Source organism: Miniopterus natalensis, chromosome 1 (genome assembly GCF_054644295.1).
Source record: "Miniopterus natalensis isolate mMinNat1 chromosome 1, mMinNat1.hap1, whole genome shotgun sequence".
Taxonomy (NCBI): domain Eukaryota; kingdom Metazoa; phylum Chordata; class Mammalia; order Chiroptera; family Miniopteridae; genus Miniopterus; species Miniopterus natalensis.
The window spans coordinates 132609734-132731629 of record NC_142081.1 but is presented as its reverse complement, the minus strand read 5'-3'; the positions used below and the strand labels follow the sequence as shown (position 1 = coordinate 132731629).

Sequence of the window (121896 nt, the reverse complement as noted above, 5' to 3'; positions counted from 1 at the left end):
ATTTTGAGTAGCACGCAACATTTTCCCACCCCGTGTAGTCTCGATTTACATAAACATAATTGCAATGTAAGATGAAAACTTGTCTATGCAATATCTTACATTACAAAAACATATCCTGTGTTATAATGAAACTCATTGCTTCGGGAAGGTAAGTAAGCATTGGTTAGAATAGGTTGTGACTGGGACTTAGAAAGGCAATCACTATAGTGAATATTGGAGTGTTATGGTTGAATTGTGTCCCCAAAAAGATATGTTGGAGTTTTAACCCCACAACCTCCAAATAAAACCTCATTTGGAAATAGGATCTTTACAGAGGTCATCAAGTTAGAATGAGGTCATTAGGATGGGCACTAATCCAATATGACTGATGTCTTCATAAAAACAGGCTATTTGGATACACTGAACATGAAGGAAAAGATGGCGTGATGCGTCTACACCCTAAAGTACACCATGGATTGTTGGCAACACTAGAAGTTGCAGGAGAGCCATGAACAGATTCTCCCCACAGCCTCAGAAGGAGCCAATATGCCAAAACCTTCATCTCCAATTTCTGGCCTGCAGAGCTATGAGATAGTAAATTTCACTTGTTCTAAGCCACCCAGTTTGTGGTACTTATACAAAGATGTGGTATTTTAATGCAAACTTTAAATGCCTGTACTATTTCACCACAAATTTCACTTCATGAAAATTATCCTACAGTTATATTCTCACAAGGGCACAATGATGTCTAAAAATGTTCCCTACAGCACTTTTTATTTAAACAAAATACCAAACAACCATAAAGCCTGCCTAAAAGGAGTTTTCTTAAAATATAACAGTCATATAACTAAATACTATTCAAACACTAAAAATAGTGATATACATACATATTTTTATCATAAATTAGTAAGAGGAAAGGAAGCCAGATGCAAACTGAAGTTGTCATGTGAAGGGGAAAAATATACTCCCATTTGAGTGGAATGAATGAAAATTAGATTTTAATTATGAACTTAACATAACACTTTAATGAAAGGCATCCAATGTTCATAGATAGGAAACCCAGTATGATAAAGATGTCATTTGTCACCAAAAAATGCAATGCAATTCCAATAAAAACCCCAAAAGATCAGGAGCACAAAGTCATAGTGCAATACAGCTGATGGAAAGGAATAAAGAAAAGGCAAAAGGATATTGAGAAGGACAACATGGGAAACTTATTTTAGCAGAAATTAAGACAAATCTTATTAATCAGGACTTTTAGACTTACTGTTTTAAAACTACAGGAAATAGGAGAGTGTGTATTAGCACAGAGAGTCAAAGAGGCAAAGGAGTGTATAGAAAGCCAGGAATAGACACCTAGAAGTAGGACAGTCAATAAATCTTGTAATTATATGAGTAAGAAATTAAATCGCTACTTCAAATCACTCTGTACCTACCCCAAGGCCATAGTAATGCTATATTTCTTCTAAGAATTGAACTTTTACTTTTCCCACTTGTGCTTTTAGTACACATGGTTTGAATTTTGTTCCGCTTTCTATAGTAGAAACTGCTCACGATTAAAATGACCTCTGAATACCTTGTTAAATTAGACCCTGCAATTCATGGCACAATGTTCAGGTTGGAGTCAAGGCAGAGAAAGGACCTCCACCCACACATCATGTTTAGTACGTGTTTGCCGATGCCTGAAATACTTTAGCAGCAGATAGAACTGTGTTCCAAATTGAGACAAATGCTTGAAATGCAAATAATCATTTCCTTAAATTTGTGTTGAGAGTAAATGACTTTTATTGAATAACGTTGTGAGGAAAATTATTGACAGGGAAGGGGAGAGCAAGTGTCAGAGGCTATGGGAAAACGGTATCATCACCAGGTGGAAATGACAAAATGAAGAGGCGAAAAATAAAACCTGAAAGCTTCCAAAGACAATATTTATTTGCTTCAGATGTTTCTTTCCAAAGGCTAGCCATTACTCAAATCCTAAACATTTTGTGTGGTTCCGACATTTTAACAGCAACCACTACTGTTGCCTTGTGAATGACTTGGTAGCTGGTGTAACTAATCCACAGCTCACTCAGTCGGTTAAGACACAGAACTATTGCGTTTGACCTTGTATTTGCTCTGTGGTCATGCATTACAGAGTTCACGTGACAAAGCATTTTTGTCACACTTGTAACAGTTTACACTTTGGTCATCGGTTTCCAAGTAGAACTTCAATGTGTTCAGAATCACTCCTCGGTTGGGTAAATAGAATGAGCTTCCAGGACAGGCTACATATTTTGCTGCTGCTGAGTTTTGGATAAAAGTTTAGAAACCAGCTCTTCAGGCAGAGATTAAAGACTTGGTCTGGACATTTATAGAACCTTTGGTGTATCATACGTTACAGAAAAGTGAATGGAAAATTGCTGTGCCCTGTAATGCAGTGCTCAGGGGAGCACTCAGGCAAAGATCCCGTCACAAAATGATGGCTCAGCGAAGACTTCCTGCGGGAGTCAAAGGAGACGTTCAGACATGGTGAGTTAGTTACATTCAGACATGGTGAGTTAGTTACATGTGCCGTGTCCGTATTCCCTTCCTGTTGATGCCGCAACAAATGACCATGACCTGCTTGGCTTAAACAGCACAGGTGAATTCTCTCACAGCTCCGGAGGTCAGGAGCCCCTGACTGAAATCAAGGCGTCAGCAAGGGCGGCTTCCTCAGGGAGCTCGAGCCAGAAGCTGTTCTCCTGCCTTTCCCAGCTTCAAGGCCACTCGCATCCCTAGGCTTGTGGCCTCTTCATCCGTCTTTCTTTTGTCCATCCAGTCTTTCTCCAGATGCCCATTTTCTAGGCCTTCTGCTTCCCTGTTTAGTGACCCTTGTAATGACAATGGGCCCACCCAGATGATTCAACATAATCTCTTTATCTTAAAGTCATCTCATTGGCAACCTTAATTCCCCCTGCAGTCTTCAGTCCTCCTTGTCTTGTATCATAACATAGTCAGAGGGTCCAGGGATTAGGATTTGGACATATTTGGGGGTCCTTATGCTGCCTACCATAATGTTAAAATAAATCTCCTTCCTGTATTATGAAACCCCAGGACAGTCTTTAAAAACAAAATATTTCCTTGATACCATTAATGTCTTACTCATCTGTTTTTAAAAATTTAGGGTAAAACTGTTAAGTTTATTGTCTATTGAATTAACATATATATATGTATATATCTATATATACACATATATATATGTATATACCTATCTATATACATATAGATATATACACACTTTTTTTTCTAGCTTTTCCCTCAAGCTTCTTTCTTTAGTTTCATTTACTGATCAAAAATCATTATTTTACAAGATAAATGTGAAGTTTTATTGCCAACTGTTGGTTTTTGGCAAAACATTCTACAATATTCTAGTTTCTTTCTATGAAGGAGTTTTAACATGCTAGAAAGAAGGAAATGAATATTATAATTGACTTTTCAGACATCACTTTTTGGACCTTTGAAACAGAATACCTCTCAGAGAAAACATAAATGGGTACATATCAGAGGACACAGAAAAGGAAAAAATACCCATGATGGCATTTACACAGCGTTGTTATGCATTATTGTTTGTGGCAGTGAAATAAATATTCATTAGCGAAATGTCTTTTTAGTGGAAAGAAGCCAGAAGCAATAGCATACTTATACAGCATCAAGCTCCATGGGGGAAAAGCTGTTTTTGTTACTTTTCAATGGATTCTTTTTTAAACTCATAGAACATACTATTTAAGTAGATTGATTTCTACCACCTCTCAACATACTAATCATTAAAATTACTTTTACTGATGATATTGATAGAAAAGGTAAATTATTTACCACTGTGTCTTTTAGATAGTAAGAACTGAATAAATGGTACTTTAAAAGCTTTAAAGCCCAGCCCTGGCCACGTGGCTCAGTTGGTTGGATCATAGTCCCATACACCAAAAAGATTGTGGGTTGGATTCCCGGGCAGGGCACATGCCTAGGTTACAGGTTCTATTCCTGGTTGGAACTCCTACAGGAGGCAACTGATTGATGTTTCTGTGTCACATCAATGTATTGCTCTCTCTCTAAAATCAATTAAAAAACATAGTTGGAAAAATGGCTTTAAAGCCCAGATTACCAATTACTGCATTATGATGATAATTGCCATTCTAATAATCTAACTTACTCCAAACAGATTTCTTACAGGCTCTACTGATTAGTAAAGAAATCACTTTAGTCCAGCCAGCATGCCTCAACAGTTGAGTATTGACCCATGATCCAGGAGAACTCAGTTGTTTTCCTGGTCAGGGCACATGCCCAGGTTGTGGGATTGATCCTCGCTGGGGGGTTTGCAGGAGGTAGCCAATAAATGACTCTTTCATCATTGATGCTTCTATTTCTCTCTCTCCCTCTCCCTTGGTCTCTTTGAAATCAATAAAAACATATTAAAAACAAAAGTGAAATAAAACTTTTGAATATAATCATGTATTCTAAAAAAAAGACTCACATTCTAAACAGGTGTCTGTCCACAGATTCAGCTCTGAGGCTTCAACGGGAATTGAAACTGTTAGCCTCATCAGCTAGTTATTGACAAAGAGAGGGAGCAAATGGACCCAGGCATCTAATTAAGCCAGATTAACTAGGAAGATGTAGCTTCCAGGCACTCCAGGGGATAGCTGCATTGCCCTGCAAAGGGGATTAACATCCCTCTGTTTTTCCCAGTGGGCTGGAAGAACTGGCTTTCCAGTCCCCCAGAGGATAACCAGTCCATTCCCCCAGATTACAGGGGATGGAAAGCCAGTAAACAGGAAGAAATTCCTCTGCTGGGTGCATGCCCAGTAGAAGCCAGGTGCCCAGGCATAACTTTGGGCAAGTGCAGTAGGAGCCAAAATGGACACTATAAGGGGGAGGAGTCTAGCCTGCGAAAAGGAGAGGATAAGATTTACAATAGCTAAGATCTGGAAACAGCCCAAATGCCCATCAGGAGACAGGTGGACAAAAAAGCTGTGGGACATTTACACCATGGAATACTACGCAGCTGTAAAAAAGAATGATCTCTAACCCTTTGGGACAGCATGGAAGGACCTGTAGAGTATTATGCTAAGCAAAATAAGCCAGTCAGAAAAAGACAAGTGTCACATGATCTCATTCATATGTGGAAACTAATGAACAAAATAAACAGATGAACAAAACAGATCCAGAAACAGAGAAGCAGGGAACAGACTGAGGATTCTCAGAGGGAAGGCCAGGGTGGGCGGGTGGGAAGAAATTAACCAAAGAATTTATATGCGCTTATGCATGACCCACAGACACAGACAATAGCCTAGTGAAGGCCTGGGGTAGGCGGGGGGGTGGGGAGGGCTAGAGGTCAATGGGGGGGAAAAGAGGACATCTGTAATACTTTCAACAATAAAGAAAACTCTTTGGGAAAAAATTACACTGGAGTGAAAAAATTCAGAAAAAAATTGTATCAAGGGGAAGAATAAAATACTAAACTAAGAAGAAAAAAGATTAGGGCAGGAAACCCCTAGAAGTTAAAGAAAAGGGATTAAAGAGGGGGCAGGCCCAGCACAAGCTAGAAGAGTGAGAAAGAGATTGGTTACTTTGAAAGAAAGCCTGCACTTTCCCAGGCCTGAGGCAAAATAATCAAAGTCTAACAAAGGCCCGGGGTTCATTCATTTGTTCATTTATTCGTTTGCCCATCTGTTCACTCACGTTCTCTCTCTGTAGCAGATGCACAGGCCAAAGCAAGGGCCTGGGTGCAGCAGCACAGTTACCCACTGGGACACAGCCAGGACAGACGCTAAACTAGCCAGAGGGGGACAGAGACTGAGCTGGACTACTGAAGCTGTGGCAGAGATGGAGCTGGACTCAACTGATCTACTGAAGCTTCAGATACCCTGCCCATGCCAGGCTAATGGCACAGCCCCTCTGGGCCCTGGCCCTTCTTCTGGGCTTGGAGAGGACAAGTACGCGTCTCAGGACCCAGAGGTGGACTTCTTCCTCAGAGAGACAGAGCTGAGCCAGCTGGTCCTGGATGAGACATCGGACACCTGGGGGCAGTCCTTTCTTTTTGTTCCAATAAACCTTGCCACAATACCACCCATCCTCCTATGCGTGTATCCTTGAAATGCCTTTCATGCAATGCCTTGAAAGAATCCTGTTTCCACGAGCAACACAACTACCTCTGATTATGGAGATGGGAAAATATTTAAGGACGATCTCCTTCTTTTTCACATGAGAGTCTGTTTCTGGGCACAGTGTTGCGGAATAGATGTAGAGTTTCATGCATTAAAGAGTTCCTTTCAGTTTAAACACTGATCAAACCATTGGCCATGTCAGGGCTGCCTTTGGTTTTTCTTTGAGATGCTGTAGAAATGTTCTCAAATCCTGGCTCCTGACAGTCAGCTTTACTTCAGCCTGCCTTTGTCAAAAATAACTGTACGATGAGACTCCAACTGAAGTGTCACATCGTTCCCCAAGTTTACTTTTTGTTATCATTATTATTATTATTCATAACAAACTACTTGAATTTGCTTCTTGGCCACCTAGCCTCACCTAACACAAGAGAAACTCTCCAGCAGCCTCATTGTGCTTAGTTATCCTAGAATCCGATGGTTAGAAGGAACACCAGGGCTCATCTAATGTTACTTCCAAAGCCCTTATCTCTCTAGGGTGTTGCTGGCCGAGCATCATTCAGTTTCTGTTCTACTGCCTCTGACCTTATTAGACAGTGATGCAAGTGGTGGGAAACTTTCTTATTATAAACCAAAGTGTATCTTTCTTCAACTTTTTCTATTAGCCTTTAAGTTACCTGCAAGTAACAACAACAAAAAAGCATAATTAAAAAGTACTATACTGTGGAAGACCAAGCATCTCCATTATTTCTGCTTCAGTTCTTTAAATCATCAGTCATATGATATTTACCCCAGAATCCCTCCAGACTCATTGTGAAACTTTTCAGGCTGGCTCCACAAAATTTTCTGGACATTTTCAAATACCTCTTTCAAAATACTCAGATGTTTTATGATATTCTTATGTGGTAGGATGACTTACCTCACCAAATATTTTTTAAGATACAAAAGAAATTGAACTTATATATGTTACACAAGTAATTCATTTCTAGGAATAAACAGAGATTTCATTAGTAGGAAAAATCCACATACAATTTTTTAAATATTTCAGACACTCGATCCAATGGCATGTTTACAGATATGTCACCTGAACTATGTGATATCCATTGTTATTCCCCTTTGCACATAATATACTTACATACCCATAAACAATCAGCATTTCTGACCAATATTAGGTACTAATAATAGCAAATTTAGTATGAATCTATATATTATATCAATAAAAATTTCTTTAACTTTAAAATTCATAATAAAAAAACAAATATTTTAAAGATGAAAAAGACAAAAAGAACATGCTATAAAATTATCAAAATTGTTTGCTTTCAGGGGAGAATCAATAAGCAGCAGCGTGTGGTAAAAGGTATCTTTGTGGGCCTCCTTCCATAGATATAGGAAATTATAGAACTTACCACAACATACCAGCTGTGGAATCTTGTGTCTCCATTTAATGGATAAAGCATACGGAAAATTTAAAAACAACCCTTAAGTATTCCAGGAACTGTGAGACAAGAGCAGAAAGACAACTTTTCTAAAGCCTCACTTTATCCCTGTACTTTTTTATAGACAATGACTGCATTACTAAATCAAGATCTTAGCACTCACCAATGAAATGTGGCTGGACCTTCTACATCCCTGTCTACATAAAAAGTTGCTCGCCTGCTTCCCAGGTCCTTTACACCAGAACCCATGTGGGGCAGAAAAACCAACTTCAACCATGCCCTAAGGCAAGGCATGCCCTTGGCAGAGCAAGAAGATGGGGGGAATCTGGCTTCTTGAATAACTTTATAAGGCAGAAGCAATTGTTTCTGTCTTTCTGGGCCACACGTTATACATTTACCTTATTTTACCCATCATGTGTCTTTGCTGTTACACCAGCAAAGACTTTACCCTTCTTAATACAACAAGTATCCTGAGTTCTGAACTTCCACCCCTTATTTTTCTGTAAGTGGCTTTTGTTCAATTTTCTATTATTATTGTCATAGTTAAAGTTGGAGCTTTTAAAATCTAACCTCAATGTCTTTTCTAGGTGTTGCTGCCAATGTATTCTTGGAAATGCAGACATACAAGAGCACTTGAACTTCTTAAAATGCTCTAAGGGCTTCTTCCTTTCACATTTCACAAAAGAACACAGCTCACCTGATGTATGTGCTTTCAGTATGAATTTGTGACACATTTTTCAAAGCATTCACTGTCAATTCAGTTACCTGTCTGTTGTGGACTGTTTAATGGTGTCCATTTTTCTCAGTCTGATACTTCAGTGGGTCCTAACACACACTGTTCACTGGGGAAGTCTAAACACTAAAGACACACAGGGTCGTCAATCAAGCAGCAAACACTTTCTGAGTTTCTACTAGAGGCAAGTTCTCTGATGGGTGAGAAACACTGAGAGAGGGTGAAACATGGTCCCTCGTATCAAGGAGACTGTGCTCTTCTTAGGGACACAGAACACACTCACCATGTGATAGGAGGTACATGATCACTGCCACTACATTCCAACAAAGGGCTGGAAGAGAGTATTCTAGGGTGAAATTGATGCAAACATTTAAAGCTACCTAAACCCACTCGCAGACCCTCAGTACATACCAGTATTCTTTTTCACTCAGTTTGGGATCCTATCCCAGGTACGTGCACTTAACTCCTCATATGTACCCTCTCTCTGGTCCTCACATCACGGATTGTTACCTAAAAGGGTTAAAAACAGCAAAGCCTTTTGTTTGGGGCTTTTTACCTTTTCCTTCCATAGTTCATTTTTCTGCCCTATAGAGGTTTGGGCTCAAATAAGATCATGGTCTAGACAAACATATATGTGCTCTCATAGCTCAGGTAAAAGGTGTCCAGGAAATCCAGGAGTGTGAGAAAGAGAAGTGATATTTTAGATGGTGCGGGCAACTTGGCCTTGCTCGCAGAACCGTCTAAGCTCCTTTCTTCATTACAAGGGGAGCATGTACATGATCAGATCTCATTTACCTCTATGAAGCTTCACTAGAGTTGGCCAATAAGCAGCCCTGGTATGAGGATACAATGCAGAAAGATGAGCTATTATTCTCGAGGGAGTTGCAGCCGGGTGCGTGGACAGACATGAGATTCCCTGTGGGTTCCGGGAGAGCCCTTGAGAAACATCCTTTGCTGTTGCAGACTGAGATCATTGGTGGCACTTCCCCTGAAATTCTACAGAGCGGCCACCATGTCCTGGAAGCACCTATAGCTACCCGCCTCAGACCCTGTGGCTGAGGCCTGTGCCCTTCAGTGTCAGCTCTCTTAACCTTTCCTCTTCCAGTTCTTCCTCCATCTGTGTAAGCCCCTCTTCCTTTACTAAGCCCTGCAACTCTGGAGCACATACAGTGGCATGGGTTTGCCTGGATGAAGCCTGACAGTCACAGGTGAGAATCCTTAGTGAGATGATGACAGGGGGTAGTGCTGGCCTTTTCGGGCACCCTTCCTCTGCAAAAAATACACACACTGCGCAATGCATGGGGAGGGTGGGAGAGATACATCTAATTCTAAATTCCATAACTAACTTAAAGAAAGTAACACAGGAAGGTGGATCTGGACCAGGGCTAAACGGGAGGCTGGACATAAGTCAAGGGTTTAAAAGAGCCAGGACGAGATGCCCGAGAGAAGGCCAAGCAGGGAGGAGCTCACTGGAATATCATGAGGGATATAAGTAGACCCAAGGAAAGAGAAAAAAAAGACAAGAGTAAAATAGGGGCGTTAGCTCAGTTAAGGGAATCAAGTTACTTTTCAGAAATCAGTGTGAAGCCCTCGACAGGAGGCTTAGTTGGTTGGTGTCATCCTGTACACTAAAACTGCATGGCTTCAATTCCTGGTCAGTGCACATGCCCTGGTCGCGGGTTCAAACCCCAGTCAGAGCGTTTATGAGAGGCAAGTGATTGATGGTTCCTGCTCACACTGATATTTCTCTCTCTCTCTCCCCCACCCCTTTCCTCTCTCAAATCAATAAAAATTATATCCTTGGAAGAGGATTTAAAAATAACTCAGAGTGAAAGTAGTTTCAATTTGAAACAGCTTCAACTATCTTGAAAGGATCAGAAATTGTTCTATATGAGGAATCGCAGCATTTCTTTCCCCATCCTAAGGAGCATTGGCTCCTGTGTAGCTCATCAATGTCTGGATGGCAACATCTCAAGTTTCCATTTTTGATCTTCTTTCTTAATTCCATACATAATGTTTTTAAAAATATAAAAACCTAAGTTGTACTGCTGTCTGCCTTCTCTAAGCACTGCAGTGAAATGGACTTTAGAAAAGCTTCAGTGAAGGTGAGAGGAGCCCACCTTAGTGACTTCATCTGATGAAACGTAGGTGACGAAAGTCTCCCAGTCCTGTCTGAATGGTACCATCCCTGAGGAAGCCAGTCACCTAAAATACATGCAGTGTGTACATTTTTTAGGAAAATGTTTAAGATTTGTTCTGAACAGTATTAAAATACCATTCGAACAAAATTTTAAGTCAATCAGGCATGCAGCACATGTTTCTAGAAACTCGTATTCTAAAACAATAACCACCCATTGCATTTGTGTATAAAAAGTCTACTTAGTGACATGAGTTTGCTTTGCAAAGAACTATATTTTCTTGTGACACAAAAACATCTTGAAACCCTACAATTTGAAGAATTTGTTCATTTCCTTATTTGGTATAAAAAAGGCCCAAATAGTAATAGTATTAATTTTTTTCAGAGTCAAAGGATGTCACCTCATTAGAGGAAGAAATGTAGTACAATATAAAGAGTCCATGGGGTTCACATTAATACCGTTTACTATGTCAGGTTTTGTGCTTATTCATCAAAATTTCTAGATACCAAATAAAAATAAAGAATATCCTAACATACTCAAAATATATTTCTTTAGTGGAATTAACAAGTAGTTATATTTTTAAAAATATATATACATCTTTATTGATTTCAGAGAGGTAAGGAGAGGGAGAAAGAAACATCAATGATGAGAGAGTCACTGATCGGCTGCCTCCTGCACGCCCTCTGCTGGGGATGGAGCCCATAACCCAGGCATGTGCCCTGACCGGGAATCGAACTCTGATCGCCTGGACCCTAGGTCAACACTCAATGGCTGAGCCATGCCCAGCAGGGCAAAAAGCAGTTATTTTTAAACATTATTTTGTTGATTACAAACAAAGTAGGAATTTTTGCCTATGTTTTTCAATAAGAATTTCATTAAATTGAAAAGAAATAGAAGGTCTTGCAACTAAATCTACTAGGAGAAAGCAAGAGAAAAAGTGCCTCTTTTTAAAAATTTCATTATGCTTTATTAATGAAAATAGTAAGTTCACACATTTACTAAAAAGACATGACAAACTGATTGTGTGACCATATGTAAAAATACACATTACAATTACTTAACAAGTGTTCCTCTACTTGTGATTTAATGATCTCATAGCTGGGTTTTCTTTGTTTTTTAAAATAGAGGCTAGTAACTTAGCAAAAGTGGATGTACAATTACTTTATGCATTTAGGGATGAGTAATCTGTCCTTTCTCACATATCCCTGATCATTTTTTTTGTTTTGTTATAACCACATCAAGTAATGCTCATTGCTTCTATCTATGACTACTATGATGATACATCATGATTTTAATGAACTGACATCACAGTTTCCTTAGAGTATTTGGAAAAAGTAGTTAAAACACAAAATGTCCCTATGTCTTCTATTAATGCAAGAAAATGTGTGCTGTCTGGTGACATACAAAAAAGCTCTAAGTCAACCACAAAAAGCATCTCCATTTAGATTTCCTTCATACATTGTGAATTACAACGTCCTCAATCTTTAACGGAAAAGTAGATATTAGTGAAACCCACTTTATAGACCGGAGCTCACAGGTCTTTCAGGTAGTAAGAATCAACCCATCATTTCACACACAGACCAGGAAGAAAAACAAAACAGCATAAAGTAACATGAGAATGGAATCACACTTCTCAAAGTATCTCAAATACTGTCAATATAAAATAGGATACATTCTAAGTCATTGTACATATCCAAACATCCATCCCCTTGATATTTTTGAAGCACAGTATTAAAAAAAATTATCTAGTTTTTAAAACTTGAAAAAATTCTCTAGAGTAAGTTTTCTGATTTAGACTAATACTTGAAAACTATTAACATTCAACTTTGAAATCTCTGATATTTTAAAATTAATTTTCTGTTACATACTCTAAATTTTTTTACATCTTTAGAGAGACTTTCAGGCACAAATTATTTGGGCTTTTGTGAAGTGTATATTGTGGACAAAAGATTTTCATTCTATGCTATGAACATAGAGATCCACCACAGTGTGAATTCCCTGTCAGACAGTGAGGGTGCAGGTCCAGGTACATGGTTTCCTACAATCTTCCTTTCTAAGGTTTTATTTTACTATGAATTCTCACACATCGAATAAGCTTTGAATGCTGAAACAAGGGTTTTCCACATTCTTTACATTTATATTGTTTCTCTTTAGAATGAATTCTGATTTTGAGTAAGGTTTGCATACTGGGGAGAGTTTTGCCACACTTTTTGTATTTGTTAGATTTCTCTCCGATATAAATTATCAGATGCTGAGTAAGGTATAAATAAGGATTAAAGACTGCCACACTTTGTACACTCTTAAGGCTACTCTTTAGTATAAATTCTTTAATGTTGAATCAGACTGGAATAATGGTTAAAGGTTTTACCAAAGTCTTCACATTTTTACTGTTTCTTTCCAGCATGAATTCCCCAATATTAAGTATCAAGCACAGGTTAAAGGCTATGCAACACTTTCTACTATTGTAACAATTCTGTCCAGTATGACTTCCTTCATGTTGGCTACGACACCATTGCTGAATAAAGGCTTTTGCACATATACTATATTAATAAGGTTTCTCTCAAGAATGAATGCTTCTTTCATGTGTGGTAAGACATGAATGGCACTGAAAGGCATTATAAAATTTTGCACATGCGTAAAGATTAACTACAGCAGGAATTCTCTGGTTTTGAGTATGTTCTGCATGCTCACAAAATCTTTGCTACATTCTTTGCAAGTTTTCTTCCTATTATAAATTCTTAGTGGTTTTTTTTTTTTTTTTTTTAATATATATCTTTATTGACTTCAGAGAGAGGAAAGGACAGGGAGAGAGAGAGAGAGAAACATCAATGATGAGAGAGTCATTGATCAGCTGTAGGCCGCAACACGGGCATGTGACTAACCGGGAATCGAACCCTGATCGCCTGGATCCTAGGTCGACGCTCAACCGCTGGGCCACGTCCGGCTGGGCATAAATTCTTCTCTTATGTACAATAATCCATGAATGTCATTTAAAGGATTTGCCACATGCTCTAAATATGCAAGGCGTCTCTCCACTATGATTTGTCTCATGACCACAAGATACCAATGATTACGAAAAGTTTTGCCACATTCTTAACATTTGAAACATTTCTCTTTAGATTGATTTGATTCTTAGAAAACTTGAATGTCAAGATTTTTCCAAACTCCTTTACATCTTTAAAGTTTCTCTCCACTATGAATAACGTGATGATACATAAGCTTTAAGGAGCGATGAAAGGCTTTGCCACATTCACATTTGTAAGGATTGTTTTGAAAATGAATTATTTGTTGTCTAGTAAAATTCCAGTGCCAATCAGTTTTTATCACACTTATTACATCAGTCAAGTATCTCTCCAAAATGAATTCTCTCATGTACAGTAAGACATGAATGGTGTTTTGAGAATTTGCTCCATTTCTAACATTCTTAAAACTTACCTGCAAATTTTTTATTTATTTTAGACTTTTGATGTTGAGTAAGTTTGGAGTGCTGGTAAAAGACTTTACCACGCAGTATGAATTTTCTTATATTCAATAAAAACTTAACAATGGTTAAAAACTGTCACATTTCCTACATTCATAAGACTTCTCCCCAGGATGAATTCTCTAGTGCTCAGTAAGTTTTAAGGACTGAGTAAAGGAGTTGTCACATTACCTACATTTTTATAGTTTCTTGCAGTATGAATAGTCCAATGTTTAATAAGGGCTGAGGATTGGTTAAAGGACTTGCCACATTCTGTATACTTGTAAGGCTTCTCTGCAGTATGAATTGTATGATGCTTAGCAAGAGTTGAGGACGAGTTAAAGGCTTTTCAACATTCTCTACACTTAAGGCTCCTCTCCAGTATGAATTCTCTGATGGTTAGCAAGAGCTGAGGACCAGTTAAAGGCTTTTCCACATTCTCTACATTTATAAAGCTTCTCTCCAGTATGAATTCTATGATGGATAGCAAAAGATGAGGACCGCTTAAAGGCTTTGCCACATTCTCTACATGTATACGGCTTCTCTCCATTATGAGTTTTATGATGTTCAGTAAGGTATGAGGACCGGGTAAAGGCTTTTCCACATTCTCTACACTTATAAGGCTTCTCTCCAGTATGAATTCTATGATGTATAGCAAGAGATGAGGACCGGTTATAGGATTTGCCACATTCTCTACATGTATACGGCTTCTCTCCAGAATGAATTCTATGATGTTCACTAAGGTCTGAGGACCGGGTAAAGTCTTTGCCACATTCTCTACATTTATAAGGCTTCTCTCCAGTGTGAATTCTCTTATGGTTAGCAAGACTTGAGGACCACTTAAAGGCTTTGCCACATTCTCTACACTGATAAGACCTCTTTCCAGTATGAAAGCTCTGATGGTTAGCAAGACTTGAGGACCACTTAAAGGCTTTGCCACATTCTGTACACTGATAAGAGTTCTCTCCAGTATGAATTTTGTGATGGTTAGCCAGACTTGAGGACTGGAAAAAGGCTTTTCCACATTCTCTACACTGATAAGGCTTCTCTCCAGTATGCATTCTCCGATGGTTAGCAAGATTTGAGGACCAGTTAAAGGCTTTTCCACATTCTCTACATTTATAAAGCTTCTCTCCAGTATGAATTCTATGATGGATAGCAAGAGATGAGGACCGGTTAAAGGCTTTGCCACATTCTCTACATGTATACGGCTTCTCTCCAGTATGAGTTTTATGATGTTCAGTAAGGTATGAGGACCGGGTAAAGGCTTTTCCACATTCTCTACATTTATAAGGCTTCTCTCCAGTATGAATTCTATGATGGATAGCAAGAGATGAGGACCGGTTATAGGATTTGCCACATTCTCTACATGTATACGGCTTCTCTCCAGAATGAATTCTATGATGTTGACGAAGGTTTGAGGACCGGGTAAAGTCTTTGCCACATTCTCTACATTTATAAGGCTTCCCTCCAGTATGAATTCTTTCATGTATAGAAAGATGTGAATGCGATTTAAAGGCTTTGCCACATGCTTTACATTTGTAAGGCTTCTGCCCAGTATGAATTATCTGATGTTTCATAAGACCTGAAGGCCAATAAAATGACTTATCACATTCTTTACATTTGTAAGATTTTCCTCCAATATGTCTTGTCTTATATCTATTGAAATTGACCATTTGATTGACAACTGTATCCCTCAGATTATATTTGTAAGTTTTCTCCCAAGTATAATTGTTTTCTTTCTCAGTATGATTTGAAGACAGCTGAAATGAGTTGATCCTTTTATTTTTTTGGTTTGTATTATCCATGTTTTGATTAACCTGATATTTTTTGTGATTTGAAATTTGGTCAGATGCTTTTCTACCTTTATAATGGTTCCCTGGAAGCTGAGTTCTCTGATGTCTCTTAGTATTTGACTCTTGGTGTAAGGTTTTCCAATGTTCATTGTATTCATAACTTCTGTCTCCATTACATGTACTCAGTAGTACTTTAGAGAACAAATCTTCTATTCCTGGCTTTTGCAATAAGGTTTGATTTTCTTCAGATGACATAGCTGGGGGGAGAGATATTGTTTTGTTTCCCTTCACATCCCAGTGCTCCTTTATTTGCTCCAAAAATTGTACCAGAAATGGCTTAGAGACAGCAAGACCCAAGGAGACCATGTTCCTGTAGTTTTCCAACATCACATCCACATACAACATCTGCTGAACAGGATACAAGCAATCCCACTCCTCCTGAGTGAAATATACAGCCACATCCAGGAAAGTCAATGGTCCCTGTGAAGCAGCCATACTGTCCTGTTCCTTGTCTTGCTCTGGATTTTCTCAGGTGACCTGATTTTGGGAAGTCATGTATGAATTATAAGAATGTGTCTTGCAAGTGTCACCACAGGTCATTTATCTGCCTCCAGCACAGTTAGTCAGGACGATCTGAAACTGCTGAAAGGGCCACTCTCTCCTGTTCTTTGTCACAGAAGGATCAGAAACAATCAGCTGCACTGTAGGAGGCACAGTAAGATTTCAATGTCTGCAGTGACCCTCTGCTTTCATATGTGTTGGAATGTGGTCTGAGATACTCAGGTTTAAACCAGAAAGACTGAAACCATGGAGGCCAGCTTAACCTTCAATGCTCCATAGCCACTTCTTGTCTCAGAAAAAAGCTTCTTGACATCACTCTTGACGATGATTTTGGAATCGACTCCAAGAGCTTAGGTGACTAAAGCAAATGTAGACATGGAGGGACTGCATGAAACTGAAGAGTTTCTGCACAGGAAAGGAAGCAATCAACCAAATGAAAAGGTAACCTATAAAATTGAACAAAAATATTTGTAAATCACACATCAGATAAGGAGTTCATATCTAAAATATATAGGAACGCATACAAATCAGTAACCAAAAAAGCGTAGTACAATAAAAAATTATAAGGAAATAAATAGATCTTTTACACAACACACAAATGACCAACAGATACCTGAAAAAACTCAATATCATTAATCACCAGGGAAATGCAAACCAAAACCATAATGAGATCTATTACATACCCGTTAGAATGGTTATTATAAAGAAACAAGTGACAGTTCTATGTATATACACAAAGGAAGATTATTCATCCATGGAAAGGAAATTCTGCAATTTGCAAAGATGCGTGTGGACCTGCTAGGTATTATATTAAGTGAAATAAGCCAAACATAGTACAAATGCTATATGATCTTATAAATGGAATCTAAAATAGTCAAAGTTATAGAAGCAAAGACTACCAAAGCATTTTCCAGGGGCTGGGGATTGTTCAGGATAAAATGGGGAGATGGTGAAAGAGGATAACATTTCAGTTATACTGGATGAATACGGTTGAGATATTTAATGTATAGTTTCATAACTATATTTAATAATATTGTATTGTGTACTAGAAATTTGCACAGTGGGTAAATCTTAATTGTTCTCACTGCCACAACTACGAGAAAAAAAAAAAAAAAAAGGTGTACTGGCGTAAATTGATAAAAATGTGAATTAGCTTGATTATGATCATTCCAAAAGAAATACATGTATCACAACAAGGTATACACCTTAAATACATGAAATTTTTAATTGGATCGGTGGTTTGGTGTCGACCTAGGAACCAGGAGATCAGTGTTCCATTACCAGTGAGGGCACATGCCCAGATTTCAGAATCGATCTTCTGTAGGGCATGTACAGGGAGAGAGGCCAATCAATGACTGTCTCTCATAGTTGATGTTTCTATCTCTCTCTCCCCCTCCCTTCTTCTCTGCAATGAATAAAAACATATTTTAAAAAATAAATCTGAAAGTGTGCTCAAGAAAAAATTCCAAATTACCCAAGAGAAATCAACGAGTCATGGCAACTCTAAATTGTAGATAGAGCATCATAAAATCAAAATGAAAAGGGAACATGAGCAACAAATGTGAAATGACAGCCATGCCATCAGAAAGCCACATAGACATCAATTTCAGCTAGGACGAATGGGGAGGTTTACAGGTCACTCACCATCATCACCCTTATAGGCCAATTGTTAATCCTAGACCCAAGAAAATTTAGAAACCCATATTTAGGCAAGAAGAGTGAGGAAACATCCCTGCCAAGCTCACATATAACAGGTAAAAAAAAAACAATGGAACTATCACCCTTCTTTGGGAAAGTCTACTTTTTTATTGTATATTCTTAATAAATGAATGGTGGGGTGAAAGTCCGTTGAAACATACCATCCTACTCTGAAGTGCAAAATAAGGAATTAAAGTCAGCAGTTTCTTAGCACCCACTTCAACATTTATGTCTCAAAATGTCCAGTAGGGTGTGATTTCATCAAATAACCTATAAGTCTTCAAGATGAGAAAACCACACAAACACATACATGACTACTTCAATTTACCTAAAGAACACATTCATAGTACATGTCCTACTACCAAAGGCGTGGGCTGAGCACTGGTGAATGCAAAGATGAGCACAGCTCTCAGGGTTCTTACAATCCCACTGAAAGGCAAAATATCTATGAGTAGGACAAGGAAATGAGAGAACTCATATCTGGATGTGGCTTTATTATGAAAGTTCTCAGCCTTGTTTCCAAAACTGAGCACTTAGAGCCTCATCCCAAAGGTCAGATCTACCACATGTCCCAGGAAGCAAGTGAAGAAGCTGAAGGTTCTGAGTAAAAAATTAAGTTCATTTCACTAAACGCTTGGTCACAGAGATTTTTTACGCTACCAAAGATATATGCAAAACAGTGGGATAGACAGTGTATACTCAGGAATCTTAAAAGATATCAGGAAAACATTATGGAATGTTTTGAATATGGTTTCTACTAAAAATTAAAGAAGTTTTTAATATGCTACAGACTCAATAACAAATACAGTGAATAATTGTGAAGTGGTGGGTACCATTTCAATAGAGAAAAAAAGGAAAAAAATATGAACATAATCATAAATAAGTACTACAGAATAGAAGTCATCAAGAACAGTTTAGAGTTAAAAAGGAATATCAGGATCCCCATGGGGTAACTTCCTTATAAACAGTACCATGCCATATAATTTGACTCAATTATTAGCAAAGTGGAAATGGGAGGCTTTGTGGCTAGCATGGAAATGTGGGAAAATGTCTTACTGATCCACCCAATGGTTCTCACCCAGGTAAGATTAATTCATGGACACTCCACAGAGAGGAAAGTACTGTGTCTTGTTTTGATTTGGTTTTTGTCCCTACCTCATCTGATAAGATTGGAGCGTAAAAGTTTGTTGGCAGTAGTAGTGATTAACTGTCCTCTCTGCTTACACTTGTTTTTTCACAGATGTGAGCAAAAGCAAACAAAATATTATTTATGAGCAGCAAAATATGTACAACTAATCTAACTACAACATACACTACGGGTACAATCTTGCTCTGACATACTGTGTCTTAGGCTTTCATTTTTTTAAAAAGCAGATTAAGAATACAGGGGTTGGTCATCAACTTTCAGAAGTCTGCTTCAGTAAATGGTCTCTGTTTCCTTAAGGAAAAAAAAGAGAAGACACAGACCAGGAAAACGGTACTGAAAGCCATTTCTATTTCATGCAAGAACAAAACACCTCCTTTCCCAATTTCTTCACTTGAAGAGAATTTCTTCTGAAGTAATAATGGATTTCTTAGACTGCAATCTTTGGTGCTGCAGAATACCAAATCATCCAGCTACCAGCCACTGGGATTTACGTCCTATTTAACAAACTTGCATTACCACAAGCTTCCTTGTCAAATCGTATCAACACTTAATATAATGAAAGTCAAATAGCACTTAGGAGAATTGATTGCTCCTATCACAAAGCCAGACTGAGAAGAGAGAGGACATACTTGAATCCAACCAGCTGTGCATACAGACCTTCCAATAGGATTTTAGAGACTGAGGATGCAAAGCTTATATATTACATGTTATCGTGAAGTAATTACATCTTTTATGGAAGTTATTTTGCCTTTTATTTCATGTAAAAAATTCAGTAACCATTTATTTTGAATGTATTTGAATTTTTTATTATTTTTAAAAGAGTTTTAGTATTATATATAAATGAACATTACATTCAAAAACTACAGGTGAAAAGAAAAACAATCTTTCATTAACAGTAGGAAAAAGCCAGGGTTATGTTCCTATGGAATCTTTTAATTCATAAAGAAAATCAAATCAACATCATTTGATAGGCATATGTATGGATATGCAACATAATGTATGATCATAAAGATTTGGAAAATATGTAGATCATATCAAATTCTGTCTTTCGGTAACTTCAGCTCCATGTGATGAAAATTCCCTAATATTCTATGTATCCCTGCGATGATGATAATATCCTTGATGGGAAGAGAGCTGTTTAACCTATCATGTATTAGTCCTGCTTTATCAGGTTTATGTATTTCAGCTGTTAAGTACTTCAATAGGGGTTGCTCAAAACTGTGAGCCCCAAAATCTCACTGGCACTCACTGTTAGGACTAGCCTCTGAAATCTGTCCTGATGTCTTATTCCCTGTCTGGGACTGAGAGAAAGCAAAAAGTGGCTGATTCTGCCTCTGTCCCTGGAAACTTGGCCCAGAATGAAGCTCTGAGGGGACTAGAGCACCCGGAAGCTCCCCTTGCCTTCAGATTAAATAATGGGAAAGTCAAAATGGGCTGAGAAACCTAGAGACAGAGTAGTGGTTGTGCATCAAACAAACCCAGGGCACAGGGAGGTTCATTCCATTCTTTAAAGATCCTCTTTGGGAAACAGAAATCCAGTGATACTCTTATATCAACAAATGTGAATAAAATGGGAATAAATACCTATCAACAATACTTTAAATAAAAATGAATTAAATGCTCCAATCAAAAGTTACATGGAGGTTGAATGAATAAGAAAACATGTCCCTTACATATGCGTCTACAGGACACACTCTTCAGATTGAAAGACACGCAAAATGAAAGTAAAGGGATGGGAAAATATATTTCATGAGAATCGAAACAAGCAATCAAAAAGTTGGGGTAACAATACTTTTCCATGTGTTTGAGTTAGGAAGTTACCAATCTCCTCAGCTGGAGCAACTCACATTGATATTTCTCTTGTAAGCAGTTGATAATGAACAGCAGTCCCCAAAATAGGTATCAGTATGTGTCTTGTTTGTGATTTAGGTGCATTACTTTTCTTCTCAGGTAGATTTTATGCATGTGAAAGGAATAAAATGTGGCTGATAGTTCTGCATTTACCCTGGAGAGCATCATCATGCAAACGCCTACAGCATGCTCAGGAAATATTGGTGACTTGACATTGTTTTGTCAGCCTTGGCACTCTCTTCCTCAGCTTAGCATTGCTTTTGTTCTCACCTTGCTGTGTCTCACCTGCCATAGATTATACACCTGGGCCATGACTTTCTCTCTTTGTATATATAGGCTCTTCCCCAAAATAGCACCACAAATATTCTAATACTAATAGCTCCTGAAGATCTGAGAACTCTGAGAATGTTATTTCTACAAGCAGTTGTTTCTTTTGTCCTTCAGTCATTTTGCTCTATCAGTTTCAGTAATTACCTTCCACCCAAGTTTTGAAACCTACCCCCAATAAAATATTATTAGACAGATACAGACTTTCCTAAAATAGATTAATGATAAACATTAAATTTTTTAAGAATTGAGAGATTATAACAATATTAAAAAATAGTGGTTAATATTTTAAGCATGACTAACCTGTACTAAAAACTGTTGCAAATATTTTATATGTATTATGTCATTTATTCCTAACAACTCTATGAGGGTATTATCCCCAAAGCAAAGGTTAACAAACTGAAGAACAGAAAGGCTAAATAAACTTTACCAAATTAACACATCTACTAACATTTGACAAAAAAATGAGTCATGTCTTTCTGACTCCAGGACCTGAGATATATGTTGATATGCATATTAGTGTGTATGTCAAGTAATAACCATCTTACAATTCAAGCAAGTGCCATAAATCACTCAAGAACCTGAGATAAGGCACCAGTGAAAGTTTTGTTCAAGAAAATGTTGACATTTTCTTGTCATTAGAAAAAGAGCTGACTTTTCTATAAAAGCAAAATAACATATTCCACACATTTTGAGATAACGTTTGATCATAGTCCTTTGCACTCTACTGAGAAGAAAAAAAAAAAGTCATTTAGATGGTGAAATCTGAACTGTGAAATGTAACTGAAAAAAAATCCTGGTTATAAAATCTCTCTCTCAAGTTACTTATGAAAATTTTTGAAACTCCCCACCGTAAGACACTTGTGTTAGTAGATCAAGTTTTATCACATATGACAAAATGGTGTTTGAGTGTGAAGGGAATGGAGAAGTAGGGACTTGGAGAAAAGACAGAAGGAATATGTATCAGAAGGAAAACTGGTTAGAAAAATAACAGAGGAAGATAGAATTGCCTCCTAGATATCAAAGGAAAAGACATGGGGAAGTCTCTGCCTGAGAAAATTTCAGATGACAGGCAGCGTCTGCTGAAAAGTTTCAGAGAAGGCGGGAGACCCAAATACAATTGCCTAGGTTGTTAACCACAGATGCAGCCCACAACCCAGAAAGAACAGGGCTTAGGACAATGACAGGGGTGTTCCTCAATGAGACTGTCCTCAATGTTGTACCCCTGACGAGCACCCCTGCAGTGCTGCCCAAACTCGCAGAAGAAGGTGAAAATCTGTGACTCCTTGGGAACACAAGGAGCCCACAGCCAGGAAAAGGGCCCTGAGATAAACACCTGGTTAAAAGTCTAGAGATGTGGTCCTTTGGGTCAATAAATTGACAACTTCTAAAATGAGCAGGAACACACATCATATTAACTCCTTGCGTTAGTTATTGTTTCAATCAATTGAACGGGGTTTGGGGAGGTGGAGGTGGAAGATGGCACACAGGAGATAAATTCTGATGGCAAAACAATCATCAAAAAGCAAACTTTCTAATCACAAGATGCTCTGCAGTCCACAGTCTCAGGCTTAGGTGGTCAAAAGGCATGAGATGCTTTTTGAAAAGTTCAAATAGCATCCCCAAGTCCCCTTCCCAAAGAACTTTCCCTTGGGCCTCCCTGTCACCAGTCTCAGCTGCTTCAAAATCTGACAACTGCCCTGGCTGGTTTGGCTCCATGGCTAGAGCATCTGCCTGGGGACTGAAGAGTCCTGGGTTCTATTTCGGCCAAGGGCACGTACCTGTGTTTTGGGTTGCATCCCTGGCTCCAGTCGGGAGTCAAACAATTGATGTGTCTCTCTCACAGTTGTGCGTCTCTCTCTCTCTCTCTTCCCCTCTTACTTTCTTTGAGAAGCACTGGAAAAAATGTCCTTAGATGAGGATTAAAAAAAAAAAAAAGACAACTTACCCAGGAGGGTTTTCTGCTCCATGAAACGGTATCTGCCTCAAAGCATGGGTTATACTGATAGTGCTGCGCCAACACTGGCTTTAGAGTCAGAATTTCAGAGCTTAAAGGGATCTTGTAAGTCACATAGTACAACTCTCTGGGGTCTGGAGGTTAAGTGACTTCCTTGAGGTCACCAGACTAAGCAGTGGAGAATCAGATATATTAAGCCAAGTTTGCTGGTGCCTCGTACTCAATCTGCCTGTGCTGTGTTGGAAGGACTGGTATCAGGGAATCCTCTCCCAAAGAGATCAGGTGAAAGATAAGCTCTTTGCCTGGGCTGCCCTATTCCCCAGACTATTTAGGAAGCTCCTTGTGTAACTTGGGTAAGTGACGCTCTACAGGTAGTTTCATGTAGTTGGGCTGGCAGATTTCTCTCGAATTTCACTTCCTGCTGGAAATGCAGGAGTCTCAGCACGAGACATTCAATTTACCACAGTTCAAGCACATGAGTCAGGATAACATTTATGGGAAGGAGGTTTTTAAAAATGTCATCATGTGTACCTAACTGGGGTTTGATTTGTCTTTTAGTCCTCACCAAGGATATTTGTTCATTGCTTTTCAGGGAACATGGAAGGGAGAGACAGAGAGAAACATCGATGTGAGAGAGGCACATTAATTCATTGCCTCTTTCACATGCCCAGACCAGTGCCGGGGAATCAAGCCTGCAAACAAGGTCATGCCCTTTACCAGGATTCAAACCCGAGGCTCTTCAGTTGGCAGGCCAACCCTCTAAACACTGACCCTAACCAGCGGGGACATGTGTACCTCTTCGAATGGCTAAAATCCAAAACACTAATACCACCCAATGCTGGAGAGAACTTGGAGCAACAGGAATGCTTATTTATTGCAGGTGGAAATGCAAACCAGCGCAGCCACTTTAGATAAGAGTTTGGCAGTTTCTAACAAAGCTAAACAGACTCTTACCCAACAAAACAGTGAGCATGCTCTGGTTATTTGCCCAAAGGAGATGAAAGCTTATTTCCACAAAAAACCTGCACATGGATGTTTATAGCAATTTACTCGTAATTGCCCAAACTCTGAAGCAGCAAAGATGTCCCTCAGTAGCTGGTTAATAAATAAAGAGTGGTGCATGCAGACAATGGAATACTAATCAGTGTTGAAAAGAAGAGCTATGGAGCCATGAAAAGATGAGGAAGAACCTTAAGTACACATTGCTGAGTGAAAGAAGCCAGTTTGAAAAAAATACATACTGTCTGATTCTAACTAGATGACATTCTGGGAAAGGCAAAATTAGAGAGAGAGTAAATAGGTTAGTAGCTACCATGGGTACAAGAGGTGGTTAGGAGGGTTGAATAGATGGAACAAAGGTCATTGTTAGGATGGTACAATTACTCCCCGTGATACTGTCATGTCAGATCCAGGCATGAATCTGTGAAAACCCACAGTGAACCCTCAGGTAAACTACAGATTTCAGATAATCATGATGCATTGATATTGGTTCATCCATTGTAACAAGTATAACACACGAAGGCAAGATGTTAATAATACAGGACACAGTGCTGGAGAGAGTGGGTAAGTGGGGTTTCTCTATGCTCAACTTGTCTTGGAGCACAAAACTGCTCTAAAAAATAAAGGCTATTTTTTTAAAAGTAAACACTTCATATTCAACAAGAATCTGGGTTGAATTCAACATAAATTGTTATTATGTTGATATATTTCTTGCTGTCATAAATTTCCAACGGAAAATTTTCTCATCGTTCAACCCAAGTCACTGAGGCCAGGTCCAAGGCTCCTGACTCACTATCCAGTGATTCAACAAATGCTGTTTAAGCACAAGTCCATGCCTTTGTGGACAGTGCATTCTCCTGACAGCCTCACACATTTATGTTTGCCTGACATACTAGATAGTGTTTTAAAATGTTCCATGTGTTAATTCATTTAACACAATGAAACTTCAAGGAATGGGATATTCCTATCATCCATAAACAAATGTCAAAACTCAGGCTCCAAGAGGCTCAGTCACCTGCCCATGGTTACACAGACAGGAAGGTGTGGAAAAAACTGAGATCTGACTCCAGGCCACGTGGCTCCAAAGCAAGTGCCCATCACCCCTGTACCATGGCAGATAAAAGTAAGGAAAAACTGAGGAATCCAAAGAGTGATTTCAGTTCTTCCAAAAAGCCCACAACTCGGTGGCAGAAACTAAGGAAACAAAAATGAACAGAATAAAATTAAATGCCCCAGGAATTCACTATGAACTAGCAATTGGCCCTGTGTGAAAGGGCTGGGAAGAGCAAGAAGGAAGCCTAAGTGAGACCCTTGGAGGTCACACTTCCCAGGAAGACTGCAGCTAAAAGATCCTTAATGGCAGAAGGTAGAGCAAAAAGGCTTTTGGAGAACTGAAGCTGGTTTGATGAACCCACCTGCATGTAAGGAAATGGTCCAAGGTCAGGCTTGCCTTGGTCAGATCAGAGACATTCCATACCAGGTGTTCTCCAGGTGTGGACCCTGGACCAGCAGCATAACCTGGGAACTTGATACTATGGAAATTCTCAGGTGTCTTTTTCCTAAAACTCCAGTTTTTGTGCTTGTTTTTTTAAATCCTCACCATAGAATTTTTTTATTGATTTTAGAGACATAAAGAGAAAACATCAATGTGAGAGAAAAACATCCACTGGTTGCTTCTTGTACATGCCCCAATCAGGGATCGAATCCACAACCTAGGTATATGCCCTGACAGGGAATCGAATTTACAACCTTATGGTGTATGGGTCAATGCTCCAACAAACCGAGACACACAGCCAGGGCTAAAACTCCAGGTTTTATAATCCAACCACAATGTGGCTTTCCTCAAAGATTAAATTTCTAACATTGCACTGGATCTGAGAATAAGTTTGGTCTTGTGTCCGGGGTCCGAATACCATCCTTATCTTAGAAACAGACCCAACAGCAATTTCAAGCCAGGATGTTAGTCTTACCTGTGAAGGCGTTCATAAAAGTGGAGAGCGACCGGTTCAACATTTTGAAGAAAGGATCTCTGCACGGGTATTTCTGAGAGCCACACAGAACTGTGTGCTCAAGAATGTGCGGGACTCCGGTACTGTCCATGGCCGTGGTTCGAAACTGCAGGCTACAGCCAGAAAAGAGCCACGATGGGGCATGTTAGCTCACAGGGTCCAATAGCTTCCAAATGTGCCATCAGCTTGGATTACTGCAATTCACCATTTGAACATGGTAATCTCTCACAAAAATGTTTGCCAACTATAATGTACAGAATCACTGACTGCAACTGTCAACTTTACACAGCAGAGAACGTCAAGTCACTTTATCTTGTCTTTATATTTTCAGGGCACTGTCAGTACCATTACTTTAAACTATGGTGATGGCTCTAAGAAGAAACGTTTAAGAACGTGTTTTCAGGGTGCCCACTCACCTGAACAGGTTATTCGTGTCTTCTCAGGCCAGGTGCAAGTATCTCGCTCCTGTGCCATCATGGCTGAGCTTCACGGCGGTCAGGAACAGTTCAGGGACAGACGATACCTGAATCAACAAGAACATGAGGCTAAACTCAAATGGAAAGGCATCCAGAACAGTTACGCTAAATCCACTAAGGGACCTGGCTGGTCTGCCTTAAACTAGGACAATACTGCAACACCAGCCTGTGGGTGCTGGAGGCACATCAGGAGCCACCTGTCCAAATCCCAAATCTTACCCATGAGGAAAGTAAGAGCTAGGCTGACAATGGTACACACTTTTCCTTTTTAGCATGCTTACTATTTACCAGACATTTTTTAAACAGCTCATGGTCACCCAGTGAGGGAGCTGTTCTCACCCATTACAGATGAAAACACTGAGGCTCAGAATGAGAACCACTCTTCAAGATTCAGACCCCTTCTGTCACACCAGGCCACCAGAGGAATGAGGGCTCTCGCTTGGGATGTCAGAATGACACAGCATAGGGACTTGGATCCGAAAATAGAAAATACCAGGTGGCCAGGAAGCCAAGTTAAACCAGGGATTCAGAAGGTACTGGGATAAGCTGACCATAAGAATGTCACCACCTCTCTACTCCCTACTCAAAACTCAGAGATAGCTGATTTTACCCCCCCTCCTAACTGCCTATGTAAACCACTGACCCACATGACCAGTTATCTAAGTTTGATCGCTCTATGACCTTCCTAGGGAGGTACAAGCAATGAGCAGTCTGCCCTCTTGCCTTTACAGTGCAGGAGTGGAGATAGCTGCCAAGAAACCTGACAGGAGGAAGTCACCTGACCTTGACTGGAAAATTCCACAAGTCAGCCTTTTTGCCCAAGCCCACTTTGTACCCAGTTTATAAAAGCTGCCAAGCAGTGCCAGCTCCAGAGCCCGTTCAGAGGGCTTTCCGTTCCACTGTGCTCCTTCCCTTGTGCTCAAGCATAAGCTTATTAAAATCTGTCTGGAAATTTCTCTGGGGTTTCCTCTCAAGTTCTATCTTGAGGAGCCCAAGAACCCCAATGTGGTAACAAGAACAATTCTCAGGTAAATGCTGGAATGGGCCTTAGTCTGGGGCAGCAGGGATGCTTGGGGACTGGCTTGGTCTCATCTACTTTGTGAGAAGTTCCCAGCACTGAGGTGGGAATGTCACCAGTTGCTTGTTCCTAATGGGAGGGTCCAGGATGGTACAATAAAAAGAAACACACCCTCCCAGAAAGTGGGCATCTCTTTCTCTGTCAGCCTTCATGAAAATCTCCACAGTCCTCAGTACTGAAGTTGCCCTCTCATCCACCTGTGCCGGAGCCCCTCTCCTTCAATCACGACACCGTGTCACAGTGACACTCACACCACTATCTCACCACTTTTCAGAGGCCCTGACAGTAACTTTTCCACATTGACACAGCAAGTTACTAGGAGGGAGAGGTTAGAACTGGGGGTCCAGAGCCATAATTTATAGCTACTACATTATTTATATCTCAGAACTTACTGTACTTCATAAGAGATGATCGTGTTAAATCAGTTAGTACAGTGAGATGTCTTCCTCGTAACAGCTTTCATGGTATGCCGGAGCCCTCCAGCAGAGTCAAACAGTCCTGAGGAAGGGGTGAGGATGGAGAAAACACAGACACAAAAAAGATGGGATCGGGAGGACTGCAGCTCCTAACTGCCGCAGCCCCGAGTTTATTTTCTCAGCTCAATATATACAGGCACTGTTGATTGTGCTGAATAGCACCCCGCCCCGCATTTCTTCCCCTTGCCCGATACAAAGTAATTCCTCCAAGGTCCTATGAATGCTTTTTCAGAGTAAACACCCTGCCTCCTGCAGGAGCTCAGGCCTTGGAAAGTATCCTTATCTCGGCTTCTAATGGGAACTTTTGGGGAGGATTGAGTCCTTGGCTTGCTATGTGGCTTAACTATTCTTTAACCCTTCAGGCCGGGGCCAGCTTCCTAATTAGCCTTTCTAGAATTTATGGCTGCAAGCTAAATTAGTATTGCTTTGGTGCCTCAAGGACTGGGTCAAGGAGCAGGAGAGCACCTCTGCAGCTCACCCAGGCAGCTCCTCTGTGCCTGGGGCCACAGCAGCTCATCCACATCTCCCTGGGAGCAGGGGAGCACATCCACAGCTTACCCAGGCACTGTGCCTGGGGCCACAGCAGCTCACCCACATCTCCCTGGGAGCAGGGGAGCACATCAGCAGATCACCCAGGCAGCTCCTCTATGCCTGGGGCCACAGTAGCTCACCCACATCTCCTAGGGAGCAGGGGAGCACTTCTGCAGCTCACCCAGGCAGCTCCTCCGTGCCTGGGGCCACAGCGGCTCCCCACAATGGTAACTATTTCCCGAACAAACATGACATGCTTTCTCATAGCTTCTGATACCATTATAATTAACCTCGTTATTAACAACAGGAAGGGAGCTAAGGAAGGCCAAACAATATAGACATGCCATTGTGCAGCTTTGCCAGGAAGCTGCAGTTTCATACTCTCCAGGAAGCCACCAGCCATCCCTGCAGATGGCTGGGGAAGGGTCTGGACAGGGGGTGAACAGAGGCATGCCCAGTAAAGTCTGGGTGAAACAGGGAAGGTACCTGCCTGTCAGTCACACCTGGTAACCAGTCAATGGCCAGAGTAGGCGTGAAAAATTTGAAAAATGTAATCCCCAAAACAAGGGACCCTCAAAATCATTTGGTCTGGTCCTGCCAAGGCAGCCACAGGCAGGGCTCAAAATTCAATAAATCTAGGAGGTTTTTTTCATAGCTAATTCTTAAGTTCATAATTTTGTATGGCCATGAATGGGACTGTCATCATAAATATCCAAATGGCCCTTGGCAGAAAAAAGGTTTCCAGGCCTAAACAAAAGAACTCACTCTCTCTTGAGCTCTTGGTGCACTCTTGGCTCCTGGCCCCCTTGGTTAACACTCTCTTGGCTCCTGGCCCTTGGGCTTGCTCTTGGTTCTCTTGGGACTCTTACTGAAAGGGGCACACTCTCTTGGCTCCCCTGTATTTGCTCACAAGGCCCACAACCATGTGGACCCCATCACAAGGGACTAATGAACTGCCATTAAACTAATGCTAAACCAGACCCAATTCCAATATGGAATGAAAACTTTGGACACTGGGTGTTTTTTAGCTCTACGGCATCCCCAGCTGCATTTCTTCTAGGACTGGAGTAAGGGAAATGGGACTTTGGAAACCCACGGATGTAATTCCACGCAAATAAAAATCACTCATCCCCCCATGCAAGTCTCAGAAAATTCTTTTTCTCAAGATACTGTAAGGACTCCAACCCCAATACTAAGTGGAAAAAAGGATACCCCACTTCCACTGATAACATTTCCATAAAACTTGAAAAATAATAGAAGACAGAGGTTTGAGGAACCTAATCATTTCACAATACGTGTAAATCAAACCATCATGCTGTACACCTTAAGCTTGGACAGTGATGGATGTCAATTATTTCTAAAATGAAACGGGGGTGGGGAATAACCTTGAAAAATAAAAGAACCCACTCTTCTGAATAAAGCGCTCATGACCATACTGAGTAGGAATCCTAATCCCTTTGCATGGCTTTTAGGGTTCACCCTGTCATGACTCACCATTCCAGGACTTTGCTTTGCAGCAGACCTGCATCATTGGCTCTACCTATGTTGCCCTACAGAATGATGGTAACTTTCCTTCTGAACTTAACCACCCCCTTTTCTCTATAAACACCTCCTTCTCCAGGAACTTTCCCATCCTGCCACTGAGCAGCCACCCTCTCCTCCTGCCTTCCTTTTGATCTCTGCAATTCCATCAGGACTTTGTCACACTATTTCTGTATTATGGTAGAACAGATCCTCTAGCATGTGATCTGCTTGCCTTTGTCTGTGTCAGCATGTCAAGCACAGTAGGAAGCCAACAACCAGCCCATTATGTGAAGCACATATTTCTCAATTATTGCATTAAGGAAAAAAAAATTCCAAAAGTTTAAGCAAATCAAGAACAAAATTAAAAGCCATTTTAACATAAGTAAATATAGAACAACAATCTCTTTCCCATAATTCTGAAACCCAAATGGCTCAAAAAAAGAAAGTTTGGGGTATGTTACAGCAAACTCATTTGATGGTAAAACTTGACCTCAATGGATGTGGGCACTCATAGCCTTCAGGTATCACACTCAGTGTGGACTGTCAGATGTCAGCGTGCAGAAACATTAATGAGTTTGGCTTACGTTCTACAAATCTGAAGGGGTTCAGGGAAAGGACTGATTGGGAACGTAGGTAGGAAGTCCTTTCATTTGCAAACTCCACTCACTTGAGCACCTAACAGTGAAGCAGGAGGAAGCCAGGTCCCTCAGAAAACAGATGAAAGCAGATCAGGGGTCTACCCTAAAGGCCCTCACATGCTCTCACTGAAGTAGTAGGTCAGGCCTTACCTGAATCCATGGATCCTCTTTCCAACCTGGTATTGCCACGCCCTCTCACAGGCTTTGGTGCTACTCCATCTCCCCGCTCGAAGGTCGGCACTGCTACGTTTATGGAAAGTCATCAAAGGTAGAGGCCTTGCAGGGAAACTGGCTCACACAGTTTGGCAACATAATGAAAACACTGTCATATGACAAAGATAATTCCAAGAAACATTAAACCTTGCATCTTCCAAACACACTCCAGAAAACTAATTTCTAGCAAAGTTCCTTCAATTTTAATGATCTTTTATGTCAACTCAGCTAAAGCTTGTAACAACAACTAATAATTAACCACTGGAAACCTTTACTTATACAGGTCCATAAATAAGTATAATTATGACACAATTTCCCTTAGTTGCATTAAAAACTCTCATGTCAAAATGTTTTTGTCCATCACAGTATCTCAATAAACTCAAACTATAGTGAAGTCCAATGACACACCTACCAAATGGGGAAAAGTAAGAAGTATAGTATTACCCAAAACTCTCACAATGCTACTGGGAGTGAAAACTGGAACAGCGACTATGAAACAGCATTTAGCATTACTGAGACAGCAGTTCACTCACCCTGACATGCAGGGATCCCCTGTTTTTCAAAGTTCGCCTTCTGCCACTTCACTTTAGGAGACCTACACAGTACCTGTTTCACTAACCAGAAGAAATTCCAAAGGGATTTTTGTGGTTTTTTTTTGGAAAACTCTTAATCGGATAGCATCCTGCCTTTGTTCTGCAGGACCCATTACAGAGGCAGCAAGCAGGGAGAGCGGCCCCACCAAGCTCCTTTCCTGGGAAACACTCAGTATCTCAGCCTCATGTCACCAGAGCTTTGAGCTGTGTCTGTGAGCATCTATACTCGACTTATTTTGTGCATTCTGGCTTTTATTATGTTAGTGTTATTTTAGGTTTTATGTGTTAATTGGTACAATTTAGTCGGTTATTTTGGGGGTTTGGGACAGCTCAAAAATTTTCCACATGAATTAATGGTAACTGCTTTTTGCTTTATGCCATTTTGGCTTAGAAAAAGTTTCACAGGAACGTTCTACTTTAGGACCATGGGAGAAACCTGTAGATGTCCTGGAAACCAGGACTGGAGCATCAGCACACATATATAACAAGGTTGGCACCATTCCTGAGTCCACCAACCCAGATGTCCACTATCAGAAAATGGATAAATTGTGCACTATTTAAACAATAAACTCAGCAACAAGAACAGATTACAACTACGTGACACAAAAATGTGGGTCAACTAATGCTGAACCAAAATATAAAAATACAAAGGATAAAAACAGTGTTCTTCTAAACAGATATTGTTCAAACAGGTAATACTGGATTGTAGGAGTGTATATAGATGGTAAAACTATATATATAGGAAAGCAAGGAAATACTTTCTGTAAAACAGGAGAGAGATTATATCTAAAGAAGGAGGGAGAGTTATGGCCAATTAATGGCAATTTTAAACTGGGTAATGGTGACACAACTGATTTTTAAATAAATTTTTCTCAGCTGTATTATGTGTTAATGGGATTTTCTACATTAACATATGTCACAAAAATATTTCTTTTAAAGATACGTAGAGAAAAGAAAAAATACTCGGTCACTATCAGGCAATATTATGGAAATGCTACCATCAGCCAACATTTCCTTGTTGATTTAGCAAATTCTAGAATTGTGGGATATTTTAATAAGTTATTTACCATCGAGAACCCAACTACCAAAAGCAAAAACAGCCAAGTGTATGACTGTCACGGCCAACATGGGCTCTCCTCCCATACACTTTCTGGTAGCCAACTACACAGATGAACAATGCTCCAAGACCAGAGGACACCCCAACACATACTCCTTTATTTCTCACCTTTGCTAACAGCACCATTAATTAAACAAGGTTTTGTGAATTAGCATGAAACTAAACTTAGCTTTTTAAAATAAGTAAAATGTTCTACTTCACAAACTCGTAGGATATGACACTCATTCACTATTGAAAGCTAAATGTAATCTTTTTCCATAAATATAGTCATTTGTAAAAGTTCAAATCCTGGAGGCTACAATTTTATTAAAACATAGCAACTTAAATTTAAGTACTTCCCGTGGAAGCCTGAGGTATCTTAAGGACTCTAGGCCCACAACAAAAAAAGGGGGGCAAACGTATTAATGGGACCCACAAACTTCCAGTGACTTTCATCATACATATTAAACCCACATCAATGACCACCTTCACTTCAAAAGCCTTGACAATCTGCACACAGGGCCACCCACTAAGGTCCCAGAGGGAAATGGGGTCACAGGACAGCTCCGTGGTCCTGGCCTGCTTTGCTCCACAGGCTTATCTCCCTGCATCACCCCAAACCTGGTTCCTGGACAGGAACTCCCTCCCTTGGGGTGGGGTGGGGGATAGGTTACTGGGCAGGAGAAGCCATGGGCGCAGGGCAGCAGTCCCATCAGGAGGGACTAAGAGGGTCTGTCACCCAGGCCCTGAAAGGGTTTTCAGGCTGGAGTCCTGGCTCTTGGAGTCTAGCAGCCCCACATGAGGTGGTCTAACGTTACTGGGGGCAGGGATGTGTATCTCGGGGTACAAGAGCGTCAGTAGAGATGTCTCAGGGTACAGGAGCCACAGGAGCAGAGTCTCGGGTTCCCGGATCCGAGGAGAGTGGTCTCAGGGTACGGAAGCCCCAAGAGAGGGGTCTCGGGTTCCAGGAGCCACGGGAGAAAGGCCTCGGGGTAGGCGAGGCCCCTGCGAGGAAGTCTAGTCGTCCGGGAGCGGCAGGAGAGTGGTAAGGGGGAACAGGTGCCCAGAAGAGGGGTCTCGGGTACAAAAGCCGCGGGCGAAGGGTCTCGGGTTTCCGGAGCCCACGGCGAGGGGCATGGGGGGGGAGCTGTGGCGCGGCACCTTCTGCCCAGACGAGACACTGAAGCCTCCCGCCCCCGCCCCGCCACCTACCAGCACCCCCACCGCCCCTCTCCTCCTCCTCCCTCCCTTCCTTCCTTCCGCCAGCCCCACGTCTCACCCCAAACTCAGCCACCACAGAGCAACCGGAACACGCCCACTGCGGCGCCACGTGGCGTGTGAACCCCGCGGGGTCCGCGCTGCGTCTCATTTTTCCAGACGCAATTCGCCGGCCGCGATCCCATTGGTTGGCGCCAACGGGGACGCCCACTCCAATAGGCTGGCGAGGAAAAGGGCGGGCTTCCGCTTTGACGGGGCGGAAACGCGGGGCCGGGGCGGGGCTACAGAAGCCCTGGACAACAACAGGCTCGGGGTGGGCGGGGCACCCGGGCTTACTGACAGCCGAGCCCCAGGCTACTTATGGAGAGTCTGGCAGGGAGTCCTGAGGCTCAGGGCTTTGGGGGTCGGGGAGGCGAAGCAACTGGGTACATTCATATAACAACCCAGTATGATAAAATGTCATGTGTCACCAAACAATGCAATGCAATTCCAATAAAAATCCCAACGGATCAGGAGCTCAAAGTGATCCTGCAATACAGCTGGTGGGAAGGAATCAAGAAAAGGCAAAACAATTTTGAAGAAGGGCAACGTGGGAAACTTGTTTTAGCAGAAATTAAGACAAATCTCCTTAATCAGGACTTTTAGACTTACTGTCTTAAAACTACAAGAAATAGGACAGTGTGTATTAGCGCAGAGAGAGAGTCAAAGAGGCAAAGGAGTGTATAGAAAGCCAGGAATAGACACCTAGAAGGAGGACAGTCAATAAATCTTGTAATTATATGGGTAAGAAATTGAATCGCTACTTCGAATCACTCTGTACCTACCCCAAGGCCATAGTAATGCTATATTTCTTTTACGAATTTGAAGTTTTACTTTTCCCACTTGTGCTTTTAATACACATGGTTTGAATTTTGTTCTGCTTTCTGTAGTAGAAACTGCTCACGATTAAAATGACCTCTGAATACCTTGTTAAATTAGACCCTGCAATTCATGGCACAATGTTCAGGTTGGAGTCAAAGCAGAGAAAGGACCTCCACCCACACATCATGTTTAGCACGTGTTTGCCGATGCCTGAAATACTTTAGCAGCAGATAGAACTGTGTTCCAAATTGAGACAAATGCTTGAAATGCAAATAATCATTTCCTTAAATTTGTGTTGAGAGTAAATGACTTTTATTGAATAATGTTGTGAGGAAAATTATTGACAGGGAAGGGGAGAGCAAGTGTCAGAGGCTATGGGAAAACGGTATCATCACCAGGTGGAAATGACAAAATGAAGAGGCGAAAAATAAAACCTGAAAGCTTCCAAAGACAATATTTATTTGCTTCAGATGTTTCTTTCCTAAAGCTAGCCATTACTCAAGTCGTAAACATTTTGTGTGGTTCCGATATTTTGACAGCAACCACTACTGTTGCCTTGTGAATGACTTGGTAGCTGGTGTAACTAATCCACAGCTCACTCAGTCGGTTAAGACACAGAACTATTGCGTTTGACCTTGTATTTGCTCTGTGGTCATGCATTACAGAGTTCACGTGACAAAGCATTTTGTAACACTTGTAACAGTTTACACTTTGGTCATCGGTTACCAAGTAGAACTTCAATGTGTTCAGAATCACTCCTCGGTTGGGTAAATAGAATGAGCTTCCAGGACAGGCTACATATTTTGCTGCTGTTGAGTTTTGGATAAAAGTTTAGAAACCAGCTCTTCAGACAGAGATTAAAGACTTGTTCTGGACATTTATAGAACCCTTGTTGTATCATCGGTTACAGAAAAGTGAATGGAAAATTGCTGTGCCCTGTAATGCAGTGCTCAGGGGAGCACTCCGGCAAAGATCCCGTCACAAAATGATGGCTCAGCGAAGACTTCCTGCGGGAGTCAAAGGAGACGTTCAGACATGGTGAGTTAGTTACATTCAGACATGGTGAGTTAGTTACATGTGCCGTGTCCGTATTCCCTTCCTGTTGATGCCGCAACAAATGACCATGACCTGCTTGGCTTAAACAGCACAGGTGAATTCTCTCACAGCTCCGGAGGTCAGGAGCCCCTGACTGAAATCAAGGCGTCAGCAAGGGCGGCTTCCTCAGGGAGCTCGAGCCAGAAGCTGTTCTCCTGCCTTTCCCAGCTTCGAGGCCACTCGCATCCCTAGGCTTGTGGCCTCTTCATCCGTCTTTCTTTTGTCCATCCAGTCTTTCTCCAGATGCCCAATTTCTAGGCCTTCTGCTTCCCTGTTTAGTGACCCTTGTAATGACAATGGGCCCACCCAGATGATTCAACATAATCTCTTTATCTTAAAGTCATCTCATTGGCAACCTTAATTCCCCCTGCAGTCTTCATTCCTCCTTGTCTTGTATCATAACATAGTCAGAGGGTCCAGGGATTAGGATGTGGACATATTTGGGGGTCCTTATGCTGCCTACCATAATGTTAAAAATAAATCTTCTTCCTGTATTATGAAATCCCAGGACAGTCTTTAAAAACAAAATATTTCCTTGATACCATTAATGTCTTACTCATCTGTTTTTAAAAATTTAGGGTAAAACTGTCAAGTTTATTGTCTATTGAATTAACATATATATGTATATATATACATATATATATACATATATATGTATATACCTGTCTATATACATATATATAGATATATACACACTTTTTTTTCCTAGCTTTTCCCTCAAGCTTCTTTCTTTAGTTTCATTTACTGATCAAAAATCATTATTTTACAAAATAAATGTGAAGTTTTATTGCCAACTGTTGGTTTTTGGCAAAACATTCTACAATATTCTAGTTTCTTTGTATGAAGGAGTTTTAACATGCTAGAAACAGAAGGAAATGAATATTATAATTGACTTTTCAGACATCACTTTTTCGACCTTTGAAACAAAATACCTGTGAGAGAAAAAATAAACGGGTACATATCAGAGGACACAGAAAAGGAAAAAATACCCATGATGGCATTTACATAGCGTTGTTATGCATTATTGTTTGTGGCAGTGAAATAAATATTCATTAGCGAAATGTCTTTTTAGTGGAAAGAAGCCAGAAGCAATAGCATACTTATACAGCATCAAGCTCCATGGGGGAAAAGCTGTTTTTGTTACTTTTCAATGGATTCTTTTTTAAACTCATAGAACATACTATTTAAGTAGATTGATTTCTACCACCTCTCAACATAGTAATCATTAAAATTACTCTTTTATTGATGATATTGATAGAAAAGGTAAACTATTTACCACTGTGTCTTTTAGATAGTAAGAACTGAATAAATGGTACTTTAAAAGCTTTAAAGCCCAGCCCTGGCCACGTGGCTCAGTTGGTTGGATCATAGTCCCATACACCAAAAAGGTTGTGGGTTTGATTCCCGGGCAGGGCACATGCCTAGGTTACAGGTTCTATTCCTGGTTGGAACTCCTACAGGAGGCAACTGATTGATGTTTCTGTGTCACATCAATGTATTGCTCTCTCTCTAAAATCAATTAAAAAACATAGTTGGAAAAATGGCTTTAAAGCCCAGATTACCAATTACTGCATTATGATGATAATTGCCATTCTAATAATCTAACTTACTCCAAACAGATTTCTTACAGGCTCTACTGATTAGTAAAGAAATCACTTTAGTCCAGCCAGCATGCCTCAACAGTTGAGTATTGACCCATGATCCAGGAGAACTCAGTTGTTTTCCTGGTCAGGGCACATGCCCAGGTTGTGGGATTGATCCTCGCTGGGGGGTTTGCAGGAGGTAGCCAATAAATGACTCTTTCATCATTGATGCTTCTATTTCTCTCTCTCCCTCTCCCTTCCTCTCTTTGAAATCAATAAAAACATATTTAAAAAAACAAAAATGAATTAAAACTTTTGAATATAATCATGTATTCTAAAAAAAAAGACTTACATTCTAAACAGGTGTCTTTCCACAGATTCAGCTCTGAGGCTTCAACAGGAATTGAAACTGTTAGCCTCATCAGCTAGTTATTGACAAAGAGAGGGAGCAAATGGACCCAGGCATCTAATTAAGCCAGATTAACTAGGAAGCTGTAGCTTCCAGGCACTCCAGGGGATAGCTGCATTGCCCTGCAAAGGGGATTAACAACCCTCTGTTTTTCCCAGTGGGCTGGAAGAACTGGCTTTCCAGTCCCCCAGAGGATAACCAGTCCATTCCCCCAGATTACAGGGGATGGAAAGCCAGTAAACAGGAAGAAATTCCTCTGCTGGGTGCATGCCCAGTAGAAGCCAGGTGCCCAGGCATAACTTTGGGCAAGTGCAGTAGGAGCCAAAATGGACACTATAAGGGGGAGGAGTCTAGCCTGCGAAAAGGAGAGGATAAGATTTACAATAGCTAAGATCTGGAAACAGCCCAAATGCCCATCAGGAGACAGGTGGACAAAAAAGCTGTGGGACATTTACACCATGGAATACTACGCAGCTGTAAAAAAGAATGATCTCTAACCCTTTGGGACAGCATGGAGGGACCTGTAGAGTATTATGCTAAGCAAAATAAGCCAGTCAGAAAAAGACAAGTGTCACATGATCTCATTCATATGTGGAAACTAATGAACAAAATAAACAGATGAACAAAACAGATCCAGAAACAGAGAAGCAGGGAACAGACTGAGGATTCTCAGAGGGAAGGCCAGGGTGGGCGGGTGGGAAGAAATTAACCAAAGAATTTATATGCGCTTATGCATGACCCACAGACACAGACAATAGCCTAGTGAAGGCCTGGGGTAGGCGGGGGGGTGGGGAGGGCTAGAGGTCAATGGGGGGGAAAAGAGGACATCTGTAATACTTTCAACAATAAAGAAAACTCTTTGGGAAAAAATTACACTGGAGTGAAAAAATTCAGAAAAAAATTGTATCAAGGGGAAGAATAAAATACTAAACTAAGAAGAAAAAAGATTAGGGCAGGAAACCCCTAGAAGTTAAAGAAAAGGGATTAAAGAGGGGGCAGGCCCAGCACAAGCTAGAAGAGTGAGAAAGAGATTGGTTACTTTGAAAGAAAGCCTGCACTTTCCCAGGCCTGAGGCAAAATAATCAAAGTCTAACAAAGGCCCGGGGTTCATTCATTTGTTCATTTATTCGTTTGCCCATCTGTTCACTCACGTTCTCTCTCTGTAGCAGATGCACAGGCCAAAGCAAGGGCCTGGGTGCAGCAGCACAGTTACCCACTGGGACACAGCCAGGACAGACGCTAAACTAGCCAGAGGGGGACAGAGACTGAGCTGGACTACTGAAGCTGTGGCAGAGATGGAGCTGGACTCAACTGATCTACTGAAGCTTCAGATACCCTGCCCATGCCAGGCTAATGGCACAGCCCCTCTGGGCCCTGGCCCTTCTTCTGGGCTTGGAGAGGACAAGTACGCGTCTCAGGACCCAGAGGTGGACTTCTTCCTCAGAGAGACAGAGCTGAGCCAGCTGGTCCTGGATGAGACATCGGACACCTGGGGGCAGTCCTTTCTTTTTGTTCCAATAAACCTTGCCACAATACCACCCATCCTCCTATGCGTGTATCCTTGAAATGCCTTTCATGCAATGCCTTGAAAGAATCCTGTTTCCACGAGCAACACAACTACCTCTGATTATGGAGATGGGAAAATATTTAAGGACGATCTCCTTCTTTTTCACATGAGAGTCTGTTTCTGGGCACAGTGTTGCGGAATAGATGTAGAGTTTCATGCATTAAAGAGTTCCTTTCAGTTTAAACACTGATCAAACCATTGGCCATGTCAGGGCTGCCTTTGGTTTTTCTTTGAGATGCTGTAGAAATGTTCTCAAATCCTGGCTCCTGACAGTCAGCTTTACTTCAGCCTGCCTTTGTCAAAAATAACTGTACGATGAGACCTCCAACTGAAGTGTCACATCGTTCCCCAAGTTTACTTTTTGTTATCATTATTATTATTATTCATAACAAACTACTTGAATTTGCTTCTTGGCCACCTAGCCTCACCTAACACAAGAGAAACTCTCCAGCAGCCTCATTGTGCTTAGTTATCCTAGAATCCGATGGTTAGAAGGAACACCAGGGCTCATCTAATGTTACTTCCAAAGCCCTTATCTCTCTAGGGTGTTGCTGGCCGAGCATCATTCAGTTTCTGCTCTACTGCCTCTGACCTTATTAGACAGTGATGCAAGTGGTGGGAAACTTTCTTATTATAAACCAAAGTGTATCTTTCTTCAACTTTTTCTATTAGCCTTTAAGTTACCTGCAAGTAACAACAACAAAAAAGCATAATTAAAAAGTACTATACTGTGGAAGACCAAGCATCTCCATTATTTCTGCTTCAGTTCTTTAAATCATCAGTCATATGATATTTACCCCAGAATCCCTCCAGACTCATTGTGAAACTTTTCAGGCTGGCTCCACAAAATTTTCTGGACATTTTCAAATACCTCTTTCAAAATACTCAGATGTTTTATGATATTCTTATGTGGTAGGATGACTTACCTCACCAAATATTTTTTAAGATACAAAAGAAATTGAACTTACATATGTTACACAAGTAATTCATTTCTAGGAATAAACAGAGATTTCATTAGTAGGAAAAATCCACATACAATTTTTTAAATATTTCAGACACTCGATCCAATGGCATGTTTACAGATATGTCACCTGAACTATGTGATATCCATTGTTATTCCCCTTTGCACATAATATACTTACATACCCATAAACAATCAGCATTTCTGACCAATATTAGGTACTAATAATAGCAAATTTAGTATGAATCTATATATTATATCAATAAAAATTTCTTTAACTTTAAAATTCATAATAAAAAAACAAATATTTTAAAGATGAAAAAGACAAAAAGAACATGCTATAAAATTATCAAAATTGTTTGCTTTCAGGGGAGAATCAATAAGCAGCAGCGTGTGGTAAAAGGTATCTTTGTGGGCCTCCTTCCATAGATATAGGAAATTATAGAACTTACCACAACATACCAGCTGTGGAATCTTGTGTCTCCATTTAATGGATAAAGCATACGGAAAATTTAAAAACAACCCTTAAGTATTCCAGGAACTGTGAGACAAGAGCAGAAAGACAACTTTTCTAAAGCCTCACTTTATCCCTGTACTTTTTTATAGACAATGACTGCATTACTAAATCAAGATCTTAGCACTCACCAATGAAATGTGGCTGGACCTTCTACATCCCTGTCTACATAAAAAGTTGCTCGCCTGCTTCCCAGGTCCTTTACACCAGAACCCATGTGGGGCAGAAAAACCAACTTCAACCATGCCCTAAGGCAAGGCATGCCCTTGGCAGAGCAAGAAGATGGGGGGAATCTGGCTTCTTGAATAACTTTATAAGGCAGAAGCAATTGTTTCTGTCTTTCTGGGCCACACGTTATACATTTACCTTATTTTACCCATCATGTGTCTTTGCTGTTACACCAGCAAAGACTTTACCCTTCTTAATACAACAAGTATCCTGAGTTCTGAACTTCCACCCCTTATTTTTCTGTAAGTGGCTTTTGTTCAATTTTCTATTATTATTGTCATAGTTAAAGTTGGAGCTTTTAAAATCTAACCTCAATGTCGTTGGTTGGATTCATTTTCTAGGTGTTGCTGCCAATGTATTCTTGGAAACGCAGACATACAAGAGCACTTGAACTTCTTAAAATGCTCTAAGGGCTTCTTCCTTTCACATTTCACAAAAGAACACAGCTCACCTGATGTATGTGCTTTCAGTATGAATTTGTGACACATTTTTCAAAGCATTCACTGTCAATTCAGTTACCTGTCTGTTGTGGACTGTTTAATGGTGTCCATTTTTCTCAGTCTGATACTTCAGTGGGTCCTAACACACACTGTTCACTGGGGAAGTCTAAACACTAAAGACACACAGGGTCGTCAATCAAGCAGCAAACACTTTCTGAGTTTCTACTAGAGGCAAGTTCTCTGATGGGTGAGAAACACTGAGAGAGGGTGAAACATGGTCCCTCGTATCAAGGAGACTGTGCTCTTCTTAGGGACACAGAACACACTCACCATGTGATAGGAGGTACATGATCACTGCCACTACATTCCAACAAAGGGCTGGAAGAGAGTATTCTAGGGTGAAATTGATGCAAACATTTAAAGCTACCTAAACCCACTCGCAGACCCTCAGTATTCTTTTTCACTCAGTTTGGAACCCTATCCCAGGTACGTGCACTTAACTCCTCATATGTACCCTCTCTCTGGTCCTCACATCACGGATTGTTACCTAAAAGGGTTAAAAACAGCAAAGCCTTTTGTTTGGGGCTTTTTACCTTTTCCTTCCATAGTTCATTTTTCTGCCCTATAGAGGTTTGGGCTCAAATAAGATCATGGTCTAGACAAACATATATGTGCTCTCATAGCTCAGGTAAAAGGTGTCCAGGAAATCCAGGAGTGTGAGAAAGAGAAGTGATATTTTAGATGGTGCGGGCAACTTGGCCTTGCTCGCAGAACCGTCTAAGCTCCTTTCTTCATTACAAGGGGAGCATGTACATGATCAGATCTCATTTACCTCTATGAAGCTTCACTAGAGTTGGCCAATAAGCAGCCCTGGTATGAGGATACAATACAGAAAGATGAGCTATTATTCTCGAGGGAGTTGCAGCCGGGTGCGTGGACAGACATGAGATTCCTGTGGGTTCCGGGAGAGCCCTTGAGAAACATCCTTTGCTGTTGCAGACTGAGATCATTGGTGGCACTTCCCCTGAAATTCTACAGAGCGGCCACCATGTCCTGGAAGCACCTATAGCTACCCGCCTCAGACCCTGTGGCTGAGGCCTGTGCCCTTCAGTGTCAGCTCTCTTAACCTTTCCTCTTCCAGTTCTTCCTCCATCTGTGTAAGCCCCTCTTCCTTTACTAAGCCCTGCAACTCTGGAGCACATACAGTGGCATGGGTTTGCCTGGATGAAGCCTGACAGTCACAGGTGAGAATCCTTAGTGAGATGATGACAGGGGGTAGTGCTGGCCCCTTCGGGCACCCTTCCTCTGCAAAAAATACACACACTGCGCGCAACGCATGGGGAGGGTGGGAGAGATACATCTAATTCTAAATTCCATAACTAACTTAAAGAAAGTAACACAGGAAGGAGGATCTGGACCAGGGCTAAACGGGAGGCTGGACATAAGTCAAGGGTTTAAAAGAGCCAGGACGAGATGCCCGAGAGAAGGCCAAGCAGGGAGGAGCTCACTGGAATATCATGAGGGATATAAGTAGACCCAAGGAAAGAGAAAAAAAAGACAAGAGTAAAATAGGGGCGTTAGCTCAGTTAAGGGAATCAAGTTACTTTTCAGAAATCAGTGTGAAGCCCTCGACAGGAGGCTTAGTTGGTTGGTGTCATCCTGTACACTAAAACTGCATGGCTTCAATTCCTGGTCAGTGCACATGCCCTGGTCGCGGGTTCAAACCCCAGTCAGAGCGCTTATGAGAGGCAAGTGATTGATGGTTCCTGCTCACACTGATATTTCTCTCTCTCTCTCCCCCACCCCTTTCCTCTCTCAAATCAATAAAAATTATATCCTTGGAAGAGGATTTAAAAATAACTCAGAGTGAAAGTAGTTTCAATTTGAAACAGCTTCAACTATCTTGAAAGGATCAGAAATTGTTCTATATGAGGAATCGCAGCATTTCTTTCCCCATCCTAAGGAGCATTGGCTCCTGTGTAGCTCATCAATGTCTGGATGGCAACATCTCAAGTTTCCATTTTTGATCTTCTTTCTTAATTCCATACATAATGTTTTTAAAAATATAAAAACCTAAGTTGTACTGCTGTCTGCCTTCTCTAAGCACTGCAGTGAAATGGACTTTAGAAAAGCTTCAGTGAAGGTGAGAGGAGCCCACCTTAGTGACTTCATCTGATGAAACGTAGGTGACGAAAGTCTCCCAGTCCTGTCTGAATGGTACCATCCCTGAGGAAGCCAGTCACCTAAAATACATGCAGTGTGTACATTTTTTAGGAAAATGTTTAAGATTTGTTCTGAACAGTATTAAAATACCATTCGAACAAAATTTTAAGTCAATCAGGCATGCAGCACATGTTTCTAGAAACTCGTATTCTAAAACAATAACCACCCATTGCATTTGTGTATAAAAAGTCTACTTAGTGACATGAGTTTGCTTTGCAAAGAACTATATTTTCTTATGACGCAAAAACATCTTGAAACCTTACAATTTGAAGAATTTGTTCATTTCCTTATTTGGTATAAAAAAGGCCCAAATAGTAATAGTATTAATTTTTTTCAGAGTCAAAGGATGTCACCTCATTAGAGGAAGAAATGTAGTACAATATAAAGAGTCCATGGGGTTCACATTAATACCATTTACTATGTCAGGTTTTGTGCTTATTCATCAAAATTTCTAGATACCAATTAAAAATAAAGAATATCCTAACATACTCGAAATATATTTCTTTAGTGGAATTAACAAGTAGTTATTTTTTTAAAAAAATACATACATTTTTATTGATTTCAGAGAGGAAAGGAGAGGGAGAAAGAAACATCAATGATGAGAGAGTCACTGATCGGCTGCCTCCTGCACGCCCTCTGCTGGGGATGGAGCCCATAACCCAGGCATGTGCCCTGACCGGGAATCGAACTCTGATCGCCTGGATCCTAGGTCAACACTCAATGGCTGAGCCATGCCCGGCAGGGCAACAAACAGTTATTTTTAAATATTATTTTGTTGATTACAAACAAAGTAGGAATTTTTGCCTATGTTTTTCAATAAGAATTTCATTAAATTGAATAGAAATAGAAGGTCTTGCAACTAAATCTACTAGGAGAAAGCAAGAGAAAAAGTGCCTCTTTTTAAAAATTTCATTATGCTTTATTAATGAAAATAGTAAGTTCACACATTTACTAAAAAGACATGACAAACTGATTGTGTGACCATATGTAAAAATACACATTACAATTACTTAACAAGTGTTCCTCTACTTGTGATTTAATGATCTCATAGCTGGGTTTTCTTTGTTTTTTAAAATAGAGGCTAGTAACTTAGCAAAAATGGATGTACAATTACTTTATGCATTTAGGGATGAGTAATCTGTACTTTCTCACATATCCCTGATCATTTTTTTTGTTTTGTTATAACCACATCAAGTAATGCTCATTGCTTCTATGACTACTATGATGATACATCATGATTTTAATGAACTGACATCACAGTTTCCTTAGAGTATTTGGAAAAAGTAGTTAAAACACAAAATGTCCCTATGTCTTCTATTAATGCAAGAAAATGTGTGCTGTCTGGTGACATACAAAAAAGCTCTAGGTCAACCACAAACAGCATCTCCATTTAGATTTCCTTCATACATTGTGAATTACAACGTCCTCAATCTTTAACGGAAAAGTAGATATTAGTGAAACCCAGTTTATAGACCGGAGCTCACAGGTCTTTAAGGTAGTAAGAATCAACCCATCATTTCACACACAGACCAGGAAGAAAAACAAAACAGCATAAAGTAACATGAGAATGGAATCACACTTCTCAAAGTATCTCAAATACTGTCAATATAAAATAGGATACATTCTAAGTCATTGTACATATCCAAACATCCATCCCCTTGATATTTTGAAGCACAGTATTAAAAAATTATCTAGTTTTTAAAACTTGAAAAAATTCTCTAGAGTAAGTTTTCTGATTTAGACTAATACTTGAAAACTATTATTAACATTCAACTTTGAAATCTCTGATATTTTAAAATTAATTTTCTGTTACATACTCTAAATTTTTTTACATTTTTAGAGAGACTTTCAGGCATAAATTATTTGGGCTTTTGTGAAGTGTATATTGTGGACAAAAGATTTTCATTCTATGCTTTGAACATAGAGATCCACCACAGTGTGAATTCCCTGATAGACAGTGAGGGTGCAGGTTCAGGTACATGGTTTCCTACAATCTTCCTTTCTAAGGTTTTATTTTACTATGAATTCTCACACATCGAATAAGCTTTGAATGCTGAAACAAGGGTTTTCCACATTCTTTACATTTATATTGTTTCTCTTTAGAATGAATTCTGATTTTGAGTAAGGTTTGCATACTGGGGAGAGTTTTGCCACACTTTTTGTATTTGTTAGATTTCTCTCCGATATAAATTATCAGATGCTGAGTAAGGTATAAATAAGGATTAAAGACTGCCACACTTTGTACACTCCTAAGGCTACTCTTTAGTATAAATTCTTTAATGTTGAATCAGGCTGGAATAATGGTTAAAGGTTTTACCAAAGCCTTCACATTTTTACTGTTTCTTTCCAGTATGAATTCCCCAATATTAAGTATCAAGCACAGGTTAAAGGCTATGCAACAATTTCTACATTTGTAACAATTCTGTCCAGTATGAACTCCTTCATGTTGGCTAAGACACCACTGCTGAATAAAGGCCTTTGCACATATACTATATTAATAAGGTTTCTCTCAAGAATGAATGCTTCTTTCATGTATGGTAAGACATGAATGGCACTGAAAGCCATTATAACATTTTGCACATGCGTAAAGATTAACTACAGCAGGAATTCTCTGGTTTTGAGTATGTTCTGCATGCTCACAAAATCTTTGTTACATTCTTTGCAAGTTTTCTTCCTATTATAAATTCTTCTCTTAAGTACAATAAACTATGAATGTCATTTAAACGATTTGCCACATGCTCTAAATATGTAGGGCTTCTCTCCACTATGATTTGTCTCATGACCATAAGACACCAATGATCACGAAAAGTTTCGTCACATTCTTAACATTTGAAACACTTCTATTTAGATTGATTTAATTGATTCTTAGAAAACTTGAATGTCAAGATTTTTCCAAACTCCTTTACATCTTTTAGGTTTCTCTCCACTATGAATAACCTGATGATACATAAGCTTTAGGGAGTGATGAAAGGTTTGCCACATTCACATTTGTATGGATTGTTTTGAAAATGAATTATCTGTTGTCTAGTAAAATTTCAGTGCCAATCAGTTTTTATCACACTTATTACATCAGTCAAGTATCTCTCTAAAATGAATTCTCTCATGTACAGTAAGACATGGTGTTTTGAGAATTTGCTCCATTTCTAACATTCTTAAAACTTATCTGTAGATTTTTTATTTATTTTATATTTCTGATATTGAGTAAGTTTTGAGTGCTGGTAAAAGACTTTACCACACAGTATGAATTTTCTTATATTCAATAAAAACTTAACACTGATTAAAGACTTTGTCACATTTCCTACATTTATAAGACTTCTCTCCAGGATGAATTCTCTAGTGCCCAGTAAGTTTTAAGGACTGAGTAAAGGAGTTGTCACATTACCTACATTTTTATAGTTTCTCCCCAGTACGAATACTCCAATGTTTAATGAGGGCTCAGGATTTGTTAAAGGATTTGCTACATTCTGTATATTTGTAAGGTTTCTCTGCAGTATGAATTGTATGATGCTTAGCAAGAGTTGAGGACCGGTTAAAGGCTTTGCCACATTCTGTACACTGATAAGGCTTCTCTCCAGTATGAATTCTCTGATGTTTAGCAAGAGTTGAGGACGAGTTAAATGCTTTTCCACATTCTCTACACTTATAAGGCTTCTCTCCAGTATGAATTCTCTGATGGTTAGCAAGAGTTGAGGACCAGTTAAAGGCTTTTCCACATTCTCTACATTTATAAAGCTTCTCTCCAGTATGAATTCTATGATGGATAGCAAGAGATGAGGACCGGTTAAAGGCTTTGCCACATTCTCTACATGTATACGGCTTCTCTCCAGTATGAGTTTTATGATGTTCAGTAAGGTATGAGGACCGGGTAAAGGCTTTCCCACATTCTCTACATTTATAAGGCTTCTCTCCAGTATGAATTCTATGATGGATAGCAAGAGATGAGGACCGGTTATAGGATTTGCCACATTCTCTACATGTATACGGCTTCTCTCCAGAATGAATTCTATGATGTTCACTAAGGTTTGAGGACCGGGTAAAGTCTTTGCCACATTCTCTACATTTATAAGGCTTCTCTCCAGTATGAATTCTCTTATGGTTAGCAAGACTTGAGGACCACTTAAAGGCTTTGCCACATTCTCTACACTGATAAGACTTCTTTCCAGTATGAATTCTCTGATGGTTAGCAAGACTTGAGGACCACTTAAAGGATTTGCCACATTCTCTACACTGATAAGAGTTCTCTCCAGTATGAATTCTATGATGGTTAGCAAGACTTGAGGACTGGAAAAAGGCTTTTCCACAATCTCTACACTGATAAGGCTTCTCTCCAGTATGCATTCTCTGATGGTTAGCAAGAGTTGAAGACCAGTTGAAGGCTTTTCCACATTCTCTACACTTATAAGGCTTCTCTCCAGTATGCATTCTCTGATGTTTGGCAAGAGTTGAGGACAGGTTAAAGGCTTTTCCACATTCTCTACACTTATAAGGCTTCTCTCCAGTATGAATTATCTGATGGTTAGCAAGATTTGAGGACTGGTTAAAGGCTTTTCCACATTCTCTACACTTATAAGGCTTCTCTCCAGTATGAATTCTGTGATGGTTAGTAAGGTTTGATGAATGGCTAAAGGTTTTGCCACATTCTCTACATTTATAAGGCTTCTCTCCAGTATGAATTCTTTCATGTTTAGCAAGAGTTGAGGCCTGGTTAAAGGCTTTGTCACATTCTCTACATTTATAAGGCTTCCCTCCAGTATGAATTCTTTCATGTATAGAAAGATGTGAATGCGATTTAAAGGTTTTGCCACATGCTTTACATTTGTAAGGCTTCTGCCCAGTATGAATTATCTGATGTTTCATAAGACCTGAAGGCCAATAAAATGACTTACCACATTCTTTACATTTGTAAGATTTTCCTCCAGTATGTCTTGTCTTATGTCTATTGAAATTGAACATTTGACGGACAACTGTACCCCTCAGATTACATTTGTAAGTTTTGTCCCAAGTATAATTGTTTTCTTTTTCAATATGATTTGAAGATAGCTGAAATAAGTTGATACATTTACTTTTTTGGTTTGTATTCTCCATATTTTGATTAACCTGGTATTTTCTGCGATTTGAAATTTGGTCAAATACTTTTCCACCTTCATAATGGTTCCCTGGGAGCTGAGTTCTCTGATGTCTCTTAGTATTTGACTCTTGCTGTAAGGTTTTCCAATGTCCATTGTATTCGTAACTTCTGTCTCCATTACAAGTACTCAGTAGTACTTTAGAGAACAAATCTTCTATTCCTGGCTTTTGCAATAAGGTTTGATTTTCTTCAGATGACATAGCTGGGGGGAGAGATATTGTTTTGTTTCCCTTCACATCCCAGTGCTCCTCTATCTGCTCCAAAAATTGGACCAGAAATGGCTTAGAGACAGCAAGACCCAAGGAGACCATGTTCCTGTAGTTTTCCAACATCACATCCACATACAACATCTGCTGAACAGGATACAAGCAATCCCACTCCTCCTGAGTGAAATATACAGCCACATCCAGGAAAGTCAATGGTCCCTGTGAAGCAGCCATATTGTCCTGTTCCTTGTCCTGTTCTGGATTTTCTCAGGTGACCTGATGTTGGGAAGTTATATATGAATTATAAGAATGTGTCTTATAAGTGTCACCACAGGTCATTTACCTGCTTCCAGCACAGTTAGTCAGGACGACCTGAAAATGCTGAAAGGGCCACTCTCTCCTGTCCTTTGTCATGGAGGGATCAGAAACAATCAGCTGCACTGTAGGAGGCACAGTAAGATTTCAATGTCTGCAGTGACCCTCTGCTTTCATATGTGTTGGAATGTGGTCTGAGATGCTCAGGTTTAAACCAGAAAGACTGAAACCATGGAGTCCAGCTTAACCTTCAATGCTCCATAGCCACTTCTTGTCTCAGAAAAAAGCTTCTTGACATCACTCTTGACGATGATTTTGGAATCGACTCCAAGAGCTTAGGTGACTAAAGCAAATGTAGACATGGAGGGACTGCATGAAACTGAAGAGTTTCTGCACAGGAAAGGAAGCAATCAACCAAATGAAAAGGTAACCTATAAAATTGAACAAAAATATTTGTAAATCATACATCAGATAAGGAGTTCATATCTAAAACATATAGGAACACATACAAATGAGTAACCAAAGAAAAGTAGTACAATAAAAAATTGTAAGGAAATAAATAGATCTTTTTCACAACACACAAATGACCAACAGATACCTGAAAAAATACTCAATATCATTAATCACCAGGGAAATGCAAACCAAAATCATAATGAGATCTATTACATACCCGTCAGAATGGTTATTATAAAAAAACAAGTGATAGTTCTATGTATATACACAAAGGAAGATTATTCATCCATGGAAAGGAAAATCTGCAATCTGCAATGATGTGTATGGACCTGCTGGGTATTATATTAAGTGAAATAAGCCAAACATAGTACAAATGCTGTATGATCTTATAAATGGAATCTAAAATAGTCAAAGTTATAGAAGCAAAGACTACCAAAGCATTTTCCAGGGGCTGGGGATTGTTCAGGATAAAATGGGGAGATGGTGAAAGAGGATAACATTTCAGTTATACTGGATGAATACGGTTGAGATATTTAATGTATAGTTTCATAACTATATTTAATAATATTGTATTGTGTACTAGAAATTTGCACAGTGGGTAAATCTTAATTGTTCTCACTGCCACAACTACGAGAAAAAGAAAAAAAAAAAAAGGTGTACTGGCGTAAATTGATAAAAATGTGAATTAGCTTGATTATGATCATTCCAAAAGAAATACATGTATCACAACAAGGTATACACCTTAAATACATGAAATTTTTAATTGGATCGGTGGTTTGGTGTCGACCTAGGAACCAGGAGATCAGTGTTCCATTACCAGTGAGGGCACATGCCCAGATTTCAGAATCGATCTTCTGTAGGGCATGTACAGGGAGAGAGGCCAATCAATGACTGTCTCTCATAGTTGATGTTTCTATCTCTCTCTCCCCCTCCCTTCTTCTCTGCAATGAATAAAAACATATTTTAAAAAATAAATCTGAAAGTGTGCTCAAGAAAAAATTCCAAATTACCCAAGAGAAATCAACGAGTCATGGCAACTCTAAATTGTAGATAGAGCATCATAAAATCAAAATGAAAAGGGAACATGAGCAACAAATGTGAAATGACAGCCATGCCATCAGAAAGCCACATAGACATCAATTTCAGCTAGGACGAATGGGGAGGTTTACAGGTCACTCACCATCATCACCCTTATAGGCCAATTGTTAATCCTAGACCCAAGAAAATTTAGAAACCCATATTTAGGCAAGAAGAGTGAGGAAACATCCCTGCCAAGCTCACATATAACAGGTAAAAAAAAAACAATGGAACTATCACCCTTCTTTGGGAAAGTCTACTTTTTTATTGTATATTCTTAATAAATGAATGGTGGGGTGAAAGTCCGTTGAAACATACCATCCTACTCTGAAGTGCAAAATAAGGAATTAAAGTCAGCAGTTTCTTAGCACCCACTTCAACATTTATGTCTCAAAATGTCCAGTAGGGTGTGATTTCATCAAATAACCTATAAGTCTTCAAGATGAGAAAACCACACAAACACATACATGACTACTTCAATTTACCTAAAGAACACATTCATAGTACATGTCCTACTACCAAGGCGTGGGCTGAGCACTGGTGAATGCAAAGATGAGCACAGCTCTCAGGGTTCTACAATCCCACTGAAAGGCAAAATATCCATGAGTAGAACAAGGAAATGAGAGAACTCATATCTAGATGTGGCTTTATTATGAAAGTTCTCAGCCTTGTTTCCAAAACTGAGCACTTAGAGCCTCATCCCAAAGGTCAGATCTACCACATGTCCCAGGAAGCAAGTGAAGAAGCTGAAGGTTCTGAGTAAAAAATTAAGTTCATTTCACTAAACGCTTGGTCACAGAGATTTCTTACGCTACCAAAGATATATGCAAAACAGTGGGATAGACAGTGTATACTCAGGAATCTTAAAAGATATCAGGAAAACATTATGGAATGTTTTGAATATGGTTTCTACTAAAAATTAAAGAAGTTTTTAATATGCTACAGACTCAATAACAAATACAGTGAATAATTGTGAAGTGGTGGGTACCATTTCAATAGAGAAAAAAAGGAAAAAAATATGAACATAATCATAAATAAGTACTACAGAATAGAAGTCATCAAGAACAGTTTAGAGTTAAAAAGGAATATCAGGATCCCCATGGGGTAACTTCCTTATAAACAGTACCATGCCATATAATTTGACTCAATTATTAGCAAAGTGGAAATGGGAGGCTTTGTGGCTAGCATGGAAATGTGGGAAAATGTCTTACTGATCCACCCAATGGTTCTCACCCAGGTAAGATTAATTCATGGACACTCCACAGAGAGGAAAGTACTGTGTCTTGTTTTGATTTGGTTTTTGTCCCTACCTCATCTGATAAGATTGGAGCGTAAAAGTTTGTTGGCAGTAGTAGTGATTAACTGTCCTCTCTGCTTACACTTGTTTTTTCACAGATGTGAGCAAAAGCAAACAAAATATTATTTATGAGCAGCAAAATATGTACAACTAATCTAACTACCACATACACTACGGGTACAATCTTGCTCTGACATACTGTGTCTTAGGCTTTCATTTTTTTAAAAAGCAGATTAAGAATACAGGGGTTGGTCATCAACTTTCAGAAGTCTGCTTCAGTAAATGGTCTCTGTTTCCTTAAGGAAAAAAAAGAGAAGACACAGACCAGGAAAACGGTACTGAAAGCCATTTCTATTTCATGCAAGAACAAAATACCTCCTTTCCCAATTTCTTCACTTGAAGAGAATTTCTTCTGAAGTAATAATGGATTTCTTAGACTGCAATCTTTGGTGCTGCAGAATACCAAATCATCCAGCTACCAGCCACTGGGATTTACGTCCTATTTAACAAACTTGCATTACCACAAGCTTCCTTGTCAAATCGTATCAACACTTAATATAATGAAAGTCAAATAGCACTTAGGAGAATTGATTGCTCCTATCACAAAGCCAGACTGAGAAGAGAGAGGACATACTTGAATCCAACCAGCTGTGCATACAGACCTTCCAATAGGATTTTAGAGACTGAGGATGCAAAGCTTATATATTATATGTTATCGTGAAGTAATTACATCTTTTATGGAAGTTATTTTGCCTTTTATTTCATGTAAAAAATTCAGTAACCATTTATTTTGAATGTATTTGAATTTTTTATTATTTTTAAAAGATTTTTAGTATTATATATAAATGAACATTACATTCAAAAACTACAGGTGAAAAGAAAAACAATCTTTCATTAACAGTAGGAAAAAGCCAGGGTTATGTTCCTATGGAATCTTTTAATTCATAAAGAAAATCAAATCAACATCATTTGATAGGCATATGTATGGATATGCAACATAATGTATGATCATAAAGATTTGGAAAATATGTAGATCATATCAAATTCTGTCTTTCAGTAACTTCAGCTCCATGTGATGAAAATTCCCTAATATTCTATGTATCCCTGGGATGACGATAATATCCTTGATGGGAAGGGAGCTGTTTAACCTATCATATATTAGTCCTGCTTTATCAGGTTTATGTATTTCAGCTGTTAAGTACTTCAACAGAGGTTGTTCAAAACTGTGAGCCCCAAAATCTCACTGGCACTCACTGTTAGGACTAGCCTCTGAAATCTGTCCTGATGTCTTATTCCCTGTCTGGGACTGAGAGAAAGCAAAAAGTGGCTGATTCTGCCTCTGTCCCTGGAAACTTGGCCCAGAATGAAGCTCTGAGGGGACTAGAGCACCCGGAAGCTCCCCTTGCCTTCAGATTAAATAATGGGAAAGTCAAAATGGGCTGAGAAACCTAGAGACAGAGTAGTGGTTGTGCATCAAACAAACCCAGGGCACAGGGAGGTTCATTCCATTCTTTAAAGATCCTCTTTGGGAAACAGAAATCCAGTGATACTCTTATATCAACAAATGTGAATAAAATGGGAATAAATACCTATCAACAATACTTTAAATAAAAATGAATTAAATGCTCCAATCAAAAGTTACATGGAGGTTGAATGAATAAGAAAACATGTCCCTTACATATGCGTCTACAGGACACACTCTTCAGATTGAAAGACACGCAAAATGAAAGTAAAGGGATGGGAAAATATATTTCATGAGAATCGAAACAAGCAATCAAAAAGTTGGGGTAACAATACTTTTCCATGTGTTTGAGTTAGGAAGTTACCAATCTCCTCAGCTGGAGCAACTCACATTGATATTTCTCTTGTAAGCAGTTGATAATGAACAGCAGTCCCCAAAATAGGTATCAGTATGTGTCTTGTTTGTGATTTAGGTGCATTACTTTTCTTCTCAGGTAGATTTTATGCATGTGAAAGGAATAAAATGTGGCTGATAGTTCTGCATTTACCCTGGAGAGCATCATCATGCAAACGCCTACAGCATGCTCAGGAAATATTGGTGACTTGACATTGTTTTGTCAGCCTTGGCACTCTCTTCCTCAGCTTAGCATTGCTTTTGTTCTCACCTTGCTGTGTCTCACCTGCCATGGATTATACACCTGGGCCATGACTTTCTCTCTTTGTATATATAGGCTCTTCCCCAAAATAGCACCACAAATATTCCAATACTAATAGCTCCTGAAGATCTGAGAACTCTGAGAATGTTATTTCTACAAGCAGTTGTTTCTTTTGTCCTTCAGTCATTTTGCTCTATCAATTTCAGTAATTACCTTCCACCCAAGTTTTGAAACCTACCCCCAATAGAATATTATTAGACAGATACAGACTTTCCTAAAATAGATTAATGATAAACATTAAATTTTTTAAGAATTGAGAGATTATAACAATACTAAAAAATAGTGGTTAATATTTTGAGCATGACTAACCTGTACTAAAAACTGTTGCAAATATTTTATATGTATTATGTCATTTATTCCTAACAACTCTATGAGGGTATTATCCCCAAAGCAAAGATTAGCAAGCTGAAGAACAGAAAGGTTAAATAAACTTTCCCAAATTAACACATCTACTAACATTTGACAAAAAATGAGTCATGTCTTTCTGACTCCAGGACCTGAGATATATGTTGATACGCATATTAGTGGGTATGTCAAGTAATAACCATCTTACAATTCAAGCAAGTGCCATAAATCACTCAAGAACCTGAGATAAGGCACCAGTGAAAGTTTTGTTCAAGAAAATGTTGACATTTTAGTGTCATTAGAAAAAGAGCTGACTTTTCTATAAAAGCAAAATAACATATTCCACACATTTTGAGATAACGTTTGATCATAGTCCTTTGCACTCTACTGAGAAGAAAAAAAAAAGTCATTTAGATGGTGAAATCTGAACTGTGAAATGTAACTGAAAAAAAATCCTGGTTATAAAATCTCTCTCTCAAGTTACTTATGAAAATTTTTGAAACTCCCCACCGTAAGACACTTGTGTTAGTAGATCAAGTTTTATCACATATGACAAAATGGTGTTTGAGTGTGAAGGGAATGGAGAAGAAGGGACTTGGAGAAAGGACAGAAGGAATATGTATCAGAAGGAAAACTGGTTAGAAAAATAACAGAGGAAGATAGAATTGCCTCCTAGATATCAAAGGAAGAGACATGGGGAAGTCTCTCCCTGAGAAAATTTCAGATGACAGGCAGCGTCTGCTGAAAAGTTTCAGAGAAGGCGGGAGACCCAAATACAATTGCCTAGATTGTTAACCACAGATGCAGCCCACAACCCAGAAAGAACAGGGCTTAGGACAATGACAGGGGTGCTCCTCAATGAGACTGTCCTCAATGTTGTACCCCTGACGAGCACCCCTGCAGTGCTGCCCAAACTCGCAGAAGAAGGTGAAAATCTGTGACTCCTTGGGAACACAAGGAGCCCACAGCCAGGAAAAGGGCCCTGAGATAAACACCTGGTTAAAAGTCTAGAGATGTGGTCCTTTGGGTCAATAAATTGACAACTTCTAAAATGAGCAGGAACACACATCATATTAACTCCTTGCGTTAGTTATTGTTTCAATCAATTGAATGGGGTTTGGGGAGGTGGAGGTGGAAGATGGCACACAGGAGATAAATTCTGATGGCAAAACAATCATCAAAAAGCAAACTTTCTGATCACAAGATGCTCTGCAGTCCACGGTCTCAGGCTTAGGTGGTCAATAGGCATGAGGCGCTTTTTGAAAAGTTCAAATAGCATCCCCAAGTCCCCTTCCCAAAGAACTTTCCCTTGGGCCTCCCTGTCACCAGTCTCAGCTGCTTCAAAATCTGACAACTGCCCTGGCCAGTTTGGCTCCATGGCTAGAGCATCTGCCTGGGGACTGAAGAGTCCTGGGTTCTATTTCAGCCAAGGGCACGTACCTGTGTTTTGGGTTGCATCCCTGGCTCAGTCGGGAGTCAAACAATTGATGTGTCTCTCTCACAGTTGTGTGTGTGTCTCTCTCTCTCTTCCCCTCTTACTCTTTTTGAGAAGCACTGGAAAAAATGCCCTCAGATGAGGATTAAAAAAAAAAAAAAGACAACTTACCCAGGAGGGTTTTCTGCCCCATGAAACAGTATCTGCCTCAAAGCATGGGCTATACTGATAGTGCTGCGCCAACACTGGCTTTAGAGTCAGAATTTCAGAGCTTAAAGGGATCTTGTAAGTCACATAGTACAACTCTCTGGGGTCTGGAGGTTAAGTGACTTCCTTGCGGTCACCAGACTAAGCAGTGGAGAATCAGATATATTAAGCCAAGTTTGCTGGTGCCTCGTACTCAATCTGCCTGTGCTGTGTTGGAAGAACTGGTATCAGGGAATCCTCTCCCAAAGAGATCAGGTGAAAGATAAGCTCTTTGCCTGGGCTGCCCTATTCCCCAGACTATTTAGGAAGCTCCTTGTGTAACTTGGGTAAGTGACGCTCTACAGGTAGTTTCATGTAGTTGGGCTGGCAGATTTCTCTCGAATTTCACTTCCTGCTGGAAATGCAAGAGTCTCAGCACGAGACATTCAATTTACTACAGTTCAAGCACATGAGTCAGGATAACATTTATGGGAAGGAGGTTTTTAAAAATGTCATCATGTGTACTTAACTGGGGTTTGATTTATCTTTTAGCCCTCACCAAGGATATTTGTTCATTGCTTTTCAGGGAACATGGAAGGGAGAGACAGAGAGAAACATCGATGTGAGAGAGGCACATTAATTCGTTGCCTCTTTCACATGCCCAGACCAGTGCTGGGAATCAAGCCTGCAAACAAGGTCATGCCCTTTACCAGGATTCAAACCCGAGGTTCTTCAGTTGGCACGCCAACCCTCTAAGCACTGACCCTAACCAGCGGGGACATGTGTACCTCTTCAAATGGCTAAAATCCAAAACACTAATACCACCCAATGCTGGAGAGAACTTGGAGCAACAGGAATGCTTATTTATTGCAGGTGGAAATGCAAACCAGCGCAGCCACTTTAGATAAGAGTTTGGCAGTTTCTAACAAAGCTAAACAGACTCTTACCCAACAAAACAATGAGCATGCTATTTGGTTATTTGCCCAAAGGAGATGAAAGCTTATTTCCACAAAAAACCTGCACATGGATGTTTATAGCAATTTACTCGTAATTGCCCAAGCTCTGAAGCAGCAAAGATGTCCCTCAGTAGCTGGTTAATAAATAAAGAGTGGTGCATGCAGACAATGGAATACTAATCAGTGTTGAAAAGAAGAGCTATGGAGCCATGAAAAGATGAGGAAGAACCTTAAGTACACATTGCTGAGTGAAAGAAGCCAGTTTGAAAAAAATACATACTGTCTGATTCTAACTAGATGACATTCTGGGAAAGGCAAAATTAGAGAGAGAGTAAATAGGTTAGTAGCTACCATGGGTACAAGAGGTGGTTAGGAGGGTTGAATAGATGGAACAAAGGTCATTGTTAGGATGGTACAATTACTCCCCGTGATACTGTCATGTCAGATCCAGGCATGAATCTGTGAAAAGCCACAGTGAACCCTCAGGTAAACTACAGACTTCAGATAATCATGATGCATTGATATTGGTTCATCCATTGTAACAAGTATAACACACGAAGGCAAGATGTTAATAATAAAGGACACAGTGCTGGAGAGAGTGGGTAAGTGGGGTTTCTTTATGCTCAACGTCACTAGGAGCACAAAACTACTTTAAAAAATAAAGGCTAATTTTTAAAAATAAACAGTTCGTATTCAACAAGAATATGGGTTGAATTCAACATAAACTGTTATTATGTTGATATATTTCTTGCTGACATAAATTTTCTTTTTTTTTTTTTTTAAATATATCTTTATTGGTTTCAGAGAGAGGAAAGGAGAGGGAGAGACAGACAGACAGAAACATCAATGATGAGAGAGTCACTGATCGAGCCCACAACCCGGGCATGTGCCCTGACGGGGAATCGAACCCTGATCGCCTGGATCCTAGGTCAACACTCAACCGCTGAGCCACGCCCGGCCGGGCCTGACATAAATTTTCAACTGAAAATTTTCTCATCGTTCAATCCAAGTCACTGAGGCCAGGTCCAAGGCTCCTGACTCACTATCCAGTGATTCAACAAATACTGTTTAAGCACAAGTCCATGCCTTTGTGGACAGTGCATTCTCCTGACAGCCTCACACATTTATGTTTGCCTGACATACTAGATAGTGTTTTAAAATGTTCCATGTGTTAATTCATTTAACACAATGAAACTTCAAGGAATGGGATATTCATTCCTATCATCCATAAACAAATGTCAAAACTCAGGCTCCAAGAGGCTCAGTCACCTGCCCATAGTTATACAGACAGGAAGGTGTGGAAAAAACTGAGATCTGACTCCAGGCCATGTGGCTCCAAAGCACGTGCCCATCACCTTCGTACCATGGCAGATAAAAGTAAGGTAAAACTGAGGAATCCACAGAGTGACTTCAGTTCTTCCAAAAAGCCCACAACTCGGTGGCAGAAACTAAGGAAACAAAAATGAACAGAATAAAATTAAATGCCCCAGGAATTCACTATGAACTAGCAATTGGCCCTGTGAGAAAGGGCTGGGAAGAGCAAGAAGGAAGCCTCAGTGAGACCCTTGGAGGTCACACTTCCTAGGAAGACTTCAGCTAAAAGATCCTTAATGGCAGAAGGTAGAGCAAAAAGGCTTTTGGAGAACTGAAGCTGGTTTGATAAACCCACCTGCATGTAAGGAAATGGTCCAAGGTCAGGCTTGCCTTGGTCAGATCAGAGACATTCCATACCAGGTGTTCTCCAGGTGTGGACCCTGGACCAGCAGCATAACCTGGGAACTTGATACTATGGAAATTCTCAGGTGTCTTTTTCCTAAAACTCCAGTTTTTGTGCTTGTTTTTTTAAATCCTCACCACAGAACTTTTTTTATTGATTTTAGAGACATAAAGAGAAAACATCAATGTGAGAGAAAAACATCCATTGGTTGCCTCTTGTACATGCCCCAATCAGGGATCGAATCCACAACCTAGGTATATGCCCTGACAGGGAATCGAATTTACAACCTTATGGTGTATGGGTCAATGCTCCAACAAACCGAGACACACAGCCAGGGCTAAAACTCCAGGTTTTATAATCCAACCACAATGTGGCTTTCCTCAAAGATTAAATTTCTAACATTGCACTGGATCTGAGAATAAGTTTGGTCTTGTGTCCGGGGTCTGAATACCATTCTTATCTTAGAAACAGACCCAACAGCAGTTTCAAGCCAGGATGTTAGTCTTACCTGTGAAGGCGTTCATAAAAGTGGAGAGCGACCGGTTCAACATTTTGAAGAAAGGATCTCTGCACGGGTATTTCTGAGAGCCACACAGAACTGTGTGCTCAAGAATGTGCGGGACTCCGGTACTGTCCATGGCCGTGGTTCGAAACTGCAGGCTACAGCCAGAAAAGAGCCACAATGGGGCATGTTAGCTCACAGGGTCCAATAGCTTCCAAATGTGCCATCAGCTTGGATTACTGCAATTCACCATTTGAACATGGTAATCTCTCACAAAAATGTTTGCCAACTATAATGTACAGAATCACTGACTGCAACTGTCAACTTTACACAGCCGAGAACGTCAAGTCACTTTATCTTGTCTTTATATTTTCAGGGCACTGTCAGTACCATTACTTTAAACTATGGTGATGGCTCTAAGAAGAAACGTTTAAGAACGTGTTTTCAGGGTGCCCACTCACCTGAACAGGTTATTCGTGTCTTCTCGGGCCAGGTGCAAGTATCTCGCTCCTGTGCCATCATGGCTGAGCTTCACGGCGGTCAGGAACAGTTCAGGGACAGACGATACCTGAATCAACAAGAACATGAGGCTAAACTCAAACGGAAAGGCATCCAGAACAGTTACGCTAAATCCACTACGGGACCTGGCTGGTCTGCCTTAAACTAGGACAATACTGCAACACCAGCCTGTGGGTGCTGGAGGCACATCAGGAGCCACCTGTCCAAATCCCAAATCTTACCCATGAGGAAAGTAAGAGCTAGGCTGACAATGGTACACACTTTTCCTTTTTAGCATGCTTACTATTTACCAGACATTTTCTAAACAGCTCATGGTCACCCAGTGAGGGAGCTGTTCTCACCCATTACAGATGAAAACACTGAGGCTCAGAATGAGAACCACTCTTCAAGATTCAGACCCCTTCTGTCACACCAGGCCACCAGAGGAATGAGGGCTCTCGCTTGGGATGTCAGAATGACACAGCATAGGGACTTGGATCCGAAAATAGAAAATACCAGGTGGCCAGGAAGCCAAGTTAAACCAGGGATTCAGAAGGTACTGGGATAAGCTGACCATAAGAATGTCACCACCTCTCTACTCCCTACTCAAAACTCAGAGATAGCTGATTTTACCCCCCCTCCTAACTGCCTATGTAAACCACTGACCCACATGACCAGTTATCTAAGTTTGATCGCTCTATGACCTTCCTAGGGAGGTACAAGCAATGAGCAGTCTGCCCTCTTGCCTTTACAGTGCAGGAGTGGAGATAGCTGCCAAGAAACCTGACAGGAGGAAGTCACCTGACCTTGACTGGAAAATTCCACAAGTCAGCCTTTTTGCCCAAGCCCACTTTGTACCCAGTTTATAAAAGCTGCCAAGCAGTGCCAGCTCCAGAGCCCGTTCAGAGGGCTTTCCGTTCCACTGTGCTCCCTCCCTTGTGCTCAAGCATAAGCTTATTAAAATCTGTCTGGAAATTTCTCTGGGGTTTCCTCTCAAGTTCTATCTTGAGGAGCCCAAGAACCCCAATGTGATAACAAGAACAATTCTCAGGTAAATGCTGGAATGGGCCTTAGTCTGGGGCAGCAGGGATGCTTGGGGACTGGCTTGGTCTCATCTACTTTGTGAGAAGTTCCCAGCACTGAGGTGGGAATGTCACCAGTTGCTTGTTCCTAATGGGAGGGTCCAGGATGGTACAATAAAAAGAAACACACCCTCCCAGAAGGTGGTCATCTCTTTCTCTTTCAGCCTTCATGAAAATCTCCACAGTCCTCAGTACAGAAGCTGCCCTCTCATCCACCTGTGCTGGAGCCCCTCTCCTTCAATCACGACACCGTGTCACAGTGACACTCACACCACTATCTCACCACTTTTCAGAGGCTGTGACAATAACTTTTCCACATTGACACAGCAAGTTACTAGAAGGGCAGAGTTTAGAACTGGGGGGGGCCAGAGCCATAATTTATAGCTATTACATTATTTATATCTCAGAACTTACTGTACTTTGTAAGAGATGATCAATGTGTTAAATCAGTTAGTACAGTGAGATGTCTGCCTCGTAACAGCTTTCATGGTAACTATTTCCCGAACAAAGATGACATGGTTTCTCATAGCTTCTGATATCATTGTAATTAACCTCATTATTAACAACAGGAAGGGAGCTAAGGAAGGCCAAACAGTACAGACATGCCATTGTGCAGTTTTGCCAGGAAACTGCAGTTTCATACTCTCCAGGAAGCCACCAGTCTATTCCCTGCAGATGGCTGGGGAAGGGTCTGGACAGGGGGTGAACAGAGGCATGCCCAGTAAAGTCTGGGTGAAACAGGGAAGGTACTTGCCTGTCAGTCACACCTGGTAACCAGTCACTGGCAAGAATAGGTGTGGCTACTTTAAGGTGAAAAATTTGAAAAATTTAATCCCCAAAACGAGGGACCCTCAAAATCATTTGGTCTGGTCCTGCCAAGGCAGCCGCAGGCAGGACTCAAAATTCAATAAATCTAGGAGTTTTTTTTCATAGCTAATTCTTAAGTTCATAATTTTGTATGGCCATGAATGGGACTGTCATCATAAATATCCAAATGGCCCTTGGCAGAAAAAAGGTTCCCAGGCCTAAACAAAAGAACTCACTCTCTCTTGAGCTCTTGGTTAACACTCTCTTGGCTCCTGGCCCTTGGGCTTGCTCTTGGTTCTCTTGGGACTCTTACTGAAAAGGGCGCACTCTCTTGGCTCCCCTGTATTTGCTCACAAGGCCCACAACCATGTGGACCCCATTACAAGGGACTAATGAACTGCCATTAAACTAATGCTAAACCAGACCCAATTCCAATATGGACTGAAAACTTTGGACACTGGGTTTGTTTTTTAGCTCTACGGCATCCCCAGCTGCATTTCTTCTAGGACTGGAGTAAGGGAAATGGGACTTTGGAAACCCACGGATGTAATTCCACGCAAATAAAAATCACTCATCCCCCCATGCAAGTCTCAGAAAATTCTTTTTCTCAAGATACTGTAAGGACTCCAACCCCAATACTAAGTGGAAAAAAGGATACCCCACTTCCACTGATAACATTTCCATAAAACTTGAAAAATAATAGAAGACAGAGGTTTGAGGAACCTAATCATTTCACAATACGTGTAAATCAAACCATCATGCTGTACACCTTAAGCTTGGACAGTGATGGATGTCAATTATTTCTAAAATGAAACGGGGGTGGGGAATAACCTTGAAAAATAAAAGAACCCACTCTTCTGAATAAAGCGCTCATGACCATACTGAGTAGGAATCCTAATCCCTTTGCATGGCTTTTAGGGTTCACCCTGTCATGACTCACCATTCCAGGACTTTGCTTTGCAGCAGACCTGCATCATTGGCTCTACCTATGTTGCCCTACAGAATGATGGTAACTTTCCTTCTGAACTTAACCACCCCCTTTTCTCTATAAACACCTCCTTCTCCAGGAACTTTCCCATCCTGCCACTGAGCAGCCACCCTCTCCTCCTGCCTTCCTTTTGATCTCTGCAATTCCATCAGGACTTTGTCACACTATTTCTGTATTATGGTAGAACAGATCCTCTAGCATGTGATCTGCTTGCCTTTGTCTGTGTCAGCATGTCAAGCACAGTAGGAAGCCAACAACCAGCCCATTATGTGAAGCACATATTTCTCAATTATTGCACTAAGGAAAAAAAGAAATTCAAAAGTTTAAGTAAATCAAGAACAAAATTAAAACCCATTTTAACATAAGTGAATATAGAACCACAATCTCTTTCCCATAATTCTGAAACTCAAATGGCTCAAGAAAAGAAAGTTTGGGGTATGTTACAGCAAACTCATTTGATGGTAAAACTTGACCTCAATGGATGTGGGCACTCATAGTCTTCAGGTATCACACTCAGTGTGGACTGTCAGATGTCAGCGTGCAGAAACATTAATGAGTTTGACTTACTTTCTACAAATCTGAAGCGGTTCAGGGAAAGGATTGATTGGGAACCTAGGTAGGAAGTCCTTTCATTTACAAACTCCACTCACTTGAGCACCTAACAGTGAAGCAGGAGGAAGCCAGGTCCCTCAGAAAACAGACGAAAGCAGATCAGGGGTCTACCCTAAAGGCCCTCACATGCTCTCACTGAAGTAGTAGGTCAGGCCTTACCTGGCTCACAGTGAATCCATGGATCGTCTTTCCAACCTGGTATTGCCACACCCTCTCACAGGCTTTGGTGCTACTCCATCTCCCCGCTCGAAGGTCGGCACTGCTACGTTTATGGAAAGTCATCAAAGGTAGAGGCCTTGCAGGGAAACTGGCTCACACAGTTTGGCAACATAATGAAAACACTGTCATATGACAAAGATAATTCCAAGAAACATTAAACCTTGCATCTTCCAAACACACTCCAGAAAGCTAATTTCTAGCAAAGTTCCTTCAATTTTAATGATCTTTTATGTCAACTCAGCTAAAGCTTATAACAACAACTAATAATTAACCACTGGAAACCTTTACTTATACAGGTCCATAAATAAGTATAATTATGGCACAATTTCCCTTAGTTGCATTAAAAACTCTCATGTCAAAATGTTTTTGTCCATCACAGTATCTCAATAAACTCAAACTACAGTGAAGTCCAATGACACACCTACCAAATGGGGAAAAGTAAGAAGTATAGTATTACCCAAAACTCTCACAATGCTACTGGGAGTGAAAACTGGAACAGCGACTATGAAACAGCATTTAGCATTATTGAGACAGCAGTTCACTCACCCTGACATGCAGGGATCCCCTGTTTTTCAAAGTTCGCCTTCTGCCACTTCACTTTAGGAGACCTACACAGTACCTGTTTCACTAACCAGAAGAAATTCCAAAGGGATTTTTGTGGTTTTTTTTTGGAAAACTCTTAATCGGATAGCATCCTGCCTTTGTTCTGCAGGACCCATTACAGAGGCAGCAAGCAGGGAGAGCGGCCCCACCAAGCTCCTTTCCTGGGAAACACTCAGTATCTCAGCCTCATGTCACCAGAGCTTTGAGCTGTGTCTGTGAGCATCTATACTCGACTTATTTTGTGCATTCTGGCTTTTATTATGTTAGTGTTATTTTAGGTTTTATGTGTTAATTGGTACAATTTAGTCGGTTATTTTGGGGGTTTGGGACAGCTCAAAAATTTTCCACATGAATTAATGGTAACTGCTTTTTGCTTTATGCCATTTTGGCTTAGAAAAAGTTTCACAGGAACGTTCTACTTTAGGACCGTGGGAGAAACCTGTAGATGTCCTGGAAACCAGGACTGGAGCATCAGCACACATATATAACAAGGTTGGCACCATTCCTGAGTCCACCAACCCAGATGTCCACTATCAGAAAATGGATAAATTGTGCACTATTTAAACAATAAACTCAGCAACAAGAACAGATTACAACTACATGACACAAAAATGTGGGTCAACTAATGCTGAACCAAAATATAAAAATACAAAGGATAAAAACAGTGTTCTTCTAAACAGGTATTGTTCAAACAGGTAATACTGGATTGTAGGAGCGTATATAGATGGTAAAACTATATATATAGGAAAGCAAGGAGCTACTTTCTGTAAACCAGGAGAGAGATTACATCTAAAGAGGGAGGGAGAGTTATGACCAATTAATGGCAATTTTAAACTGGGTAATGGTGACACAACTGATTTTTAAATAAATTTTTCTCAACTGTATTATGTGTTTATGGGATTTTCTACATTAATATATGTGACAAAAATATTTCTTTTAAAGATATGTACAGAGAAGAAAAAATACTCAGTCACTATCAGGCAATATTATGGAGATGCTATCATCAGCCAACATTTCCTTGTTGATTTAGCAAATTCTAGAATTGTGGGATATTTTAATAAGTTATTTACCATCGAGAACCCAACTACCAAAAGCAAAAACAGCCAAGTGTATGACTGTCACGGCCAACATGGGCTCTCCTCCCATACACTTTCTGGTAGCCAACTACACAGATGAACAATGCTCCAAGACCAGAGGACACCCAAACACACACTCCTTTATTTCTCACCTGTGCTAACAGCACCATTAATTAAACAAGGTTTTGTGAATTAGCACGAAACTAAACTTAGCTTTTTTAAATAAGTAAAATGTTCTACTTTACAAACTCGTAGGATATGACACTCATTCACCCTTGAAAACTAAATGTAATCTTTTTCCATAAATATAGTCATTTGTAAAAGTTCAAATCCTGGAGGCTACAATTTTATTAAAACATAGCAGCTTAAATTTAAGTACTTCCCGTGGAAGCCTGAGGTATCTTAAGGACTCTAGGCCCACAACAAAAAAAGGGGGGCAAACGTATTAATGGGACCCACAAACTTCCAGTGACTTTCATCATACATATTAAACCCACATCAATGACCACCTTCACTTCAAAAGCCTTGACAATCTGCACACAGGGCCACCCACTAAGGTCCCAGAGGGAAATGGGGTCACAGGACAGCTCCGTGGTCCTGGCCTGCTTTACTCCACAGGCTTATCTCCCTGCATCACCCCAAACCTGGTTCCTGGACAGGAACTCCCTCCCTTGGGGTGGGGTGGGGGATAGGTTACTGGGCAGGAGAAGCCATGGGCGCGGGGCAGCAGTCCCATCAGGAGGGACTAAGAGGATCTGTCACCCAGGCCCTGAAAGGGTTTTCAGGCTGGGGTCCTGGCTCTTGGAGTCTAGCAGCCCCACATGAGGTGGTCTAACGTTACTGGGGGCAGGGATGTGTATCTCGGGGTACAAGAGCGTCAGTAGAGATGTCTCAGGGTACAGGAGCCACAGGAGCAGAGTCTCGGGTTCCCGGATCCGAGGAGAGTGGTCTCAGGGTACGGAAGCCCCAAGAGAGGGGTCTCGGGTTCCAGGAGCCACGGGAGAAAGGCCTCGGGGTAGGCGAGGCCCCTGCGAGGAAGTCTAGTCGTCCGGGAGCGGCAGGAGAGTGGTAAGGGGGAACAGGTGCCCAGAAGAGGGGTCTCGGGTACAAAAGCCGCGGGCGAAGGGTCTCGGGTTTCCGGAGCCCACGGCGAGGGGCATGGGGGGGGAGCTGTGGCGCGGCACCTTCTGCCCAGACGAGACACTGAAGCCTCCCGCCCCCGCCCCGCCACCTACCAGCACCCCCACCGCCCCTCTCCTCCTCCTCCCTCCCTTCCTTCCTTCCGCCAGCCCCACGTCTCACCCCAAACTCAGCCACCACAGAGCAACCGGAACACGCCCACTGCGGCGCCACGTGGAGTGTGACCCCCGCGGGGTCAGCGCTGGGCCTCTCACTTTTCCTGGCGCAGGGCGCCGGCCGCGATCCCATTGGTTGGCGCCAACGGGGACGCCCACTCCAATAGGCTGGCGAGGAAAAGGGCGGGCTTCCGCTTTGACGGGGCGGAAACGCGGGGCCGGGGCGGGGCTACAGAAGCCCTGGACAACAACAGGCTCGGGGTGGGCGGGGCACCCGGGCTTACTGACAGCCGAGCCCCAGGCTACTTATGGAGAGTCTGGCAGGGAGTCCTGAGGCTCAGGGCTTTGGGGGTCCGGGAGGCGAAGCAACTGGGTACATTCATGTAACAACCCAGTATGATAAAATGTCACGTGTCACCAAACAATGCAATGCAATTCCAATAAAAATCCCAACGGATCAGGAGCTCAAAGTGATCCTGCAATACAGCTGGTGGGAAGGAATCAAGAAAAGGCAAAACAATTTTGAAGAAGGGCAACGTGGGAAACTTGTTTTAGCAGAAATTAAGACAAATCTTATTAATCAGGACTTTTAGACTCACTGTCTTAAAACTACAAGAAATAGGACAGTGTGTATTAGCGCAGAGAGAGAGTCAAAGAGGCAAAGGAGTGTATAGAAAGCCAGGAATAGACACCTAGAAGGAGGACAGTCAATAAATCTTGTAATTATATGGGTAAGAAATTGAATCGCTACTTCGAATCACTCTGCACCTACCCCAAGGCCATAGTAATTCTATATTTCTTCTAACAATTTCGAGGTTTACTTTTCCCACTTGTGCTTTTAATACACATGGTTTGAATTTTGTTCCGCTTTCTATAGTAGAAACTGCTCACGATTAAAATGACCTCTGAATACCTTGTTAAATTAGACCCTGCAATTCATGGCACAATGTTCAGGTTGGAGTCAAGGCAGAGAAAGGACCTCCAGCCACACATCATGTTTAGCACGTGTTTGCCGATGCCTGAAATACTTTAGCAGCAGATAGAACTGTGTTCCAAATTGAGACAAATGCTTAAAATGCAAATAATCATTTCCTTAAATTCGTGTTGAGAGTAAATGACTTTTACTGAATAATGTTGTGAGGAAAATTATTGACAGGGAAGGGGAGAGCAAGTGTCAGAGGCTATGGGAAAACGGTATCATCACCAGGTGGAAATGACAAAATGAAGAGGCGAAAAATAAAACCTGAAAGCTTCCAAAGACAATATTTATTTGCTTCAGATGTTTCTTTCCTAAAGCTAGCCATTACTCAAATCCTAAACATTTTGTGTGGTTCCGACATTTTAACAGCAACCAGTACTGTTGCCTTGTGAATGACTTGGTAGCTGGTGTAACTAATCCACAGCTCACTCAGTCGGTTAAGACACAGAACTATTGCGTTTGACCTTGTATTTGCTCTGTGGTCATGCATTACAGAGTTCACGTGACAAAGCATTTTGTCACACTTGTAACAGTTTACACTTTGGTCATCGGTTTCCAAGTAGAACTTCAATGTGTTCAGAATCACTCCTCGGTTGGGTAAATAGAATGAGCTTCCAGGACAGGCTACATATTTTGCTGCTGCTGAGTTTTGGATAAAAGTTTAGAAACCAGCTCTTCAGGCAGAGATTAAAGACTTGGTCTGGACATTTATAGAACCTTTGGTGTATCATCGGTTACAGAAAATGAATGGAAAATTGCTGTGCCCTGTAATGCAGTGCTCAGGGGAGCACTCCGGCAAAGATCCCGTCACAAAATGATGGCTCAGCGAAGACTTCCTGCGGGAGTCAAAGGAGACGTTCAGACATGGTGAGTTAGTTACATTCAGACATGGTGAGTTAGTTACATGTGCCCTGTCCGTATTCCCTTCCTGTTGATGCCGCAACAAATGACCATGACCTGCTTGGCTTAAACAGCACAGGTGAATTCTCTCACAGCTCCGGAGGTCAGGAGCCCCTGACTGAAATCAAGGCGTCAGCAAGGGCGGCTTCCTCAGGGAGCTCGAGCGAGAAGCTGTTCTCCTGCCTTTCCCAGCTTCGAGGCCACTCGCATCCCTAGGCTTGTGGCCTCTTCATCCGTCTTTCTTTTGTCCATCCAGTCTTTCTCCAGATGCCCAATTTCTAGGCCTCCTGCTTCCCTGTTTAGTGACCCTTGTAATGACAATGGGCCCACCCAGATGATTCAACATAATCTCTTTATCTTAAAGTCATCTCATTGGCAGCCTTAATTCCCCCTGCAGTCTTCATTCCTCCTTGTCTTGTATCATAACATAGTCAGAGGGTCCAGGGATTAGGATGTGGACATATTTGGGGGTCCTTATGCTGCCTACCATAATGTTAAAATAAATCTCCTTCCTGTATTATGAAATCCCAGGAGAGTCTTTAAAAACAAAATATTTCCCTGATACCATTAATGTCTTACTCATCTGTTTTTTAAAATTTAGGGTAAAACTGTCAGGTTGTCTATTGCATTCTCTCATATATATATATATGGCTCTTCCCCTGAACTTCTTTCTTTAGTTTCATTTACTGGTCGAAAATCATTATTTCACAGAATAAATGTGAAGTTTTATTGCCAACTGTTGGTCTTTTTGTAAAACATTCTACAATATTCTAGTTTATTTGTATGAAGGAGGAGTTTTAACATGCCAGAAACAAAAGGAAATGAATATTATAATTGAATTTTCAGACATCACTTTTTGGAGCTTTGGAACAAATACCTGTCAGTTAGAGGAAAAAGAAATGGGTACATATCAGAGGACAGAGGAAAGGAAATACCCATGACAGCATTTACACAGCATTGTTATGCATTATTGTTTGTTGCAGTGAAATAAATATTCATTAGCGAAATGTCTTTTTAGTGGCAAGAAGCCAGAAGCAATAGCATACTTATACAGCATAAAGCTCCACGGGGGAAAAGCTGCTTTTGTTACTTTTCAATTGATTCTTTTTTAAATTCATAGAACATAGTATTAAAGTAGATTCATTTCTATAACCTCTCAACATACTAAGAATTAAAGTTACTCTTTTATTGATGATACTGATAGAAAATATAAACAATCTAGCATAGTGTCTTTTAGGCAGTAAGAACTGAATAAATAATCTTTAAAAGCTTTAAAGCCCAGCCCTGGCCTGGTGGCTCAGTTGGTTGGATCATAGTCCCATACACCAAAAAGGTTGTGGGTTTGATTCCCTCCCGGGCTGGGCACATGCCTGGCCTGCAGGTTTCATCCCCCATTGGGACACCTACAGGAGGCAACGGTCCATGTTTCTCTCTCGCATCAATGTTTCTCTCTCTGTCTCTCTCCCCCTCTTACTCTAAAATCAATTTAAAAACATGGCCTCAGGTGAGGATTTAAAAAAAAAAGCTTTAAAGCCCATATTACTGATTACTACCATTATGGTGATAATTGCCATTCCAGTAATCTAACTTACCACAAACATATTTTTTATAGGCTTTACTACTTAGTAAAGAAATCACTTTAAAATATATATAAGCAGGCTCAACCATTTATAATCAGTTGTTTCTTCCCATTTTTGATAAATGATAAAAAGGTTTCTTTTCTTGGAAAGATTTAAATTTGAAATTTACATGTTAGAGGCCCTTTTAATTGGCCAAAGGAGCAGGTTACTGTAGCCCTCCCAGGACGTGTCGTTAGCCCTTTAAACCCCATTACATACAACTGCGCTGCTTTGTAGAATGAAACAGGGCTAGTCATCCGAGAACTCATCCCATCGAATTTTGCTAAAACGTAAGGAGATAATGTGTCTGAAGTGCTAACCAAAGTGCCCCAGGAATGGCTCTTGGAATGATACTTTATTTGTTACCCTGTTCAGAGTCTTTTGTAACCATCCTTTCTTCTAGTATTTTATCTTCTCTGGAGGGTGTCCACTCAATGAGGGCCTTTGCCAAGGCTTCAGAATTATTTTCTGATGTTTTAGTTATGATGTTAGCATACAGAGGGTATGCACCAGAGCCAATAAATTGTTTCCCACTAGGAATACATATGTAGCCGTGTAGCCTCTACTAGACTCCACTAAATGTGTCGCCATGCTCATTGCTTTGTATTTATTTACTCATTTGTATTAGATAATCTAACCATTGACTTGGTATACCTCAGGGTTTTCTCTTTTTCAACATAAATTCTGTATAAACTATATAAACTATTCATGAACTATTATGAATATCCAAATCCTTATAATCTTATAAAGAGGAACGTGAAACCAAATATTCAGAGAAAATATATGTGCCACTGGTGAACCTGTTGAACTATCTTGGTTGTCATTATAAATGATTGGGACCAACTGATTGTTACTGAATTAATTGCCCTGGATTTTCTATGAATTCCAATAGAGTTCTTTGAGTGCATTGTGAAGACAGCCTCCAAATCAGTATGCGGTAGGTTTATAGATCAATTTACTTCATTGGAAAACCTGATTAAGATTCCATTGCTAGTCTATGATCAGTTGTTATATAAAAGGAGACTGGATTTGAAATTTTTGATTTCTTTTCATTTAGTAGGTCTGGTCTCTGATTTAGACATGGGACCCTGAACCAATAACTGTCCCTTCACAGGCTGGCCTGGGGTCTATGGAAGGATTTGATGATAAAGGCTCCACCCAAAGGTTATTAATTGGCCATCACTAACAAGCCTAGCAGAAATCCTCTCCCAATAATTATATTGAATACCTAAGACTAAGTCAGTAGGAAGTAAGAAAAAGTGTGTTAAAATATACAGAGGAGCTATATTGTACAAATACAGAGTTAAGGCCCAGGGTCCCTCCTTGGACTATAACCCAGTTGACTTCCATATACTCTGGCCCTCTTATGATTTTAAAAAAAATTTTTATTTAAAATATTACAAATGTCCCTTTATCTCCCCAATGACTCCATTCCACCCCATCCTTCCCCCCTCCCCAGTCCCTTTCCCCACCATTGTCCGTGTCCTTGCATTGTGGATATATGCATGTAAATTCTTTGGTTACTCTCTCCGCCTTCTCCCATCCGCTCTCCTCCCTCCCTTTGACATTCATCAGTCTGATCCATGCTTCCATGTCATTGAATCTATTCTGTTCATCAGTTTATTAAGTTCTTTAGATTCCACATATAAGTGAGATCATGTGATGTTTGTCTTTCTCTGCCTGGTTTATTTCACTTAGCATAATATTCTCCAGGTCCATCCATACTGTCCCAAAGGGTACGAGATCCTTCTTCTTTACAGCTGCGTAGTATTCCATGGTGTGAATGTCCCACAGCTTTTTTATCCACTCATCTACTGATGGGCACTTGAGCTGTTCCCAAATCTTAGCTATTGTAAATTGCGCTACTGATTTTTAAAATATGTCTCTGAGATTTCATTTCTTTATTGCCTCTCACACATGCTCATGACAGACCCTGCCTTCCTTGGTACAGAGGGAATGAGTCTACTGTTTTGATCAACATAAGCAAATTGAACCAACTATCAAAGGTCAGCCCTTAGTCAAGGGCACAAGGAGCTATCCTCATTTTGGATGAAAGAGTTGCCATTTTTTTCAAAATAAAGGCAATGCAAATCATTAATTATTTCTTCTTTATGAAATTTTTGTATGCCTTTAATAACAAAATATTTAGCCTGTTTTATAAAAACATAGATGGCAAGTCTATATGGATGGTGATCATATATTACTGGGTTCCTTACTTTCAGTGTCATTATATTTTATTTTCCATGAATATTGACTATGATAGGCTGTCTCTTTTCTGAAGAGATATTCTGTCACCTTTCCATGAGGAATATTTAAATATACCATGGGATAGTTGATAAGCAACAGTTTATGTAAAAATCTAATATAGGCAATTTAATACCAATAGATGTGTAATTTGAAATATTTTAACAAAACATTTAATAAGGAAAAGTACTCTGTTTGTGAACCATAAATTCCATTCAGTTTTCTAAAAAGTAAAGCTGTTCCATAAATAGTGTGTGTGTGGTCTGTGATTTCACAGGTAAACTCTTCTCTCCCAGGTTTTTGGCTGTCATTTTCTAAGTGTCAACTGAATGTTGACAAGGTCACACAAAATAAGGTCATGGACATAATTCCAGTATTGAATTGTAGTTGTCAGGGGGCAGCACAGTGTGCTTTCACAAGCACCGGGCACCTGGTTCAAATCCATGCCCTGCTCCCGCAGAGCTATGTGGTTTTGGGAAATGCACATGCACTCTCTGGGCTTCAAGTCCATTTCTGCAAAATAAGAGATTCATGCAGGCCTTTAAGGTCCCTTTCTGTCCTAGCATTCTGTTATTCTAGGAACTCGTGCAGCCATGATTAGGTTGAGGGAAAGCCCCACCTTATAAACAAGCACCACTCTTATCTTTGGAAACTTTAGCAGGAAGTGAGTGGTGCATCCCTCTAACCTCCATAGTCTCTCCCAAAGCAGCTTTAATCTGGTTTACCATCAGACACAACACAAATTCTGCTGAGAAGTGGACTTGATGGATACACCTCTATTGTACAAATAAGTTTCATACATTATTATTTGTATATTTTGTATTATTTTAAAATCCTGACAATAATAATTTTGTTTCCTGATAATATCCCCTCACTCCATGACCTAAGAGAACTATTCTCTTGGTTTATTTTTTACAATTTTTTTTGGTCACATCTGTATGTGATCCTAAAATATATGTGTTTCTTGTTTTGGCTGGTTTTAACCTTATTTTATGATGATATCATTTAAAATGATATCACATGGTAGATAAATTTCAGGAAATTGCCCTCTCCACGTAATATTATATTACTAAGACTTATTCCCTTGGTTAGCTGGCAAAGTCAAATCAGTGGTGGCATTATTGGAACAAATGAATGTGAATGACAAACATGGCTATTAGAGTCGGTTAAATGTAACAGTTGGAGACTTTTCCAGTCATATATTGGAAATTTCAGCCTTCAGAAGTAAGACAGGGACAGGGTTTAATTTATCACAGACACAATGAAATGACATAAAAATAGTTTCTGTATAACTATGACATCAGTGAATTTGCTCATGTTCTCAGTTACATCTCAGGTTTTCTTAGAGGCGCAAAATGATGTATATTCTTTAGTCATTTTGTTCCTTTCACTGATAAAATTATTCCCCCCCCCCCCCAACGAGAGCTGAATTCCCAAATCCTCTCATTTGATTTTCAGCAACAATGTGACAGAGCATAGCCACTAGGTGGCGCCTTCCTTTTTAACGTCAACAACATCTTTGGCAAGGATTCTGCCTTTGAGTAAATCTGGCCTTTATGTGGTTTATTTTTACTGGAATTGCTTTCATGACAGCTATTCAAACTTACAACCATGTCATGGTGCTTGGCTGGCCTTTTAAAAAGAGCGAGGAAACCAAGCAATTGTCCCTGCAAATAAATAAAAAGTGACAGGGGGATTGGAAACAACTAGGAACTTGGGTTGGGCTTTGTGGTTTGATCTTCTCTGATGGTAAATAAATATGCACATCTCGTGTTCGTGATGGAGAAACCTGGAGCTGAGGTCTGAAGGGACAACCCACTTGCTCCTGTTCCTCCCAGGATGCACCCCCCTCCCTTCCACCCACCCACCCACACACACACACACACACACACACACACGCACACACACACACACACTCATGATGCAGATAGAGGTTGTCCATCCCCACATCCTAGGCCTGGCCAGCCAGAGCAGTTTACTCCTCCTGCTGCTACAGGACTTGCTAAAGAGCCAACAAACCACTCAAGCCAAGTCAGTAGGATCTCATTTTTCTCATACAGTTTTTGGGGGGCTCTAAGGAAACACATTTCATTCTTTGCTTGGGTGAAGAGAACAGACTCAGGCTCCCTCAGTCAAGCTGGCTCTGATGTTCTTTGCACCCTTGCATTTAGCTGGGCCTGAGCAACTTCTATTCATGGCTTTTACATTTTAGCGTTTTACGCCAATTTTTAAAAATTCTCACCCTAGGATATATTTTGATTGCTTTTAGAGAGACACGAAGGGATAGGGAGAGAAAGAGAGAAACATCAATCAGTTGCCTAGGGTATGTGCCCCAACCTGGGATTGAACCTGTAACCTGGGCCTGCACCCTGACTGGGAATTGAACCTGAGACCCTCCAGTGCATGGGACCATGCTCCAAATAACTGAGCCACACTGGCCAGAGCAAGCCGTTTTCTTTTCTCCTTTCTTTTTTGTTTTAAATCCTCACACAAGGATATTTTTTCATTGATTTCAGATAGCATGGGAGGGAGGGAGAGAGAGAGAGAGACATCAATGTGAGAGAGACACACCGATTGTTTACCTCCTGCACGTGCCCCTACTGGACTGGGGCCCTTTGGTGCGAAAGGCTAATGCTCTAACCACTTAGCAACACCAGCCAGGGCAAGCCATTTTCTGTTTTGTTGATTTTCTGACTACCTTCTTGCTGTGATTTTGAACAAACAGCTTTGCTCTTGGAAATGCCACTCCTTCCCATTGTCCCTCACTCACTTGTGTTTTCAAGGTCCCTGGTGTGTCCTGGGTCACAGAATGGGGCACCTAATTGTTGGGTGACGATTTCTGAGTAGATTCATGGAAACAGCTCCACCATCATCTCAGGAACCAGCGTGTCTGTCTCCATTCCCAGGGTGCGATCTGACCCAGGTGTATATGTGCAGTGCTCCCTCTCCTCACTCTGACAGCTTCATATCCCATAAAACATGGAGGGAAATAAAGAGAAATGAGAGTAGAGAGATTGAGAACATGTCTTTTGCATGTGGGGGAGCTTGTTTTCTGGAACCTCGCGTCTTTATCTCATTAGCCCTTTATTTTGGTCATCTGACTGACACTTGAAACCCACCATCTGCATTCTGACTTGGTGATAGCCTAGAGTCATCAAACTAATTTTATAGGTAGATCAATATCATTGTCGAGCACACCCCACACTCAGGGCCCTCTGCTTGCTGTTTGCTTGGCCCAGAATAATCTTTTCCCAGATAACCACACCTCACTCCTTCATTATTTGGTCAGGACTTTACTAACCTGCAATGCATCCCTGGCCAACCTGGAGATATCACTACTCTAAGCCCTGACCCTCTTCTGCTTTTTTGTTGTTTGTTTCATCTGGGTTTCACCAAGAAAGAAAAGTGGGGAAGGAAGGGCCAGAGGTTGAGGGCACAGTGGTTTGTTTTAGTCCCATATTTCCGGGGGACGTCCTAGCATGTTGCCTGCCCCCCACCCTCCAATCCAGTAGCTCTGACCAGGTCTTGCCGCCCAAGGCCTCCATCAACAGGTGTCTCCAGGCCTTCCAGAGAAAGGACACTAGGTGGCAGCAGAGGCCCAGCTAACTGGCTGCTGGCCAGGTGCCGGCAGGGAGATGCAGGGAAAAGCTCAGGTGGGACATCTGCGGTCTAACAAGACCAGCTTGTGCTAGGTCCTCCTTCAGGACGAAGGTTAATTCGTCATTAATCCTTTAGGAAAGAGCTGGAGGAGCTGTTCCTAGGAGGCTTGGAGCAACTGTGGCCCAGTATTTCTCCTAGGACCTTCTCAAAAGTGACTTACAAGGCATTCTCCTGTTTGGGGATTTCTTAGAGTTGAGACATGACAACTAACAAGGCTTATCGGGGACAAAGGTCTGTGTTTGGGGTCACCGGAGATAGGAAGGGAGGAAAAACCTTCAGAATGAGGCCATTCTCCTGTCAGCATGACTGGGGCAAGTCCCATTGTCCATTCAATTGATTATATGATACAGACCCTAACCCAGGTGCTGGTTAAAAGGCCTCACAAAGTTGTCTCCAGCTAGTCACAATTCCCCAAGGATACTTAGGGCTACAGTCCCCACTGAGTGCGTATGCAGCAAATATTTATTTGAGAATGTGAAAATCTAGTCAATTGGATATTTGTGGGTTATTGATATAATTCAAATTTTATTTTCTTATTTTATTAAATTAAATTTATTGAGGTGACATTGGTTAATAAGATTATATAGGTATACATTTCTATGATACATGATCTGTACACAAAGTCAAATCATCTTCTGTCACAGTATATCTGGCCCGCTCTAAGCTTTACTACCCCCACCCCCTTCCCTCTGGTAACCACCATACCATTGTCTGGGTCTGTGTGTTTTTGCTTGTTTCTCTTGTTTGTTCCTTTGTATCGTATTTCCTTGTTTATTCTTTGGCACATAAGCATGGTCTAAAGTACAGTTGACACTGCTATCTGGGAATGGAATAACCAGTTTTCAAATGAAAAGCTGAGGGCCAAGCTGGGCTTCAAGGAAGGTGGTTTTATCATGAAAATCATTACTTCGGAGGTGGTTGGTGGTCTCAGTCAGCTTAGGGGGACAAAATATCCCCCAGACTGGGGGGGCTTAAACAACAGACATTTATTTCTGACAGTCTGGAGACTGCAGTCCAGGATCAGGGTGCCAGCAGGGCCAGGTTCCTGATGAGGACCTGCTTCCTGGCTTGCAGATGGCAGCCTTCTCGCCGTGTCCTCACCTGGAGGAGAATTCGAGCATTATTCCCATGATGGGGCTCCACCTTCCGGACCTCATCACCTCCCACAAGCCCCACCTCCTAACACCATCAATTTGGTGTTAGGGCTTCAATGCATGGATTTTGGAGGGACACAAGAATTCAGTCCATGGCACTGGTGAACACTGAAGGATCGTGTAATGTGCTGAATTGCACATCCCCCCCCCCCCACAAATTCATTTGTTGAAGCCCTAACTCCCAGTGGGGCTATAGTTAGAGATGGGGTCTTTATGGAAGTGACTAAGGTCAAATGAGGTCATAAGGTGGGGCCTTGATCCAATAGGACTGATGTCTTTATAGGAGGAGGAGATCAGGACACAAACACGTGCAGAAAATACAGATGTAAATGTAAATAAGTTAGTTCCTGGTGTGCAATAGCTTACATTCCAGCAGGGAGGGGGAATGTGCTTTAGAAAATGAGATGATAATTGAGAACCTGACTGCGGCCACATTAGAGAGACGTGTGAAGTGCTTGGGAGTCCAGAGAAGGTTGTGATTAGCTTGGAGAAAGTCTCAAGGCTGAGACTCCTGCACAAAGCACTGATGGTAATGAGCTTTCTAGTTATGCTGATTGCTATATTCCAGCAGTGATGGCAATAGCTAGCTGCCCCTTCACAGCGGCCACATCAATCCTGTTCCACAGGTAACCTTCTATGGTGACAGCATCAGAGCAGTGACGGCACAGTGCATTTTCTTTAATGTGCTGCTCCAGGGCCTCAGCATAGTCCTCACTGCGGTCCTTAATTGGCTGTGACATGACAAGATTTCAGGCCAAGTGTGGATAGAATATCTGATATGGAAGCACAGGTGAACCTATATATTATTTTTAAACATGTTCGCCATGACATCTGAAATGCAATGATGCTCCAGTCTTCAGAGGATCCCGGGTAAACAGCCTGAGTGACTATCTGGATACTTGCCGTTAATGACATGTCACTGATGGAAATGGGTGATGTACATGAGTCTGGGTGACACACGTTCAGACTTCAGTGCAGCCAAGCTCTCTGTTCCCAGACTCTCTTCACCTGCTTCTTAGAAGGTGTTTTGTTTTCTTGAATTCTTCTTGCCTGGGTATACTTCATTTTGGGGAATGGCCACCAAAAAGTTTGTGAAACAAAAAGATAAAAGAGCTGAATATCTCCTAGATTTCTTCCTTTGTGGAAAATTTCATTCTCCAGTGTCCCAAGTTAGGTACAAGAATGAGAATGTTTCTTTCAGGGAATAACGGTGGGATATCTGGAAACCCTTGACTGCAGCACAAACCCTGAGAAGATACAACCATGGGGGTAATATGAAAATCAGGCATGATTAACGTAGCATAATTAAAGGAGATAAGCCCCAAATGAAGAAGGCCATCCTCAGAGGCCAGGCCAGGCTGTTGACAAAACCTCCAGGAAGCCAGCTGCATATCTGCCCAATTTTCTCTCTGCTAATAGATGATTTTGTCTACTCCGCCAGTCCACAAAAAGAATGTGAAGGAGCCAAGTGCAGCAAAATATAAAATAACCTAGGGAGATGCTGAAGTCGACGTAGTTTGTTCAGTTTTATGAAAAACAAATGTTTTGCTAACTAAAGCTGCAGACTTAAACACCTTTCTTAAAAACATGCAAAGTCCTAATCTCTATAAGAATCCAAGTAAGTAAATATTGTACTAGAATATTATTTATAGCTTCTTTCTTAGGTTAGAAAATGCATTGAAACCTCAGCTGGTTAATGATCCAGTTTCTCCCCCACAATCTCGTCTTCCATCCTGAGGGTATTTTAAGGACATAAATGGAAGACCTGAAACCCTGTGGTCATGAAAAAGATTCGGCAGCAGAAAACAGAACAAATTCTTCCAGAATCCCTGTATGCTCAGAGGGGAGCTGCGCAGAAGCTGGCTGCCCTGTGGGCACTTTCCCTGGGACGGCGACCTGCTCCCATGTGCAATGACTGCGGTCAGCAGAGTGCAAAACTCCAGCAGCCATGGTCAATATTTCAATAACTGTGTGATGCTCACAGCTGTAATTCTTGATAGCGGGTGGTTCTGACACCTCCCAGGCAACAGTGGAAATGAGGGTTAATTAGTGGGTAGCAACCAGCTAACAGTTTTTTGTAATCCACTGTTAGCCCACAAAAAACGGTTTAGCAAAAATTTTCCTGAAGTTTTGTAGGGGGTTGAAATATATTTACTCAATTTATTTCAACATGGAAATCTCAAAAATTATTCAAGCTTCAGTGGACTTTGAACTTCCTAAAATTAGCTGCAATTATTTTTTTAATTTTTATTTTTAGCTTTTATTTATTTTTATTTTTTAAAATTTTATTTTTATTTAAAATATTACAGATGTTCCTTTTTCTCCCCAATGACCCATTCCACCCCATCCCATCCCCCTCCCCAGTCCCTCTCCCACCATTGTCTGTATCCTTGGGTTGTGCATATATGCATATAAATTCTTTAGTTGCTCTCTCCCCCTCCACTCACCCTCCCTCCTCCCTCCCTCTGACATTTGTCAGTCTGATCTGTGCCTCCATGTCATTGAATCTATTCTATTCATAAGTTTATTAAGTTCTTTAGATTCCACGTATAAGCAAGATCATGTAATGTTTGTCTTTCTCTGCCTGGCTTATTTCACTCAGCATAATTTTCTCTAGGTCTATCCATACTGTCCCAAAGGGTACAAGATCCTTCTTCTTTACAGCTGCATAGTATTCCATGGTATAAATGTCCCACAGCTTTTTTATCCACTCATCTACTGATGGGCACTTGGGCTGTTTCCAGATCTTAGCTATTGTAAACTGTGCTGCTATGAACATAGGGGTGCATATATTCTTTCTGATGAATGTTTCAGGATCCTTAGGATATATTCCTAGGAGTGGAATCACTGGGTCAAAAGGCAGCTCCACTTTTAATTTTTTGAGGAACCTCCATACTGTTTTCCATAGTGGCTGCCCCAGTCTGCATTCCCACCAGCAGTGTACCAGGGTTCCCCTTTCTCCACACCCTCGCCAGCACATGTTGTTTGTTGATTTGTTGATGGCAGCCATTCTGACAGGTGTGAAGTGATACCTCATTGTGGTTTTAATTTGCATCTCTCTGATGATCATCGACGTTGAGCATTTTCTCATGTGTCTCTTGGCCCTCCGTATGTTCTCTCTGGAGGAGAAGTGTCTATTCAGGTCCTTTGCCCATTTCTTAATTGGGTTGTTTGTCTTCCTCTTGCTGAGTAATATGAGCTCTTTGTACACTTTGGAAATTAGCCCCTTATCAGATACATCCTTGGAAAATATGTTTTCCCAGACTGTGGGCTTCCTTTGTATTTTGAGGCTGTTTTCTTTTGCTGTGCAGAAGCTTTTCAGTTTGATGTAGTCCCATATGTTTATTTTGTTTGTTTGTTTCTCTTGCCCTAGGAGATGTATCAGTGAAAATTCCACTACGTGGGATGTCTGTGACTTTACTGCCTGTGTTTTCTTCTAGGATTTTTATGGTTTCGTGACTTACATTTAAGTCTTTTATCCATTTTGAGTTTATTTTTGTGTATGGTGAAAGTTGGTGGTCTAGTTTCATTCTTTTGCATGTGTCTGTCCAATTTTCCCAGCACCACTTATTGAAGAGACTGTCTTTACTCCGTTGGATACTCTTGCCTCCTTTGTCAAATATTAACTGACCATAATGGTGTGGGTCAATTTCTGGGTTCTCTGTTCTGTTCCATTGATCTATATGCCTGTTATTGTACCAATACCAGGCCGTTTTGATTACAGTGGTTTTGTAATACAGTTTGAAGTCTGGTAATGTGATGCCTCCCACTCTGTTCCTTTTTCTCAAGGTGGCTGCAGCTATTCAGGGTCTGTTTTGATTCCATATAAATTTTTGAAATGTTTGTTCTAGGTCTGTGAAATATGCTGTTGGTATTTTCATAGGAATTACGTTGAATTTATAAATTGCTTTGGGTAGTATGGACATTTTAACGATATTAATTTTTCTAATCCATGAGCATGGTATATTCATTCTTCCACTTGTTTATATCTTCCTCTATTTCTTTTTTCAGTGTCATGTAGTTTTCCCAGTACAGGTCTTTTACATCCTTGGTTAAGTTTATTCCTAGGTATCTTATTTTTTTAGTTGCAATGGTAAATGGTATTGTTTTTTTAGTTTCTCTCTCTGAAAGTTCATTGTTGGTGTATCAGAATGCCATTGATTTCCGGATGTTGATTTTGTATCCAGCTACCTTGCCAAATTTATTTATCAAATCTAGTAGTACTTCGATGGAGTCTTTAGGGTTTTTTATGTACAATATCATGTCATCTGCAAATAATGACAGTTTTACTTCCTCCTTTCCAATTTGGATACCTTTTATGTTTTCTTCCTGTCTGATGGCTATGGCGAAGACTTCCAGTACTCTGTTGAATAAGAGTGGTGAAAGTGGACATCCCTGTCTTGTTCCTGTTTTTAATGGAAATGGTTTCAGTTTTTGGCCATTGAGCATGATGTTGGCTGTAGGTCTGTCGTATATGGCCTTTATTATGTTGAGGTCTGATCCCTCTATTCCCGCTTTGCTGAGAGTTTTTATCAGAAATGGGTGCTGGATTTTGTCAAATGCTTTCTCTGCGTCTATTGATATGATCATATGATTTTTATCCTTCATGTTGTGTATGTGATGTATCACATTTATTGATTTGCAGATGTTGTACCAGCCTTGCATCCCTGGAATAAATCCCACTTGGTCATAATGTATGATCTTTTTAATGTATTGCTGGATCTGGTTTGCTAGTATTTTCGTGAGGACTTTAGCATCTATGTTCGTCAGGGATATTGGCCTGTAATTTTCTTTCTTTGTAGTATCTTTATCTGGTTTTGGGATTAGGATGATGCTGGCCTCATAAAAAGAGTTTGGGAGTTTTTCTTCCTCTTGAATTTTCTGGAATAGTTTGAATAGAATAGGTGTTAATTCTTCTTTGAATGTTTGGTAAAACTCACCTGTAAATCCATCTGGTCCAGGACTTTTGTTTGCTGGGAGTTTTTTGATTACTGCATCAATTTCATTAGTTGTTATCGGACTATTCAGATTTTCTGCCTCTTATTGATTCAGCTTTGGAAGGTTGTATGTTTCTAGGAATTTATTTCCCTCATGTTGTCCAGCTTGTTGGCATATAGTTGCTCATAATATTTTCTTACAATCCTTTGTATTTCTGTTGGGTCGGTTGTTATATCACCTCTTTCATTTCTGATTTTATTTATTTGGGTACTGTCTCTTTGTTTCTTAGTGAGTCTGGCTAAAGGTGCATCAATCTTATTTATCCTTTCAAAGAACCAGCTCTTGGTTTTATTGATTTTTTTTTTTTAGTCTCTGTGTCATTAATTTCTGTTCTGATTTTTATTATTCCCTTCTTTCTACTTCCTCGGGGCTTTTCTTGCTGTTCTCATTCTAGTTCTTTTAGTTGTTGTGTTAGATGGTTCATTAGCTCTTTTTCTTGAGATAGGCCTGTAATGCTATGAATTTTCCTCTCAGGACTGCTTTCACTGTCTCCCATAGATTTCGGGCTGTTGTCTGTTCATTTTCGTTACTTTCCATGAAGTGTTTGATTTCTTCCTTGATCTCCTTGGTAACCCATTCATTGTTTAATAACATGCTATTTAGCCTCCATGTGTTTGAATATTTTTGAGTTTTTTCATAGTGGTTGATTTCTAGTTTCATGGCATTGTGATCCGAGAAGATGCTTGATATGATTTCAGTCTTCTTATATTTGTAGAGACTTGCCTTGTGCCCTAACATGTGGTCTATTTTTGAGAATGTTCCATGTGTACTTGAGAAGAATGTGTGTTCTGCTGCTTTGGGGTGAAATGTTCTGTAAATGCCAATTAAATCCATTAGGTGTAGCGAGTCATTTAAGGTCTGTGTTTCCCTGTTGATTTTTTGTCTTGATGATCTGTCCAATGTTGACAGTGGGGTGTTAAAGTCCCCCACTATGATTGTGTTGCTGTCAATCTCCCCCTTAAAGTCCCCCAAGAAATTTTTTATATATTTAGGTGCTCCTATATTGGGTGCATAAATATTTATAAGAGTTATTTCCTCCTGTTGGATTGATCCTTTTAGTATTATGTAGTGACCATCTTTGTCTCTTGTTATGGTCTTTATTTTGAAGTTAATTTTGTCAGAAATAAGAATTGCTATTCCAGCTTCCTTTTCCTTTCCATTTGCATGGAATATTTTAGTCCATCCCTTCACTTTTAGCCTGTGTGAGTCTTTTGTTCTCAGGTGGGTCTCTTGTAGACAGCATATATTTGGGTCCTGTTTTCTTATCCATTCAGCTACCCTATGTCTTTTGATTGGACCATTTATTCTGTTTACATTTAAGGTTACTATTGATATCAATTTATTTAATGCCATTTTCCCCCTTTATGCTGATGTACCTTTCTCTCACTATTCCTTCTTTTTCTTAGAGCAGTCATTTTACCATTTCTTGCAATGCTGGTTTGGTGGTACTGAACTCCTTTAGCCATTTTTTACCTGGGAAGCTCTTTATTTCACCTTCAATTTTAAATGATAGCCTTGCTGGATAAAGCAATCTTGGTTGCATGTTCTTGCTTTTCATCACTTTGAGAACTTCATGCCACTCCCTTCTGGTGTGAAGAGTCTCTGTTGAGAAATCAGCTGTCAGCCTTATGGGGGTTCCCTCGCAGGTCACTGATTATCTCTCTCTTGCAGCCCTTAATATTTTCTCTTTGTCCTTGACATTTGCCATTTTAATTATGATGTGTCTTGGAGTGGGTCTCTTTGGGTCCCTCTTGTTTGGAACCCTCTGTGCTTCCTGAACTTGTGTGGCTTTCTCCCTCGCCAGCCTAGGGAAGTTTTCTATCATTATTTCCTCCACCAAGTTCTCTATCCCTTGCTCTCTTTCCTCCCCCTCTGGCATTCCTATAATGCAAATATTGTTTCGCTTCATGTTGTTCCAAAGCTCCCTTAGACTGTTCCCATGCTTTTTAAGTGTTTTTTCTTTTTGCTGCTCTGGTTGATTTTTTCTACCTTGTCTTCTAAGTCACTTATTCTATTCTCTGTTTCATTGAGCCTGCTTTTAATTCCTTCCAGTGTATTCTTTATATCAGATACAGCATTCTTTATTTCTGTCTGATTTTTGTTTATGTTATGTATCTCTTTTTTCATGTTTTCCCTAAAGTCCTCGATCTTATCATCTATTGCCTTGTTTTTCTCTTTAAGTTCCTTGAACATCTTCATCATCAATCCTCTGAACTTCATTTCTGATAACTTGCTTAACTCCATCTCATCAAAGACTTCTTCTGGCAATGTTTCTTTTTCTTTAATTTGGGGGTTGTTTCTTTGTGTCCCCATTTTGGTAGGTCCTAGTGTTTGTATCTATATATTAGATATATTTGCTGTCTCCCAGTCTTGTGGGATGGGACTTTGTCTTGTGGGTCCTGTGGAGCCCAGAGGTGTGTTTTCCTTACACTTCTGAGCTCTTTGCTCTAGGTGTGTCCCTCTTGTGGGTGCCCTTTCGTGGTTTCTTTATATTCTCCTGTTGTCGTTGGGTCTAGATTGTCATTGATCCATCCTTGGGAGGACTCTCCTCTCAGGTTGGCTGTGTCTCAGACCCAACCTCATCATGTAAGCTGTTGTATGTGTGCTGGCAAAGCAGGGCAATACACAACTAAACTTCCAGGAAACAAGAGGTATCTTACAAAATATCTTGACAGTTGCAATGAAAACAACCCACATGAAAATAGAACTGGGAGAGTCAAGAGAGAACACGTACATAAACAAAAAAAAAAAGGCTTAAAAAAAAGAAAGAAAAGTAACGCTTAGAGAGAGAGATGTATATTGTTGTTAATAGTGGTGAAAATTTATAAAATAATAATAAGCTAATATGTAAAAAATAGAGAAGCTACTGGGAGATAACAGAAGCAGTGAAAAGATTCTGAAAGAAGGGCCAGCAAAAAATTAAGGGGGAGAATGGGAATAGGATAATAGCTGAAAATGAGAAAATAAAAAGACAATAAAGAGAATAAGAGAAACTAACAATTGAACAAAAAGACAGGAAGACAGAAGGGAGGATAACAAAAGAACAAAAGAAAAGAAGAAAAGGAAAAAAGAAAAAGAAAAAAAGTTATGCTAATGGATCGAGAGGAGAGAGAGAGATAAAGCCCAGGCAGGCAGGGAGACTAGTAAGAGATTTGGGGGAAACTATAGAGGAAAGCAGTAAACTTGGTTATAATGATAAAGTCCCAGTTGTTAAGCAGGGATATCAAGAAAGTCTTGATAGTAGAAGCAAGGATAAAACAAACAAAAGCAAATAAATAAAACAAAACTAAATACAAGCTAAGCAAGATAAAATTCTTTTATAAAAAAGAGAAAAAAATTTAGTTAAAAATGTTTTTCAAAAAAAATTTTAAAAAAATATTATAAAATTTAAAAAAGAAACAAAAACAAATTTTCTTCCCTTTCTCTTCTTCCTAAGGAAAAAAGAGAACAAACAAACAAACACACAAACAAAAACAAACAAACCAAAACCAAAACCAAAACCAAACCAAAATGAAACAAAAAAAACAGAAGAAAAAAAGACAGTCAGGTGAGTTTCTTCTGCACAGCTTATGTTGTCTGCAGCTCACTGTTTTGTATGCTGATTTCAATTCTCCTGGGAGGTGCTTGTGTATCAGCCAAAGTGAGGAGCCGTCTAGGTTTGGCTCTGGTGTCCTTAGGTAGATGGTTGATTTGAGGCTCTCTGTGGACCACCTCCTCTTGTCAGCTGTTTTGCAACCTTGTAGTTGCCTGGTCTTCCTTCAGAGTCTTCTGTAGAGTCTTTAGGGTGCAGGGTGGCTAGTGTAGCTCAGGGTATCACCCCCTTAGAGGTGTCGCTGTCAGGCGCTCACTCTGCGGGAGTGTCTCTGCTCCACTGCCAGCTCCTCAGTCCCTACCCTGTCCTCTGATTCTAGTTCCCCAGGCTCTGGCCTGCTGCAGCTTTAGATTGATTTCAGCCTGTTGCCTTTTCTGTATGGGCCGTTTCAGCAGCCTGGGCTCAGTGGGTTCGATTAAAAACACATTCTGGTGAGCCCTTTGCCTGCCCAGCCCCCAGCAGGGGTTTTCAGCTTTCCTCCAGCTCCCATACAACAGTCCCCGAGAGTCTTATTCTTGTAAAGTCCTCCTGTGAGCTGCTCTCCCCTCCCCCTCAGGATTGTGCCCTGCGGGGGCTGTCTGGGGCCTTAGTGAGCAGGACCCGCCCCTTTCCTCTTGGGTGGGAGAGGCCGGCGGGCTCTGCCCCTCCCTGCTCAGCTCTGGTTGGCTGGTCGCCCAGGCCCGCCCCTCAGACAGTCCACTGTGCAGACCCCAATCCCAGCCGCCACTGGTCTGTCCATGCCGTCCACGCTGGGAAGGTGGGAGCCAGTTCCGCGATCAAATTCACAAACGCACAAAACAACACACCGGCAGAGAGTCCACCCTCCAGGGTCCCGCCGCCCGCACACCAAGGCCCCCAGAGGGAGGGGACCCAGAGTCAGCTCCACGAAGCTCCCCGCACCAGCAAAGCTAGGATCCCAGCCTCTCGGCACCGGGAGCTCAGGGCCGGGAAGGCTCCTCCCCTTCCCCACTCCACACAGATTCAGCACTTTCTGGGGCCCAACACAATGCCCCACAGGGAGGCAGAGGGTCCCCGTGTGTGGCTGCTCAGTCCCAACCTCTGGTCCCTTATTACTCGGGCGCCACACACCTTGGGACAGCCTTCCCTATGCTCGGCACCCTGAGCACTAGACACCGGTCGCAGCTGCCACTAGAGGCTTTGTTTCCTAGGAAGGAGCCGACTCCTCCGGGACTCACTGCTCCCCTGGGCCCCTTTGCCCTCTATGTGGGGCGCTCCTTCCCCTCTTGTCGCTCCGGGTGTGGGGTCCCCGCTTTTGGATGCCGTCCGCACTCCTGAGGGGAGGGAACTTTGCAGCCTCCAAGCCTCCGTGCTTGGAGCCCAGCACAGGCTTCAGGGGGACTCCCCCTTCCTACGCCCCCCTTCTTACCGGACTCTGTGATGTCCCTTCAGTGCTCCCCACTCGCACCCCGTCCACTCAGGTCTGTTTCTCTGGTTTTTCCAAGCTGGCTCCGTAGGATTTTAGGAGGAAATCGAGTCCGTGTCTGGGAGCGGGGCCTCTGCTGCTTCTCACAGGGCCGCCAGCTTCCCTCCTTCTGCAATTATTTTTGAATGTGTCTGTAGCCTCATTTTTCTTTCTTTCTTTTTATCTTCACCTGAGAATATTTTTTCCATTGCTTTTCAGAGATAGTGAAAGGGAAAAAGGGACATCAATACAAGAGAAGCACATTGATTGCTTGCCTTCTGCAAGTGCCCTGACCGGGGCTGGGGGCGAACCTGCCACCAGGGTGCATGCCCTTGGCTGGGATTGAACCAGGGGCCCTTCAGTCCACGGGCCTACACTCTAACCACTGAGCCAAGCTAGCCAGGGCTATAGACTCATTTTTCTAAGGTGGTCAAATAGCTTTAATCATAATCTCTGTTACCAAAAATTAGTGCTCTTGAGACTCACTAGGATACCCTAGCAAAGACCACTAGAATGGCAACAGCTGAGCGCCTGTTAGCCTCAGGTTGCTGAGGTCCGAGGAAGGTGCTCCAGGTGTTCTGTGAGAACTGCTCCACTGCCCTGGAAGCCTCGCTGCCTCCCTGCAGAGGGCAGTGGAGAGCTGTTCCAAGGGCCCAGGGCACCTCCAGAGTGGAAGAGGGTGAGCGTTTTCTCCAAGTGGACACCTTCACTGGAAATCCCAGTGCAGGGAGGTCCCCAGTCATTCCTCCCCAAGACAGATGTTGATTGGCTCTTCAGGGCTTTCTAATGAAAATATTATGAAAGCGGAAGAGGGCACATTAGAACTCCTTAGAATGAGAACAGGCGTATCAGGCCAAAGATAACTGGGAGTATTGAAAGAAGTGTTTAATAAATCCCAAATCAGTCAGGAAACCACATCTGTGTGACTGCCACATGAGTCAGATATGGCTGCGGAAGCCAGTTCTTTACATCCCAAACTGCACATGGGATTACGCAGGCCCCACGCTGTGTTCTGCTTCGAACACGTTGGCTACATCCCCTAGACAGAGACACACCTGGTCTCATGTGAGAGTAAGAAGGTATGTTGGTTGCTCTGTCTTCACTTCTGCCCCTTAATGCTCTATGTCCATCACATTGTTGACTGTTTGCTATGGACGTACCATTCAGCTTCAGGGTTCACCATAAAACGCAGCTCTTAGGTCGGCCCACAATAGAAAACACTGCCAAGCTTTATGCTCAAGGTTAGGCATAGCTTCTGAAGGCAAGGTTCTCCCCATTGAAATTTTGCCCCAAATTTGCTTTTTTTCCTGAGTTCTTTATGTGTTGAGAAGCACCAATATTGTGAAGCCTTCAAGGACCCTTTGTGGTCTACAAGTTGACCCCAGGGGTGCCCTGAAAGTCCACTTAGGTAGGTCCAATATCTTCAGTGTAAAATAGACCTTTGCTGAATCAGTTCTCACCTTCTCTGTGTTCATAGTGCCCCAGTTAATGGGACTGAATTCTCAAGTTCAGATTGGGTCTCTACATTCTAACAAAACCTTCTATATGGTCTCATCAGGCCAGGAAGGTCAACAGAACACAATAAAACCACAAACGAGGCCACTGCAATGTGTCAAACTCGTTGAATATGAGGCTAAACCTCAAAGCTTCCTTGAAATCCTGAGCATTTTCTTTTCTTTTAGAAATAACAGCGTAGCTCTAGATTGCTTGCAGGATATAGGACAACCGTGGTGAACTTATTAATCAATCTGTTTGTCTTCTAGGCAACCACACCCGTCAAGCATCCCATTCTGTTCTGCTGCCCCCGTCCAAGCCATGCCCAGGTCCACAAATACTTCTGCACCCTTCTATATTACTTACCCAAGCTCTGTTCTCTTGTGGTTGGCAGATGGCTAGTGATTTAGCTACTGGGTGCTCTACAGGCTGGGCCCACACCAAGCACTTTATGATGTTTATTTTAACAAGGGCCTTCTTTGCACTCACTGTAGCCCACAGAAATGAGATACAGTGAGGGCAGTTCAGGTTCTCTGAAAGGCTGGTGAAGATGATGCAGAGGCCTCACTTGACAGATCTTGGGTGTGACATGCACAGTTACAACTATCCGGGTTTCTTGTTCTTCGGAGCACACATTTGTGGGTATCATGGGGAGTGCAGGGCTGTGTTCTCAATGAAGCTGTTCATAAACAAAGAATCAGCATTTTAGAAATAATTCTATTCACAAAACATTAAGAAAATACAGTTTCCCCTCTGAATTGCCAACATTATAAACATTATAAAAGGACACCCCAACTGTCCTATGATTTAAAAGTCAGAATTTGTATTACATGAGGCGAATAAAGTCAATAATCAAATGACTATATTCTAGAAATTCTTTTTTCTTTTTCTTTTTTTAAAATTTTTACCCAATGACATTCTTAGAGAGAGGAAGGGAGAGAGAGAGATGTGAGAGAAAAACATCGATCAGTTACCTTCCATATGTGCCGGGACTGGAGATCAAACCTGCAACCCAGGTATGTGCCCTGACCAGGAATCAAACCAGCAACCTTTTGGTGCACAGGATGGTGTTCAACCAACTGAACACCATCTGGCTGGGCTAGAAACTCTTATGATGAATGTTTTTAAAAGATAAACAGAGTCACCAGGAAAAACCTTTGATTTAAGATATGTCACTTTTTTCGCCTCCAAAGTATATATTATTTTAACCTGATTGTGTTAATTAAAGAAGATAACCTTTAATAACAGAGATATTTTGGGTCCCATTAGCTTGTAGTTCAAGCTTGCCTTAAGCACTAAAGAGAAAAAATATCCTCAGCATTGTTTTTGAAGAGGAATATATACCCCAGCCCCACAAATTTATGCGGTGGTTACATCATTATTAAAAAATATTTTGGACTCCCGTGCCATGGTCCAAAGACACTTAGATATGAGCCTGGTATATGAGAATAAAACTGAGAACACTGCTTCTTCAATTAGATGAAAAAAATTAATAAACATTTAAATGCCTACTTGTGGCACATTGCCATCAATGAATAGTGTCTCTTAGCTCCACAAATTCACAGATCTTTTGAGAGCAGCCACCCTCCCATGCCTTCTGTCACATATTCATGGCATTCTTCTTCACAGCCTTTTAATACATATGTAACCTGGAGCTTAGTTGGTTTGGGCTGCTATAATAGAACACCACAAGCTGGGTGCTTATGAACAGCAGACATTTATTATGGTTCTGGAAGCTGGACATCTAAGATCAAGGTGCCAGCAGACTAGGTGCCTAGTTAGAGCCTGCTTTCTTGTTCATAGATGGTGTCTTCTTGCTGTAACCTCACTTGGTGGAAGGGGCAAGGGAGATCTCTGGGCAGAGTTCTCCAAAGGGACAGCCAGGGTTCCCTATGCTCAAGGTGGTCTCTGTTCTGTTCCCTTCAAGTCTTCAACTGATTGGACAAAGCCCACCACATTAGAGAAAGCAATCTGCTTTATTTGGAGTCCAGCAATTTAAATGTTAAACTCATTCCAAAACACCCTCATAGAAACACCCAGAATAATGTTTGACCAGATACCTAGACACTGTGGCCAGGCCAAGATCACACATGAAATTAACTGTCACAGTCCACAACCATTGTGCTTGAGAGCAGATTCTTCCCAAAACCCAGGTGACACTTTGACATTGGCTGTGTAAGTCCCTAAGCAGAGAACCAGCCGAGCCCACCTGGACTTCTGGCTTGATAACAAGAGCTAATCAAGAGGCCTTGATTTAAGCCACTAAGTTTGGGGCAATTTGCTTTTCAGCCATAGAAAACAAACACACAGGCCCTGAGGCTTCAGAAGGACATCGGGAAGTCAGAGGGGGTTCCAGACATAGGGGATAGCAAAAAAGGCTCCAGTCTCCATGGGAGTGGTCAGAGACTACTCGGGAATGGCCAAGGTATGGGAGAAGAAGTCGAAAAGACAAGTTGAGGCCAGATTCTAAGTCTTGAAGGCTAGTTGAGCATGGCACAGGAAGTCTGTGAACATGCTCCTCCCGGGTGACAACCATGCTTTACCTTAATGAAAAGCTCCAGTGCCTGTCCTTCATGTGTCTTATCGAGCATGGCACTTATGGTCTCTGTAGATTCTTTTTTTTTTTTAATATATCTTTATTGATTTCAGAGAGAGGAAAGGCGAGGGAGAGAGAGAGATAGAAACATCAATGATGAGAGAGTCATTGATGGAGCCCGCAACCCGGGCATGTGCCCTGACCAGGAATCAAACCCTGATCGCCTGGATCCTAGGTCGACGCTCAACTGCTGAGCCACGCCCGGCTGGGCTCTGTAGATTCTTTTGTGTGATGCTTCATTTAACCTGTACAAAAACCAACAGATGGAATATCTGTGAATGGTTCCCACTTTACAACTGGGAAAACCAAGGCTGTGAGACATCTCAGATACCTCGCATCCACTCAGTTTGTTGGAGGTAGAGTGGGAAACAGAGGAAGGAGATTCTGAATGCTGGTGGGCCTCTCGCAGGGGCGCTAGGAGGCGGCTCAGCTAAGGGGTTTCTCTATTGCCCCAACCTTTCAGTCCTGAACATCACAGCTCAGATGAAATGGAGGGGCTGCCAGACTACACACGGCGCCTGAGTCGACATCTAAGAGACACTGCATCAATGCTGTGCTTTTTATTTTCTTCACTTTCCAGATGATTAACTACTCATTTTAAATTTCAGTGAGTCATAGCCATCTCAGGCAGAGCCAAGCTGACGTAGGCCACCTGACCTCTCTCCTCTCCTCCTTTTTCTTTTAAAAAATGCTTGTAAAAATCTACTTGTGATCAGAGAGAAGAGCCTTTTGGGGAGGAGTAAGTGGAACAGAATTAAAATCTAATGAAGAGCCAAGTGCATAGGCCAAATAGGGATGTAAATTAGGCTGTGTTTGGTCATTTTAAACCAACTCCCAGACTCATCCTTCATCTCAGCCCTGGGCTGCGGGTTTAGTGTCATAAAGCAGGGTTTCAGCTGTCTCCCTCTGACATGTTTATGGGTTCCTGGGGCGCTGTCCTTCAGGGTATTTCAAAGCCCTGCTCTGCTGTCCTCATAGCAAAGCAGAAGGCTGGATTTCTCTGAAATGGAAGCAACACTAACATGGCCTTCACCACTGTGGCTTAGAGCCCACCCTGAGCTGGCAACATCAAAATGCGGTTCCCTTGTTCAAGATGTGGACATCAGGGCCCTGTGACTGCTGAGGTCAAGGCCGGAGGCTGGCCCTGGTCCCTAGGCAGCGAGGCCGTGACGCACAACAGACACCTCTGGCCTGCTTGCCACATGGATTCCAGACCCCTTCTCTCTCCCTCTTGTTTGCATCCATGTACAGAGCTGTCCACTTGCAGGGGAACTGAGTGTGGGAAATCCTGGGTTTTGTGGTAACAACTACAGTCTTCCTAGGGGTGCAATCTAAGGAAGGGGATAACATCATAAAATATCAAAGAACCTGGGATGCAATCCACCCTTTGTATTAGTGATGGAGGGCCTGGGGCTCCAAAAGGAGAATCGATATCTCAAACTATTCCAGCCGGCTGGAGTATGAGCCTTCCCCCAGGGAACCGGAACGTGTCTTATTTACTTATTTTTGTTTACTTATTTATAATTGTGGTCATACACATAACATAAAATCTACCATCTTGATCATAGTTAAGTGTGCCATCAGGAGTGTTTAGCACGTTCACATTGTTGAGTAAACATTTCCAGAATGTTTCCATCACCTCATACTGAACTCTGCACCCATTAAACAATAACTCCTCACTCTCCCCCACTCCCAGCCCTGGCAACCACTGCTCTACTTTCTCTATGACTCTGACTCCTCTAGGGACCTCGTATGAGTGGAATCAGATAATGCCGTCCCTTTGTGACTGGCTTATTTTACTCAGCATAATGCCCTCCAGGTTCATCCATGCTGTTGTATATGTCACAGTTCCCTTTCTTTGTAAGACCGATTAGTGTTCCATTGTGTGTTTATACATTTTGCTTATTCATTCATCTGTGATAGACAGTTGTTTTCACATTTTTATTATTGTGAATAATGCTGCTAAGAACATGGGTGTGCAAGTATCTGTTCAAGTCCCTGCTTTTTTTTTAGTATCCCAGTTTATTCAATCAACCTCATTGTGGCTGGAAATTTGATTGCTTTTTTCCTCATCATTTCAACCAAGATGTTCACCTGTCTTTTCTGGGCTGCCAGTGAAACCTGCCAGGTCCCCGGAGCTAGACCACCTTCTCAACCTCCTGCTTCTGCCTCTGCGGAGTCTTATTTATTTCTGCACGCCGGTATAAACACACATCAACATTTGTTGCATGATATATGAATAAATTAATGTCCTATAATAGCTGGTCTTTTTTTAATCTCTTAAAAACAAAAAAACAAAACACGATGCTGTCTTCACTTTAAGACAGCAGAAGAAAGACATCTGTGTTTTTTTCTCCTTCATAATGTTATCCCCAGAGAATGAGAAGAACAAAAGCCAGACAGCGAGCCCTACCTTCCGTGAAGCTTATAGTGTAATTGTGAACTTCTGAGCATGTGCAAGGGCACCAAATGCAGGGAAGAACAAATGGGGACCTGGACCACCCCGAGAGAAGGTGCCCCGGTCCAGGCCCCAGAGAGCCAGCAGCTGTGAGTTTTCTCATGTGATGCTGGGGTTTCAGGGTGGAAAGGGTGGTCTCTGTTTGGAAGAGTGGAATCTGATGTGAGGGAGCTGCAGGAATTTTCATCAGCACCACCCAGGAGCAGGAGATATTGCACAAAGAAAAAAAAAAGTATCTACACTTTATGAGAATTCACCATGTGTCAGACATTTTGCTAAGCACTTTAGAAGTGACTTGAACAAATGACCTCTGTAGTGAGGTCAGGGGGACAAAGACTTCAGACTGTGAGCACTCCACAACCCTTATTTTCTGTTAGTTGGGGAGAAGTAATAACTAAAATAGTGCACACACACGTACACAGGCACATGCATGCACACACACATGCACATGCAAACACGAACACATGCATACACATGCACACACATGCACACACACAAACATGCACACACACACATGCACACATACATTTGCATACATATTTACATGCATGCATACACACACAGAGTTGAGTTCCAAGGAGTTTCATTTTGAATCAGGGGAAACTGTGACCTGGTCCTATTTGTATCTTGTGTAAATAGCTGGTCCTTTATTAAAAGATGAATATAGTAAGAAAGAAAAAAGAACAGGATCTATCAAAGACAGTATAAGAAAAAAAGAGGAAAGAAAGAAGAAAAAAGACAAAACCTGCAAGGCTGTGAAATAAATAGAAACAGGCTGAGGGTATTCCAACAAACTCAATTAAACAATCTCTTTTTAAAAGGCTACTACAAGACACAGAATTACAAATAATGGAAACTGTGAAAGAATAATGGTCCTTGCATAATTAACATGAGCTGATTAACCAATTAATTAGCTTTTATTACCCATCTAATATATGCTCACTCTACTGATTTTCATCATTATCAACAGACTAAAAAACAATATTCAAAGAAACAGGTTTTTATGGGTTAAAAGTATACAGCCTTTTAATTACATGGATTTCCAGATAACCTCGATTAGGCATCTTAATGGTGTGACCCCTGAGGCAGGGCCCTTAATATTACAGACAGCCTGCTGCTGGATAGTCTGTTCATTTGTACAAGAAGGCTTGGCAGCCAGAGGTCATATGCAGTTGTATGGCCAGCAATGGTTACAGAAAGCCATCCTGCAAAAGCATAGATCACCTAAAGGAAAGGAAGGCTAGTGTTGAAGGTAGACATTAATAAGAGGTTCTGATTGGCTTTGAAGAAAATTGACTGAAGTAATTCTTTCCAACTAGACAGCTCTACCTTATTTCTTTTTTCTCGTAGAAAAGAAACACTTTATTATATAATTTTATAGATTGCTATAGATTATTCAGAGCTATAGAACATTGTCACTTTTCCCCTTTACATCTCCTAACCACACCATTGCCAAAAGTGAGATATTCTGGGAATTAGTTTCCTATCAGAGTGATTTTGATTTTTTTTTAAAAGACTCTTTTTATAGAGCAGTTTGAGGTTCATAGCAAAATTGAAAGGAAGATACAAAGATTTCCCATCTATCTCTGCTCCTACACATATATGGCCTCCCCGCTATCAACATCCCCACCAGATGGTACATTTTTACAACTGATAAACCTACACTGACACATCATCATCATCACTCAGAGGCCATAGCTGACATAAGAGTCACTCTTACATGTCGTACCTTCTCTGGGTTTGGACAAATGGATAATGACTCACACCCACCATACAGAGTGTCATACAGATTAGTTTCACTGTCCTAAAAATCCTCTGTGCTCTACCTATGCACCCATCTTCCAAGTCTCTATTTTTTCTGTTAAAGTAGATTTTAAAAACCATGAGGCAGCCCAATGGTGACTCTTTCATCATTGATGTTTCTGTCTCTCTCTCTCCCTCTCCCTTCCTCTCTCTGAGATCAATAAAGATATATTAAAAAACAAACAAACAAACAAAAACACCATGAGGATCTGAATTTACCAAGAATATCTGTGGTAATAGCTAACAGTGGTAATAGCTATAACTTAATCACAATTAATGTATTTATTAATTATTAATGTATTTTAATAATTTATTATTAAACTCAAGGATCTTTTGACTCAATAAATTTAAAATAAGCTGTCCACATACAAACTTGAGTTTGTGGGACTGAACATATTCGTGTAAACTGTTCAACACTCAGTGTGTTACTGAAATGATAACTGAACTTGATTCATCGCACCAGGATTGTATTTGAATCTAACTTCATGTCGCTTCCATTTGTGTACAGTGAAAAACAACACAGGGTTTTTATTGACCAGCAGCAGTGAATAGCAGTGATCCCATGCACCATACTCTCAGTGCTCTTGACACAGGAGAAATACACAGGGCAGTTGTGGTGGTCAGATCAAAAGAATAACTCAACCTAGGGGATGCTGGTGCCATGAGCCAGATAACAGTTCACATCTTTAAATCCAGTCTGGAGACTGAATTCTAGCCTCATCAGCCCACTGAGTCACAGTTATGGTCATTCATAATACTCCAGATAGACGAAAACAGGGCTTCCTCGACTGCAGTGAGAAAATGTATCTACTTGTCACCACCAGGGGAAATCACTGTTGTGGCAAAACAAGCTTTTCCTTTTGAATACCTGTGGTTTAAGAACACAAGGTCCATCCATCTGACCTTATTGTCTTGAATTTATGAAAACAATAAATTATTAAAATGCATTAATTCAGATTCCAATCACATTAATGCTTCATCAGCCCTTCATTAATAATGGCACATAAAATGAAATGCAAATGAAAAGAAATGAAGTTAATCATGAATTGACAAACTTTCTCTGCAAAGTAGCTTCAGAAATGTAATCAATTTCAATTCATACATTCAGTTGACAACTATTTCTTTGGGTATCTATTTTATGTCAATCAGAGTATGAGATATTGTGGATGCTTATCAAGAACTTATGAGATGGAAAAATAGGAAGAATTAACATCGTTAAATATCCTTACAACCCAAAGCCACCTGCAGCTTCAATGCAATCCCCATCAAAATACCAATGGCATTTTTCACAGAACTGGAACAAATAATCCTAAAATGTATATAGAATCATAGAAGACTCCAAATTGCCACAGAAATCTTGAGAAAGAAAAACAAAGTTGGAGGTATCACACTACCTGATATCAAACTATACTACAAGGCCATAGTAATCAAAAAAGCATGGGATTGGCATAAAAACAGACATAGATCAATGAAACAGAATATAGAACCCAGAAATGAATCCATGACTATATGTTCAATTAACATATGACAAAGGAGACAAGAATATACAATGGGGTAAAGATAGTCAGTTCAATAAGTGGTGTTGGGAAAATCAGAAGATACATGAGAAAAAATAAAACCAGACCACTTTCTTACACCATATACAGGAATAAATTCAAAATGGATTAAAGATTTAAATGTAGGACCCGAAACCATAAAACTCCTAGAAGAAAACATAGGCAGTAAACTCTCTGACATTGCTCTTAGTGATATATTTTGGATATGTCTCCTTGGGCAAGGGAAACAAAAGAAAAAAATGAACAAATAGGACTACATCAAACTAAAGAGCTTTTGCACAGTGAAATAAACCATCAACAAAACAAAAAGATAACCTACTGAATAGAAGAAGATATTTGCCAATAATACATGCAAAAAATGGTTAATTACTGCAATTTGTAAAGAACTCATACAACTCAACACCAAAAACCCAAAACAATCCAATTTAAAAATGAGCAGAGGCCCTGACTACACATTTCTCCAAAGAGGACATACAGATGGCCAACAGACATGAAAAGATGCTCAGTGTCACTAACCATCAGAAAGATCCAAATTAAAACCACAATGAGATATCGCCTCACACCTGTCAGAATGGCTATCATTAATAAATCAACAAACAAGTGTTGTTGAGGATGTGGAGAAAAGAGAACACTTGTGCCTGTTGGTGGGAATGCAGATTGGTGCAGCCACTATGGAAAACAGTATGGCGTTTCCTCAAAAAAAGTAAAAATGGAACTGTCTTATGACCCAGTGATTCTACTCCTGGATATTTATTTGTAGAAATTCAGAACACTAATTTGAAAAGATATATGCACAGCTATGTTCATTGCAGCACTGTTTACAATAGTCAAGATATGGAATCAACCTAGATGTCCATCAATAGACAATTGGATAAAAAAGCTGTGGTACATATATACAATGAACTATTACTCAGCAATAAAAAGAATGAAATCTTGCCATTTGTGACAATATGGATAGAGCTAGAGGGTATTATGCTAAGTGAAATAAGTCAGACAAGAGAAAGACAAATACCATATGATTTCACTTATATGTGGAATGTAAAAGGAAAATAAACAAACAAAACAGAAACAAACTCATAGATGCAGAGAACACATTGATTGTCACCAGATGGGAGGGGGTTTGGGGGGTGAGTAAAAAATGAATTAAGAAGTACAAATTGGCAGTTACAAAAACAGTCACAGGAATGTAAGGTACAGCATAGGGAATATAGTCAATAATATTGTAATAACTATATATGGTGCCAGATGGGTACTAGAAGAAGGAAGAAGAAATCATATTCTAATGTGGAATTTGCATGGATGACCATATAAAGACATCACTGAGCTGCCCTGGCCCGAGTGGCTCAATTGGTTGATGTCATCTTATGCACCACAGGTTTCTGGTTTGATTCCCAGTCAGGGCACATGCCTAGGTTTTGGGTTTGATCCCCGGTCAGGGCACATACAGAAGACAGCCAATTGATGTTTCTCTCTTGCATTGATCTCTCTCTCTCTCTCTCTCTCTCTCTCTCTCTTTCTCTCTCTCTTTCTCTCTTTTATCTTCTCTCTAAGCATGCCCTTGGATAAGTATTTAAACTATTTTAAAACAAGATATCACTGACCTGAAGAAGGTAGATTATGGAATTCAGATTTCCACTTAACTTGGCAAATTAAAGTACACCGCAGTGAGCACTAGCAAGGTGTACTTTATTATATTGTTTCTCTTTGGGCAAATAACCAACTTGTCCCTTTTCAGCCAATTGTTTTACTGTGATATTGAACTTGTACTGAACCTGTAAGCCATACACAGAGATAACAGCACTGATTTTCCTGGGCATGAAGTAAAGGCATCATGTGTTATCATAATGAGCTGGTGTGTCCTATGGCATGGGTTTGTATTTGCTTTGGGGGCCAGGCATAATGGTCTGCACATGCTTTCACATGTGCAGCATGTCTATGGGGGTTGGCATGGAGGCACTGCCTTGGTAGTCACCCATCTATTGACTTCTTTCAGCCCATGTTCCCATGATTGCAGGGGAGAGAAAGAATAAGGTGAATCAAGTGGCCCCTACAACTTCTGCCCATAGGATACCCTGTGTCACTTCCACTCCCATTTAGTTAGCCAGTCACATGGCGGTGGCTGAACTCACATGTGCCAATGTTTGGAAGGAGGACAAAATATTTGTGAGACTGCTATGGCTTGTCTACCTGGGCATCCCCTCTCCATTAGGTAAACTGCGATGTGGAAGGATGTCACAGTCTCAGTGCTTTGGAGCTAAAGTCACCTTTCAAGGAGCCTGGCAAATTCTCCTAGTTGGTGTAGCATGACATCCCAGCTCTGTGTGCTGTTTAGGTCTCTTTGAAGGGGTAGTGACTGAAGCAATTCAGTTGAGTTGGAATTTTATCAGTAGTTATATTATGGAAAATACTGTTTAATCACCTATTTTGTTGAAGCATCTATGAAGACATAAACTATAGACTGGTGTGCATCTGCTCTGGACTGAATATTTGTGAGTCTTCCTCCCCCAAATTCACATGCTGACAACTAACCCTCAGTGTCATGATTTAGAAGATTAGGCCTTTGGGAGGCAATGAGGTCATGAGGGTGGAGCCCCCATAATGGGATTAGTGACTTTATAAAAGAGACCTCAGAGAGCTCCCTCACCCTTCCTCCCTGTGAAGACATAGTGAGGAGAGGCCATCATTGGACTAGAAAGAAGGTCTTCACCAGACATGGAAGCTGCCAGCATCTTGATCTTAGACTCAGCCTCCAGAGCTGTGAGAAATAAATGTCTGTTGTTGATAAATCCTCCAGTCTGTGGTATTTTTAGCAGCCCCCGCTGAATAAGAATCTCTCAGAGGCAAAGAAAGGGAAAATGGTTCTCCAGGGGCTTTAGCATGTGGACCCCAGGCCCCTGGGAGAATAATAGAAACACCTGAGAAGACTTTCAAAATGGGCTGGGTGTTTGGAAGAGCACAGCTGGGTGCAGGCTAAGGGACATAGTCATGAGTTACACTCAGAGCTTAGGTGGAGCCCAGCCAGGCCTGCTGGTCTGGCCTGCTGTGGAGGCTGGAGGTTAGGGGAAATGGAAAAACAGGTAGGGCATCTGTCACTTCAGCTAGCCCTTGCACAATGTCCCTGGGACTCTTGGGGACATTTTATTGGCCAGTTTTCTTATGTGTTGGACTCCGATCCACCAGCATGAGTTCATAAAACAGGAATGAGGTGAATCTACAGGTGAATAACTCTCTATGGCTTGGCCCCTATAGATAATCAGAAAAGCTTATTGAGTAAGTAAGGGAGTATGGGGGTGGGGGAGCCCTCCCTCTGATGGGACCAGAGAGAGAGAGTATGATCTTCTCAGGGTCCCCTTACTATGGATACATATGGAACATGTATAGCTGGGGCTGAAGCTGTCCTCTGCCTGTCTCTTGAAACTAAGGGACCTGAGTGAAGACCCTCAGTTGGAGGAACAGGATGCCAGGCTCTCTCTCCTTCTGCAGGGCTCCCAAGGCCTGGAGCATCCTCTGGGCTGAGGGAAACACCTCCTTCCTCTAGCAGGATATTACACCCTTGAAGCAGATTCTGCTTACATCACCAAGGAGCTACTCCTGGGCTTCTGGTCACTTGGAGTTGGGTTAATATTAAATGATTTGAAGCCCTTGAGGCTCTCAAGCATCTTCTATTTGGAGAGCAAATCTTCCCTTTAATAATTTTCTATGAGCTTCTGGCAGTCCACACTATTCCTCATATTTATTTTTGCACTTGTTCTCAGCCCACAGATGTTGTCATCGCTGAGGTAAACCCCTGGTTTAGAAATTTGGGCCAAAAAAATTATGGTTTCTCTTTCAGCTGTTTAATGTAGCTTCAGAACTGTTTATTATTTCTAAATTTCTTGCTAAGATACCAATGGTTGGGGAGAAAATAGATCACTCTTAAATCAACTTTAAAATAGGTCAGTTCTGGTGCTACTGTAATTGCATTTGACATTTTTCCTTTAAACAAAGTCACACACTACTAACGACTTAAATAAACCTTAATCTTTGGAGATGAGATTGAAAACCATACTCTGGCTCACTGTGTTGATGAGATGTGCTATTCAAGCTGAACTTTCTAATAGAAAGGGGTAGAAAGGAGCTTATCGAAATCGAGTAAGACTGGTCCCTACAACTGGTCGAATGGATGACCTTTCACTTAACTGAACAACTGTTGCCACTTTTTCTGTCTTTACTCATGTCCACAAAAGCAAGTTCTGGGCAGGCATGGTGTCTGTCAATTACAAGGTGAATGGGTTGGCTTGGACACCACAGTCCAGTTGCCTGAGGCTCAATCTTGTCTGCCAGTTGGTCCCACTTCTGTTGGCCGTTACTGGCCATTTTCTCTTTCCCTAAGGCAGCATGTCCATACTTATTCCATCTTTTAAAGAAAAAATTAAAAGTTTACATTAAAAACCATAACTTCCTATAAAATACTATTACTAATATTCTCCTGTTGTTGTCTTCATATAGAGTACTCTGAAATTTTGTGTCTCAGCATCAAAGCTCATGCCTGACTCCCTCACATGTTTGATTATTGAGATGTTGTAGTCCCACCTCAATGCCATGAACGGTGGTGACAATGGTGTCAGTGATGGTGATGCTGCTGCTGATTATGTTGGTGTTGGTGTTATTGATGGTGTTGGTGGTTGTGTTGTTGATGGTGATGTTGGTGACAGTGTTGGTGATGGTATTGGTGATGTATTATTGATGGTGTTGGTGACAGTGTTGGTGTTAGTAATGGCAGTATTGATGGTGTTGGTGGTTGTGTTTTGATGGTGACATTGTTGGTGACAGTGTTGGTGATAGTGATGTCATTGGTGATGGGTTGGTAGTAGGCCCTTTAGCCTAGGCCATTTCATAAAACAACACCCACAAGCAAAGAAGGCCAGTTGCCCATGAACATACCAAAAGTGATATATTTTAGAAGGAGTCTAAAGTTCATCACATGGGTTTGCTGAAGAAGGTAGAATCGATGATTACCTATATGTGCTACTGTTTGCAAACACCCTTCTCCAAAAAAAAGTTATAACCACTTAAAATTGCTTTGTATTCTGTATCTTTGTGTCATTAACTCTGCCTTTCTTGCATCCTCTCCTCCCGCTTCAAAGCACATTTCTCGAAAGATGAGATAGCCTCTTCCTCTCTCTAACAACAGGCTCTCAGGAGGCATTTCTCTCTGATCTTCTTCCAGGAATACTAATGTGTCTCCCAAGAAGCGAGTTGAGATTTATCTTTTGTGCCCTCCATGGCCCACCACTGGTATGTTTTCCTCTTTGGAGTGTCTGCAGACAGCTCAAAGCCCAGCCTGCAACTCACCTCTGAGGGATACAGAGGCTCTTTTGTGTGCATTTTGTGAGCTAAACACATTGCTGCCACTTCTTTCCCTCATGTTCTGGTCTCATTACTCACTTCATTCGTTTTCAAGTCCATGCATTTTTGTAAGCCTCTTTAAACTCTTCTTGCAAAAGACAAAGATTAAGTGAAGAATACCTGAGTGAGACCTAAATTTAGCCAGAATAAAGACAGAGGAAGGAACGTGGTAGAAGCAGCGTGGTCCCTGCTCAAAGCATTTTGTCCCCACCTCCCTTTCATCTAGAAACGCGGTTATGTAACACACCACACATAGCTTCCCAGGGCCAGGTTTTGCCTCAATATTTACTTTTTGTTCCTGCAAAGGTAGTGGCATTGATTCTGTTCCTAATTTCTGTGTAAGCTGCGGAATCTGCTCAACAGGTCCAACTGATGTTAGGTCTTTCCCGCAAGACCCTGGTAGGCTCTGCTTTTATAGCTCTCAGCACTTCCATGGTAGCAGCCTGGTAGCAGTTGTTCTGCCGTGAAAATCCACCAACTCACTCCTCTCCTTCCCAGCCATCCTGATTCCTCTCTTCTTCTCTTCATTTGGGTAAGAGAAGACATTCTTCTACCAACTATAAGAATTACAAGTTTCAGAAAGTTCATTTATGAAAAGAACATGGATTTGGGATAAACTACTTACAGTTAATGTTAGTAAAAGAAACAATGTTATTTTATTTTTTTGGCTTGTTGCCTAAATTCTCTGATGATCTTGGATGCATGAACACAGACTTCATTTTCTAATTATCTCAGGTACAGTGTCCAAAAGTTGTAGTGCCCCAGCTATTTCTGGAATTTAGATGGAATTCAGCAGTCTGAAAATTTGCTCTTGCACATCATGATGGGGATAGATGGGATGTGTTGCCACCACAGGGGTGGGAGTTGTTGGCACTACTCCCGAGACAGATGTAAATATAAAATGACAACTTTTGTATAGAACATTTCGGATATATGCACAAGTAGACAGAATTATAAGCCCCATGTACTTATCAGCCAGTCTCTGAACTGTCAGTTCATGGCAGACTTTGTTTCACCCATGTTCAACCTATTCTTTCCTCCCTTCAATGGACAGCATTGAGATGACTTCAAAGGAAATCCCAGAGATGCACATTTCTGCCAAGAAGCAAGTCACCCCCTATAATGACCTGTGTTGCTCGTTTGGAGTCCCCAGCTCCCCTCAAACCACAGTGCCCATCCTGGTGACACTGACTCATCTTCTACAGAGATGTTCGGGAACCTTGAGATTTATAGTGTGGGGTGGTTTTTCAAAACAGCACATTATTTCCAGAAAGTAAAGATCTAAGTTAAAAAATATCTTGTGAGACTTACAGGGTTTGGCTTAGAGGTCTAGGGGCAGAGGATTCCTCTCTGTGTTCGACAGAGAGACTGACATATGCCATGTTTTCTACAAAGAGCTTTGTACCTGGAAATGAGTTTGAATGAGATCCTACTGATCAAGCTATGGGCTCACCTTTGTGTTATGTAGTCACTCAAAAATGTTTATTGACCATCTACTGTGTCCCAAGCATGGCAGGAGACAAGACCAGCAGGGTCTGCGTCCACTGGGTTGCCATTCTAGTGGGAGGGGATGTGGGGCCTGGGTTGTTAGGGGGACATAACCCTTACATGCACCCTGGATATGTGGTAGTGACCATTTGAAGTGAAACTCAAAGTGCTTAGGTGTATGCAAATTCACCAAGTGAATGGACTTGGGGAACACAGGAAGCGAAACCTGTTTTCAAGAAGAGGCAGTGAATGAATTCCAGTTTTTGCACGGTGACCTAGAGCTACCTGGACATCCAGTTGGAGAGAGGTGACCTGCAGGTGCAGATACGGGTCGGGAGGAAGGTGAAAGCAGAGAGATTAAACATTTCCTAAAACTGTCATATTTAAGATTTTATAAAAACTCAAAAAATGCAAGTGCTTGGGGGGAAAAAGAGAAATGAGCAAAATGGCCATTCATCCTCTATTTTTTCCAAGTAGAGAACAAAGACTGCAGAGAGGACTAGAGCAGTGGAGGGATCCCCTTGTGCAGGGGTGCTCTTGCTCTGGGGGAGGTGGTAGGCTGGGATTGCAGGAGGTCACATCAGGGCAGAGGCCTTACTTAGGGAGGAAGGGGACCACTGGACAAGGGAGGAACCTTGTGGCTGGGAAGATGAAGAACAAAGCTTCCAGAGACCAGCAGGGAGGCCAGGCAAAAAAATAAAATAAAAAAATCAGGAATAGTGATCTTGTCTTTATTTAAAATGTTGATTTTTTTTGTCATGGGTTTTTGCATTAATTTTGATTTTTTAACATACTGCATTAACATATTGTTACTTTGATGACAGATTTCTGTGCGTCACTCTCCTCACCCTATTCATGACTGGCCCTGCAAGAGAATGATCCTTGTGTCATGTTTGGGGGCATAGATGCTCCCCCTAAGAGCCCCCCTTCCTTCTCCATTTCTTCATGGTGGCAGTAAGGAGCTCTGAGGTAGAGATAGCACCAGGGTTTTATCTGCGCTGTCCAGGGATCTGGGAGACAGAAAACTGGCACAGAAATATTCATTCCTTTATTCATCATTGTTTCGTTCATTCATGTGTTTATTTTTTAACCCAGTCATTCACTTATCATTTATCTTTGCATTTGTTCATTGTTTTATTTATTCACTTGTTCATTTACTCATTCGTTCTGCTGTTTTTTTTATTTACTCGTTCACTTAATACTTCATCCATTTACCCACTCATTTGTTCATGCACTCACTCATTCCTTCATTCACTCACTCACTCGTTCATTCATTCACTGACTCATTCGTTTGTTCATTCTCTCACTCATTTCTTCGTTCATTCACTCACTCATTTCTTCATTCATTCTCTCAGTCATTCCTTCATTCATTCACTCATTCCTTCAACACCTTTTACTGGTAAAGGTCAGGACCTGGTTCCTGGATGGCAGGCCCTGCCATTCCCTGTTGGGCCTCAGGGCCATCAGCAGGCAGAGCACCAGTGTCCACGAACTAGGCTGCTGGCTCTGCCTGCGGAAGGGTGGTGGCTTCCTGACCCAACTACTGGCTCCTGGTGGGCCAGGGTCACCGAGATCAGGCTGAAAGGGGCACCCTAGAGTCAGGGTTGGTAGAGCCATGATGGAGGGCAGGTGCTGGTAAAGTGCTCCCCTTTCCATGACTGCATGACCCCAAGTCAGGGGGCAGGCTGGGGTGGCAGTGTCACTGAGGGAGAAGACTTCTTGAGTGGGCCACCTTCCCTCTGAGGAGGAGAAAGGAAACACGGGAAGGGAATGAGTGTCAGCTTGGGGTGGATGACCTCGGGAGGAGTCAGGCTTGTTCCAAGCCAAGAATTAAAAGAGGATAGAGAGGACACTCTCCCTGTTGAAACCAGGGACACATATTCTCTGATCTGAAGGGCAGAGTGAAGCTCGTGCATCATTCATAACCCACACTCCTTCCAGGCTAAAGAACAGCTATTTATAGCATCTAACCCTTTTTACCAAAGGACACTGTTCAGGCTGCAGGCAGAATTACACGTAAGGCAAGGGTTCTGCTCCTGGTGGGACCCCACCAATGTCCCAAGACACGTATAACATGTGCTTAACAATGAGTCTGTACCTGGTGTTTGCTGCATTTCTTCACCATGGGGCAGATTTTAGTGGCAAACTCCAGTAGTGATCCATCTAAGAATGGAAAGGCATGATGTGTCATCTATTTATATCTATTTTAAAACAGCAAAAACACCCCTCAACCCTCCATCTTTACACCAGCATGATCGAGTGTCTGTATAACGGAAAGGGCTGTGCTGGTGTCCTTTGCTTCTCTGAAGTTTACTGTCTTAATGCTTCCCAGGTGTTCCAGCCACTGCCCTCAGTGGGCCACGTGTCCAGTCGATGACAAACTGGGGAGGGGGTTAGGGTCATCGAGGTAGAGACCACTCTCAGGACTCAGGGCCACCTATGGCCCCCCCACATTTGCACTGCTGTGTGCAGATAGGTTCTGTGTATGGCCAGTGGCATGATTGCGGGTGACCATTCAGGGAGGCCAAATTAGAACACAACAGATAGAGAGCTGGACTCAGGGCTGAGAGGTGACCCAGAGCAGGTGAGGGGTTGAGTCCAGATCTAGACCAAGGCAGCTACATCCCAAGAAACCATCGTAGGAATGAGCGGAGGGGACATTGGTGGTGGTGTGATGGAGTGGGGGAGTGGACTCTGTGCAGAGTGGGTATAATGCAATTTTAAAAAATTTTTGTTTTTAGTTTTAGTACCAACTGAGAACACCTTCATTCTGCTGCAGACAGCCCCCCAACAGTCAGGATGGTCATAGTCCATTTTTGAAATGAAAACATAATGATGACATGAATTTCATTTTAATTGGAGAATTAAGGAGAAATGGAGGATTCCAGTAGACATCTCCAGCCCTACCATGGGCCAGAACAGGTGCCTGCTGCTGGACTTCTCAGCAATTCTGAGCTCCAGAGGATGGAAGGTTGGCCATGCTCCTGGGACACGGTGAAGCTCTGTCTCAGGCTGGCTGACATGACAGGAGCGAGTGTGCAGCAGAGCAGGCACCTGGAGATGCAATCAGCATGTGCTGGGCCTGGACTCCGCGATGTACATGGTCACAGCAGACCTGCCAGGAAGTGACTAGTGCACAGAAACCCCTGTGTCGGTCTGGAAGTGGAATATTGGCCTTACAGGAGAAAAGTGCTTTTACAAAAGACACTCCATGAAGTAGGGCATTCCTCCCACATCATTTTTCTCCCAGTGTCTGTCCTTTCAGAAATGGCAGGAGCAGAGGAGCTGCATGTGACGCCTGCTGTTTCCAGCCATGTGTTGGTCCCTGGGCAGGTTTGCACTAGTGTACAGGTCTCCTGACTGCTGGTGTGGCTTTCATCACAAGCAGGGGGGCCCTTGAATAGCACCAACAAGACAGTCCCCAAAGGGCATATGACATGTGGTGCTAAGGGCACAGTGTCTGCCAGAGCAGGTGACCTGGGACCTGGCTGCCCAGTCCTGCAGGTAGGGGACTGAAAGAGAGAAGGGATGGGCAGGTCATCATGCAGGACTTCTTCCTTAGAGCTAAGCAGATGCCACTGCTGGAAAACAAGGCTGATCTCGAGAAGAAATACAGAGGGAGTCATTCCTATACTTGGGTCCCCATGTTTCCTGTCACCCTTCTACAAACATAGCACCCACCCTGCTCAAGGCACCTTACCACAACCCCAAAGCTGCCCAAGAGGCTCTTGTGCTTTGCAGCTTTACCATCTCAGCCAGATACCCACCCTGGTCTTTTCATCACAAGATATCAATTTCCTTTTCCTTTTCTTTGGATGGAGGGGAAATGGATTCAACATACTAACACTTGTTTAGGGAGATGTTGAAAACACAAAATTCATTCTTTCCTCTCCATCAAGAATTCCAGGGCAGGAAGAAAAACCTCTTTTCCCACTTTAGAGCATGAAGGGGAACCAGGAGGAGTGCCTTCGCTGCCCCAGGACGCTGTGGGGAGATTCATGCTCATCCAGGATAGAGGGGAGAATGAAGCCAGGTTGTGAGGCAGCCGTGCACGGAGACGGTCTGCATAGAACGGCCAAAGTTTCAGGGACCCAGGAGCTTGTTGTCCTCTCTGACATGCACACTTGCACCTAGATGTTTACCTGACACAGTTAGATAATGTTGCCAGTGCCTCAGATAAAGGCAAGAGCTAGGACTGCGCTACACTTTCCATGAGGCACCTCCAGCCATAGGAGGTTGACGTGTTCCCCGGCAGCCCAGGAGGTGTCGCCATCGCCCTCAGAATGAAAGCCGCTGACTCCCTAGGTACGTGCGCTTGGACAGGGAGAGAGATTTACTAGATTTCAAGGAAGCCAGGCTGATTTCCAATAGTAAAGAGATGGCAATAAGTAGGGGAAATGGAATAAAGCGATTCTATTATTTGGTAAAACTGATTCTGAACTTCAGAGAGCTGCCCTTTCCAAGCTCCTTAAGGGAGCACGTGAAAGCATGCAATCTTCCACCCCTGCTTTGCTTAGTGGCCAAGCCTAATGACTGTGTCCTGTCCCCTTGCTGTCCTCATCTCTCGTGATGCATCTGGGCAGATGTGGGAAGCCTCACCCCTCCTGGGCAGCCCCTGCCCCACCATTGCACCGACTCTCAGTGGCAGCTTGGGCAGATAAGAAAACACCACACAGAGTAAAACAAAGACCCACAGGGTTTCCTCAGTGAAGTGACAAGTAGGCTCATGACCACACTTCGTAGTGTGGTCAGGAGGGTGCATGCTTTTCTCATATCTCCAGGCTGCTCAGAATGTGGCAGCTCAGAGCAATTTAGTGTCTCACTCACAACCAAGCTCCAAGTCAGTGTGGGTTTCAAACATGGGGCCTATTTGACTCCAAGACCCACACTGTTTGCCCTGTACTCAGACTCCTCCCTGCTCCCCCCACCCCCAGTCCCTGTCCTTCAGGTGGCTAGCTGTGACAGAATGAGAAAGGAAAAGCTGGAAAAACAGGAAGAATGATTCCTGGAAAACACCCCCCGTGAGGGCCAGGCTCAGCAGTCGGTGCCACTGCAGGTGTCAGCTCCATTGTTGATGGAGGACTAGGATCTTGCACTGATGAGGGAAGGAAGCCAGTGGAGCTTCTCCAAATAGGATGTTTTCTGACCCAATCCAGGTGAAATGAGAGTGAGTTTGGGACAAAGGGCCATAGCAGGAGGAAGGTGGGGCGTGTACCTCCAGGAGGCATGAATCAGCTGGGAGTGCAAGCAGAGTCAGCCTAGGTGAGCCTTGCTCTTGTTTCCAAGCTGTGCCTTATGGGGGCTTCAGGTCACCCATACACAGGTACACAGACTCTGCTTCATCTTCCTGCCACCTCATGTTCAGAAATGATGGTCCAGGGTGACCGGAACTGGGAGGCCTGTGTAATTACTGGCCACGACTCTCAGACTTGGGCTGCTCTTCAGTCAGCTTGCAAGTTGGAAACACTTGACCCAGGTCTGGAGAAATGCTACTGAAGGTTGCAAACATGATTTGCCAGAGAGCTTCTTATTAGAGTGATCACAAATAACTGTGGGCCGACTGTGCGAAGTGGGCACCAAGCCACTCTGCACAATAAATGGAGATTCCTTTCCTGCCGTTTCATTCTGCAGTTCAGTGCTTGCTACAGGAGGCCTTGTATTTCCAGGAATCACAGCCCAACATCAGTGAAGGAGGCATCATTTTGTGTTTAGTAGAGCACTAAATTGGTGATGTATCCTTGTGATGTTGGTGATCCACGTTACCATGGTAATGATAGTCCTTCGTGGTCTGTTGTCCCGCTGTTTCTGAGACCAGCCAGTCTCCAGCAGTCCTCATTTATTTGGAGACCCTAGCAGCCCATGCCTCTGTGCACAGAATAAAACCAGGCTTGTTAGGGCTCCAAATGGCATGTGTGCCGAGAATGCCTCCGACTCTGTTATTATGTCAATTTCCTGCACGTTCATGAAGCATTAGCATTAAAATAAAATAGACAATTAGTGAGCTGCAAATGACTCATGCACTGATATTGTACAAATTTGTCTTTTCATGTTCAAAGTGCTCGTGTGAGCCCCAAGTTCTATATACTCAGCCAGTCACCTTGGGATCTGCCTCTGAGACTCACGTACACATGCACGCAGGCTCATACACTCAGGCACACACACACAGGCTGACACATGCTCATACACATCAGCATATGCACACACACTCACACACAGATTTGTGAGAATCAGGTTTACATCAAACAGCCCTGCCCTATAAGCCACGTCTCATTGTATAAAGAACATTGTGGAACCACCCGTGGTATTTTGGAAGAAAGAATGAGGGAGAGTGTCAATGTGTGGAAGGAGGAGGAGACTGGAGGGAGAGAGCCTGGCAGTCACTTTGACACAGGATTCACTTCTTTTCTCCTCCTTTTCCAGAACAGCCAGTCATCCATCCCAGCATTCTTTGCAAATGATGGCAGCCAGCTTGAAGAGAGCCTGATGTGTGTGTGGGCGTTGTAAGGGTGTATGTGGGTGTATGTGGGTGTCTTGTGTTGGGTGCGTTGCATGCATGCATTTCAGGTGAGGTGGGGAGGGAGGGAAACAACATGGGGAGGGGAGAAGAGGAGAGACAAGGAGACATGAAGGAGGAGGGAGGTACTCGGGTGGGTGGGTGCGTGGTGTTCCCTGTGACTCTGAGAGAAGGACCCACGGACACGTGAGGAGAGCCCTGTGCTGCCCTTACCACATTCCATCACAGGCGCAGGGTATCATTTCCGAACCACAAAGCTCCAAATACTTACTGGCGACTTCCCATCAGGTTCAGCTGTCATCAAGCAGCAAGAACCCCTAGGAGAAGACCCTGAGTTCTGATGGGTGGGGGTAGGATGGTCTGGACAGTGTCTTTAGTTATAATCTTGTGGGGAAAACCCTTCCCTGGTGATCTTCTCCACCAGGCCTGAGCTCCTAGTGGAGGTTTTGTGCACGTGACCTTCTGCAGAGGTCCTTCACTCTGCCCACCAACCATTTCCTGGAGACCCTAGTAAATGCCTTCACCTAAAGAAGCCGAATAAAGTGAGCCATTTCCTCATCACTAACTTCAACATCAGTGAAAAATAAGTGGGACACTGTGCACTTTGAAATAGCACACTAACAGCTGACAGCATTCTCCTATAGTTCTAAAAAATATACATATTTATAATTTTTAATGTACTCTTGCTAGTAACCCAGGCTGGAAACTTCTGTGATCTCACAGGCACCCTCTATCCCTACTCCCAATGCTGTTTAGTGAATTAATGAACATGCAGATGATTTTCCTGGTGGCTCCAAGGCAATAGGAAGCTGATAAAATATCTAAACTGCTACAGGTTACACTGATTCATGGAGACACTTGACGTCTCAGTTAATAAACTAAGAGGGATTTAAATATGTGAAAGTGAAAGTCGAAGGAATGAAATAATTTGCTAAGATGATATAGTACAGCTGTGTCTATCAATACGATTTCGAGTGAGAACAGAAACACACATTCCAAACACCAATGTTTTGTCCACACAACGCCAAACACCTCAATATTTAAAATCATAAAACTTTACACAAGAAGTTGGCCTGAGTGGGAGTCAGCTACCCAGTGTAGCCTGAAACGCGCTTCCAGATCTATTCCTGATCTGGCTCCCTGCCACGTGCCCTGGTGCCTCGATTGTACACCTGGACACACCCACCTCCTGTGGATAAACAATACCATCCTTTTCTTTATAGGATGCTGTTTTCAGAATGGGATAAGAGGAAGCTCTGGTCCCTGTAAATGCCTGATACGTTTCTCACTGATAGAAGATGCTCAAGCCAGTAGGTACCCCATGGGTGTCTCTCAGGATGCCCCGTGATGACCAAGAAGGCACCAATCCTGACAGATCACCAACTCCTTATGCGTCTTCTCCTTCCTGAGTGTGACATTTAGGAAAGCCACCCAGCTGCCTTACAATTTAACAAAGGCCTTTATAAATAACACAGATGGACTCAATTCCTGGGTTAACCACCCTTCTTTGTTTGATGAGGTTTTATATTCACACATTCTTGTTATTACTTCCTTTAATGTCTGTAAATGAAAGGTATCCTCTCTTTACGGGTTAGGTCACTGCCTGCAGGGTACTTTCTGTAAGCTTGATGATTACTGGCTTCACCCTGCTCTCCACTTGTTTCGCTTGGTGATTATGGGCAATCTCACCATTCCTGCCGGGCATGAGTTCCTTGTTTATTTTAGCAAATGTTCCTAATAGCCTTAATCTGCTGTCAGGTCCATAATGTGTTCCTCAGCTTTTGAGATAAATGAAATCTTTCAACAGAAGTGCTGATCTCTAAGGACTTAAAGAGGCTACAGTGTTTTTTTTTTTTAACCTTTTAATCTTGTTGTGATGCCTAGAACTAGGCCACTCTCTACCACTCAGTTTTGCAAAGCTTTCCCATTAGTTGACCTAATTCTTACACCCTATTTAAGAGGAGGGACCTTAACTGCAGAAACATTGGACTCTATAGAGCTAACCTCAGATGTACCAAGAGGTGACAAGCTCCCATGTGGTCCTTTTGATGATGTTGAAAATCTACCTGCAAACATCTGCCAGACATTTCCACTAGATAATTTACCCAATTTATCCTTTGACCCAAAATACTAAGTCTTTAGAAAGTACAGTCCACAGCACAAATTGTTCACTAGATAATAGCAGCTACTGGGATGGAATTATAATCTTCCCTCTTCCATGGGGACCAGAAGAGGGCTGCGATGCTGTGGCATGGAAATCGGGTCAGGGAATTCCCGTCAGTCACTGTGATGGGAAAACCTAGGAAAAGCACCCAAACCATGAAGCTCCAAGCCACCAGAACACAGAGGTCTAGTTATCAAAAGGCAGATGAAGACATGTGGGGCTAGATTACATCACCAAGAGAAAAGAGATCCTGAGGAGAAGCTGGGAACTAAAAGTCACAGTTTGGGTGATAGCTCAGAAGACCTGTTGCTGTTTGCATCCAAACATGAGTAGCTATTTGGCTTTGATGGTAATGAGCAGTAATGGTGCATATGGACCCAGAAAGAGTCAGCTTGGAGAACTAGGTCCTGGCTCAAAAATTGCAGAGCTGGAGGGGCTTCCTGACATCTTGAGCCACATAAAGGCATTAAGTGAGGGGCTTGGGGGTGGGTGTCAAGGCCAATCCAGCGGGCTTTGTAATTTCTGTAGGGCCAGTCTTGCTACTATAGACAGGATAAGTTGAATGGGTACAGGGATACCCGAGAGTGACTGCAGGTGACAAGTGAGTGATGATGGAACACAAATGAGAAGAGGGCTGGGGATCCAGCCCCTTAGCACAATGGACACAGAGGAAGGCATGCACATAGCTATGGGGGCTGGCTGGCTTATGATATTCTCATTGCTACATTCCAGTTAACATTGGTCAACATTCCAACCTCATTGGCTGGCATTGCAATCTTTAGCTCACAGGGGCTGTAACTGGTGTGGGATTGATTTTTAGATTCAACATTAATAAAAGCGATTGCTCCCCAGAAAGCACGAGCCAAGAGCAACCATGTCGAATATCCATTTTGTTATGTTATAGATGTTCACCTGATATCAGATAAGGACATTAAAAGACAGATTTTGTGAAAGAGTTGGGAATATGTATCTTCTTACCTTTTTTTTTTTTTTAAATATATCTTCATTGATTTCAGAGAGAGGAAAGGAGAGGGAGAGAGAGATAGAGACATCAATGATGAGAGAGTCATTGATCAAGCCCGCAACCCGGGCATGTGCCCTGACCAGGAATTGAACCCCAATCACCTGGATCCCAGGTCGGCGCTCAACCGCTGAGCCACCCCCGGCTGGGCTCTTCTTACTTTTTTAAAGGGAATTTTAATTAAATGTATCGAACACATACTGGGCCCATATTATGTGGAATGCGCTGCTGTAGGGAGTGGAGATATCTGTGGGGTGTGAAGAGATAAACAAACCGTTCTTTCTCAGTAGGGGGGTTTATACTCATGGGAGGCAAGGGTTTATATGTGTATCAGACAGGGTTCTCCAGAGAAACAGAACCAATAGCATAGATAGATATTGGAAGAGATTTATGATAGAAATTGACTTACATGGTTATGGAGACCCAGAAATCCCACCATCTGCCACCTGCAGCTGGAGACACAGAAAGCTGCGGTGTAGTTCAGCCTGAGTCCAAAGGCCCCAGAACCAAGACCACTGATGTTCAAGGGCAGGAGAAGCTGGATGTCCAGCTCAGAGAGAATCTTCCCTTTCTCTGCCTTTTTGTTCCATTCAGGCCCTCCTGGACTGGATGAGGCCCACTTCCTGTGGGAGATTGATCTTTACTGAGTCCACTGATTCAAATGCTAATCTCTTACAAAAACACCCTCCCAGGCACACCCAGAAACAATTTTATCAGCTCTTTGAATGTCCGTTATTGCCATCAAGGTGACACATAAATTTAACCATTGCAGTGTGTTAAAATCCTAATGCAAGAGAAATTAGGATAAACTTAATACTCTGCAGTACAAAGAGATTGTGATGTGGAGAGATATTAGTTGTATTATTTCTAATGAGTTCATCAATTTAACAAACATATGAAGGACCCTGTTTGATCAGCTATGTCTCATTCACAAACAGAAAAGAAGCAAAACATCACAGGTGTGTTATGAGCTGTGATGGGGATAGTCCTTCGTGTTTCTATAACTGGCTTAGTCTTGATTTGACCTTTCCGATGAAAAAGGCAGTTTTGCTGTCCATCTGGATGTCCAGTAAACTCAATAAGTAAAGGTCAGAAGTCCAATGACTGTGGCCTAGATGAGAAACAGAAGTGCACAATCTCATTCCTGTCCCCAGGCAACGGTGACCACTCAGAACTGGGGCGCTGGCCTTCCCTCTTACTTCAGTGTTTTATGAGAACCAGGGATGGAACACACAGGATGGAGCAGCAGAAGGAATGTAAGCAGTTTCAGAAAGTAACCACACCTGTCCTTCGAGGTCATAGGAAACATTACCTGTCTTCACATGTGAGGAGCGCCCGGGTTTCTTCCCATCAGATTCACACTAAATTTTATTTCCTTAAGTTGGGGCTGTGTGAAACCTACAAACATTTTTTTTTTTTTTTTCTGGTCTCAATCCTCAATGAACTAAATGTGAAGAATATTAAAGTGTCATCTCTATGCAGTTTGCACAACAACAAAATGCAAACATACCAAATGGCTTTCCTTCTGACCATATGAATCAAATAAATGTTTTTTCCCCAGCTTTATTGAGGTACAATTGACAAAGAAAATTGTATATATTTAAAGCTCACAATGTGATGATTTAATATATGTATTATTGTGAAATGATTACCGTAATCAAGTTAGTTAACACATCCATCACCTCACATAGTTAGCACTTTTTCTTTTTTTAATGGTGAGAACATTTAAGACCTGCTCTCTGAGCAAGTTTCAAGTAAACAGTACAGTATTGACAATCATCACCACACTGTGCATTGGATCCTCAGAACTTCTTCACCTGATAACTGGAAGTCTGCGCCCTCTTTATATCACATCTTCATCTCCCTTTCCACCAGCCCCTGGTGACCACCATTCTCTCTGGTTCTGTGAGTTCCACTGTTTTAGATCCTTATATGAGTCAGATCACACAGTATTGTCTTTCTGTGTTTGGCTTGTTTCACTTAGCATACTGTCCTCCAGGTCCATCCATGCAGAAATAAATGTTTTAGAAAACCACACTCACATTCACGTTTTTGTTCCACAGAAAGTTTTGTGGCTGTGTGCTCTGGGTGGAGCTGTGTGTGGCAGGCGAGAATGTGAGTGCTGGTGACCCGTCTCCTCAATGAAGCACATGCCTAGGCCTGAGAGCTGGGGCCCATGGGGCTGCAGCACGAAAGCATTGCTCTTTGGGGTCTTGGAGTCTTCACGGTGACTTTCTATCTCAGATGGCAGCTGGGAGGGCACATGGCAGTCTCTATGCTGTGAGGTGGCTTTTCTGAAATAAATCTCATTACTAACTTCTGAATGTCCTATATACAAGAGAAAGTTTTGCTGAATACAGTTGCCCTGGATATGCGGGGCTGCTGATGTAGATAAGGCAGAGACAGGGCCAGGAGGAAGTCAGCGGGGATGCATCCTGCCCGAATGCCAAAGGCCTACTTTCCAGTCTGGGCCTTCCTTGAGTCCTTCCAGATGTCTACTAAGCCACCAACAGCCTAATAAATGTCCTTTTCATCTTCTGTGCCTCTAGTCTCTCTGCCTTTCCAAGGTGATCTGAGTTTTCCTAGTCCGCTCAGGGTTGGCTAGACCCCTGGAGAGCCTTGCACAAAGTCAGAGGGGGCCTATGCCTCCCTGTTGGCACACAGGCCACCACCAGCCACAGCAATGAATAATCTACATGTGGCTTCCTTCAGGTCAACGTTTCATTCAGTGGAGCATTTCTTAAATTGTGGGTCATGACCCATCAGGTTCATGAAATTAATTCAGTGGGCCTCTGTGGGAACTGAGGAAGAGGGAAAGGGTAGGGGAGAGCAAAAGAGGAAGAAAGGAAACAGAATAGAAAATATTTATGTGCAATGACATAATAAAGTATTATCTCATGAACTTTTATATATGTGTGTGTGTGTAGTAATCCTGATATAAAACCTAATTAAAATGGTTTGACACTGATAATAATGCAATATATTCCAAGCTATGTATACATAGGGCTCTTACCTCTGAATAATTTTCCCTAAAAATAAAAAGTAATTGAATTGCAAATATTGTTAAAAATTTATGTAAAAATATGTAAAATTTATATTTACCTGAGTTACCTTTTACAATTTCAATAGGATTTTTTTCATCAACTTCTTTCCTTTTTTTGAGTGAAAATATTTATCATCTAATATGAGTAGCGTGTTTTTTTTTATCCTCACCTGAGTATATGTTTTTTAATTGATTTTAGAGAGAGAGGAAGGGAGCGAGAGAGGGAAAGAGAGGGAGAGAAACAACAACATGAGAAAGGAATATTGATTGGTTGCCTCCCAAATGAACCCTAACCAGCAATGAAGCCACAAGCTGGGTATGTGCCCTGACCAGGAATTGAACCCACAACCTTCCAATGTATGGGACTTCACTCCAACCAACTGAGCCATACTGGCCAGGGCAGTAGTGTTTTTAATAGTAAGGGCTAGCTAATGTTAACACCTATCCAGTGAGCATCTCCCCAGTGAGGACTCATGCGGGCATGTGCAGGTTGGATTCTTTTTTTTTTTTAATTTTTTTTTTTCAGGTTGGATTCTATGTAAGATGAAGTGGACAAGACACGGGACAGAGAGCAGTGAGTCAAGCAGTGGAGGGTGAATCTCGGATCCCATCTCCTGCGTGATGTTCAGGAGACCGAGCTGCTGCATTGGTGCTTGAATAAATTAATGACTTTTTCTTCTACTTTCCTTTCCCTTTGCTAGGTAAAATTGTGTATTTTCAGTATATTCATCCCAGCAATGGGCTGTAAATTTATTCTTACTTTAAGAAAGAACCCATTTCACAAGATAGTCACTTGACACAAGCCTGTGATTAGAACAGTTTGCAAAGGTTTGTTATTTGATTCCCCCGCCCGCCCCCCTCCCCGAGAGTGAAGCAGCAATCTGGAGAAGATAGGAGGGAAACTGTGACTCAGCTGTCTTTTGCTGTGGTTTGTGTTCTGTAATCGGCTGGGGCATCTGGTTGTTTTCATAGAAACCAAGGAAAGTGCTGGAAAAAGTGATGGGGAGGGTGTGGTGCCCCCACCGAGGTGTGCCAAGTCCAGCTGTGGTTTAGGACTATTGCACCTTGACAGCTACTGGCATGAAAAACAGTTTTTGTTTCCCAAAGAGTCAACGTTTAGTTCAAAAATTCAGATCCAGCTGGAGGAGTAAACGTTTTCTTACATAATTCTTTAATTCAATTTGGTTTCTCATGTTTGCACATAAGAGCCCCAGAGCAAAATAGTTCATCAAAAAGGGGCATAATCAAGTTTGCAGTTGCAATAATAAGATTTGTAAAGGACACAGTTTCATAGTGAATAATGAGATGAAGATGACGATAATGATAAAAATGATTGCTTATTTGATGGACTGATTTCGACACAAGTTCCCTGAAATAGTAAACCTGGCTCAAGTCATGTTAAGTAAAATACATTTAGCCTGAAACTCCTCAGAAATATTCCTATTTTGTAAGGTGAGGTCCAGCCTAACAGATTTGTCTTTCATGACTTGTATTAATTTAAAAAATAGAGTATCTGTGACATACAATGATCAAGTAATTTAGGATGAAACCCAAGCAATATACTCTAAACCACAAAAACAGAGGCCTTTTCTAGAGGGTAAAGTGACATGAAATTTGATGAGTCTGTAAAACCACCTGCATTTACTGGTTAACTTTAATTTTCTAAAACAACTCGGTGAGGCTTACTTAATCATATGTTTAGTCATAGGTTTCTTAGAGAAAAACAGAAAGTGCAACTGCATTCTTTCTCTTCATTGTTATTTTCAGTTAAGAACTTCTTCCAGGTGCCAGTCTGGAAGTATCAGGTATAACTACTAGGACACGTATGGAGATTGGGAGTAATTGAAGGATTGGCCGAGCTTTGGAAATTACTAAAGTGACTATGTTAGCATTTCAAATCTAAAGATGTTCCGAGCTGCGAATGTCTGATTACAGCAGTTCCCACTTTAATCCATTTGAGGCGAGGAACCTTGTGGTGTAGTAACCAACTTACTGTAACTTATTTATGTTCTATATACTGTTATGTATGGTATAGATCCATATGTAAAACAGAACACTTGGTTTTTACATTGAGGCAAAGGTCAGGTTTTACTCTGTGACATGGATGTTTCATTATAATTTTGTCACCTTTGTCTGAAGCCTGGTGGCCTCTGAGATGATAAGCTCATTGGCAAGACTTCAGGTCTCACTCATTTTCTGCTCAATGCTGGGTAAGGACGGAAACCTGCCACATCACGGGCTGGGGCCACAGACAGAGTAAGGACAGTGTTAGCCGGACTCTGTGAAAGTGTCTCTGTCCAGGAAACACAATTGGGAAGCTCTCCATTAAGTCACTCTTCATGGTGTTTCTGCGTGGCATGAACCATCTTGGTCAGGCTGCATGACACTCGGCACCGAGGAGCAGACAAGGGGCAGATGGCACTGAGATAGTCTGTTTCCACTGAACTCTTCTGGTTCTGGTGCTGTGCCTGTGAATGTAATTAAGGGGGAGCAGGCAAAGAGAAAATAAGCATCATGCACCGTTATTTTCCCTCCACTAATTGCACCACCATTCCTCAAAGCTTCTAGAGCTTCCACAAACACCTGTACTAATATTCCGTTTCTCTTGTTTCATCCCGGGGTGACATTCTCCGGGATCCCCTCTCTCGTCCACCGCTGGACTTGGCTGTGGTCTCCCAAGCAGTTAGGCTGCCCCACGGCTTCCTTTGCTCTTGACTCCAACCCTCAAACCACAGCGGATGTGGAGACTCTTCAAAATGGACCGTTGCACAGCCTTGTTGGGAAGGTTTGGAAGCAGTTAGTCATTTCCAGATTCTGCTAAATCTGAAACAGGAATGGCTGGCAGGGAGGCACGGTGGATCTCTGTCTCTGCCGGACACAAAGTCAACCAAGAAAAGATGTCACCAGTGAAAAGATGTCTAAAGCTGGGGAGATTGACTAGTTTTGTGTTTGTTTGTTTTTGTTTTCTTCTATTTGAGATTTTTATATAATGCAGGCTCTCAGTCCAGTGCCCATTAGCATCTGCAATTCAAACCTTACTTCCCAAGACTGAAGCATCTGTTTAGACAGGGACATAAAACTGGTCACCATGTCAAGAGTCCACAAGCCCAAGTGACACTCAGGGCAAGTGTACAAAAGTCTAGTTTGACAGTGGGCTTTATTTTTGGCTTGGTCTCATTTGGAAAGTTGATGACATCATTAATAGTAATAGTTTAATTCCTGCTTTGTTCAACTTTAAGTGTTTATAAGAGGTGAAATTTTGTTTTCAGAGGTACTTACGAGATTACAAAATGTGTCAATTCAATTCCCTAAATATTAGTCTCCTGAGTGTACAAACTAAATTGATCTTCACATACTACCAGAATTTAAATCTTGCATTTCTGCCCAGCCGTAGTGGCTCAGCAGTTGAGCATCAACCTATGATGCAGGAGATTGAAGTTCGCTTCCTGATCAGAGCACATGCCCAGGTTTCAGGCTCGATCCTGAGCAGGAGGCAGCCGATCAATGACTCTCTCTCAACATTGTTGTTTCTCTCTCTTTCTCTCTCTCCCTTTCCCTTATGCTCTCTGAAATCAATAAAAGTATATTTTAAAAAATAAAATAAAATAAATCTTGTATTTCTTCTAAATAATGAAAGCATATTTGTCAATTCATAGTTTCACCTTTGTATAGACCTGTGTGCCATGTCTTCGAAAAAATTATGCAAAAATAGAAAATAAAATCTCGAGTGCCAATTCCTAGTGAAAGAAATGTGAAAAAGGAATCCCCCATGGTCGGTCCTCCTTCCTTTCTCATGCACTGGGAACCTCCGCTTCTATTGCCAAAGTGTGGCTCCCGACAACGTGGGCTTGGCAGTAGTCACTGTTACAGTAGAGTCCATTGCAAGGTCAGAAAATAATTTTGATGAAAAATGCACATTTTCACCCTGGCTGGTTTTGCTCGGTGGTTAGAGCGTAGACCCATGGAATGAGGGTCCTGGGTTAGATCCTGGACTGGGGCGTGAACCTCCGTTGCAGACTTGCCCTGACCGGGGCATGAGGGAGGCAGCCAATCGATATGTCTCTCTCACTGGTGTCTCTCTCTCCGCCTCTTCCACCCTCTCTGAAAAGCAATGGAAAAAATATCCTCAAGTTAGGATAAAAACAAACAAACAAAAACATTATCCTTTCTTCTTTCTAAGTGTTCAATTCTATCTATGCTGAGCAAAGTCAGATCCTTCAAACAGTCAAATATTATTATTAAAATTCAGTCTTCAAGTTATTCCTGAAAAATAGTTTTCTGTTATAGTTCTACCGAAAGTACACACCACCCTCCTCAAGCTGAGTGTGGTCATTCCCCGTTTGGGAATCTTAGCCCACAGATTGAGTGACTGGAGCAGACAGTACCCATGACAGAAGAAATATTTCCCATCCCCACAGGATGCTGATAAGCCCTTCATTAAAAATGATCCCCTTGAAATGGTGCGAGTGTAGCAAGAGGCTTTCACGTGCACAGTGATCTTTCAGACAAAAACAAATGCTTCAACATCTGTGAAAACTGGGTTAAAAATATCTATCAGTGTTTTCTTTTTAAAAGTATTTTAAAGAGAATTATTGGCTTGTTTTCTTTTTGTATCAGCTTATAATTAGGAATAATACCCTTAACATTTGGGATTTATCAGATATTGAAGTCTTGTAACTTCTTCAAGCATTGCAAGTCTTGAAGAAGGGTTGCTGACAGCTTTCCTTATGAATACGTATCATTCCATGGAGCAGGAATGAATGTTAGAGCTTACTTAACATGTTTGTTTGCCTGTCTGTCATCTAGCTACCTACCTATTCAATCATCTATCTATAGCTATCTATCATCTATCTATCTATCTATCTATCTATCTATCTATCTATCTATCTATCTA

At 41.5% G+C, this 121896-nt stretch overlaps 2 protein-coding genes and 1 long non-coding RNA gene across 6 annotated transcripts; all 3 read right to left on the bottom strand.

Moving 5' to 3' along the window:
- Positions 1-2351: 2351 nt before the first annotated feature.
- LOC107538242 (uncharacterized) lies at positions 2352-26735 on the bottom strand. 4 transcript variants are annotated; one of them, XR_015715853.1, is made up of 4 exons: positions 26627-26735; positions 26172-26323; positions 10388-10472; positions 2352-2459 (listed from the first exon to the last, which is right to left on the bottom strand). XR_015715853.1 is itself a non-coding variant. In XM_087825975.1 (3 exons), the coding sequence occupies exon 3, from the start codon at positions 16154-16156 to the stop codon at positions 14231-14233; it is 1926 nt and encodes a 641-aa protein (XP_087682101.1). In that variant the 5' UTR covers positions 16157-16668; positions 26172-26323; positions 26627-26735; the 3' UTR covers positions 13858-14230. The 4 variants fall into 4 exon arrangements, 1 of the variants encoding a protein (XP_087682101.1); XR_015715851.1 differs by lacking the exon at positions 2352-2459 and adding an exon at positions 5907-6775; XR_015715852.1 differs by lacking the exon at positions 2352-2459 and adding an exon at positions 8182-8393.
- Positions 26736-39382: 12647 nt separating this feature from the next.
- LOC148094405 (uncharacterized) lies at positions 39383-45931 on the bottom strand. Its single transcript, XR_015715850.1, has 2 exons — positions 43870-45931; positions 39383-40252 (listed from the first exon to the last, which is right to left on the bottom strand). It is a non-coding gene; the product is annotated as an uncharacterized LOC148094405 (long non-coding RNA).
- Positions 45932-46332: 401 nt separating this feature from the next.
- Positions 46333-66977, bottom strand: LOC107546307 (uncharacterized). The gene is given in 6 exon segments (XM_016224682.2): positions 46333-47523; positions 47526-50014; positions 59735-59886; positions 60190-60296; positions 63875-64056; positions 66916-66977. Coding segments are annotated over 2 exon segments (2037 nt in total). The 5' UTR covers positions 49503-50014; positions 59735-59886; positions 60190-60296; positions 63875-64056; positions 66916-66977; the 3' UTR covers positions 46333-47463.
- Positions 66978-121896: the final 54919 nt, after the last annotated feature.

Excerpts from the sequence above, each read along its gene's own strand:
- LOC107538242 (XM_087825975.1), bottom strand. The coding sequence starts at position 16,156 with ATGGCTGCTTCACAGGGACCATTGACTTTCCTGGATGTGGCTGTATAT.